At 46.5% G+C, this 142,611-nt stretch overlaps 3 protein-coding genes and 1 long non-coding RNA gene across 5 annotated transcripts; 2 read left to right on the forward strand and 2 right to left on the reverse strand.

The window, feature by feature from the left end:
• Positions 1-5,167: 5,167 nt before the first annotated feature.
• LOC128099936 (uncharacterized) lies at positions 5,168-35,811 on the reverse strand. The gene is made up of 3 exons (XR_008214608.1): positions 35,733-35,811; positions 22,119-22,191; positions 5,168-5,987 (listed from the first exon to the last, which is right to left on the reverse strand). It is a non-coding gene; the product is annotated as an uncharacterized LOC128099936 (long non-coding RNA).
• A 25-nt stretch (positions 35,812-35,836) lies between these two features.
• On the forward strand, positions 35,837-60,616 carry Copg1 (COPI coat complex subunit gamma 1). Its single transcript, XM_052721861.1, has 24 exons — positions 35,837-35,974; positions 37,033-37,085; positions 37,596-37,676; positions 37,896-37,967; positions 38,128-38,207; positions 40,112-40,187; positions 40,383-40,475; positions 40,809-40,895; positions 42,000-42,157; positions 42,238-42,371; positions 43,931-43,998; positions 44,159-44,347; positions 46,817-46,912; positions 49,721-49,964; positions 51,008-51,083; positions 51,674-51,777; positions 52,553-52,678; positions 52,949-53,017; positions 54,705-54,847; positions 55,108-55,279; positions 55,862-55,959; positions 57,076-57,214; positions 57,528-57,626; positions 59,092-60,616. The coding sequence occupies exons 1-24, from the start codon at positions 35,938-35,940 to the stop codon at positions 59,220-59,222; spliced, it is 2,625 nt and encodes an 874-aa protein (XP_052577821.1). The 5' UTR covers positions 35,837-35,937; the 3' UTR covers positions 59,223-60,616.
• A 399-nt stretch (positions 60,617-61,015) lies between these two features.
• Positions 61,016-89,091, forward strand: Hmces (5-hydroxymethylcytosine binding, ES cell specific). Of its 2 annotated transcripts, none has more exons than XM_052721863.1 (7): positions 61,016-61,097; positions 61,924-62,128; positions 67,702-67,845; positions 77,421-77,546; positions 82,732-82,910; positions 84,582-84,774; positions 88,534-89,091. In XM_052721863.1, the coding sequence occupies exons 2-7, from the start codon at positions 61,946-61,948 to the stop codon at positions 88,777-88,779; spliced, it is 1,071 nt and encodes a 356-aa protein (XP_052577823.1). In that variant the 5' UTR covers positions 61,016-61,097; positions 61,924-61,945; the 3' UTR covers positions 88,780-89,091. The 2 variants fall into 2 exon arrangements, with proteins under 2 accessions (XP_052577823.1, XP_052577822.1); XM_052721862.1 differs by lacking the exon at positions 61,016-61,097 and adding an exon at positions 61,545-61,655.
• Positions 89,092-124,511: 35,420 nt separating this feature from the next.
• LOC128098284 (histone H1.10) lies at positions 124,512-125,558 on the reverse strand. Its single transcript, XM_052719208.1, has one exon. The coding sequence runs from the start codon at positions 125,428-125,430 to the stop codon at positions 124,867-124,869; it is 564 nt and encodes a 187-aa protein (XP_052575168.1). The 5' UTR covers positions 125,431-125,558; the 3' UTR covers positions 124,512-124,866.
• Positions 125,559-142,611: the final 17,053 nt, after the last annotated feature.

Here is a 142,611-nt window from a genome sequence, read left to right on the forward strand (position 1 = left end):
ACCTGGCAAAATTAGAAAATCTTAATCAGTTGAAAGTTCAAAGGAAAACCTATATAGCTAAGTAAATTTCATAACTTAGTAAGCCTAGAATTTAAAAATAGGTATTACCCAACTTTTGCCATGAATCAAGATATAAAAAATAGAGACCCCTTGCTGGGCAGTGGTGGTGCGTGCATTTAATCCTAGGACTCGGGAGGCAGAGGTAGGCGGATCTCCTTCAAGGCCAGCTTGGTCTACAGAGCAAGTTCCAGGACAGCCAGGGCTACACAGAGAAACCCTGTCTGGCAAACACACACACACACACACACACACACACACACACACACACACACACACACACACCAAATTAGATAGGCAGAAATGCTTTATTTCTTCATCAGCCATGAATATGGCTGTCTGCCTATGAGTGGCATGTTACTTTCAACAGCACACATTTAGCTCCTGCCTCCTAGGGCCTAAAGAGATGTTGCCTCTGCCCACGGATTATTCTATCAGCTGAGACAACAGAACCAAGTACTTTGAACTTTGCCAAAGGATTCTGTGCCTCACTCCACAGATGTTTAGTATTGTTTTTTGTTTTTTTGCTCTTTCAGGGGGCCTGCCACCCAGCTCCCAAATAAATCACAGGGAGGCTTAGTCTTAATTATAAATGCCAGGCCTTTGCTTGGCTTGTTTCTTTTTTTGTGTGCTATTGTTTTTATTTAGTATTTCTTTTTATTTCTCTTTATTATTATTATTATTATTATTATTATTATTATTATTATTATTATTATTATTATTATTTGCTTTTGCTGTGGTCACTATCATTTGCAAAGTTCTTTTTTCAACGTTCCTGGACTTGGGGCTCCTGGCTTTGAAAGGTTCCACTCAGGCTGAAGGTAGCTTGGCTAGTTTCTAACCAGCTTTTCTTAACTTTAAATTACCCCATTTATCTTTTGCCTTTGGGCTTTTCCTGTTCTCTTACTTCTGTAAATCTTACTCTTACTCTTTGGCTTGCTGTGTAGCTGGGTGGCTGGCCCCTGGAGTCCTCCTCCTTCTCTGGCTACTGCTCTTTTTCTCCTCCCAGATTTCTCCTTCTATATAGTCTCTCTGCCTGCCAGCCATGCCTATCCTTTCTCCTGCCTTGCTATTGGCCATTCAGTTCTTTATTAGACCATCAGGTATTTTAGACAGGCACAGTAACACAGCTTCACAGAGTTAAACAAATGCAACATAAACAAAAGTAACACCCTTTAAAATAATATTCTACAACACTTTAGTTTATTGTCCTTTGTTTTGTTTTAGACAGCCTTACTTTGTAGCTCGGACTGGCCTGGAATCCCTAATCCTCCTGCCTCAGTGTTACCAGTATTAGGGCTAACATAGGATTAAGAACCCATTGGTGTCAAGCATGCTCTGGGCTCTGTAGAAGCAGTGGGGAGGGAGATTTTTGCTTGCAAGAGGCATGTGTATGGGAACCTTTGCAAAGCACAGGGGAGAATTGAAGTGCTCAAAAGTCCAAGTTCCTTCCTGCCAGCCATGGAAACCCAAATCTCTGCCTTCACAGAATGAGGGTGACAGTATCATAGGGCTCAGAGGTTACCAGAGGGCAGGACAGGCTCAGATGGCTAACTCACAAATGCGTTTGATGTTCGAGCAGATGCAAAGACATCCAGAGAATAGTCGAGGCCTTCACAGTGCACTCATAGTCTGGGGACTTAACAGTCCAGCTCCTTTGGCTTCTCTTTTTTTTATTTTTTTATTTTTATTTTTTTTCAGCTTCTCTCTTTTTTTTTTTTTTTTTTTTTCGAGACAGGGTTTCTCTGTGTAGCTTTGCGCCTTTCCTGGAACTCACTTGGTAGCCCAGGCTGGCCTCGAACTCACAGAGATCCGCCTGGCTCTGCCTCCCGAGTGCTGGGATTAAAGGCGTGCGCCACCACCGCCCGGCCTCAGCTTCTCTTTCAACCATGCTTCAAAGCAGTTTCTGCATCATTCCTACCTCCAAGCCATTCCATTTGTTGCCTACTCTGCACTCAGGCCCTTACTCTTGGTCTCTCCCGAGACCTAGACCGAACGTTGGATTTAAACACCCATCTGTGGCAAGATGGCTCAGTGAATGAAGGTGCTTGCTGCCAAGCCTGATGACCAGAGTCATCCCCAGGGCCCACATAGTGTAGGAGAGAACCAACTCTCAAGGGTTGCCCACTGACTGCCCGGTGGCCGTGGTACAGTGTCCTCTGATACAGTGTCCTCCTTAATAATAAATGCATGTGAACATTTTAAAACAAATCCATCACTCCTTTGGTCATTACTTGGAAGATGTTGGTGGGAGAGGCTCAGTCTGGCCAGTTCCATCTGTGTCATGTGCTGGACTGTAAAACTCAGCAGATGTAGGCTGGAGATATAGTTCAGTTGGAAGCCCTGAGTTTAGTACCCAGCATTGCATAAATTGGGAATGGTGGCACACACCTATAAACCAGCACCCTGCCTGCCTCACCCTCTCAAATACTGTAATTACAGGTGTGAGCCACCATGCCTGGCTTGGGGTGGGTCCTTTATCCAAATGTTGTACTGTGGTAGAATACATGATATAAAATTTACCTTTTAGTGCACAGCTCAGCAGCACTAAACAGTTCCCAATGCTACACACCCAGCACCCATCTCCAGAGCTTTCCCATCTTTTCAGACTGAAACTCCATTCCCATTAAACACTGCCTCCTTCCCCAGCCTCTGGCATCCACTATTTTTCTCTCTATAGATGAGTCTAGGGATCTCATGTAGGTGGGACCCTGAATACTTGTCTTCTATGACTAGCTTATTTCACTTGACGTAGTGCCCTTTGGTTCATCCATATTATACTACCTGTCGGCATCCCTCCTTTTGAATGTCTTTTTTTTATGTTTCATAAAATCTTTATTGACAAATAGTTCACATAGTATACAATTTGCCTGTTTGCACAATTTGATAGACTTTAGTCCAGCATCCTCATAGGCCCATGACATCAGCACCACTTTCTATTTTAGAACATCGCTGTCTTCAGTTTCTTTTTGTTTGTTTGTTTTTTTGTTTGTTTGTTTTTTGTTTTTTAATTTTCCAGAGCTGAGGACTGAACCCAGGGCCTTGTGCTTGCTAGGCAAGCGCTCTACCACTGAGCTAAATCCCCAACCCCTGTCTTCAGTTTCATACACACATATAATGTATAGTTTATTACATTCCACTCTATTTTTTAAATGAACATAATATTTGTAATTGTAACCATTTTTAAGTTCACAATTCAGTGGCATGAATTACATTCAAGATATTAATTACACTCATGATATTCATTAATTACACTCATGATATTAATTACATTTGTGGTGTTCATTGATTACATTCGCGGTATTGAGAGTCTTTTTAAAAAACAAGATTTCCGCCGGGCAGTGGTGGCGCACGCCTTTAATCCCAGCACTCGGGAGGCAGAGCCAGGCGGATCTCTGTGAGTTCGAGGCCAGCCTGGGCTACCAAGTGAGTTCCAGGAAAGGCGCAAAGCTACACAGAGAAACCCTGTCTCGAAAAACGGGAAAAAAAAAAACAAAAAAACAAAAAAACAAAAAAAAAAAAAACAAGATTTCCCTATGTAGCCTTGGTTGGTCTAGAACTCAGTTATACAGACTAGCCTTGACATGAACTCACAGGGATATTCTCTCTCTCTCTCTTTGGGATTAAAAGTGGGTGCCACTATATCTGACTCTTTTAAGGTCTTTATCTGGGTTTTTATCCCCTCTTCTTGTTTTCCTTTAAATTAAAGCAATACAAGTCAGCCTAATATTCCCAGATGAAGCAGCCAAGTCAATCTAAGGCTCTGGGCAGGCCCAGAGGAGCATCTGGCACTGCCTGTGCACACTGGTCTCTGGCCACTGTCCCCCATGCTGCCTTTGCAAGGATGGACATTTGGACAAAGACTTTAAAGCTTGCTCTATTGGCAGAGATGGTGCAGAGTCTCAGAGAATCATTTAGTTTTCTTTGCCAAAGGGGAATTTAAAAAATTATGCCGAGTCAGAAGTACTGTAGACATTGAATCCTTTTAGATGTTTTAATTCATCCCCTGCTCTCAGACCATAAGCCTGAGTTCTAGAGCTGTGCTTCTGAGAAATAAATGTAAATGAGTTGGCAAAGTCCTCATGCAAACTACCTCAGGCTTTCAGAGCAAGAGAAACTAACTCAATATAAATCACCAATTTTATTGTATTGTATTGTATTAACCTTTTTTTTTTTTTTTTTTTTTTTTTTTTTTTTTTTTTTTTTTTTGGTTTTTCAAGACAGGGTTTCTCTGTGCAGCTTTGTGCCTTTCCTGGAACTCACTTGGTAGACCAGGCTGGCCTCGAACTCACAGAGATCCACCTGCCTCTGCCTCCCGAGTGCTGGGATTAAAGGCGTGCGCCAACACCGCCCGGCCTGTATTAACCTTTTAAAAAAAGATTGGTGTTTATCTTGTGGGGGATTATATGTGAGACACAGTGTGGATGTGGAGATTAGAAGATAACTGCTGTCATTTGTATGTTTGGCCTGGAAAGACAGCTGTGGTAAAGAGCATGGACTCTTCCAGAGGACCTGAGTTGAGACCCCTGCTCTCACGTTGGGCATCTCACAGCTACCTGTAAATCTAGCTTCATTAGATCCAACACCCTCTTCTGTCCTCCAGGGCACCTAGACTCACGTGCACAAACCCACACAGAAACTTACACACATATATGTAATTTTAAAATATAAAACAAATCTTGGCCGGGCGGTGGTGGCGCACGCCTTTAATCCCAGCACTCGGGAGGCAGAGCCAGGTGGATCTCTGTGAGTTCGAGGCCAGCCTGGTCTCCAAAGCGAGTTCCAGGAAAGGCGCAAAGCTACACAGAGAAACCCTGTCTCGAAAAACCAAAAAAAAAAAAAAAAAAAACTTTTAAAAAGTGTATATTAATAGGTGTCTGGAAATGTATAGGTTTTATGAAAATGCCAATATATAAAGTATTGTTTTATTCTTGTACTTTATTTTAATATTCTAATTTTTTGTGGTTTTTCGAGACAGGGTTTCTCTGTAGCTTTTGGAGTCTGTCCTGGACTAGCTATGTAGACCAGGCTGGCCTTGAACTCACAGAGATCCACCTGCCTCTGCCTCCCGAGTGCTGGGATTAAAGGTGTGTGCCACCACCGCCCGGCACTGGCACTATTCTAATATTTTTAATGCATTTTCTGAATACAGTATTTTTAGTATTTTAGTACCTCTTCCTCCTGTAAGCAAACTGATATAAAAGCAATAACTACTGGCATCTCTGAGAAACAATAGAAAATGCTGCTTTTCTACATGATGTCACCATACATATGCAAACCATTTTGGCAGTGAACAAATTTAAAAGATTATCCCCAAATTCAAAAAAAAAAAGGTCACATAAACTTAAAGTTGTCTTGAGGATATTCTCAGATCTTCCAATGAGTCTGGCACTCTGAAAACAGGCAGAAGGATTGTGAGTCTAAGACCAGCCCTCAGTAGATAGCAACACTTTGTCTCAATAAATTCATAAATAATGGACATGTTGACTCAGGCCTGTAATCAGGAATTCAAGGTCATCCTAGGCTACAGAGTGAATTTGAGGCCAGCCTGGACTACATAAGGCCATGTCTCAATAAATTCAAATAAAATGAAATGAAAACAGTGGCTGAGCACATAGTGGAGTTGGTAATGTCATGATCCGGCATTCATGAAGCCCTGGGGCTCAGTCCTTAGCACTACATAAACCAGGCATGGTATCATATGCCTATAATTTTGATCTCAAACTCCAGGAGACAGAGGCAGGAGGATCAGAAATTCAAGGTCGTCTTAAACTACACAGTAAGTTTAAGCAAATGTGCAGGATAAAAATGAAAGAATTTACTTACATACACTCCCTACAGCAGGGCGAGGTAATAAACGCTTGTAATTCCAGTATTCTGGAAGGTGAGTCCAGGATCAGTTTGGGCTAAGTAGTGAGTCTTGGGTCAGCCTGGGGGTATATAGCAAGACACTATAAAAATAAATTTAGGGCGGTGGTGGCACATGCCTTTAATCCCAGCACTTGGGAGGCAGAGCCAGGCGGATCTTTGTGAGTTCGAGGCCAGCCTGGTCTACAGAGCGAGATCCAGGAAAGGTGCAAAGCTACACAGAGAAACCCTGTCTTGAAAAACCAAAAAAAAAAACCCCAAACCTTAGAATAGGCAAATTTACAGAAGCAAAGTAGGTTAGAGGTTACCAGGAGGTAGAGGAAGGAGATTGGGAGCTCATTCTTTAGAATGTTGGAGAAGGTGATCATTGCATTGCAATTAAAGTAATTAGTGTTATTCAACTGAGCATGTAAAAATGGTTTAAGTAAGAAATAGAAAAGAGGAGGAGAAGCTGAAATGGTCACAACGTGTCATAATACTTGACCACTGTGACAAAAGAGAAAACAGACCCACCCTTCTCTATCCCAACAGCTCCACAGAGCTAAAATGCACAGCCTCGAGACTGACCAGTCCCCATGCTGGCTCCCTCCACCCTTCTAGACTCCTCTCTCAGGAGGTGCCTCCTCAGATCCTTCCTGTCCAGCTGCTGGGCTGGGCTGGGCCTGAGCCCAAGCTCCTGGCCCAGTTCCACAAGCCTCTCTGGTTTCCTAATGAGTCATTCCCTTCTCTGAGTAGCCTAGCACTCTCTGCCACACACCACCCTACCCTGCCCTGTCATCCCTCAGCTGAGTCATCTGGGCTCACCCAGGACTTTCTGCTCAGTAATCATGTGGACCAAGAGAAAGAAAAAGGACCACAGCAAAGCAAGGACGGCCCCCAAAACATGTGCCGTGCTCATGGGAAAGGCTGCCAGGGGCTAGCCTGAGCTCTGCCATCTGTTAACAGCAGGAACTCTGGCTGCCCCTCTCTGGACGTGTTTACTCTTCTGTAAGATATGTGTCCACGCTGAGATCTACAAGGGTGTTTTCCATTCTGAGATGTTAAATAAAAATTACAGGCCACTGATTTTGTTGGTTTGGTTTGGTTTGGTAGGGTTTGAACCAAGGGTTTCTCCAGTGCTAAGCAATGCTCTACCACTGAGCCACATTCCAGCCAGGGGTCCACAGTTTTGGACAAAGGAGACCCAACAGGCCAGACTAGAAATCAAAATGGAGGTGGTGGCCACAGCACTCGCCTTTAATTCCAGCACTTGGGAGGCAGAGACAGATTAGACCTCTGTGAGTTTGCAGGCCAGCCTGGTCTACAGAGTAAGTTCCAGGACAGGCTTCAAAGCTACACAGAGAAACCCTATCTCAGAAAATTAATTAATTAGTTAATTAATTTTGAGCTACCCTCACTGAAGTTCCACAGTCACCAAGTGAAACCCATGTTTATCTCACTTTCCAAGAAATTTGGATCAGCGAGATAGCAGCTGGATTTCCAGACTGACAGTTTCAATCAGTGTGGTAAGGAAGTTCCCTCTGCTTTCATCCTCACACAGGAGTAAGCCAAGACAGCCTGGTGACTCATCAGTTACCTCTCTATTGCTGTCTCTGCCTTACAAGGAACGGAGCTGAAATGACCAATCCATTTCCTGGTTTGTTTTTCTCTCCTGTCTCCAGGCTCTTCCGTTTGCAAAACCAACTTCTTTTACTTGGACCACACAAAACTTACTGGGTTTAGGGAATGAAATCTTGCTTGGTTTTGTTTACTTTTTGTTTTGTCTTAAGGCAGAACTTCATATAGCCCAGTCTGGCTCCTAACTGTGTGGCCAAGGATGACTTGGAGTCCCTGATCCTCCAGTCTCCATCTCCCAGGTCCTGGGTCAAGAGGCATGCACCACCATGGCCTGCTTTCATTTGCTTTTGGTGGTGGTGTTACTAGAGCAAACCCAGGGTCTTGTGCACACTAGAAATGCTTTATGTCTGAGCTTTATCCCCATCCTCATTTTACTTTTTGTGGCTGGGTTTCATTAAACTGCCTAAACTGGCCTTGAACTCTAGGCCAGTGTAGGCTACATAGGATCTAGTTTCAAAAGGGGAGGGCAGTGTATATGTGAACTGTTGATAGTGGGGAAATGAGAAAAAACATTTTTTCTCCAGTTCTGGATACAGGTCTTTATCAACATAAACACACAGACCTGGCCCCAGGCCCTGTGAGGGTAAACATGTCCTCTCAGTATAATGCGCTGCACACTAGGATATTCCTAACCCAGTGTGGTCAGAGTGTACAAATCATACCTATAACCAACATGCTGGGGTTACTAGATTGAAGGTCCCCTAGACAGATTGGTCCCAGGAAGTTCTCCCTGCTCCAGAATGCTAATGCCTCCTGTAGAATGGGAGCACACTGTCCCCTACAACTCTCCAAATCCTTGAAGGTTGATAAAGTCTCTGACTAAGGGTTCTGGGTCTTCCCTGATGGTTCCAGTATGCCGGGAGCCAACTGCTAGGAGACTGCAGGAGGAACATCCTGATACAATACCCACCTAGAAATTATGGCACTCTCTATGAGGTGATTGGTTTTTGATTTTTTTTTAATTTATTTTTTTTTTTATGTGCATTGGTGTTTTGTCTGTATGAAACTGTCAGATTCTCTGAAAGTGGAGTTACAGGCGGTTGTGAGCCGCCATGCGGGTGCTGGGAATTGAACTCAGGTCCTCTGGAAGAACAGTCAATGCTCTTAACCACTGAGCCATCTCTCCAGCCCTGAGGTGATTGGTTTTTTGAGATAGGGTCTCAGTATGTAGTCCAGACTCTCTCTCTTTCCCTTTTAATTTTTCAAGACAGGATTTCTCTGTGTAGCTCTGGCTGTCCTAGAACTTGCTCTGTAGACCAGGCTGGTCTTGAACTTACAGAGGTCCACCTATCTCTGTCTCCAGAGTGCTGGGATTAAAGGCCTATACCACCACAGCCATTTCAAGTAGTCCAGACTCTGAATACTTTTGCCTTACTCTCTGGGTGCTGGGGTCACAAGCGTGAACCACTGTCTATTATTTACACATGAAAGATAGAAGAGTAGAGAACCCATAAGACTGTGCTCCTAGGCTGTTACTATGCATCACTTCAGCAGATGGAACTGGGGAGACAGAATTGCCTTTCATGTAAATTCTGATTATATTGCTTCGTAAAGAGTGCTTATTTGTGAATTGCTTTTGTAATTCTTTCAAATTTTAAGGAAATTTTAAGATAAATTGACAAAGATTATAAAGGTATTTTGTTTGTCTGTTTTTTTTTTTTTTTTTTTTTTTTGGTTTTTCGAGACAGGGTTTCTCTGTGTAGCTTTGCGCCTTTCCTGGAACTCACTTGGTAGTCCAGGCTAGCCTCGAACTCACAGAGATCCACCTGGCTCTGCCTCCCGAGTGCTGGGATTAAAGGCGTGAGCCACCACCGCCCGGCGTTTGTCTGTTTTATTTTGTTTTGTTTTTCAAGACAGGGTTTCACTCTGTAGACCAGGCTGGCCTGGAACTCTCAGAGATCTGTCTGCCTTTGCCTCCTGAGTGCTGGGATCAAAGGTGTGCACCACCACCACTGCATGGTAAAGGTTTCTTCTTGTTTGTTTGTTTATTTTTGACCTAGGATGTTATCATGTAACCCTGGCTAGCCTGAAAGTCACTATGTAGACCAGGCTAGCCCCAACTCATAGAGCTCTACATGCCTCTGTCTCCCATGTCCTGGGACCAAAGGCATGCACCACCATATCTAGCATAAAAGGACATTTTTATCATTTAAAATGGCAGAGTGAAAATATTCACCAAGGTTGTGTGATGCCACACCCTCATAGTCACAGCTCTTGTGAGGCAGAGACAGGCAGATCTCTGGAGCTTGCTGGCTGGCCAGCCTAGCTGAATCAGTTCCAGGCCAGTGAAAGAACTTCAAAAAATAAGGTGGATAACTCCTAAGGAAAAATGTCCAAGGCTGATTTCTGGCTTCCAAATACATATGTATGCACACACATGAACATGCATAACCACCTACATACACAAGAAAAAGTTAAGTATGAATTTCTGCTTTAGTTACAAAATTAAAGCCGGGCGGTGGTGGTGCATGCCTTTAATCCCAGCTCTCAAGAGGCAGAGGCAGGCGATCTCTACTTAGTCTACAGAGTGAGATCCAGGACAGGCTCCAAAGCTACACAGAGAAACCCTGTCTTGAAAAACCAAAAAAAAAAAAAAAAAAAAAAAGTAAATATGCACGTGGACAGGACTGGTAACTAGACTCTTTTCATGACCCTAGGATAGGTGGCCTCAAGCTTGTATTAGTGCACCTTTGTCAAAATGCATCCTCTGTGGGTGTAGACTCACGGGGATTATCAATCGTGCTTTTCAAATGATAAAAATTCCCTTTTCTGTTTTGCCTTTCATTTTTGCTGTACTAGGGACAGACCCAGGGTCTCCCAGATGCTAAGCACAAAACCCTCCCTCTTTAAACACAAGCTGACAGGCCATCCCTAAAACACATTCAGACAAGCTGCTGACCTTTGGAAAGCGAATCAAAGACTATATTGAGAAAGGACTGTAACCAGGCTTGGCTGTCATGGGAGTTATTTAGAGCACAAGTCCTTGCTCAGTTCCATCCCAGGGTAGGGGCCACAGGGGTCATTGGGACATGCTGACAGCTGCTGTGTTCTGGGTGCAGAGAGGATGTGCACTAAGCTGGGTCTTGGGAAGGAAGCCATGGAACTTCCTCACAGGCTCTGCCAGGAAAGCACATGCTGTTCAAATAGATCACTGTTCCCCGGGCTGAAAAGTAAAGCCAGTGCTAAATGGTTCACATCACCTGGCTCCACTCTCCAGGAGCAACAAGAAACAAAATGATAAAATTTCAAATTGTGGTGTCGTTTAAGTGTTTACTATTTTATTGTATGATTTTATTTTTGAGATAGTTTCTCTATGTTGCACTGGCTGGTCTGGAACTTACAACTCACTACATATCTATATGTATATGTATGTATGTATGTATGTATGCATGTATGTATGTATCGTGCTGGCCTCAAACTTGCAGCAATCCTCTTGCCTCTGTCTATTGAGTGCTGGGGCTACATGTGCTATGTGCATGCAATGCAAAGCCTGGCTAAGTGTTTCATTATCACTGTATCACATAACCATTGGTTTATAATAGTGTTCATAAAAAACCAGTGTGTGTGTGTGTGTGTGTGTGTGTGTGTGTGTGTGTGTGTGTGTGTGTATGTAAGTATAAACATGGGCACAAATGAGTGTAAGAGCTCAGAGGTTGACATTGGGTGTCTGCCATAGTCACTCCACCTTTTTTTAAAAAGAGGATTTTATTTATGTATTTATTAATATGTGAGTGTTTTTTGTTTTTCAAAACAGGGTTTCTTTTTTTTTTTCTTTTTTGAGACAGGGTTTTTCTGTATAGTTTTGGTGCCTGTCCTGGATCTCACTCTGTAGACCAGGCTGACCTTGAACTTAGAGAGATCCGCTTGCCTCTGCCTCCCAGGTTGGATTAAAGGCGCTTGCCAAAAATAAAAAAAAAAAAAAAAAAAAAAAAAAAAGCCAGGCGGTGGTGGCGCACGCCTTTAATCCCAGCACTCGGGAGGCAGAGTCAGGCGGATCTCTGTGAGTTCGAGGCCAGCCTGGTCTACCAAGTGAGTTCCAGGAAAGGCGCAAAACTACAGAGAAACCCTGTCTCGAAAAACCAAAAAAAAAAAAAAAAAAAGGCGCTTGCCACCACACCCAGCTAATGTGTGTTTTGCCTACATGTATGTACATATAGCATTTCATGCAGTACTCCAGGAGACCAGAAAAGAGTGTTAGAACCTCCCAGAGCTGGATTATAGGCTGTTGTGAGCTGCCATGAGGGTGCTAAGAACCAAACCCAGATTTTGTGCAAGAGCAGCAAGTACTTTTAACTGCTGAGTCATCTCTCTAGCCCCACTCTCCACCTCCCCTCCACACCCCCAAGACAGGGTTTCTCTTTGTACCACTGGCTGTTCTGGAACTCACTCTGTGGACCAGATTGGCCTTGAACTCAGCGATCTGCCTGCTTCTGCATCTCCAGTGCTGGGTTACAGGGGAGACAGAGTCTCCATTGTCCTGGAGCTCAATGAATCAATGGCCTCTCTGGCCACAGAGCTCCAGAGATCTGCCTCCCTCTGTCTCCCCAGCCTTGGGATCACAGATGCTCAACACCTGTGCCTGGAGATCAGCACTCAGGTCCTGGAGATCAGCACTCAGGTCCTCAAGCTTGCATGGCAAACACCTACTGACTGAGCCATCTCCCCAGCCCAAAAGACAACCCATTTTATATGCACACACACACACACACACACACACACACACACACACACACACACACACACACCTTTTTGAATATATAATTAAAATGGGAAACAAGATGCGATCATTTATTTATTTATTTATTTAGAGACAGACTTTCACCTAGTGGCCCAGGCTGGCATTGTACTGACAGAAATCCTCTGCCTCACCCTGCCAAGAGCTAGGATTACAGACATGAGCCACCACATCTGACAGGTTTGTTTTTAAATAGTATATTAGTTATAGTTTCAAACAATATATCCTTTTTTGGCGGGGTGCTCAATATTGAACAAGAGCCTGCCAGGCACACGCTCTACCTCTCACCCACCCTCCCTGCACTAGGATTTTTGTCTTTAACCTCTAGTCACCTTTCTAGCTAAAGCACATCAGATTTTAAAGCAATAGCACCAAGTGGTAGTTTAAAACATTATAATAAATACAAAAGAAAGTGCTTTATGGACTCTATATATTTGCTATGTGCAGTATACGCCAGGTGTTGGTTTGAAAAAAGAACACAAGTTCAAGGTAATATGAGAAGCATCTTCTTTCAGTTCTTTGACTCTTGAACACCCTTGTATGGAGATCTTGATCTTGGAGAACACACAGTCTGGCCAGCTGCCCACGGCAGGCCCTGCAGTTGGAGCGGTGAAGAGCCAATGGAGGCTGTGACTCAATGAAAGGCCTTGGTGGAAGTTGCAGTTTTGGGGGTTTTTTTGTTTTTGTTTTTGTTTTTGTTTTTCAGGACAGGTTTTCTCTGTATAGCTCTGTATATGCCTTTCCTGGATCTTGCTCTGTAGACCAGGCTGGCCTTGAACTCACAAAGATCTACCTGCCTCTGCCTCCCGAATGTTGGGATTAAAGGCGTGTGCCACCACTGCCCGGCCTGGAAGTTGTAGTTTTACATTTTGTTTGTACTCTGAGCTATTTCTTTCATGCAATAGTGGAAACAGTAATAAAACCTTCACAGGGTTGCAGAGGTTAGCCAAGTTAATGCATAGGAAAGCCTTTAGCCTGGAGCTCACCACGTATGTTGCTCAAACACTTGCTTCTTGGACTGTCTCTCCCTGATTGGACTCAGAGGTGATACTGGATGATGTCTGTGTTATAATTGACAATGGATGACATGCACTGTCTCTGTGATTCTTCTTAACCTTTTTCTCCTTTAAGCAAGCCACAGATAGAGCGTCTCAGAAGAGGCTAGAACAAGCTTAGAGACAAGGAGCTAAGGGACAGAGGTCCTGACACTCAATACATGGAGGCTGCATCCAAAGGTCAAACAGACCACTGTTCCCTCAGACTTTGTACTCTCCTTCCTTTCTCACACAGCAGCCATTATGACTCATCTTCTGCTCCTAAGAGTCAAGCTGAGTCTTTGTCAAGGTGGCCTTTTGCCCCTTTTCCTTTGGACTGTCTTCTTAGACGTCTGTCCCGGGATCTCTGTGTGACTAGCTTGCTCTCCCCAGTTTGATCCCAGGAAAGTTGTCTACTCGTGTTCCAGCGAGCTGCCGGGGCCTTTTGCTTTACTCAAAGGGGAGCTGCATGAGTCAGTAAGAACACTTCTAGGGTAGCCGTGTGAGCCTTCAGTGCTGAAATCTTACGAGCTGAACCGACAGCTTCAAGCCTGGAGACCTGGAGACGTTAATGCTTCAACTGCTCTGGGTTTCACGTGCTGGCAGACCAGCATTCTCTGCAGCACGTGGAACCCTCCGCTGTAAGCCGCAGCTGTCAGCAATGGTCAGTGCCAGGTACAGCTACAACTCTAACGTCTCGGGTGTAGGACCAATGCCTCTGCCCTGCTGCAGTCTTAGCATTGGCCATCTTCACACTTCCACCGTCCTTGGTCCCTGATCAACTCAGCTGTTTTTGCTCTCTACCACTTCCTGCCACTTCCTTGAGCTTTTTGGGTATCCTCTTATTCCACCTCTCCTCATGCTGCTCCATCATATGTTACCAGTTCAGCCCACTATACTCATGACTTACGGTAAAACATTTGAATAAGAAAGGAAACTATTGTCTTAGTTAGGGTTTCTATTGCTGTGAAAAGACACCATGACCACGGCAACTCTTACAAAGGAAAACATGTAACTGGGGCTCCCTTACAGCTCAGAGGTTCAGTCCATTATCATCATGGTGGGGAGCCTGGCAGCATGCAGGCAGACATGATACTGGACAGGTAGCTGCTACGTGTTGCTATGCAGGCAACAGGAAGTAGACGGAGGCACTGGGCATGGTTTGAGCATATATGAGACCTCAAAGCCCACGCCCATGGTGAAATACTTCCTCTAAAAAGGTCATACCTACTCCAACAAAGCTATACCTCCTAATAGTGCCACTCCCTACAAGCTTATAGGGGCCAATTACATTCAAACTACCACAACTATTATTCAGTAATTCAAGAAAAGTCTTTTGTTGGGCACAATGTTACAATACTAGAGAGGCAAGGCAGGAAGGTGTCTCCAGGCTGACTCCAAAAGTAAGTTAACAAAATAAAAAAAAAATGTAAGACACACATACATAAAGAAGAAAATAGAAAATAAAAGTAGGTTGAACAGGGCTCAGTGGGTAACTCTTCCAGAGGACTTACTCAGAGTGGCTACTCTTCCAGAGGACCTAGGTTTGATTCCCAGTACCCACATAGCAGCTCACAACCATCTAACTCCAGTTCCATGGGATCTGATGCCCTCTCCTGGTCACTGTAGGTACCAGCCACACGTATGGCACACAGACATAGATCCAGACAAAAATGAGTTGAACAGCCAGCCTAGATACATAGCCAATACAAGGGCATGCTGTGTTTCCACCAATCACAGCACAGCTTCCAGTTTCGCCAATCACTGGCTCCTTGCTGAATTACTGAAGAGATCTATGTAGGCAGGATAGCTTCAGGGTCATCTAAAATTCAGGAGGTTCCTTTTGACCAATGCAAACTGCCTTTAGCAGTGAGGTGGATGAGGGGACCCATCTTTCCATAGTGCAAAGGGCAGGCATTGACTACTGTTAATCTCTAGTTTTTTGTTTTTGTTTGTTTGTTTGTTTTGTTTTTTGGTTTTTCAAGACAGGGTTTCTCTATGTAGCTTTGGCACCTTTCCTGGAACTCACTCTGTAGACCACACTGGCTTCGAACTCACAGAGATCCGCCTTCCTCTGCCTCCAGAGTGCTGGGATTTTAATTTAGGCCTGCACCACCACTGCTGGCCTAAACTCTAGTTTTTTTTTTTTTTTTTTTTTTTTTTTTTTGTTGTTGTTGTTTTTTGAGACAGGGTTTCTCTGTGTAGCTTTGCGCCTTTCCTGGGACTCACTTGGTAGTCCAGGCTGGCCTCGAACTCACAGAGATCCGCCTGGCTCTGCCTCCCGAGTGCTGGGATTAAAAGCGTGCGCCACCACCGCCCGGCTAAACTCTAGTTTTTTGAGATAGGTATATTTTAAGTGTTTACTTCCTGCTTGTTTATTTGATTATAAACGGGGTCTCACTATGTAGCTCAGGCTGTCCTAGAACTCAACAGCTAGACCAGGTTGGACACCTTCAGTGATCCTAAAGTATACAAAACAGTGGGGTGACTAAAAGGGTATCTACAGTGAGGATTTAAAGAGAGCCCAATATAAAACTAATGTTCTCATCAGCACTTAGCATCTCCTCAGGAAAACGTGAGTCCCTATCACTAGGAGGGGCTCTCCAGGCCACCCAAGCTGAAGCAGCCATTCCTGCCCCTAGAGTTAACCTCTTTCTTACTAGGCTATTTGCTTTATTTATATATATTTATATTTAGGTTGTATGTGTGTGGGCTCGAGTCAGGGCACATGTGTAGAGTCAGGAGTCAGTTATCTATCTCCTTCTACCACGTGGGTGGGGGCTCAGGTTATCAGACTCGGCAGTTTGTGGGATACTGTTCCCAGGCCAGGGGGAGGTGAACAGATGTCTACTTGCCCCAAATAGGGAACCAATGACAGGCCAAAGGAAGAATACCAACAATATCCAATTTGGTGAACTAATGAGTGCATGGGGGCCACTTACAGGAGTTTGGGTGAGGGGTCACTTACAATAGCAAGAATGGCTCAGGCAGCTGCATTACCAGAAGCCCATCCAAGCATGAATGACAGCTGACACACACTGGAACCTGGGAGCTCACTGCTCAACTTGGTGACAGTTCTTTCACGAAGCTTGGCGGGTCCCTGTCCCTTCCCAGACTCACAGCTTGTCTGAAAGCATCTCTCTGAAGTCCTTGCAGCTTATGGAAGTCAGTTTCATGGGATTCCTGAGGTTTCTGGGTTGTTTACTCCCCTTTAGAATTTCCTGATTTTTGCAAGCTTCCCTCCAAAATGGACCTTATCAAGTAGGACATTGCTATATAGCTAGCAATTCGGCAACAAACACCTTTCCCTGCTGGGTAACCTCACTGGCCCTTGAGCTGTTGTTTAGAGCACTCCTTTGTATCAGACACTGTCCAATTGTTACATGTACTTATTGTTTGAAACACCACAATGAATCAGGAGCTTGTCCTGGCTGAATTGCCAGCACTTTAAAAATAAATACTTGTGGCTGGGCTGAAGGGATGACTCAGAAGCGGAGCCCTAGCCTAGCATACTCGAGGTCCTGAATCTCATGACCAGCACTTGAAAAACAAACTTATTCGGTGATCAAGCAAGCAAAAGCCTCTATGTCAGTGGTCCTCAACCTGCGGGTCACAACCCCCTTGCATATCATTTTTTACATTACGGTAAAAATTCATTCATAACGGTAGCAAAATTACAGCTCAGAAGTAGCATTGAAATAATTTTATGGTTAGGGTCACCACGACATGAGGAACTGTATTAAAGGGTCACAGAGTTACAAAGGCTAAGAGCCACTGCTTTATGGCATCTTTACAACACAGGGGCTCACTTCCTCTTTGGTGATTTACAGCAGTTCACTCTTGTGTGGTAGATGGTTGCATGGGACGTCTCCAGTAAAATATGTTCTCTCAAGAAACACTTTATTGAAGATTTATTCATTTTTGTTGGATGTGAGTGTTTTTTGCCTGCATGTGTGTCTGTGTACTATGTGATCTTGGTGCAGTAGAGGCCAGAAGAGGGCACTGGGTCCCCTGGAACTGAAGCAACAGTTGTGAGCTGCCATGTGGGTGCTGGGAACTGAACACAGGGTCTCTGCAAGAGCAGCAAAGGCTTTTAACCACTGAGCCATCTCTCTAGCCCCAGAGTGATGTTTGAAACCGTCCACTGGCATCCATAATAACCTTGACTGGGGCTCTTCCAATCTACCCAGACTGGAATCATGGGCAAGTGCACAAAAGCCCACGTGGCGGTGCTGGCAGTACTAGGCCCTGAGTGCCCAAGGCCTTGGGTTTGGACCAGCAGAACCAGAGGCTCATAACTCAAGCCAGGAGCCAGCGTCATATTGCTCTAGAAGAGCTTGTGGAATTGAAACTGACACCTGGGTCAGCAGCTGCAGCTGAGGTCTCTAGCTCGTGACCTGTACACGAGGATCTTTGCAAACCTATTCTAGGGATTTTCCTTTCCTTTTCTTTTTTTTTTTTTGGGCGGTGGGGGGAGTTCCGAGACAGGGTTTCTCTGTAGCTTTGGAGACTGTCCTGGACTAACTCTGTAGACCAGGCTGGCCTTGAACTCACAGAGATCCACCTGCCTCTGCCTTTCGAGTGCTGGGATTACAGGCGAGCGCCACCACCGCCCGGCGGGATTTTTCTTTTTAACAACAAAAATAAAGAGGTGCACATCTTTATAAGCATCCTTGGATGGCATCGGGAGGATGACAATTCTGTACAAACTGAAGCTGAGTAAAATTGCGACCACCGTTTCTTCCATGGCTTTCAAGGTAGAGAGTGTTGGGCATAAGAACGTCATCTCTGTTGTATGGGACAGGACAAGATCCAGTCACAGTGGTGCTCTGCTTCCGGAACAACTGAGGTTTGGTTTTCACAGTGGACACATGATAGAAGGCATATGCCAAGGCCTATGGGGAGCTCCTGAAAATGCAGACTGAGGATGATCTCCAAGACGCTGTCATTTGGGGTGATTGCCAACAAACAACATCATAAATATGGTTGGAATCACAGACAATCTGGGGCCACCCTGTCTGTGCTGCAGAAGCTGCTGCATCCAGGCCACCGATGCCATCAGTAGGGACAGGTTCTGTAAAGGACTTGACAGGCTACTCAATAAACTCTAAAACCAGAAGTGAGCCGATCCCCTACTCCTCTTGAGCATCTCACTTCTCTAATGCGGCAAACATGGAACTTCTGTGGTCCTGAGTGCAGCAAGCTGTCTTCACATATGAGTCAAAGTGAGGATGAGTCACTGCACTGTGTTGTACATGTGCAGACACAGCCTGCAGCCTGGTGTAGCAGAGGCTGGCCTTGAACTCAGGATCTTCATACCTCTGCCTCTCAAGAGCTATCTTTTTTGTCTTTCTCTTTTTAAAATATTTGCTTTATGTTTATTTGTGTGTATGTGTGTGTGTGTGTGTGTGTGTGTGTGTGTGTGTGTGTGTGTGTGTATGGATGCCAGCAAAGGCCAGAGAGGGTATCAGCATCTTAGGATCTGGAAATATAGGCAGTGGTAAGACCCCCTTGTGGGTGCTCTGTGACCTGAACTTGGGTCCTCTTTAAAAGCAACAGCAAGGGGCTAGAGAGATGACTCAGTGATTAAGAGCACTGGCTGCTCTTCCAGAGGACCCAGGTTTGATTCCCAGCATCTACATGGCAGCTCACAACTGTCTGTAACTCCAGTCCCAAGGGACCTGATGCCCTCACACAGAACGAATACAAGCAAAACACCAGTGCACATTAAATAGATAAATAAATCTTCAAAAAAAAAAAGCAGCAGCAAATGCTCTTAACTGCTGAATTGTCTTCCTAGTGCCCCCTCTCCTTTTTTTCTGACAGGGTCTCATGTGACTCAAGCTGGCCTCAAACCCACTATGTAACTGAGAATGACTTTGAAGTCCTGACCTCCTTCCTCCATAGCCCAACTGCTGGGGTTACAGACTGTGCCACCAGGCCTTTTTTTTAGTTCGATAAACACTGAGGAAGTTATAGCTGTTAAATTTGTATTGTTAAATTTGAGACTGGGGAAACCAGTCTCAAAACTATTTTGTTTGTCTTACTGCTTTTTGTATTTGAAAACAATCAATTATTTTCTGTACATGTTTTCTTTTTTCTTTTCTTTTTTTTTGTTTTTTTCGAGACAAGATTTCTCTGTGTAGCTTTGCGCCTTTCCTGGAACTCACTCTGTAGACCAGGCTGGCCTTGAACTCACAGAGATCTGCCTCCCGAGTGCTGGGATTAAAGGCGTGTGCCACCACGGCCTGGCCTGTACATGTTTTCAATGTTAATTTTGATAAGCATTGTACTTACAGCAATAGAATAAAGGATCATTGTTTGTTTGTCTGTTTGAGACAGAGTGTCATGTAGCCCAGGCTGGCCTCAAACTGATTGGGTAGCCAGGGATGACAGTTGGAACCCTGATCCTCTTGCCTCTGCTTCCCAAATGCTGGGATAACAGGCATGCACTATCACACCTGGATCAGGATAAAATATCTCAATGAAAAAGGAGATGGAGGTGGAGCCACCAGACACAGCTGCACATGCTCAGGTCGGAGGCCCATTCTCATGGGTTTCACCACCAGTGGCCCTGGCATTGGACGGCCACTGCATTCTTCAGACTCCAGCAGGAAGTGCTGTATGCAGTTTGTGCTAACGGTGGAATATGGTGAACGTCTCTGTTTGCCTGGAGCTTTGGGTGATACTGGTCCATTTTACCTACTGGGGCCTGGGGGCTAGAGACTCAGCAGCTAAGCTCAGCCCTTCTCTGTGAGGCTCCATGCCAGTGTGCTGATTCCCAGTAAAAACCTTGAAAACTAGTGTTTGGAAGTAGCTCACACTCGTAATCCCAGATGTTCAGGAGGCTGGGTTAGGAGGAGTATGAATTTGAGGCTAGCCTGGGCAACTTAGTAAGTCCTATCTGATGTGGGATGTCCTTCTGTATGCTTCAAACATGTGTTGCTTTTATTGGTTGATGAATAAAGCTGCTTTGACCTATGGCAAGACAGAATATAGCTAGGCAGGAAAGCCAAACTGAATACAGGGAGAAAGAAGGGCAGAGTTGGCCATCCAGTCACCCAAGGAGCAAGATGCCAGCAGACAGGTAATGCCATGGCCACGTGGCAAAATATAGATTAATAGAAATGGGTTAATTTAAGTTGTAAGAGCTAGTCAATAATAAGCTTGAGCTATCGGCCAAACATTTATAAATAATATTAAGCTTCTGAGTGATTATTTTATAAGCGGCTGCAGAACTGGGTGGAATGCAGAAAAGTCTCCGGCTACACCTATCTATATTAGTGTCTCCAGAGGAACAGAACTGATAGAATGAAAAAAAAAAATCACCCGTACATATATAGGTACCTGTCTGCCTGTATCTATAGACATATTTTCCAATCTGGCGCTGAAGACCTAGAGGGTCCCTGGACAGCTGCTGGTCTTCAGTCTACATTGGAAACCAGAAGTAGCTGGGTTCTGATGCACAGCAGTGGGGAGCACAGCAGCAGGGGAGCATGGCAGCGGGGAGCACAGCTGCAGAGAGCACAGCAGCGGGGAGCACAGCAGCAGGGGAGCACAGCAGCAGGGGAGCACGGCAGCGGGGAGCACAGCAGCAGGGGAGCACAGCAGCAGGGGAGCACAACAGCGGGGAGCCAACAGCAGGGAGCACGGCTGCAGAGAGTACAGCAGAGGGGAGCACAGAAACGGGGAGCGCAGCAGCGGGGAGCACAGCAGCAGGGGAGCACAGCAGAGGGGAGCACAGCAGAGGGGAGCACAGCAGCGGGGAGCACAGCAATAGGGGAGCACAGCAGCGGGGAGCACTAGCAGCAGGGAGCACAGCAGTAGGGAGCATAGCAGCGGGGAGCACAGCAGCGGGGAACACAGCAGCAGGGGAGCACAGCAGCAGGGGAGCACAGCAGCGGGGAGCACAGCAACAGCAATAAGTGAGCTTCCCAGTGGGAGTGGAGGGAAGGGGACAAAGGTGAAGTCTCCCTCTTTGACCTCCTTTTATCAGCGCTGCGGCTCTACGTTGCCGCTGCCCACACTACTGATGGGCCTTCCCGCTTGAGGAAAATCCCTCACAGGTGTGCCCAGTGGCTTGCCTTTTGATTCCAGATCTAGTCAAGTTGACAAATCCAATAACAAAACATATCAGAAGCCGGGCGGTGGTGGCGCACACCTTTAATCCCAGTACTTGGGAGGCAGAGGCAGGCGGATCTCTGTGAGTTCGAGGCCAGCCTGGTCTACAGAGTGAGTTCCAGGACAGGCTCCAAAGCTACACAGAGAAACCCTGTCTCAAAAAACAAAAAACAAAACAACAACAACAACAACAACAAATCAGAAAACAAACTAAAACACCAAACAAACTAAAAAACCTTGAACCAGAAGTAACACATCCATCCCCTCTGAATTCTCCAAGATTTTTGGACCTGAAGATGGTCCCAGGCACCTCCAAAACAACCAATTTAAAGATTATTTTTAAAAAAGATTTGTTTACTTTCATTGTTAAGTGTATGGGCATGTGCAGTACCTGAGGAGGCCAGAGGAAGGGTTGGTACAGATGGTCGTGAGCAGCCTGGGTCCTCTGAAAGAGCAGCCAGTGCTCTTAACTGTGGAGCCAAACCAGTCCCCAAAACAGCCCATTTAAAAAGGAAATTTTTGCTGCAATCCCAACACTCAGGAGGTGGAGGAAGGATGCTCCATCAGAAGTTCAAGGTCATCCTTAGCTACATAGCAAGTTCAAGGGGAGCCTGGGCAGCATAAGACCCTTCCAAAAAAATTTCCCACACAAACTTCTAAAGTTTCCAAATTTAAATATAACTTACCTGAATTAAACGCAGGTTCTTGGCTTCTGACACAATCCCAGATGTTTTGGTTAAAGTGAGAGCTTTAGAGAACCTGAGAAATTAGAACAGAAAGATCCCTTGAGGGGCTGGAGAGATGGCTCAGAGGTCAACAGCACTTGTTATTGCCGAGGACCGTGGTTTGGGGTCCGTTCCTGCACAGTGGCTTACAATTATGTGTAACACCAGTTCCAGGGGATTCAGTGCAATGTCCCGACCTCCATGCACACCCGGCATGCATGTGGTGTCCATAAATACATGTAGGCAAGACCCTCAATCATGCCGTGGTTGTTTGAATGAGAACTGCCTCCTTAGGCTCATATGTTTGAACACTTGGTTCTCAGTAGGTGGAACTATCTGGGAAGGATTAGGAGGTGTGGCCTTGTAGGAGGAGGTGTGTCACTGGGGTTAGGATGTGAGGTTTCAAAAGCCCAGGCCATTCCCAGTTAATGCCCGCCTCCCTTCACTTCAAGTTTGTTTCAAGATATTAGCTTTTAGACACTGCTTCAGTGCCATGACTGCCTGCTGGCACGCTCCCCACTGTAGCCGGAGAGTTTCTCTCCAGGTCCACCAAGCCCCGCAGTCCTGCAGCCCACTTATAAAATAATCACTCAGACACTTATATTACTTACAAACTGTATGGCCGTGACAGGCTTCTTGTTATCTAGTTCTTCTATCTTAAATTAACCCATTTCTATTAATCTATACCTTGCCTTGTGGCTCATGCCTTACCGGTACTTTACATCCTGCTCCTCATCGCAGTGGCTGGCAGCGTCTCTCTGCCTCAGCCTTCCACTTCCCAGAATTCTCCTCTCTCTTTGTCCCGCCTATACTTCCTGCCTGGCTACTGGCCAATCAGTGTTTTATTTATCAATCAATCATAGCAACATATATTCACAGCATACAGGGCATCCCACAGCACCCCACCATGATGGTCATGAACTCACCCTCTGAGATGTAAGCCCCAATAAACATTTATAAGCTGCCTTGATCATGGTGTCTCTTCACAGCAATAGGAAAGTAACTAAGACACATGTAAAATAAAATAAATAAATCTAAAAAGACCTGTTGAGAGGGTCTGGAATGGATGACTGTGAAGGCACCTTCTGTCCACAGAACCTACAAACCTACACCTCACAAGCATTTGTTGAACACTTAGGTTACGCAGCCACAGTCACACGCTGTGCTGTTCCTGTCGAACACAGGCTGCAAATGCTACAGTGGCCCCAAAGATAACGGAACCAAAATGTGCATTGCTTAGGGGTGGATGCTGCACCCCTAGTGATCTTAAGCACATGTTACTCGTATGTTTGTGATGTTGACAGACCATTGCACAGTTATGAAAATAGAATATGTCCAAAAGAAGAAGAGGAGGAGGAGGAGGAAGAAAGGAAAGAGAGAAAGAAAGGCAGAAGCAGGCAGATCTTTGAGTGTGAGGACAGCCTGGTCTACGAGTAAGTTTCAGGACGGTCAAGGCTGCACAGAGAAACCCTGTCTCAAAAAAGCCAAAAATAAATAAATAGGAAGAAAGAAAGAGAGAAAGAAAGAAACTAGAATATGTATGAGGAGGTAGTTTATATATTACATTGACAAAGCTTCTATGTTGTTCTATTTTGGGGTATTTCTTCAAGCCAGGAACAGTGGTACACACCTGTAGTCTCTGCTCTTTGGAAAGCTAAAGCAGGACAATCACTTGAGACCAGGAGTTCTAAACCAGCCTGGGCAACACAGTGAGACCCTGTTTTAAACACTATTACTTTATAACAAAATAGTGTGCCCCACCACACACATAGCACCCTCACATGTTTTGTGCTTATCGTATGTCTTAATTGCATTCTTAGCACTACAAAAAGTAAAACACAAAACAGAGAGAGGCCAAGTCAAGTGAAGGACTTACACTTGGATCTGCATGAACACACTGCATGATGTTCACACATACTCATGGTGTCACCTAATAAGGCACTTCTCAAATGCATCGCTATTGTGAATACACGGGACTTTGCTTGCCAGGGGTGACTGGAGTCATGTGGGGAAGGTCACTTTGCAGTAAGTTGAGGTGGCCTGGACAGGAGCCAGCAGGGTAGAGGCTGCTGCTAAAGTCCAGAAACAGCTGGCCATGTGGACTTCATGTGTCTAGAAGAGGGAGGGCAAGGGTAGATTCAGGTGAATGTGTAGGAAATGGGGATGTCATGGGGAGTAGATATTATGATATATCCTAGATATTATGGGGAATCTTTTTAATCACCCACTTCCTACCTGAAGCTGTCCCAGGCTACCCAACGTCAAAACTAATGTTGGTGTTCAAAGCTAGGAATATAGACACCAGGCACAGTGATACAGACTGTCATCTCAGCCCTCAGAGACAGAGGCAGGAGGATTGCTGTGAATCCAAGGCCAGCTTGGAACGTATAGTGAAATGCCCAAACAACAAAAACAAGCAAGCCAACAAACCCAGGCCAGCACTGGACTGGCGAGATAGCTCGGTTACTAAGAACACTAGCTGCTGTGGCTGAGTGTGGCTTCACCCACCTTCCATTCCAGCACTTGGGAGGCAGAGGCAAGCTGATCTCTGTGAGTTTAAAGCCAACTGGTCTACATAGTGTGTTCTGGGCCAGCCAGCATTACAGTCACAAGAACAAAGAAAACAAAACACTGTCTTCCAGAGGGCCAGGTTCAATTCCCAGTACCTACAGAGTTGCTCACCATCATCTGCAACTCTAGTCCCAGGGGCCCAGCACTCTCTTCTGGCCTTTTCAGGTACCAGCCATGTACACAGTACACAAACATGTGCAAGCAAACCACAAATTTAAAAAATGATAATAAAAAAATTAAACAAACCTCCATCTGTGACCTCTACTTCCAAGAGGAATCTTTTTTGGTGGCTCCTCTCTTTCCTTCCCCACCTGTTCCACCTGGATTAAAGCCTTTTGTATTTACTGATGCCTGCCTCAATACTTCCCCTGCTGTCTTCTCCCTCAGCCTTCAAGGCTCCTTCTTCCTGTTGTCTATCCGGAGAAGCCTTCTCCACCTATCCAACTGTGGAAAAATTCTCCCCTCATCTCTGTCATAAAATCCACTTTTTATTGGAATGGTTAATCTAGATAGGGTCTCACTATGTAGACCAGGCTGCCTCAAACTCATAAAGATCCACCTGCCTCTGCCTCTCAAGTGTTGATATTAAAGGCGTGCGCCACCGTGCCTGACCCATACAGGGAAACATTTACAACCACAGAGTTAGCTGGACTGTGGGCATTAATGAGGGCAGTGATCTTGTCTGTTGTTTGTTCCTGATCCACATCATCCAGCACACACCCTGGTCCAGAGGAGGAATTAGGTGTCTATTTACCAAAGAAGAAAGAAAGTAGCTGGAGTGTATGTGGACTTGAGATAAGATGTCTACAATGCCACTCAGTCCTGGTTTAGAAGACTTGCTTAGTTGAGTCTGCAGCTCTGCTGAATGTAGGATGGCAGGTTTCCCAAGTCTCCGAAGTCTCAAAGACTGAGGCATGTCGTTCCTGCAGCTGAAGCAGCAGGCTGCAGCATCTTGGGAAGATCTATCTCCAGTGAGTCTCTGATAAGTTGTGGGTTTTCCTCCTCCAAAGAGCAGCAGGCCCCAGCCTCAGGTAGGCAACCTCAACAGGACTCTGACCAGAAGCCAGCACATCTACAGAGTTTCAGAAAAAGGCTCAAGGCAGACTCTAGCTAGATGAGTGTGTGTATGTAAATTAAGGGCAGAATAAGCACCAATCAAGAGAGAGCCATCAAACATGGAGGGATGAGGATGACCCAAGCCTACCCAAAGAGTTCCCAGCTAGGTCCTGGATTCTGTTTCTCTTCCCTCCAAGGCAGTAATACAGAAACAGGTACTCAGTCCTCAGGACACCACAGCCTGCACTGGGAGTCTGCACCAGGGCTGCTGCCGTGATCTTGTCTAGAACCATCCTTCTGTTGCCATGGCTCCTCCTAGACAATCATCATCAGTGGGCTGTCCAAGATCATAGATGTGGGCGGTCAAAAACAGTCTGCTCTTGGCTCCAATTGCAGCTGGCAATTTTTCCACATTGTTTTTTCCTTCATTCCTGGTTTCTGCTTTGATGACAGCTGAGAGTTCCTCCCAGTCCTTATCATCAACCATGTGCCTCAGCAAAGCCATTAAGTCCCCAGACTCTGCCAAATCAGCTACTTTCTTTTTAAATATTTTATTTCATTTCACTTTTTTTTCCCCAAGAGAGGATCTTATTATGTAGCTTTGGTATCCTGGAGCTCATTGTGTAGACCAGGCTGGCCTTGAATTCACAGAGGTCTACCTTTCTCTGCCTCTCAGCTGCTGGGATTAAAGACATGTGCCCCTATGTACAACTAATTTCTTCCTTTTTTCCTTCCTTTTTCCTTTATTTCTTCTTTTTTATTTTTTCTTTCTTCTTTCTTCCTTCCTTCCTTCCTTGCTTTCCCTCAGAGACAGGGTTTCTCTGTGTAGCCTTGGCTGTCCTAGAACTTGCTCTGTAGCCCAGGCTGGCCTCAAACCCACAGATATCTGCCTGCCTTTGCCTCCCAAGTGCTGGGATTAAAGGTGTGCCACCATCACCCACCTCTTTTTTTTTTTCTTAATGATGCATAGGTGTGTGGGTTTATGCACCTGAGTTCAGATGTCCACAGAGGCCAGAAGAAGGCATCAGATCCTCTACAGCTGTAGTTACAGGGGAATGGACATTGCCAGACGAGAAAGAGGCAGGAGCAGGGGAAAATGGTTCCTTCTGAGGAACCAGCTTTGTAACTTTCCTCGATTGTCTTGGGTTCTTTCTGTCAGGAGAGATAAATGGTGTGTTGGGGGAACCATAAGGAGTGTTACATTCTAATAACTGAGTGTGGTGGTGCACACCAGTAATTGTGATACTAACTAGAGATACTGAGTCAAGGGGATCACTGCGAGTTTCAGGCCAACCAAGACTACAGAGAGGCTCTGTTACAAAAACTTAATTAATTTTAAGAAATGAAACGATAGAAAAACAGCCAGTCATGTTTAAAATCCTGTGGCAGGCTGGACCTGTAACCCCAACTGTAACCCCGACTAAACAGATCCTAAGTTGATACAGCTAGCTACCCAGAATGCTTTGCTGGCTTCCCTAATTCTGAAGCAACTTTTAAAGTAAGACTAATAAGTTCAGTATAATGACACTGTTTCTTAATGAATAAGCAATCACAGCAGCTGGGGAGGCTGAAGTAGGAGGTTCCTTTGAACCTAGGAGTTGGAGAGTAGCTTAGACAATATAGCAAGACCCCAACCAACTCTTTAAAATAATTAAGACTAATACTGAAACAGTTGGTTCCTGTTTTGGATCCTGTAGGGTTCTTATAGTTCCCACCTAAGAGTGAAGTGGGCATACGGAAAAGGATGAACACCAGGAAGACTTATTCACACTGAAGTGACAGCTCCATCAGGAACGTGGAGGCTCTGGACTCTTAGTAGCTGACCCGAGAGCAATGGTAGCAGGTGTCACAGCTCTGGGCTCACCGTGGGCCCCCAAAGTCAGGAGTCTGTAGAGAGCAAGTTGCTTGTGAAAGAAAAAGCAGCAGATAAGGTAGTCTGTGTGTGGATGTTGATGAATGGTTGACCTTTAGCTAAAACCAGTATGTGTAGAAAGTGCCAACCACAACCTGCACATGCCCATGTCTGCAGCCTGAGACTGCTCCCCCACAGAGGTGAATCAACCTGCCTCCTCACTTCCACGTATATAATAAACGTGCTGAGTTTCTGGGCTGCTGCTGGTGGCTCCCTCCTGATCCCAGCTTTACTTTCCTTGTGGCCTTCATCAAGTCCCGAGGCCCCGGCAGGGAGGGTTCTCCGTCAGGGCTGCTGTCCTGTCCTCTCATCCCCCCACTCCTTTGATGTTGGAAGGAATCAGGAAAGACCCTGCAGTTTTTCACCTTCATTTCCAGCCAGTCCAAGGTTTTGCATCTGTTCCCTGCTGCCACTCTGCTCACAACTGGGACCCCTCCCGCCCCTCCCAATAAACCGAATAGTGATCTCCTCGCTTCTCTGCAGAGCAGGGCCTCACTGAGGCCAAGCTGGCCTCAACCTCCTGAGTGTTGGAATTGCAGGAATGTACCAGAATGCATGGCTTCAACTTTTCTTTTTTTTGATGATTACTTAAGTCTTGCATGAAGGGTAAATAGTACTCCCCCCCCCCCCCCAATATTTTCCCTCTCCCCTGTTCCCTCTCTCTCCTTCTTTTCCTCTTTCTGGTGCCCTGTTTGGCTCAGAGACAAACATACTTAGATTTTTGTCTTGTAGGCAGTCCATAACCAATTTATGTTTGGCTGTCTTTAGAACCATAAACAACATGTAGAAGGCCCCTGATGGCGGTGGTCATGATGGTGTGGTGGTGGTGGTGTGTGTGTTTTACATTAATTGTATTGATTTATTATATTCATGATATTATGTCCCGATACTACTGTCCATTTGTGGGGTTTTTCCATCACACAAAACAGAGATTCTGTACTTAGGAAATCATTGCTCTATATTCCTTTCTTCTCCATCTTGAGATAACGTCTAATCTTTCTGTCTCTATGAATTTGTATATTCTATATATTTCATGTAATACATTCTATAGTATTTGTCCTTTTTTTTGAATGTAAAAACATTTTATGTACAACTGCAGGAGAAATAATACACAGATAGCTTGAACATAAAAACAGGTTGTAATTTAAAAGTCCAGGGTTATTTTAAACAGCAAAATATTTTCTCTGTAGAAAATAGTATAAATAATAACATTTCCCAATAAGCCCTTTTAAGCCAAATCATAGCTGAATTATACATATAAATATTGATTAGATTCTGGGATACAGAAAAAACCTATCTTCATCTGTTCAGAGAGCTATGTTTTACTTAAGTTGTGTAAGTGAGATTCCTATGCATCTTCCCCTTCACTGTTTGATTTATGGCAGACATTTTTCTATAGGCTAATCCATAATCTAAAAAGATTTTAGCCTCCCCTCCTCAAAGTACGGCCAGCATTGTCTTTCATCAGCTTGATACAGTACAAATGTATGTGTGTGTTTTAATGTGTACAAGTGTTTTGCCTACATGCATATATGTGCACTATTTGTGTGCCCAGTACCCTTGGAAGTCAGAGAGGATGTCAGATCCCCTGAAATCACAGTTACTGTGAGCTGCCAGGTGGGTGCTGGGAATTGAACCCAGGTCCTTTGGAAGGGCAGCAAGTGCTCTTAACTGCTAAACCATTGCTTCAGCTGCCAGCACCCCTAATATTTTTTTGACTAAGAAAATGAAATCACCTTGGAGACTGACCTTTCACAGTATTTCCAAGCCCCCAGTCCTGCACAAACATCAGTGCCTCCCAGGAAGCCGATGGAACTGAGTCTTTGAAGATGAAATGTACTCCTGCTTTGCTCACGTATGTCTGTGTACATCCCATAGTCTCATGTATTTTTCTGAGGATGGGGACTATCATGGGAAAGGCAGACTTATTCCTGGAGGTCTTTTAACTACAAAACCTATGGGCTCAGGACAACCCACTGTTGATAGCCCTCACGCATGGTGGTGACCTTGGTGGGGAGGAGCCTGGGAGATAGCCACAGACACTCCCTTTAGTTTTATCCGATGTCCCAGTTCTTCAGTTTGCTGTGGGTGGAGATGTTCCAAGCCCTGTCTGCTTCACTGTCACCAGCTCTGGTGAATCACTGGCAGCCCTTCCTACACCACCCCTCCTGCAGGGCAGAGGATCTTGCAGTGCCATAGTAACAGGAAATCAGCTCCCAGGAGCCTGCTCAGCAAACCAGCACATAGAAGAGGATGAGGGGGTGAACTTCGCTGCTAAGATCCGAGGGCCCCAGAACACCCGGTTCAGGACTCTCACAGCTTTATCACAGGAAAGGAAAGTCACTGTTTACAGAGACATCAATTCGGCTTCTTTGCTTTCTCCCCTCCTTTAAGTGCCCAACATGAGAGAATTTTCTGTTCCCCTTCCTTTTCCTTCCCATGCCTTCCTTCCCCTTTCTTTCCTCCCTCCCTTTCTCCTTTCTTTCCTCCCCCTTTCCCTTCTCCCTCCCCGCTTCCTTCTTCCTTTCTTCCTGAGCTCCATCCCCAGCCCTAGAGAAGCTCCTGCTCATTTGCTCCTTGTAGTGCTGGGGCTCAAACCCAGGGCCCTGCACCTGGCAGGCAAGCACGCCACCACCAAGCTATCCCTCACCTGAAGGAATTTCTTTTTTCTTTTAAATAGATTTATTCATTTTATGTTACATGTGGTGTTTTTTGTTTGTTTGTTTTGAAACAGGGTTTCTTTGTGTAGCTTTGGAGCTTGTCCTGGAACTTGCTTTGTAGACCAGGCTGGCCTCGAACTCACAGAGATCTGCCTGCCCCTGCCTCCTGAGAGCTGGGATTAAGGCATGTGCCACCACCGCCTGGCTGTTAAATGTGTTTTTGTGTGAGTGTGTGTGTGTGTGTGTGTGTGTGTGTATGCTTGACACCCTTGGAAGCCAGAGAAGGGCATGAGATCCCTTGGATCTGGAGTTATGGATGGTTGTGAACCACCCATCTAGTGGGTGCTGGGAATCGAACCTGGGTCCTTTGTAAGAGCAGCCAGTGCTCTTAACCTCTCAGGCATCTTTCTAGCCCCCTGAAGGACTTTCTTATTCCAAAAACAAATGGATAAATAAGCCTGGAGTTGTTTGGGCTAGTGCTGGAATCTGTCATTTAACTGCTATTTTCGGAATACCAGATACAGCAAACACTCCGAAGGCAGGAAGACGGCTTGTGATCACTCACTTCAGACGTCAACTTCACTGAGCCTCAAGTGCCAGATCTTTGGGCAGACATGACTCTGGGTGTTCCTATGTCAGTGCTTCAGGATGAGGTTACTATTAACTCAGGAGACTGAGGAAATGGTTGGCCTTCCCAGTGTAAGGCGGCTTCATCCCCTTTGCTCAGTGAAGCATCATGATTGTCCAACAAACAGATAAATGATTTTCCACTTTGGAAAAACAAATCAGACTCCCAGATAATACACACACACGCACACGCACACATCCTGCTGGAGGAGAACATATAGACCCTTGGTGGCGCATAAATTGGAGAAACTGTCAGTGATACCAGGAAGGGTTGAATACCGCCAGCAACCCATCCTTGGCATGAGTATTCAAGGGGCAACCCTGAGTGTATGCATCAGAAGACAGGCTGTCATAGCAGCTTTAAAAAAAAGCTGGGCCGGGCGGTGGTGGCACACACCTTTAATCCCAGCACTCAGGAGGCAGAGCCAGGCAGATCTCTGTGAGTTCGAGGCCAGCCTGGGCTACCAAGTGAGTTCCAGGAAAGGCGCAAAGCTACACAGAGAAACCCTGTCTCGAAAAACCAAAAAAAAAAAAAAAAAAAAAAAAAAAAAAGAGCTGGGAAAAATGTGAATTTCTGGCAGGAAGGAGACAGACGAGGAATTTTGGGCTGTCAATTGTACTTTTTCATTTGCTTGTTTTGTTTAATTTTAGAGTCCTGCTATGCGGTCCTGGCTAGCATGGACCTTACTGTAGCAGCCAAGCTTGCCTTGAACTCATGGCAATCTTCCTGCTTCAACCTTCCAAGTTTCTGGTACTACAGGTATGTACCATTATGCCTAACTCTCTCTCTCTCTGTTTGTATGTATGTGTGTTTTGTTTTATTTTATGTTTTAGAAAGAGTTTCATGTATCCCAGGCTGGCCTCAAACTCACTACACAGCCAATGATGACCTCGAACTTCCAGTCCTGCCTTTGCCTCCTGAGTACTGGGGTTACAAGTGTGTGCCATGCACAGCTTATGTGATAATGGGGATCAAACCCAGGATTTCATGCATGCTCAACAAGAATTCCTTTTCTGAGACTGAAGTCTGCTCCTGAAGCAAGGGTGGCCCTGAGCCTTCTCATTACACTGAGAGGATTCCAGCTCTCTCCTGGCATTTTGGTGGACTGGCAGGGCCTAGCTTCCTAGCTCACATTCTGATTTCTGCAAAATAAGACAGGTCAAAGGAAGACTTGAAATTCATACAGTACACTTTAGACTTTCTTTTTGAGTTGGGGACTGTGCTGATAAAATATTATAACAATAACCATTACTTTTTTCAGATTTCATTTTATTTTTTATTTATGTATCTGTGTGCATATATGTGCACACATGTGTGTGGGTGCACTGGAGGCCAGAAGAGGGCATTACATCCCTTGGAGTTGGAGTTAGAGTTAGTTGTGAGCCCATGCTCCTGGTGCTGGGAACTGACCTCTTGGTCCTCGGGAAAAGCAGCAAGTGCTTGCTCTTAACCACTGAGCCGTCTCTATAGCCCCTAATTTTTTAATTTGTTCTCTGTCAACTTCATACATGTATGCAATGTATTTGATCATATCCAATCTTTTTGTTGTTGTTGTTGTTTTTTGTTTTTCGAGACAGGGTTTCTCTGTGTAGCTTTGCGCCTTTTTCCTGGAACTCACTTGGTAACCCAGGCTGGCCTCGAACTCACAGAGATCCACCTGGCTCTGCCTCCCAAGTGCTGGGATTAAAGGCGTGTGCAACCACTGCCCGCTGATCATACCCAATCTTAATACCCTCCTCCCACTTCTCCCTGGTCCCTCTAATACTTCCCCACACCTCATATCACACATCAAAACTAATAAAAATGGGTCAAAGAACTAAATGTAAGGGAAAACTATAATAATCCTTGAACAAAACAGGGGTGAAATTTATCTTGGCTTAAGCAATGATTCTTGGATATGGCACCAAAAGCTCTGTAATGAAAGAACACAGATGGGCTAGAGAGATGGCTCAGCAATTAAAAACACTGGCTGCTCTTCCAGAGGTCCTGGGTTCAAGTCCCAGTACCCACATGGCAGCTCACAACTGTAGTTCTGTGTAGGCAGAGTTTTTCCATCCCAACAGCTGCTTCCAAATTACCACACTGAGGCTTATATTACTTATAAATGCTTAGTTGATAGCTTAGGCTTATTACTAACTAGCACTTACAACTTAAATTAACCAATTTCTATTAATCTACATTCTGTCACATGATTCATGGCTTTACCTGTCTTCCAGCATGTCTTGTTCCGTCTGAGGCTCCTGGTGACCCTCTGACTCCACCCTCGCCCTCCTTCTTCCCATCATTCTCCGTTTAGCTTTCATGCCCAACTTCCTGCCCGGCTACCAGCTTGTCAGCTTTTTATTAATCAATGAGAGTGACACATATTCACCATGTACAGAAGGAATATTCCACAGCAGTCCTGTGAGATCCAATACCCTCTTCTGATGTGCAGATGTACATGAAGACAAAACATGCATATACATAAAATAAATATATCTTAAAAAAGAAAGACATATATTTCACAAATTTCCTTCTTTAGAAAACTTTTTTACAAGCTTAACTTTTAATATATTAGAAAATTAAGTGATGATTTTTAAAAGCAGAGTTCACATCAAATTAACATGTACTTCAGGGCAAAAATACATTTAAAAAACTAAATCTTAAGAAGAAAAACATTGGAAAAAAAAACCCCAGCATGTCTAATACAGACTGTATAATGTCATAATCTAGAGAATCTAGAGATTCACATAGTATTTTATAGCATTAAAATGTTAATAAAAGCAGAAGTATCATCAATTAGTCCAAGATTCCTGGGGTTATAAAATGTCTAGTCTGCTAATTGAAGTTTTTTCCCCCATTTTTTATTGATTCTTTGTGAATTCGCATCATGCACCCCAATCCCACTCATTTCCCAGTCCTTCCATACCTGCCCTCCAACTCTTTAACCCCCCCAACCCCCCCCCACACACACACAAAAGAAAATAGAACAAAGCCTCGCTGTGGGAGCTGCTGTATGTCCTGGTGTGTCACCTCGTCTGCCCTATCGTCCAACAAGCTTTGCTTGCAAAGGTTCATGGCCATGAGTCATTGGTTTGGTTCCAGTCCTCTCTCTTCGTCTACACCAATGATACTGAACCCTCACGGAGATTCCTCTCAGATAACCTGCTGCTGCCCTGAGTCATGGAGATCCTACAGCTTTGGTTCTGCAGGCTCTGCCCTTTCATGAGCTCCAGCAGCTCATAGATGGGGTAGTTGTTGGGGTGTGCCAACTCAAAGCCCTACTGGACAACCAAGTGACTACTTTTATTTATTTATTTTTGTGACTACTTTTATGACAATGGAATCAGCAGGCAACTTTACAGTTTCATCTGTACAGTTCTACAATATTAAGTAATACAAAGTATCTCTAGGCATTTGGAGACTCAGCTCCCCATGCTATCATCCATGCATGTGCATCGCTCCCCTTCTTTAAAAAAAATTTTTTTATTCCAGGCATGGTAGTGCACACCCTTAATCCCAGCACTCTGAGGGCAGAGGCAGGAGGATCTCTCTGAATTCAAGTCCAGCCTAATCTACATAGTGAGCTCTAGGACAGCAAGGGCTACAGAGAGAAAGTCTGTCTAAATTTTTAATTTTTTTCTTTAAAATTTATTTATCTATTTTTGAGACAGGGCTTTTCTGTGTAGACCAGGCTGGCCTTGATCTCACAGAGATCCACTTGCCTGGGATTAAAGGCGTGTACTGCCACTGCCGCCGCCGCCACCAACAGGCTTGCTTGCTTGCTTCCTTCCTTCCTTCCTTCCTTCCTTCCTTCCTTCCTTCCTTCCTTCCCTGCCTTCCCTCCCTTCCTCCCCTCCCCTTCCTTCCTTATTCCTTCCTGATAGGTCTTCTCTGTGTAGCCCTGGCTTTAACCAGCTACCAAGCCCAGCTAAAATGATACCTTCTAAAGGATGCGGATGTGCCATAATTTCCTTTATCAAACCGCAGCACTAAACAATTTTATTTTTTCAGGTGCTTTCCTCTAGATAAGGAGTGAGGTCTGGATTAAAGATGGTAAACAGGTTACTGGCCTATTAATGTTGGATAATTTCACCTTGGCGCCAGATGCAGCACCCAGCCTCAGTCTCTGCTAGTCGCCGTACCCTGCCACCCCAACGCCGTCTATGACCTGTGTTACCATTGTGGAGCAGTGTGGACCTTCGTTTCACTCGAGTTTCCCTGAGCACACAAGAAGAAGCAGTTAAACACTCCAAAAGCAGCCGCGAGGTGTAATGCCGAGCCTCCCACAGCTAACCAAATGCAGCAAAGTCTTCACAGGACGGGGCAGATGTGAATTTGAGAGCAATTCCGTGCATTAATTCACTCAACAAGAACTTACTGAGCAACTACTAGGAACAACATTATCCACGGCAGTGCATGAAAATCAATAAAGCAAGACATTAAAAATACAAGATGTTGGACGGTGGCTCAGAAAGAAAGGAAAAACAGGAGAGAGGAACTGACAAAGATGAGCAGTTAGTGAGGCTTCCGAAAAAAGACAATACACAAACAATAACAGGGCCGAGGACGTGCTCTGCTGCAATTCTCACGTCAGAACGCCCTTTAAATTTAGCCAGGAGGAAAGAAACTGCAAACACCAGGAACACACAGGGGCGCAGAGGCGGGACAACTTCAACTTCAGGTCCAGGGCCCCGCCCCCAGTGCCAAGCCACGCCCGTTTTATGAGCGTTCTCAGCCCTCCCCTTCCGCCCTCCTCCTATACTCACCCAGGTCTCGGTTGTCTCCGTGTCCGGGAGCAGAAAGTACGGTGGGCGCGGTTGTGCGCAGGCGCAAAGCACAGAGTGCGCAGGCGCCGTCCACAGCGCAGCGCTCAGGGCGACGTGGCGGGCGGGAGTACGGAAGCCGCTGGGAGAGGCTGCTCTCACCGCTAGTCTGAGCATCTCCCTGCTGCGTGGAGCTTCCGCTGGCACCATGTTGAAGAAATTCGACAAGAAGGACGAGGAGTCGGGTGAGGGACCCTTGAAAGCCTGGGGAGGCCAGATCCTCGCGGAGATTCCTAGGACCTTCCTGGGCTCCCTTCTTCCGGGCTTGTGTCAGAACCAGCGTCGAGGCCCAAAAGAGGCAGGGGCTTGTGCGCAGGTCCTTAGCTGTCCTCGGAGGGGACATGCTGTTAGCACCCGCCAGCTCTGGCCAGGATTGCTGTGTGACCTTGTGCGGGTCACCCTCCTCTCTGGGCCTCAGTTTCCCCATCTTATCAGAGGAGGGGCCCAGGTTATGCTCCCTTGTATTAACATCCGTCCTCTTGGTATTTGCCAGAGCTGAGTTGGTACCAGCCAATCTGGGCGTAACCAGTCCTGCAGCTAAGAACCCTCATTGTTTCATTCATTCAATAAACTACATATACTGAACATCAGGCACCTCAGGGATCCTGATATTGCTGCAGCTAAAACCATTGGGACACTCAATGCCTGCATTAGGAATATTAGAATGATCACATAGTGGAGGGACCAGACCGCAAACAGATAATAACACACATAATTAATGAGAAATGTAACATCTGCTGTTGGGGAAACTCAAGTCACGGGTTGGTTAGTGTTGGTTGTCACTGGCACATAGACTCAGGTTCTGGTTACATGAATGAATGCAAAATGTGGCACCGTGAGAGGCACAGAAATGGTGCTGGGTGACTGTTAGCAAATGGTCTGGGGAAGAGGGGAGTTCCCTTAACAGGATTTTTAGACAGAGAGTAGAGCCTTGACTGCCACTGGTAGATGACAGAGACTTCTTCCCCTTCCCTGTGTTGGGCAGTGTCTTGATATTTAGGGTCACGGTTTGGAAATGTAACTCAGTTGGTAGAGTGCTTGCCTAGCATGCATGAAGCCCTGTGTTTGATCCACAGCACCACATAAACCAGGAGGTGGAGGCAGGAAGATCAGAAGCTCAAGATGGTTCTCTGCTACTTTCCAAGTTCAAGGCCAGCATGAGGCTCTGTCTCAAAAAAGAAAAAGAAGGAAAAAAATCAGTTCAGGATTACAACCTGTAATCAGTGTTCTCTGTTCACTGTAGGTGGAGGCTCCAACCCCCTCCAGCACCTGGAGAAGAGTGCAGTACTCCAAGAGGCAAGTTCTACCACACCTGTCTGTCCGGTCAGGAATACTGGCAGTGCTGTCAGAATACTAACATATATAGAGTGCTGGTGTTCATTATATTTGCTAAGTATCGGTAGTCACTAGGGCAGTGCAAACAGACTGCAGGTATGGTTAGTAGATGAGTTAAGACAAATAAACTTGGGGCTGGAGAGATGGCTCAGTGGTTAAGAACACTGGCTGTTCTTCCAGAGGACCTGGTTTCTGTTCCCAGCACCCACATGGCAGCTCACGCCTGTTTGTAACTCCAGTTCCAGGGCTTCTGACACCCTCACACAGATATCCATGCAGGCAAAACACCAGTGAACATAAAATAAATTAAGAAAGAAAGGAAGAAAAACAGCCTTCCATTTGAGAATACATTTATCTGTACTAATGAGTTGTTAATACACACCCTGTGGTTCTCCAGGCCCTTCATGAACCTCAGGGTTGGCCATGGAAGGGAAGTGTACTAGATTTGAGATAACAGTTGCTTCTTCACAGGCTCGGGTCTTTAATGAAACTCCTATCAACCCTCGGAAATGTGCCCACATCCTCACCAAGATCCTTTACCTCATAAACCAGGTAATAAGATGAGGGTGGCAGGGAATACGGGGGTGGGGTGGGGTGGGGTGTAAATGGGGATGTACCCTTTTGACAACTCTGGTTGGAACGAAGGATCCAGCCCTGGGTCCCCTGAGTTTCCAGCTCTCATTTGTTGCCTGGAGTCCCTCTGCAGGCTCGGAAGGTCTGTCCTGGCTGACCTCCTGTCCAAAGCTGAGGCTTCTTTTATGATTACCACAGGGGGAGCACCTGGGGACCACAGAAGCAACCGAGGCTTTCTTTGCCATGACCAAGCTCTTTCAGTCCAATGATGTAAGTACATCAACCTCTGCTTCTCTAGAGACGAGAGACCTGTGACAGTCTGGGGGGAGGACTACCCATCAGCATGGACTGCCTTCCATGGCAGGCATCTCCTGGCTCTGACCCTCTCTCACTGAACAGCATTGATAGGGCTTTCTTTGTGTCTTTTCAGCCCACACTCCGCCGCATGTGCTACCTGACCATCAAGGAGATGTCTTGCATTGCAGAGGATGTCATCATTGTTACCAGCAGGCAAGTCTTGGGCAGGGGATGGCTCCTTGATGGGATACATTGACAGAGGCAACATGAACAGCAAAGGGACTTCGGGCATATGGCCAGTGCCCTTTCCTCCTAGGCCCACCCACCCCACGCCAGCTTCTAGACTATTGTGTTTCCTTCTCACTTCTCTGTCCCTGCTTCCCTTCTTCCTCCTTAGACAACACAGCCAGCATAGAACTTTCAGAAAGTCTTCAGGGAGTGCTAAGGAAAAGAAAAACAGAGTGCAAGGACTTTATGAAGAAGTCTGTTTGTCAAGTACTGGTGTCTGCATTAGGCTGAGTAATTTAGGGACAGATGTCACTAGTACAAATGTCCTTGAGAACTGAGAGTTAAAGCTGGACATGATCGTGCACACTTGTACTTTCAGCACTTGGCAGAAACAGGAGGATTGCTGCTAGTTTGAATCACCTGGGCTACATAGCAAGATATCTCAAAGAAAACAAAACAAAGAACAAAATACAACAACAAAACCCGAGGCCCAGTTTTCTTATTTCTTCTTGACTCTGCAATGCAAAGAGCGGTCCATACAGTCATATTCAGGTGCATTATGACGGTATTTACTGGAGCTGGAAGGATGGCTCAGTGGTTAAGAGCATTTGCTTGCCTTTCCAGAGGACCCGAGTTTGGTTCCTAGCACCCACATCAGGAGGCTTAAAACCATCTGTAACTCCAGCTTCAGAGGAATCTGATGTGGTGGAGGGTACCTGCACTCATTTACACAGTCACTTGCAAACATAGGTACCTACACATTACTAAAACTAATAAAAATACTAAAATTTTTTTAGAAAGATGGCACTGAATGTTTATCAGTCCACGTGTGGTTCTGGGAGTATTGTAGCAAACAGGAAAGCCATGATGTGTGACAGAGCTGTTCCTGGGGAGACACAACACACACGTCTACTCACCTCAGATAGGGATCCCACAACAAACCAAAGTACAGATACCACCAAAGTCCAGTTTGGTGAACCAGTGAATTTTATTGGAGTTGCTTACAGTAATGTGGGTGAGGGTCTCTTACAGGAACAGAAATGACTCAGACAGATGCATCACCAAAGCCCACCCCAACATGGGCAACAGCTCACAAAGCTGGAAACCTACAGCACACTGCACAGCCTGTAGGCAGTTCAGTTGGTTGGAGAGTGTCTCATCCCGGTGCCTCAGTTGGTCTAAACCTCTTCCGGGCAGTTTGGCGAGTTTCTGCTTCTTCCAGGCAGCTTCCCTGCTCTCAGAGTCTTGTGTACCACTCAGCTCTTAGTCTGAGAGGAAAGCTCCACTTTATTGCTTACTATGGCAGGGTAGGGCCTAGTGAATCTGGTCAGTTTTAGGGACTTCCTGAAGTTATTTTGAGTTGTTTACCCTCCTGCTTAAGAAGCTTCTCTGAAGGATAGAATGTTTCAATCTTAGAGGAAACCTATACAGAACATAGCCTCTGCAGCATCAGGATTTAAAGCAAATAGCCAGGCAGCCAGACTGAAAGCAGAACAGAAGGACACCAGCTTGACTTTGGACCAGAAAAGGCCTCCAGAATGGTCTGGATTCTGAAGGAGTAAGTCCAGGCTGAACAACCACATGTGGAAAGGCCTGAGAGGAGAGAACAGGTCACTGAGAAGCTGCTCAGTTGGATGCTTTAGGAAGCCTTGAGGTCATGGTGACCTACTGCCTGTACTTGGGAGTGCTGGGATTTCAAGCGTGTGCCACCATGCCCAGCTCTGTTGTGAGTTCTGTGACTGCCTGGAGCTGCTGTTTGGGTTAGAGCTTAGCTTGGAGGGGTGAGAACAGGGAACGGTAGTTAGGAGGCTGGTGTGGTAAGCAGGCAAGCATGGTATAGACTAGAGGAGAGGATGGCCTGGGGTCACAGTGCCTCCGTTCCCTGGCAGCCTGACAAAAGACATGACTGGGAAAGAAGATAATTACCGTGGTCCTGCTGTGCGAGCCCTCTGCCAGATCACTGACGTGAGTTCCTCCGCCCTCGGCCTGCTTCCCACGCTCTCAAGGGAGGCCTCGTCCCAAGCATACCCCTGGGTGTCTGCAGCTCTCTGAATTGGGTGGAGAGGCGGGGTGGGAGTGGATCATAGGAGCTTCTAAAGGTGTTGGCTTTGCTCTGCACCCCACTGCTTCCACGTCTGAGCTCCCCTTCTCCCACCACAGAGCACCATGCTGCAGGCTGTGGAGCGCTACATGAAACAAGCGATTGTGGACAAGGTACCCAGTGTCTCCAGCTCTGCCCTCGTGTCTTCCCTGGTACGTAGCTGTGACTGGGCCTGCAGGGGTGGGTTGAAGGTAGAGTAAAATGTCTGAGAGTCTTGTCAGAAGAGAACCAGAAACTCTGGGTCCATTGGGAAAAGCTGGGGTGAGTGACTTTGACACCCACCCCCCCCCCATGGCAGATTGTTTGGACTGGGATCAGGCAGGAAATCTGCCAGGAGGGGAGAATGAAGGAGGCAGCTGTACTGTCTGTCCATGGTTTTGGGATCAGGACAGTGAGGAGGCTCTGACTGCTTCTGAGAGGGGACAGGGGTGTGACAAGAAGGGCACCCTTCCTTTTGACCCCTTAACAAGTTCCACTGCCCACAGCATCTGCTGAAATGCAGCTTTGATGTGGTCAAGCGCTGGGTGAACGAAGCCCAGGAGGCGGCGTCCAGTGATAACATCATGGTACAGGTGAGAAAGATGCTGACAGGTAGGTGGGTACATCACACACTGTCACTGTCTATGCTCCACAAGTGCTGGTGGCCTCTGGCAGGACAAGCTTTCATCCTTGTGTCACTGGATGTGGGGAGATGGGGACTTGGGAGAAACGGCTGGGGCAGCACATGGGTGTTTGGAAAGAGTTTCTTACTGGAGCTGCTGAAATAGCCAAGTGCATTGAAAGGTAGATGAGAATGTTTTGGAACATAGGCCATTACCGCCTACCTGGCTGGGTAGACCAATGGCCATCCAGACCATTGGTGACATGCTGTTTCCATCAGAGAAACTTTCCTCAGTAACCTAAGCTGGTATGCCTCCCTCCGAATCTCAGTTTCTTTGGAAAGTTGGAAGAGTGAGACCTAAATGAGAAGCACACATAATGAGGGATGGGAAAGGCTGCTTTGTCCCTTCCCTTCAGCGATTGTCACTCTCTTCACTCATGTGGATCTTGCCTTTGGGGTCAGCACTGACCCATCAGCACATCTCTAAGGGTCAGAGACACTCACATGGAAAGCACATATACCTGCCATACCTTAGCCCTCAAATGCCACTTGACTAAGAGTGGACAAAAAGAACAGAAGTGACCTTGGTACCTTACATCTCTACCAGTGTCATCCCTAGTTATCTAGCCCTCCAGAGCCAGCTTGGCCATGAGTGGGACAGATAAGCAGGAACAAGCAGGCCAGTCCTCTGGGTGTTAGAAGGGTTTGTGTCTTATGTCCCACAGGACCACACTCAGGTCTTGCCCCCCCCCACTCCCCCTCCTCCCCTCCCCCCGCTCTCTGGAGCAGCTCATTCAGTTCAGGTGTCTTGTCCCACATAGTCAGGGTGCCTGCAGGGGCCTTGCTAAAACTCTGGTGCAAATGAGAACATTATGTGTGTGGTGTGTTGAACATTGTGCTGGAGTGGGTTTTGCAGAGTACTTGGGAAAATTACTGTAGCCCTTTTGTGTGAAAGTGATTGCTATACTTTCCTTAAAATAAGAAGCGTAAGCCAGAGACATACGGTGGCCTCAGTGCTGCACAGCAGTAGAGCTGGCCTTATGTGCTTGTTTCTTGTGCTGCCCCTGTCCTGTAGTACCATGCACTAGGACTTCTGTACCATGTGCGGAAGAACGACCGTCTGGCCGTGAGTAAGATGATCAGTAAGTTCACCCGGCACGGCCTGAAGTCCCCCTTTGCCTACTGCATGATGATCCGAGTGGCCAGCAAGCAACTGGAGGAAGAGGATGGCAGGTGAGAACGCTGGTCTGCCAGCTAGATGGGGTCCCCTGCATCACTGGGTTGTCCCCACTTGTCATTGCTGTCTTTTGTAGCCGTGATAGCCCGCTGTTTGACTTCATCGAGAGCTGTCTGCGTAACAAGCATGAGATGGTGGTGTATGAAGCTGCCTCAGCCATCGTCAACCTGCCCGGTTGCAGTGCCAAAGAGCTGGCCCCCGCCGTGTCAGGTCTCCATGCATCCCCTTCCCTGCCGCAGAGGGCCTGCTGGGCACAGGCCCTGAGCCAGAGGTTGTCTTCAGACAGACCATGGTCTAGGGGTGTCACAGGCATTGCTTTTGAGGTGGGCTGTTTTCAGTTCCATCTCAGTGCTGAAGAGGCAAGTGTGTGGTCCATACTAGCACTGATAGGTAGCTGGCTCCAGAGGAAGAAATTGGGGTGGGGCCCAGGACCTATAAAGCCCAATGTCCTCCTGGGGTAGCCCTGGAGCTCACAGCTGGACTCACTGGCACTGCTCTTATCAGGTAGGCAAGCCCCTGTCCTCTGACCGTCCTCTCAGGCCTCACTTCCCTTCTAAAACATGACCAGCCCTCTTTCCTGTGGGTAGTAAAGGCGGGATCTGTAGAAGCTATCCAGCCCAGTCTGAGACGCTAGCATGGATGCAGTGTGGGTTACCAAGAATCCAGCAGCTTTGTGTTGTTTCTGCTCTGGCCATCAAGTCAGTGCCTTGTCCACCCGCCCTATGCTGCTGTTAGCGGGGGAGTAGAGAATATGCACCCAGAACATAAAGAGCCGAGGGGCTGGTGCAGAACAGTGGCTGTTGAGAGTTCAAAAAGGGTCTGTGTTGGATCCCAAGAGTCGGAGAGAGGGATGAACACCTAACCAGGACCAGCCCAAAGGCAAAGGAGTGTGACAGGAGGGCTGGAATGATTGGGCTTTTCCTAGAGTTCCCCACAGTGGTGGTATAAACCTGGTGGAAAGATGGGGTTCCAGTTTGGAATAGCAGTCTCCCTCCTTGGAGACAAACAAATGAACAGGTGCATTCGCTCACTGACTAATAATTCCTGCGATATCTCCATATTTCCAGAGTAACGAAAGACACAGAGGCTTTAGAAGATGTGTTACCTTACTTTAAGAAAAATGTTAGTTCCAAAACAAGTGACAAGAGAGTAAAAGCTAAGCTATGCTTGAACATAGACAGGAACTCGGATAGTCGAGAATACAGTCCCATCCAAGACTATGCTCAAACACAGACTTCAGCTGTGAGCTTCGGGCGGCCAGGGTTAGGAAATGATATGGTCCTGATCTATGCTGTAGGGGTCAACTCTTTGGCACTGTCCCAGAGAGAATAAAGTTGGTCCTTGAGGGAGGACTCAGCTCCCCAGCTTGGTGTTGAGCGATGTTCCCCTGGGTGCTGTGAGCATGGAAGGAGAGAGGTGCTAAGTGCCTGGACAGCCCTTGACTTGAACCCTGCTCCTACCGGGTGGATGGTAACTAAAAGTCATTTTAGTTGCCCTGCTGCTGTTCCCTGGGAGTTGGGAGACTCAGTCATGTTACCCACTCAGAAGGCCTAGCTCATGGCAGGTGTTTAGTACGTATCCACCATTGACACGGGGCCCTCACTGACAAGGTTCAGGACAAGGCAGTTCTGCTGAGCAAAGGGCTTGCGTGCAACAAACAGGCCTGAGAGCTTATTCACCTTTGATTCCATGCTTGCTCCCCTGGGGCCCGAAGTATTCCACTGCCTGGCATCAAGGACAGCCTGACATGTGTGTCTGTCTCCCTGCAGTGCTCCAGCTTTTCTGTAGCTCGCCCAAGGCCGCTCTTCGCTATGCGGCTGTCCGCACCCTCAATAAGGTAAGAGTCAGGTGGAGAGGAGGGGGCGGGGCTGGACTAGCTGAGAGCAGGTCTCCTCCCTCTGAATGGGCTGGGAGTGGAGTAGACATAGTCCCCGAAGTCCCCTGACCTCTGGCCAGGCCTACCCTGTAGGTGAAATGACAATTGAGTCCCTCTGCAGGTGGCCATGAAGCACCCATCGGCAGTGACCGCCTGCAATCTGGATCTGGAAAACCTGGTCACAGACTCAAACCGGAGCATCGCCACATTGGCCATCACCACCCTCCTCAAGACGGGGAGTGAGAGCAGCATTGACCGCCTCATGAAGCAGATCTCTTCCTTCATGTCGGAGATCTCAGATGAGTTCAAGGTACCAAGTGCCCTCACAGCCCTCACAGCCTGCAGTCCCTTAGACGAGATGTTCTGAACCTGCTGTCTACGCCACTGGCTGGGGTGTACAGACCTGCTGCAGGTCTTTGGTCCTCTGTCCCTTTGAACCTTAAGATCAGTACTTTTTATTTTTTTTGGTTTTTCAAGACAGGGTTTCTCTGTGTAGCTTTGTGACTTTTCCTGGAACTCACTTGGTAGCCCAGGCTGGCCTCGAACTCACAGAGATCCACCTGACTCTGCCTCCCGAGTGCTGGGATTAAAGGCATGCGCCACCACCGCCCGGCTCAAGATCAGTACTTTTTAGACCAGGAAGGGGTTTGTTTATGGATTCTTGGAGTTTTTATTGAGCTCTTGCTGTCTGTCCTGGAATTTCAGGAGAAGGGGACAGCAATGGATGGGACAGACGCCCTCTGTTGGGAAAGATAAGCTTTAAGAAATGAACACACATGTAGACAAAGCCACAGCCTGAGATGCAGCGAGGAGCTGACAATCCACTAGTAGCTGCTGGGGAGACATGGATGAGGAAGGCAACGGGGGCCATGGACAAGGAGACAGGCCAGCTGGGGTCAGATGCTTTGGGGATGGCGAAGGGGATGATGTCAGCACAGGCCGGGCTGTTCCCTGCAGACCTACAGCTTGTGATAGCTTTAACTGTTAAAATAGACATTTGGAAAGGTTGTGGTTTGGGATTTATTTTCTTTCTGTTTTTCAAATCAAGACAGGCTGTCCCTATATAGCCCATGCTGGCCTTGAACTCAAGATTCTCCTGGGTTAGCTCCTTCATTGCTACTGGGATTGCTGGGGTGTGTCACCCATCACCCTACCTGCCTTTTGCTGTCCTTTTTTTCTAGACAGGGTCTTTCTCTGTAGCTCAGGCTGACCTGGAACTCAGTAGAACCCAGGATAGCATCAACCATGGAGCAGTCATCTTTCTGTTGTCTCCTAATGCTGGAGACTCCAGATGCCTGGCCCCATATCTGGCTTGTAGTATGGTTTTTGTTTTGTTTTGTTTTTCGAGACAGGGTTTCTCTGTGTAGTTTTGCGCCTTTCCTGGAACTCATTTTGTAGACCAGGCTGGCCTCAAACTCACAGAGATCTGCCTGCCTCTGCCTCCCGAGTGCTGGGATTAAAGGCTTGTGCCACCACCACCTGGCTGATTTTTTTTTTTTTTTCCAGTTTTTTGAGACAGAGTTTCTCTGTGTAGCTTTGCGCCTTTCCTGGAACTCACTTGGTAGTCCAGGCTGGCCTCGAACTCACAGAGATCCGCCTGGCTCTGCCTCCCAAGTGCTGGGATTAAAGGCGTGCGCCACCACCGCCCAGCAATTTTGGGTTTTTTTTGAGATAGGGTTTCTCTGTGTAGCCTTGGCTGTCCTGGACCTTGCTGTGTAGACCAGACTGGCTTCAAACTCACAGAGATCCACCTGCCTCTGCCTCTTGAGTGCTGGGATTAAAGTTGTACGCCACTATGCCCAGCGTAACTTTTAAACTTTTACTTTCAAATAATTCACGGAGTTTGCAAATAAATAAGAGGAAACGTCCTGGGCGTTTCTCTCAACTCCTGTGCCTACATCCCTCATAGTCATAGTATAGTGTCGACAAAGAAACCAGCAATTGTACAATCTCGAGCACTTACTCAGAGTTCATCAGTTATGAGGTGCACGTGTGATGCCTTTCAAAATTGCTGCCACAATCAGACTTACCCTCACTAGACAGGGCTCGTGCACTCCATTCCCAGCCCCTCGTCCCTGATTCTTGACAGTCACTAATCTATTCTTATTTTCCGTAGTTAGATTATTTCAGTGTTATGTAAATGGGGTCATGAAGTATGTCACTGGGGAGTTTTCATCAGAGCAGAGAATGGCGGGAACAAGTTTTGATACAGCAGGATAAATTCAGAGTGTGGGTTGTGAAAAGTGGACAGAAATCTACTCTGCCTGTGAGCTATATGAAGGTATATCGGCTGATGGTGCAGTGAGATTTGCACACAAGAATAACCATTCTAGACAGTGGAGGATGAGTTTGAGGAGATTGGTATCTCAGAAGATGAACTGGCTTAGGATCAAGCAAGAGGGCTAATGTAGAGCCATGTGAAGACCTGAGCCAATTAAAGAAAGAAAAGGGGTAAAGCAGAGGGAAGAAATAAGTATACCAAAGAGGCCTTGAGAAGAGAACAGAATGGAATGTTGGGTGAAAATGTGCAAGGTAGGAGGGAAGCAGGCCAGGCAGGGTTTGGGGATAGAGAGATCCTCACTTGTGCTATTGAGAGTGCCATGTTTCCCTGGGTGACCTCAGGCCTGTGTGCCCCAGCATGGAGTGGCTTTCCTCCTGGTTTCTTGCTCTTGTGTTGGGCCTAGGCCCATGGTGTTGCCTCAGGAGGGACTCTGACATTTAGTGAGCAAGTCATCAGGATTGTCAGGGGCTACTACTCATGCGTGTCTCTTTACCACAGGTGGTGGTTGTCCAGGCCATCAGTGCCCTGTGCCAGAAGTATCCTCGAAAACATGCCGTGCTCATGAACTTCCTGTTCACCATGCTAAGGGAAGAGGTAGGAGTCGGGCCTAGGCTGGGGTCCTGCCAGCTCTTTTGGTGCCTGGCTGTCGGGATCTGTTTCTCGGTATTAAGCTCAGCACACCGTTAAACAGCTGGCTTCCTGGAACCTGCTACACTTTAAGCTCCTGTGCACAGCTGATACAGCAGCACCAGCCACTCCTAATTACAGGAGTAATGTGTGACTCACCAGCATGGGAACAAGTCCAGCAGGCGCCCCAGGGCAGTGCTTGTGCAGAAAGGAGGATGTGTGTAACCTATTAGCAGGTAAAGCTTAGAAGGCCGAGTGCCATCCAGGAGCTCTTGAGAAGCTGGTGCTAAAATACAGCATTGGTTCTGGGGTGTGTTGTTTTGAGACAGGTTTCTGCCTATCCTCTTACTTTCCTGGAACTGACTGTGTAGATAAGGCTAGACAGGTTTCTACCTATCCTCTTACTGTCCTGGAACTGACTATGTAGATAAGGCTAGACAGGTTTCTACCTATCCTCTTACTGTCCTGGAACTGACTGTGTAGATAAGGCTAGACAGGTTTCTACCTATCCTCTTACTGTCCTGGAACTGACTGTGTAGATAAGGCTAGACAGGTTTCTACCTATCCTCTTACTGTCCTGGAACTGACTATGTAGACCAGGCTAGCCTTGAACTGACAGAGATTCGCCTGTCTCTGCCTTCAGAGTGCTGGGATTAAAGGCATGTTCCACTATGCCTGGCTAGTTCTGTTTTTGTTGTTTGTTTGGTTAGTTTTTCAAGACAGGGTTTCTCTGTGTAACCCTGGCTGCCTTGGAACTCACTCTGTAAACCAGGCTGGCCTCAAACTCAAAGATCCTCCTGCCTCTGCCTCCTAAGTGCTGGGATTAAAGGCATGTGCCACTTCTAGACTTGTTTGTGTGTGTGTGTGTGTGTGTGTGTGTGTGTGTGTGTGTGTGTGTGTGTTTTTTCAACAAAACCAGCTATTTTCATGGGTTCAGAAACATGGGGACTAGAGAAACGGCTGAGTAATTAAGACCACTGGCTGTTTTTCCAGAGGACCTGGGTTCAATTCCTAGCACCCATATAGCAGCTCACAACTATCTGTAACTCCAGTTCCAGGAGATCTGATGCCCTCTTCTGAATACCACAAGCACCAAGCATGCATGTGATACACAGATATACTTGCAGTCACAATACCCATACATATACAATAATTTTTCAAAAGACAAACAAAAAGTGGAACAGATTTGGCCCATAGACATACAGAGCCCTTTGCCCCAGTCCAGCGTAGACCAAGGTCCAACAGGAGAGCAGCTTTTGCATTGATTGCTTGGGCTTTCTCAAGAGTGTAAGGAGAAAGCATTAATGCCCTAAGAGCCTTCAGCTGCAACCTCAATATGTTAGAGACTGTATGTGGCATGTGGGGTCTCCCGATCCTCGTGATGGTCCTTGTCACTAATATTTTAAGAATAGGACTCTGGGGCCAGTGGGATGGTTCAGCTGGTAGAAGTGCTTAGCACACAACCTGATGACTTGATTTTAATCCCTGGATCCCATGGTGGAAGCAGAGAACCAACTCCTGAAAGTTGTCCTCTGACCTCCATGTTTGTGATGTGGCATGTATAGGCCTGCACTCACACACGATATATGACACATACACACAGAATGATTGTGTGTGTGTGTGTTTTAAAAGAAGGACTGGAGAGAAAGAGAGTTCAGTAGTTAAGAATACATACTATTCTTGCAGAGAACCCAAGTTTAGACTCATTTAGCAGTTCATAACTACCTATAACTCCAGCTCCAGGGAATCCAACACCATCTGCTGGTCTCTATAGATCAGTGGGTACCTGCATTTGTGTGCACATTCCCACACTCAGGTGTGCACGCACGCACGCACGCGCGCACGCACGCACACACACACACACACACACACACACACACACTTAAAAAAAAAAGAAGGAAGGAAGAGGATTCTGGGAACTAGAGGTGTAGCTCTGTTGGTAGAATGTTTGCCTAGTATGCACAAACCCTGGTTTCGATTCCAGCTCTGTATAAACTGGGTAGGTGATACATACCTACAATCTCAGCTCTTGAGAGGTAGAAATGAGATGAGGAGCTCAAGGTTGTCCTTGGGTACATAGAGATTTTGAGGTTAGCCTGGGATACACTAGACGCATCTAAAAGAAACTGAATCAGAGGCTTAGTAAGTGACCTGAGTGCAGAGACTTGCCTTCCAGGTAATTCTGAAGAGCTAAGAAAACACTTAGTGCCTCTGGCCCTGAAACCCATGCTTTTCTCACTGAAAAAGCCCAGGCTTTGTCTCCTCAGCTTTCGGCTGCCTCCCTGAAGCTCCTTGCTTTACATAGCAGTCAATGTAATGGCTCCACTGAGAGGCCACAGCACTCGGACTTGAGAACTTGCCTTGCTCTTGCTGACTCTGTCACTAGTGGGAGCCAGTGGGTGGCTGCAGCAGTGAGATTGAAGTAGCATTTGAGGGATTGTAGTGCGGGATACATTGCTGACCCTTGAGATTAGTTCTTACTGTGTAGTCCTGACTAGCTTTAAATTTAGGGAGCAGCGCTTCCTCCCAAGCCAGCTTCTCAATGAGCTCTAAAGCACATGGCAGTTCACTGACAGAATGTATCATTCTCTCAGCAGGAGAATTGGGATCCAAAGTGTTCCCATTCACCTTTCTGTTCTTAGACTTAGAGGCCCAGTGAGCTTCCAAGCCAAGCCTTTGTTTGACCCAACAAAGAGACAGAAACCTAGGATCTGGACCTCAGCTGGTCTCTAGAGGATGTGAGCTCTTTGCTTAGCTAGACATTTGTCTCTGCAGGGTGGCTTTGAGTATAAGCGTGCCATCGTGGACTGCATCATCAGCATCATTGAGGAGAACTCAGAGAGCAAGGAGACGGGACTGTCCCACCTGTGCGAGTTCATTGAGGACTGCGAGTTCACCGTGCTGGCAACCCGGATCCTGCATTTGTTGGGCCAGGAGGGGCCCAAAACCAACAACCCCTCCAAGTACATTCGCTTTATCTATAACCGCGTGGTCTTAGAGCATGAAGAAGTTCGGGCAGGTAGGTCTGAGCTGGGGTGATCCTGGGCTCCCGACTTCTTTTGCAGCGAATTTGCCGGCAAAGGGACCTAAGCCCTCAGGGGACATGGCCTTGTGAGCTGTTTTTTTTTTTTTTTTTTTTTTTGGTTTTTCGAGACAGGGTTTCTCTGTGTAGCTTTGCGCCTTTCCTGGTACTCGCTTTGGAGACCAGGCTGGCCTCGAACTCACAGAGATCTGCCTGCCTCTGCCTCCCGAGTGCTGGGATTACAGGCGTGCGCCACCACCGCCCGGCGTGAGCTGTTTTTTTATTGTCAGAAAGACTCTATATGTCATCTGGATAAATGACTTTCTACAATTTAATTTTATTCAAGTTTCACTGTATATTAGTGCTTAGAGTGTTTTACTTTTTTTTAGTTTTTTGAGGTAGGGCCTTGTTATAGAGCCAGGCTGGCTCATACTTGAAATCCTCCTGCTTCAGCCTTCTGCATGCTGGGATCACAAGTATGCACTGCCATACCTGACCTTTTTTTTTTTTCCTTTACCAACTCGAGATATAACACACTATAAAATTTACCTTTTTGTATAAGGCAGTGATTTGGCAGTCTACCATCTTGTTCTTAATTTCATGTGATTTTCCATTTTCTTTCTTCTACGCCCCCTTGGAAGGTTTTCTTCTTGTAGCAGTTGCTCTTCACTAAGTGGTGGTTTACTTCCTCCTGTGCTGTAGTTCAGGCCTAGCTGCAGCTGAAGCTGTTCTGAGTGAGTGATCTGACAGTGTGGATAGCGTTTGTGGCCTTCTTCATTTGAGACTGGCCCATAGAGCCCTAGAGCAGAAGCCACTGCTCTGTCTCCCCACTTTCCCCAGTAACTGCAGGAGGAAGTTGAGGCTGGGTAGCACCAGGATCCACCAGGATTGCTCAAGAGCTGCCCTATGAGTGTATTGGTGCCACCCCCTAGCTCTTGGGTATGAGTTCCCACCCTGAGCATTAATGGCACCCTCAGCTCTCTGGCAGGTGGGCCTGAGGGGCTGTTGGTGAATCACATTTATCTTGGTCTTGGAACTAGGTGCAGTTAGTGCCCTGGCCAAGTTCGGAGCCCAGAATGAAGAGATGTTACCTAGTATCTTGGTGTTGCTGAAAAGGTGAGTCTCGGGGCAGGAGCCAGAGTGCTTAACAGTATGTTAACAGTGTTCCCTTGGGTCCTCCCGCCCCCCTTATTTTTTTTGAGGCGAGGTTTCTCTGTGTAGCCCTTGGCTGTCTTGGAACTCACTCTGTAGACCAGGCTGACCTCAAACTCACTGAGATCCACCTGCTTCTGCCTCCCACATGCTGGAATTAAAGGTTTGTGCCACCATACCCAGAAAAGATTTAATTATTTTTATCTCATTTGTGTGAAGTTTTTGCCCGCGTGTGTGTTTATGCACCGTGTGTGTGGTGCTAGTACCTGCTGAGTGCAGAGGAGGGTATAAGCATGTCTCCTCTGAGCTCACGGGCACCTCTGGGTGTTTTGTCTCTTTGGATTGTCTTGTTTGCTGGGGGAGATCTTTACTAGGGAGCTGTCCGCCACTGAACTGATCAGCCCCTTGTGTTTCATGCTGTCATTTAAGAGACTACTCTTAGCAGCTAAGCGTTAAGAGCTCTGCATCACCTTAGCACCCCCATACAGTCCTGCAGGGTCCCTTTGACACCCTGGCTTGTGCTCAGTCAGGAGTACTTTGTGTCCTGGCCACAGGTGTGTGATGGATGACGACAATGAAGTGAGAGACAGAGCTACCTTCTATCTGAATGTCCTGGAGCAGAAGCAGAAGGCCCTCAATGCAGGTTATATACTAAATGGTAAGTCTTCTTGCCTGCCCAGGACCCAGTCCCCTCTTGGAGTTTTTGGCCCTTCCTGTGCCCTAAGAGCAGTTAGTCTTGCCCCTGAGCCAAGACATCCAAGAACATACATGCTTCTTTGGACTTGTATAGCAACTTCTTGGATTGATATGACCTCAGAAGCCCCAGGGTCGTGTGGCTTGAACCCGTGTCAGTGGAAATAGCCAAGTAAATTAAAGTTCTCTTTGTGTGTGTTACTCTGGCTTGGACCCAGGGCCTTACACATGCTTGGCAAGTCTCCACCATTGTGTTGTATCTCAGTCCAAAACTCTTGTTGTTTTGAGATAGTGTCTCATTATATAGCTTAGGTTGGCCTGGAATTTACCACAATTTTCTTGGCTCCATGTCCAGAGTGCAAAACACTCATTAATAAAAACATTTAAGCCTGATATGATGGCTTCTGCCTCATCCCAGTACTCCAAGGAGGCTGAGGCTGGAGGATAGGGAGTTCGAAGTCAGCCTCGGCTCCATAGCAAAATGACATTTCAGACAAAACCAAACAGTAAATAAAATGGAAACTTCTATTGTCTTAGTAATTTTTTAAGTCACTTTATATTTACCTACCCCCCAACCCTCTGGAAAGGAGGATGAGGAGTAAGGCTCAGAGGTTCCGTGATTTTCTCAGCATCAGCACATTTAGCATTCATAACGGGGGATCCAGGCCTCTGTCCTCCCTAGGTGCGACATGCCTAGCTGTCATGCCTGCCAGGTAAAATGACCTCTCCACTGGCTTTAGGTCTGACCGTGTCTATCCCTGGTCTGGAGAGAGCCCTGCAGCAGTATACACTGGAACCATCAGAAAAGCCATTTGACCTCAAGTCTGTGCCTCTGGCCACCACCCCTATGGCAGAGCAGAGACCAGGTAAGGCCCTGCTCATCTCCAAGGCCCATGTGTCTCCCTTGGCTGCAGAATGGACCAGGATGGGTGGGTGTGCTGAAAAGAGGGAGTAGCCCTTGCCACCTCTTGCTTCAGGCAACGGGGACAGCCAGGCTGACAAGCTTGCTCTTTTCCTTATATGCATCTCTCTCAGGAGAGTTGGCATTTATAATGTCTGAGGAATAACATGGGGTCAACAGCACCATGCTGCCTGGGACTAGAGCTGTGGGTCACCAGCTCTGCTTGCTCTTGCAGAAAGTACTGCCACCGCCACAGTCAAACAGCCAGAGAAAGTGGCAGCCACTCGGCAGGAGATTTTCCAGGGTAAGTAATGGTCAGTATGGTCAGAAGTTATGTGACTTCAGAGCCTGCCAGCTACTCATCGCATGGGACCTGGTCTCTCCCTCTGTTTAAGATTAGGAACTTCAGAGGATGTATGCCTCAATGGTAGAGTGCCTGCTTGGTGTGTTTGAGATTCTGCATTTCAGCCCAGCCCCATTTTTTTAAAGAGAGCAAGAACTTTATTGGTTCTCGTGCATGCCAGGTGATTGAGAGTACTGGGGCTTCTTTCATGTTTGCGTCTGAGTGCTCCTGGCCTTGCTTCCAGGATATGTGATGGAGTGTAGCCAGAGTTCAGAGACACTGGTGCTTGTTTTTGATTCGTTACATGTTCAGTCCATGTTACCTTATAAAGTTTGTCTGCTGTTAAAACACTGGTTTTGAAACCGAGAGACTATTGTCAAAGAACTCGAGCTCAGCCCACCTCCAAATCTTGTCCTGTATCTGTTCCTTATTGCTGCAGTGACAGTTCCTCAAGCCTTGTGAGGCACAGAGCTGACCAGTGACTGCAGGGAGAAAGCTTGAGAAGGGAAGAGAGCAGGGTCTGAAGCTGCTAGAGGTGGACACCTTTTACAGCCACCTGGCATGTGCCTCTTCACCTGCTTTCAGCCTGTGACGAATTAGCCTGGTAGAGTCATGGGGACCCTGGGCTAGGACCTGGCCATGGTGCATAGTGAGGAGTCTTACCCACAGGCCATGCTAAAGTTTTCTGAAGGAAAAGTTTTATTTATTTATTTACTTAGTTATTTATTGGTGCTGGGATTGAACCTAGGGCCTCAAGCATGCTGAGTATAAGTGTTCCAACGCTGAACTATAGCTCTTGTTATCTTTGTTATGTTGAGACAACATCTTAATGAGGTACACAGGCTAGCCGTGAATTCACTCTGTCCAGCAGGCAGGCCTTGAACTGGCCCCTCCTGCTTTGTCCTCCTGAGTAACTGGGATTACAGGCCTGTGCTACCTAATGTCTGGTATTTCTGCAACATTCTGAAGTAGCTCTTCATTGAGCATAGTAGCACTCACTTGTGATCTCAAGACAGCAAGCTGAGGCAGAAGGATCACAAAGTTGAGGCTAGCCTGGGCTACGGAGTTAGACCCTCCAAAAAAGAAGAAGCTCATTATTGGCCTTATGTCTTAACTGTCCAGTACATAGAGTGGATTTGCCCTTCACCTGAGTTTGTAACTTTAACAGTACAGACTTCATCATCATAGTCTTCCTAATCTCCATAATCTCCATCCAGCTCTGCAGTTAAGTGCACATGCTGTTCTTACAGAGGACCCAAGTTCAGTTCCTTACACCCGTGTCAGGTGGCTAACAGCTGTCCCCTCCAGTCTCAGAGAGAGAGATAGACAGACAGATGGACCGAGAGAGACACACAGAGAGAATATGAATCGTTGATGAACTAAAGCTAAAGGTCTTCAGATGGATTAGGCCTGGGACATTGGGATCTCAGACTTGGTGAATTGCTTCAGAGGTCTTGCATAAGACAGAGAGGCATCTTCCTGGAGGGTTATGTAGCATGAACCAGACAGAGCTGAGAAATGTGCTGAGGAAGAGTGAGCAGCCAGTTGGACGTGCACAGGTCCTCCCTCTCAGGAGGGTATGAGGCCTGGGTGTTCACGATTGGTGTGGAGATCCAGAAACCAAGTGAATGTGGCCTGTGGATTTCAGAGCAGTTAGCAGCGGTGCCTGAGTTTCAGGGCCTGGGACCCCTCTTCAAGTCTTCACCTGAACCAGTGGCCCTCACCGAGTCAGAGACTGAGTATGTCATCCGTTGCACCAAACACACCTTCTCTGATCACTTGGTGTTCCAGGTAAGCACAGTGGCCTGAGACCCAGCCGGTGCCTGCATCCAGGAGCAGTCCCAGATCTGATGGGTCCTGTAGGGCTTACCATTGAGTTGGTTGGGGGCTCAGCTTGGTGACCGTACCTGTCACCAGCAGGCGTGTCTCATCTCTCTTTGCCCAGGACTTCTATAGCCAGTGAATGTCAACCAGGCAGAGGGCTGGGGATGGGGGGTATATCCCTCCTCTTCCCATATAGTAACATCTGAGCCCTACTCCTCCTTATCCAGTTTGACTGCACAAACACCCTCAATGACCAGACCCTGGAGAATGTCACAGTGCAGATGGAGCCCACTGAGGCATATGAAGTACTCTCCTATGTGCCTGCCCGGAGCTTGCCCTACAACCAGCCTGGGACCTGCTACACACTAGTGGCTCTGCCCAAGGAAGACCCTACAGCTGGTAAGCTCTCTGCAGATACCACCCAGGCTCCTTGGGAGCCGTGCATCGAGGATGGCATAGAAACTCCTCAGTTCAGGCATGAGACTTGCTCAGGCCCAAGTTCCTTTCCAATATTACCCTGTTTCATTCTCAGAGCAACTCCAGGAAAAGGCCTGCCTATTCCTGCTCATAGGTGAGGAAGCTGAGGCTGAAGTTAGATGGGTTGTATTGAGTTTAGAATCAAAGCCTGTTTGGTCTTCAGACAATTTAGTACTCTTTCTTTATGGCGCTCTCTCTCAAAGACACGCACAAACACCCATGCATCTCAAATTCATCTTTCCGGCGATCTGACCAGCTTCTTTTTCTATGATGGACAGTAGCCTGCAGCTGAGGCATGGTCAGAGCCACGCTGCATTGTGTCTGGTTCTTTAGTCTTGTCTTTGGACCTGGGCCTGGACACTCCCGTCCTAGGAGGTGGTGCCGCCTTTGTCCAGCATGCTGGGGTTGATGGTATGTTAGCTGTTCCTAATGCTGCCTGAAGGACAGGACATGTCCACGTGATTCTGAAGGAGCTTGTCTTCATCCAGTCCTTCTTCCCCACAGTGGCATGCACATTCAGCTGTGTGATGAAGTTCACCGTTAAGGACTGTGACCCCAACACTGGAGAGATTGATGAAGAAGGCTATGAGGATGAATATGTGGTAAGGGGATAGTGTCAGGGACTGAAGCCATGGCTCAGTGGTTAAAAAGGCACTGGTGCTCTTTCAAAGGACCCAAGTTTAATTCCTAGTGTCCACATAGTAGATAACAACTGTCTGTAACTGCAGTTCCCGGGGATCTAATGGCCTCTTCCGGTCTCTGCAAGCACTATATGACTGTGCTGCACAGGTATATATATACATGTGTGCACGCTTTTACATGCATTTCTGATTATTTTCTTAGGATAAATTCCTAATTGGGGCTGGAGAGATGGCTCAGAGGTTAAGAGCACTGCTTGTTCTTCCAAAGGTCCTGAGTTCAATTCCCAGCAACCACATGGTGGCTCACAACCATCTGTAATGAGATCTGGTGCCCTCTTCTGGCCTGCAGGGATACGTGCAGACAGAACACTATACATAATAAATAAATCTTAAAAAAAAAAAAAAATCCTAATTGGCTCAAAAGGAAAGCATGAAGACTTTAATCACTGTAGTCAAATTGCTTTCTAGATAAATCGGGCTGCTTTGCTCTGCTGAGCCACAGCGTCCCATAGTCACTAGAGTACAGCTGATGTTCACCCTTTAGAGTAACAACCATAGGAGAGAAGGGCCATTCCTGAACCAAAATGAGGCAGGAAGTGCCTTCAGACTTCTCTCCTCTGGGGAGCTATAGCTGAGGTACTGCTTTCACAGTAGTGGCTGTATGTGCTGTAAACACCTGCCAGAACAGATTTCTGTGAAGATCTGTTGGAAGAATGGACAGAGGAGCCTTCGTATGGACATAGCCCAAGCTGGCTGAATGGGAGTCTTAAATGTCAAGTTCACAGCTGAGGTGATAATAGAGCCCAGCCTGTGTTGTTCCTAGAGGACACAGCTACAGTACAGAATCGGCTGAAGAAATGGCTGCTGCCTGTTGAAGGAGTGCCACTTTCATCGAGTACCTTGAGATGGGTCCCAACATAGCTTGTTCTGTCCTGAAGCCCACATGTTCCCGCCCTGGCAGATACCTGCTAAGTGAGCTGCGGGAAGGAAGGGAAAGTAGATGAGTTCAGAGCAGAGGCCTAGAAATGGAACAGGAAGTCTCTCCCTAGAGTCTAACTTCTATCCCCATTTCTCCAGCTGGAGGATCTAGAAGTTACTGTGGCTGATCACATCCAGAAAGTCATGAAAGTGAACTTTGAAGCAGCCTGGGATGAGGTCGGGGATGAGTTTGAGAAGGAGGAAACATTCACCCTGTCTACCATCAAGACACTTGAAGGTACAATGCTGGAGACACCATCTCTGACCTGGCTGCCTTTCAGAGCCCTCAGCTGTACTGTAGCTGTTGTGTGCCTTCCTCTTCCCACCAAGAATCCACGGCCATATCTAGAGCACATATGCTGAGTGGTAGTGGCCTGGAGACTTGGTACTGGGCTTGTGGCTCAGCAGGAAAGTGGGTATGTTTGAGGCCCAGGATTTAACTAGCGCCCAACAAAATAACACACACACACACACACACACACACACACACACACACACACACACACACACACACACAAAAGACTTAATAGTGCTGGGGTTTCTTCCTACAGAGGCTGTGGGCAATATTGTGAAGTTCTTGGGAATGCATCCTTGTGAGAGGTCAGATAAAGTACCAGAAAACAAGAATACTCACACGCTGCTGCTAGCTGGTAAGAAACATCTCCTGTGCGAGGGTCTGGGTAGCTTTACAGGTGGGGATGCTGCTGGGCTTTGTCTGCCCCCATCCATCCATCCCCCCCAACACACCCTTGTGCTCAGTAGTCCTGGCAGGGCCTTGTCCTTTTTCCCATGAGCCTGGCTGCAGTGGGTGTGGCCTGATGGCTTAGCATTTCCCCCTGACTGCTGGTCTCTGAAAGCAGCAGGTCTATGATCTAACATCGGGGATACAAAGGCCATCTCCCCAGCCCCCAGTGTAGTTTAATGTAAGTTTTTGCATTTTGAATGAAGTGTCTTCCATTCATATTTCTTTTTCCAGTAACTTGTTGATGTTCCTTTGTCTAATGACCAACTTTATTGGTTGTTTTTTGTTTTTGTTTCATCTAAGAAGAATGGGTATGGGGCCTGGCCTGGTAGCTCACCCTGTAATTTCAGCATTTGAGAAACTTTTGGGCTCAAACACCTAAGCAAAGCAAAATGAAAGAATGACCATTTAAGCATTTTGTCTTGGAAATTTTTTCAAACACATACAAAAATTAAATAGGGCATATAATGAACACTAACCGTCTTCCCACATTCCGAACACCTGTACCCACTCTCCCCTAGAGTATTTGCATGCAAATTATTTGTGTAATTCATATGTAAATACTTGATATCCCCTGTTTAACTCAAAAAGGGCCCTAGATTATTTTATCTGAGACAGTTGTGGGGATGGAGCTGGTAATTGAGGGGATTAAAAACTCCGGGACTGAGGCTAGGCAGATTCTTGATGCAGTCTTGCTGTGTCACCCAAGATTTCTTGTTCTTGTAAGTAATCCTCCTGTCTCAGCTTCAATGAACCACATACCTGGTTTTTTGTTTGTTTGTTTGTTTTGTTTTTTTGTTTTTTTTTGCCCCCTCCAGTGCTGATAATCAGACCCAGAACCTCTTGGCTGCTAGGCAAGGCAAATGTTCTACCATTGAGACACACCCAACCTTGGGGTTTTTTTGAGGGGGTGTTACTTATTGTGGGGGTGGGGTGAGGTGAATGTTTACAAACACGGTTGGGAAGATGTTCTGCTTCAGTGCGTGCTCACAGACCACCGCCACCAGGCTCACCCCTCTGGCCCTGATGAGGTAACTCAGTCCCCTGGGTCTGTCCGACACCTGCTTTGTGGTTTTTTTTTTTTAATTAGGGTTCTTCCCCTCATCAGCACTCTCAGATTCAGCCACTGTGTGAGAGCCTCTAGCATGAGGTTTAAGCCTTTCGTATCTGTGCTCACTTGAGCCTGGCAGGAGCCTGAAATAGTTAACATTCTTACTGCCATACTTCATTGTTAAGGGTGCCAGAGTTCTGAGAAGCAGTGAGGTTTGCCCAGCCCTCCCAACTGGGCCTCAGCATAGGGGCTGCCTTGATCAGCTGCTACATGTGTCATTAAGGAATGTAGCCTCCACAAACTACTTCCTCTCTTCTTCCAGGTGTGTTCCGGGGCGGTCATGACATCCTTGTGCGCTCTCGACTTCTGCTTTTGGACACAGTGACAATGCAGGTGACAGCCAGAAGCTCCGAGGAGCTGCCGGTAGACATCATCTTGGCATCAGTGGGCTAAGGTCCAGGCTACCTAGGCCCTACTCCTACCTTTTCCAACACTACGTTGAAGTAGCTTCTTCCCTGTGAAGCCAGTGGAAACCCTTCCCCGAACCTCTGTATTCAGAAACAATCACAAATCAATACAGATTTTTTTTTTAATTCCATCCTATCACCCAGGAATGCTAGGGTAGATTTTTTTTCACCCTACCTGCAAGGAGACATCACAAATGAATAAAATGTTCAGACTTTCTCGAATATTTATCCCCAGAAAAACTGTCTTATCCCTGTAATAAGTCAGCGTGTATTTCTTAGAACTGCTTCTGCTGCAGGCTTGTGCTCAGGGCCTCCACTCTCCCCGAGGCCTCCTTCACCAAGCGGAGCATGCGGGCACCCCTTGGGGCTGTGCCAGTGCCAAGCTTAGGATGGGGATAAAGGCTAGCCGAGTGACGACAGCTAGCAGGTCTGATGAGCCACTCCTCTGTAGGCATTTATAGATGGATGGGTCTCCACAGGGCTGAGGTCCTTCGCCAGGGTGTTACCTGATGAGCTCTGGATTGGGGGGTGTTCGGAGTGTCTGCTCTGGGTCAGTCTGTGAGTGGGAAGAACAGTCTCTGTATTCTCTTTTGACTGGAGTAAAATCTTGGGGTATGCCCCAAGGGTCGTGGGCTTTAAACTCAAATCAGGTGGTTTTAAACCATTGGAAACAGCAGTAGAACTTTTTTAAGTAGTGGACCTCCTCTGGGAGCTACTGAGATGGCTCGGCAGGGAAAGGCACTTGCCAAGACTTGACTACCCTGTGGTGGAAGGAGAAAACCATTTCCCACAAGTTGTCCTCCGATCTCATGCGCACCTTGTATGCAGTATGCCCATGCACATAGACATGCGCATGTTAGAACATAGGCCTGCACCTTTAGGCCGAATCCCATAACATGAAGAGATCAGGCCACACCTGAGCATAGTTAAGACGATGTCTGTGCTGTGGACTAATGATTTATGGTCGTGGCTCCTCCGTGTGATTGGTTGTGATGAACTGAATCACGTGATGTGAAAGTTCCTGTCACCCTTAAAGGGTTACAAAGAGCCAGATTTTCTCATTTGTTTGGGGGAATCTGCTCATGGAGGTGCTCTGAAGGCTGCTCCCTGAAGACATTCCTTGTCCCCAACCTCCTCCATCCCTCTCCCAGGGACGCCTTGGAGCCGCTGCTCTAGCCTGCCCCCCTCGCCCCACTTCCTTCCAGCCCTTAGTGGAGGGCCTCTCCAGGCTTTAAAGAAAAGCCTGTCCTTCCCTTTAATGCCCGCTCTTGCTTAGACCTCCATAATTGTATTCTTTCTGCCTAATACCTTCCCCTCCCACCCCCTGGCCTGATCACAACCTGGAGGCCATTCCATTCTAATAAACCTCACTGAAGGAAATTGTGTCTCCGCCTCCTTTTGTGAAGACAACTGTGTTCTTGTTTTATTTAAAGGCACACACACAAATGTTAAAAAGGAAACAGTGGGACTTCCTGACCATCAAAGGGTTGTATGTGGAGAGCTAGAAAGTCTCATTCTGGTGGCCATCCGTCCTCGTGTGAGGGTGACATGAATGACTTGGAAGGCAGAACGGGTTTCCTGGTTTCAGGTTCTGGTCTGGGAAGGAGGAAACACGGGGTCTCCTTGAGTGCTGGTCTCAGGTGTGTGTGTTTTGTTCTGCTTTAAGAGAGCCCATCAAAGGAACTCGGTGTCTAGCGCGTGCCCTGGCTCAGCTCAGCACGGCCGCACCCCCACCCGTGGGGAGGAAACCCCGACGGCGCCGACGTCACGGCGGGGGCGGGGCCGGGCTACCCCGGGGGCGGGGTGGGTGCCCCTCAGGAGGACGCGAGACGTGCTGCAGAGTGGACTCGGCCCGCTGACGGTGAGGAGATGGCAGCGCGGGGTCGGGAGCCTCAAGGGGACGCAGGCGGGCGGAGGGCGGAGAGGGAGGGCCTCGCCGAGGGGGCGCGGGCGGGCGGGTGGAGGGCGGGGTCCAGCTCAGGAAACGCGGGAATGAGGAGAAGGCCTCGCCGAGGGGACGCGGCCGGCGGAGGGGAGGGCCTCGCCGAGGGGGCGCGGGCGGGCGGAGGGGAGGGCCTCGCCGAGGGGGCGCGGGCGGGCGGAGGGGAGGGCCTCGCCGAGGGGACGCGGCCGGCGGAGGGGAGGGCCTCGCCGAGGGGACACGGCCGGCGGAGGGGAGGGCCTCGCCGAGGGGACGCGGCCGGCGGAGGGGAGGGCCTCGCCGAGGGGACGCGGCCGGCGGGGGAGAGGGCCTCGCCGAGGGCGCGCGGGCGGGCGGAGGGGAGGGCCTCGCCGAGGGGACGCGGCCGGCGGGGGAGAGGGCCTCGCCGAGGGGACGCGGCCGGCGGGCTGGCGCTGGCCCGCCCAGGTTCGTGGCCCGGACCGGCGTGCAGCAGGCCCCTCCCCCGGAGCAGAGCGGGTGCGCGCAGGGCGACATTGCGGTCTCCCGGGCTGGCGAGTGTGGCCGGGGTGAATGCAGAGAGCTCTAGCCTTTCTTGCGGCATCGTGAACCCATCGAAATAAACCCCGGGGGGAACGGCTTTCCCGCTGAACACTGAAGCCGTGCCCTGTAGTGGCCGCGACAGTTTGACCCCGACCTAATGGGCCATCCGTGAAAGAGGTGGCCTCGATGGCAGGGAGGACGCTGGGGCCTGGGGAGTCAAGCCTTACGTTTTGTGACTTTATAGGTCTGAGAGGCAGCGCTGAAGAATGTGCGGGCGAACATCCTGTCACTTGCCTAGAGATGTTCTCACGAGGGCCTGTGCCTATCACGATCGCCAGGGCAGGCGGCAGCTCCCGCAGTGGAGGGACCCCGAGAAGTACTGCCCCTCCTACAACAAGAGCCCTCAGTCGAGCAGCCCAGTGCTTCTCTCCCGGCTGCACTTTGAGAAGGTAAGGACTGTGTCAACACCGTACTAGCTTCTGGCCCAGCATGGTGATGGTCCTGTGACTCCTGATTCCTGTGATGTCTGCCCAGCCTCCGGAATGACCTTGAAAGCAGCCTTTAAAGGCAGATTTAGGCCCTAATTGAAAATCATTCTGGGCCTTGGTAAGGAGTAAGTCAGTATTCTCCAGGCTCAATTAAACTGTTTTAATGCATGCCCAGTTTTTATAAACCTCATAGTTGAATACATTTAAAAATTGTTTTGAGACAGAATCATACTATATATGTAGCTCTGGCTGTCCTGGAACTCACTATATAAGCCAGGCTGGCTTCAAACTTAACAACAAACCTCTTGCCTCTGTCTCCAGAATTCTGTATTACAGGTGTGTGTCACTCTACCCGGCTTGAACCTTTTTTTTTTTTTTTTTTTTTTTAAGGTAGCCTTCAAATATCATTGATTTATCAATGTCATCTGAGTGTCTTTAAAAAACAAGCAACAACAACAAAAAACCCCACCCAAGTGTGGTGTGTGTGGTGGTTCACACCTTTAATCCCAGCACTAAGCAGACAGGCAGGCAGATCTCTGTGAGTTGGAGGCCAGCCTGGTCTACACAGTGAGTTCCAGGCTAGTCAAGGCTGCATAGTGAAACTCTATGTCTCAAAAAAAAAAATTGGGGAGCCTGTAAAAGGACTCGGTGGGTGAGCGTGCTGCCAATCCTGACAGCCTGAATTTGATCCCCAAAGCCTACATGGTGGAAGGAGAGAACCTGTTCCTGCAAGTTGTCCTCAGAGCTCCACTCCCACTCTGTGGCGGAGAGTGGACACATAACATAAATAAAAATGTGATTGAGGCAGGTAATGCTGCTCGGTGATATAAAGCATATTTCATATTCTCAGAGCCTTTGGTTCAGTCCTAGCACATGAAGAATTTTTTTTTAATATTTTAAACATTTTTTTTTAATGTATAGAAATGTTTTGTCTGTATGCATGTATGTATGTGCAGCAGGTATGTGCCTGGTGCCCTCAGAAGTCATGGCTTCAGATACCCTGGAACTGGAGTTACAGAAGGCCACCGTGTGAGCGCTTAGAATTAAACCCAGGTCCTCTCCAAAAGCAGCAAATCCCCTTAACTGCTGAACAGACCGTGGTCCCTGTTCCAATGGGTGGATCTTGGGGAGCAGGAATGGGAAAATGGAGCCCCTAGCAAACATAGCCCTGGCTTTGGGTCATTTGAATTTGCCCATGTAGTGTTTGACTGCACATCTGTAGTATGATTTGTTTAAATTGCTAGGGTTTCTTAATTTGGTAAATATTTGATACTTTACTTTTCTCAAACCTATAAATTCTACAACAAAATTAGGAGCATTTCAGCAGTTTAACTGCCAGTGTATATGTATAGATAGCAATATTTGTATTTGAAACCACTGATTTGCAAAATACTTCCTCTTTTTTTTTTTTTTTTTTCATCTACCACAGTGCCACCAGCTGTTCTATTCCAAATTCAAAACTTGTAGAGGAAAAGATGACTAATACTGAGCAGTACTTTAAGTATTTTAGCTTCTTGGCCACTTTGTATCCATTGCCCTAGTGTTTGGGTTGGTTTGTGCAATGATGAAAAAACTCACAAGGTGTCCAGTAGAATTTGTGAGAGCAAGATGCTAGCCAGAAGTTTCTTCAGTCCTGCCTGGCCCTGCAGTTGGGACAAATCTCTCCCACCCACACCCCTCAGCTGCTTAGTCCCAAGTAAACACACAGAGGCTTATATTATTTAAAAAATGTATGGCCTGTGGGTCAGGCTTCTTGTTAGCTAGCTCTTATAACTTAACCCATTTCTGTTAATCTATATGTTGCCATGTGGCCGTGGCATTATCAGTCTGCTGGCATTTCATTGCTCCTTGGGCAGCCAGCTGCCCTTCTTTCTGTGTCTCCGCTTAGATTTCCTGCCTGGCTGTAAGTTTTCTTGCCATAGGACAAAACAGCCTTATTTATCAACCAATAAGAGCAACACATATTCACAGCGTACAGAAAAACATCCCACAGCACAAGATTTTTTTCAACCAAGACATCACTGACATTTAAAAAAAATTATTTATTTTTACATGAATAGGTGTTTTGTCTGAATGAATGACTGCACCCATGTGCATACAGTGTCTGTGGAGGCCAGAAAACGGCACCAGAATTGGAGTTAACAAATACTTGTGAGCCACCATGTGGATGCTGGGAATAAAACTTTGGTCCTCTAGAGTAGCAGCCAGTGCTTTTACCCACTGAACAGTCTCCCAGACCCACTGCTGACATTTTTTTTTTTTTTAAAGATTTATTTATTGTGTATACAATGTTCTGCCTGCATGTATCCCTGCAGTACAGAAGAGGGCACCAGCTCTCACTACAGATGGTTGTGAGCCACCATGTGGTTGCTGGGAATTGAACTCAGGACCTCTAGAAGAGCAGTCAGTGCTCTTAACCTCTGAGCCATCTCTCCAGCCCAAATTATTTATTTATTTATTGTGTATAGTGTTCTGGCTGCATGTTTGCCTGCAGGCCAGAAGAGGGCACCAGATCTCATTTTGGATGGTTGTGAGCCACCATATGGTTGCTGGGAATTGAACTCAGGACCCCTGGAAGAATAAGCAGTGCTCTTAACCTCTGAGCCATTTCTCCAGCCCCCACTGCTGACATTTTAATGGTGGGATAATTCCTTGTTACACAGAGCCATCCAGTACATTGTAAAATGTTTTAGCAGTCCCCTGGCCTCTACCCAGTAGATACCTGTAGCAGTCTCAAGCCAGAGAAACTAAATGTCCCTTAGCATTACCTGAGGTGTCTGAAGGGTTTTGCATGTTGAACATTGACTTCATTGTTTGATTAAAGTCCCCTTATCAGCTAGGAAAAGGGAAAACACTCAGAATCATCCCAAGATGCCAATCAGAGATCAGCCTTAGAATCTGACCTCCTAAAAATAATAATCTGTGGCCTGCTGTATTAACTTCTGTGAAAAATTAATGCTCTGGGCATTCCTGGTGTAAACTCCTTACTCATCTTAGGTTGTAGCTACTCTTCCATTCTCTTGTCTATATCCAGTACCTTTGATGAGACCCAGATTAAGATCCTCCACCCCCTCCTTTCTCTGTTCTCTCTCACATACCACTCTCCACTGTATTTTTTTATATATATATATGTGAATCACATATCTGGCCTTAACCTGTGGGATCTTATATTATGATTCAATTTGATTTTTATATTTATGTGACACAGAGAGGGTGGATATGTGTTGAGAACTGCTGGAGGCTCCTGCACCATTTGGGTTCCAGGGATTAGAGTCAAGTTGTCAGACTTAAGTGACAAGCAGCTTTACCCACTAAGCCATCTTATCTTACCAGCCCACAACCCAGTGTTTTTATGTCTGTGTGGCTTCATGTTAAAGTACAGGCAATTGCTGGGCCTTGAAACACATGCCTGTAATTCTAACACTTAGGCAGATGATCAGAACGAAGTTCAAGGTTAACCTTGGGTACATAGGGAATGTGAGGCCAGTCTGGGATACATGAGACCCTGTCTCAAAAAAAGAAAAGGAAAAGAAGAAAGAGATGGCAGATGGCTGGGCAGTTAAGAGTTTTTATTGTTCTTTCAGAGGATACTGTCCGTGTACTAGCCTCTTACCCATCTCCTCCTTCCAGTGAACTCCTTCTTCACAAAAAGTCCCCCCATACTCTCATGTCTGGGGTGGGGGGTGCATTAGTTAGGGTTGCATGCATGAACAGTAGGGGGTTACTAACTTGAGCAAGGGCAGCTTACCAGTGACTACACCACTGAGGATTATGAATCTTCCCCCAACAACCTTACCTCCCTGCAGCTTCCCAGGGAGGGCTAGGGCTTCGTGGCCCTCTCCATGGTGGAATGTTGAATGTTGGTGGGCCCATTCTTGAACAGATCTTGTGTGAGTATCCAATGCTGCTCTTGTTCATGGGTACAGCAGCCATGTTATTTCCAGAAGAGAGTGTCACAGCACTCCTTCTAGTTATTCCACTTTTTTTTGTTCATTTTTTCAGGACAGGATTTCTTTGTGTATCCCTGGCTGACCTGGAACTCTCCTTGTAGAACAGGTTGGCCTCTAACTCAGAGATCTGCCTGCCTCCCTAGTGCTGGAATTAAAGGTGAGTGCCACCACATCCAACTTCTGAGTGCTAGGATTAAAGGCAAATACCACTACACCCAGCTTAGTCCTTCCACTTTTACATTTTTTTTTTAATTTTTATTTATTTATTTTTTTTCTTCGAGACAGGGTTTCTCTGTGTAGCTTTGCGCCTTTCCTGGAAATCACTTGGTAGCCCAGGCTGGCCTCGAACTCACAGAGATCCGCCTGGCTCTGCCTCCCGAGTGCTGGGGTTAAAGTCGTGCGCCACCACCGCCCGGCCACTTTTACATTCTTTTGTTTGAAATTTTGACAATTTCATACATGAATATAATGTCCCCCATTACCTTCTCAACCCTGTCTGCTACTCTTTTCTTCATCCTTCTCCTACTTTTTTCCCCTCTCCAATTTTTACATTTTTTTTCTTCTTTCTTCCATGATGTTCTCTGTGTCTTACAGGGGATCATATAGGTGTCCCATTTAGAACTGAACACTTAGAAGTTATTATTCTCAGTACTCTGACCCCCCCCCCCCCCCCCCCCCCCCCCCCCGTGCGTTAACCATCATCCTCTGTATTTGGAAGCTTCTCTGACCAAGGCTGAGAACAGCACTGATCTAAGTAAATAAATAATTTTTTTAAGTAAATATTTAGCTTGACACCATGTCCATTTATCAAAAAGAAGACTAATGGTATCCCTCCTTGGGCCTATGACCTCTTCAGACAGAGTTTGCAATGTAGCCTAGGTTAGCCTAAAATTCACAATGCATCTGCATCAGCTTCCCAGGTATTGGGATTACAGGTGTTTTCTGCCCAACACTCTTTGGTCTACCTTTTCCTTTTATTTTTTTCTTCTGAGACAGGGTATCATTATATAGACCAGGCTTTGAACTCACAGAGAACTGCCTGCCTCTGTCTCTCAGGTGCCAGGATTAAAAGCCTGTACTACCATGCCCAGCTGACTTTTTCCCTCTTATGTATTTCCCACAATAATGTATATAGTGATTATGGTCTTCCTGCTGTCTCTAAGCCTGTATTTGTATTTTTATATAAATACAATATATAATATAAAAAATTGTATTTTTGTATCTTGCTCAACCTTTTTTAAAAATTTATATGTGTGTTTATATCTGTTTGAGTGTATGCCAGTGGAAAGAGGGCCTCAGATACCCCGCAGCTGGTGTTACATGCAAGTGGAGCTGCCAGACATGGGTGCTAAGAACTTAACTCAGGTCCTCCAGAGAGCAGAAAGTTCTCCGAACCACTGCACCATCTCTCTAGCACTTGAGCCAGGATTTCTGTATGTGGTCCAGACTTGCCTAGAACTTGCTATGTAGCCCATGCTGTCCTTAAATTAGCAGCAGTCCTCCTGCCTCATCCTTTTGAATGTTGAGATTACAAGTATACGCCACCAACCCAAGTGCTAAATCTGAACCTTTTTTCTGTGGTAGGATGCAGACTCATCAGAGCGGATAATTTTTCCCATGCGATGGGGCCTGGTTCCATCTTGGTTCAAAGAAAGTGATCCATCCAAGCTGCAGTTCAACACTACTAACTGTCGTAGTGATACCATAATGGAAAAGCAGTCATTCAAGGTAGGTAGCCCACCTAGGCACTTCTTTCTAACACTGTTTAGTATTTTGTATACCTAATAAATAAGGTTTCAAAGGATATTTCCAAGTGTTAATGTTGAGTCTTGTTCAATTTATTGCTGTGTTCAGACCAACAATGCTCAAACTTATTGGTAATGGTGGTTTGAAACAGAGTGGTTCCCATAGGCTCGTAATACTTAGTCCTAGTTAGTTAAACTGGTTGAGAAGGATTAGGAGGTGTGGCCTTGTTGGAGGAGGTGTGTTATAGACAGAAGATTCTGTCCCATCAGCAACTCCCAAATACCTGGGCAGCCGCTTCCCAAATAATTGACTCAGAGGCTTAATATTACTTATAAATGTTTGGCTGGTATCTCAGGCTTCTTACTAACTAGCTCTTACACTTAAATTAACCCGTAATTCTTATCTATGTTTAGCAATATGGCTTGGTACCTTTTCTCAGTACAGCTTTGTGTCTAGCTCTTGACTCCTGACTCCACCCTTCCTCTTCGAAGCATTCTCAGTTTTGTCACCCCGCCTACACTTCCTGCCTGGCTACTGGCCAATCAGTGTTTTATTAAACCAATTCAAGTGACAAATCTACAGTGTACAAGAGAACTATTCCACAGCATTTCCCCCTTTTTGTCTAATTAAAAAGGAAGATTTTTAACTTTAACATATTAAGATTATATACAACAAAAAGTTATTAAGAATTACAGTAACATCTAATCCATTTGCATTTGGCAAAATTAGAGAAAATACTTATTATGTATCTTGGTGAGTCTAAAGTTTTATATCTAATTTATATTTTATTATAACTATCTTTCTTCAACTTCATCAAGACTCCAGAAGGATGTAATGTTACCTAATGACAGGAACATCAGACTGTCTGGACAGTCACCCAAAGTTCCTCAGCAACATTGGGGCATCCATCTTTGGCCTACGAGCTTAGAATATCTGACAGACCTATCTGTGAAGCAGGATTTTTGAAGGACCGTCCCACCTTGTCTTGGGAAAATCCTGCAGTCACTTTCCTTTGTGTCCTGCTTGTCCAGTTTGTACAGCATACTGTCAGCAGTCGAGGAAAGGGCACTTTCTTTGCCCACTTGGCTAGCTTTTGCCATAAAGAAAACAAACTCCATATGGAGTTTTTTTCAATGCCCATCATCTTCTTTGAAGTAATTGGTACTGCCGGGAGCAGACATGTCTCATTTTCATGAAAAGTCTAAGTTCTTAAAACATTTTTAATGCCATATTCTGTAGTTCTTTGAAGTGTTTGAAGGTTGTCTATCCGAACTATATCTCTGTATCACCTTGAAAACATACCTAGGGCTGGAGAGATGGCTCAGAGGTTAAGAGCACTGGCTGTTCTTCCAGAGGTCCTGAGTTCAATTCCCAGCAACCACATGGTGGCTCACAACCATCCATAATGAGATCTGGTGCCCTCTTCTGGCCTGCAGGTGTATATGCAGACAGAACACTGTATACATAATAAATAAATAAATAAATCTTTAAAAAAAAACCCTAACATGACTATAAGTTTGCTAATATAGATGACTATTAATCTATATTTCTTAATTATATATTACATTTTTAAATGAGCTGCATAAACATAATATCCTAAACAAGAGTAGAAACATACATACAGTATAATAAAATTAACTTTAAATTTGTATCAATAAACTAAAATCCATACTGATGTAAAATATGTAAGATTGACAGTTGTTTTCAACTGAATGCACCAGGCTCTGCTGACTCCCCATGGGAGACCTTGCCTTGGAGGAGATGGGAATGGGGGGTGGGTTGGGGGGGAAGGCTTGGGGTAGGAGGAGGGAGGACAGGGGAATCTAAGGTTGACATGTATAATGAATAGAAAATCTCTTAAGAAAAAAAGAAAAAGATTGACAATTGTTTTTTGGATTAAAGTAGATTTAATAGTCTATCCTTTTTCCCCCATCATTTCTATATCATATTCCCCTTTCTTCTTTTAGAAAGAGATTGACTATGATCAATAGCAATTTTTAACCATACCCCCTAAACAGACAAACATCCATAATCCATTTTTTGGGAATGTGGGCATAGTTTTCTAGGCTACTTCCTGCTTATTGGGGACACTGTTAATCTTATGGGAACCCTGAGAAAATTTAGGATTATGGTCAAGTCCTGACTAGAGTAGTCTCTGAGGCTGGATCATCTCAACCAGCAGCCTTGAAGCCTTTCTGGATGCACAACTCAGAAGAAACTGCAACATAGGCGCTCTAAAACATCTGGGCCATCTGTTCCCATTGGAGATTATTCAGGGGGTCTTCCTCAACCAAATCTGATATTTTTCTTTTTTTTTTGTTTTGTTTTTTTTGTTTTTTTGAGACAGGGTTTCTCTGTGTAGTTTTGGTGCCTGTCCTGGGTCTTGATCTGTAGCTGATTTTTTTTAACACAAAATGAATCCACAGCCTCTCATTTCTTGTGGAAATAAAAGCAATAACCTCTCCTCCAAACATAAGCTGTGATCAGTGTTTTTGATCTTAGCCATTCTGACAGGTGTAAGATGGTATCTCAGAATCGTTTTGATTTGCATTTCCCTGATGACTAAGGATGTTGAGCAATTCCTTAAATGTCTTTCGGCCATTTGAGATTGTTCTGTTGAGAATTCTCTGTTTAGGTCTGTAGCACATTTTTTAATTGAATTGTTTGGTATTTTGATGTCTAGTTTCTTGAGTTCTTTATATATTTTGGAGATCAGCCCTTTGTCAGATATAGGATTTGTGAAGATCTTTTCCCGTTCTGTAGGCTGTCATTTTGTCTTATTTGCCTTACAGAAGCTTCTCAGTTTCAGGAGGTCCCATTTATTAATTGTTGCTCTCAGTTTAGGTATGTTCCTTGTGTCCCTGATCTCTCCAAGACCTTTGTCATGAAGAGGTGTTGGATTTTGTCAAAGGCTTTTTCAGCATCTAGTGAGATAATCATGTTTGTTTTTTTTTTTTTTTCAATTTGTTTATAAGGTGTATTACATTGACAGATTTTTATATGTTAAACCATTCATGCATCTCTGGGATGAAGCCTACTTGATCATGGTGGATGAATGTGTTCTTGGATTCATTTTGACAGTATTTTATTGAGTATTTTTGCATCAATGTTCATGAGAGAGATTGGTCTGTAATTTTCCTTCTTTGTTGGATCTTAGTGTGGTTTGGGTATCATTGTGACTGTAGCCTCATAAAAAGAGTTTGGCAGTGTTCCTTCTGTTTTGATTGTGTGGAACAGTTTGAAGAGTATTAATGACAGTTTATATTTCCTTAGGGGTTATAGGTCTATTTAAATTGTTTATCTAGTCTTGATTTAATTTTGGTATGTGATACCTATCCAGAAAATTGTTTCTTTTAGATTTTCCAATTTTGTGGAGTACAGGTAGGTTTTTGAAGTATGACCTGATGATTCTCTGGATTTCCTCGTTGTCTGATGTTATGTCTCCCTTTTCATTTCTGATTTTGTTAATTTGGATGTTCTCTCTTTGCCTTTTGATTAGTTTGGATAAGGGATTGTCTATCTTGTTGATTTTCTCAAAGAATCAACTCTTTGTTTCATTGATTCTTTGTATTGTTCTCTTTGTTTCTATTTTATTGATTTCAGCCCTCAATTTGATTATTTCCTGGCATCTATTCCTCCTGGGTGAGTTTGCTTCTTTTTGTTTTAGAGCTTTAAAGTGTGCTGTTAAATCACTAGTGTGAGATTTCTCCAACTTCTTTATGTGGGCATTTAGTGCTATGAATTTCATTCCTTGGTTCCTTGAGAAGCTAGTCCCATGGTGGAGGCACGTTTACCACCAGCTCTGAAAGCCATGTTTATGTCCAGACAGTCAGCTGTGTCTGTCATTTCTCACAATTTTTTTCTTTAAGATTTATTTATTTATTATGTATACAATGTTCTGCCCACACACATCCCTGCAGGCCAGAAGAGGGCACCAGATCTCATTACAGATGGTTGTGAGCCACCATGTGGTTGCTGGGAATTGAACTCAGAACCTCTGGAAGAGCAGCCAGTGCTCTTAACCTCTGAGCCATCTCTCCAGCCCCCTTTTCACAATTTTTTAATGTCACTTCCTTACACTTCCTACTTACTCAGTTAATATTATTTCCTTCTCGGGTCTCTGGAGTTGAAGACTAGATAGTTATTGTTTTCCTTGTTAACAAATTCAGAAAAGAAACTCAATAAAGAGGTGTAAAGTGTCTAAGTTTGAGAGACATCAAAAGGTAATTTTGGGTTGGTAATACAAATAGGATAGAAAATGAATTAGGTACAACACTTTGGACTCATCAAAATAGGATAAATAATGGAGTATTTTCTCCCTATTTGTCAAGTATTAATAGATTAGACATTATGTATATAATTATTGCCTATATATATTGTATATAGTTATTGTACTTATTGTATATAGTTTTTCTTTTTTTGCTTTTCAACTTTATAATTTTTTTTTTTTTTTAATGCTGAATGCTGTTTATTGAAGAAGGGAGGAGGTCTTAAATACAGGCTTACAGCACAATGGGAGAACCCCTGAGGGCAGAAGTTTGCTCTTAAGATGTTTTACAATCTTGCATCTAAGCTGTTAACGCCCATTGTGCAGGATACACAGACAAGGAACTTCCCTTAATTATTTAAGAGGGTGGAACCTGGGAGGGAATTAGCATAGGGAGGATATCAAGGTCAAGGTCAGCAAGCAAGGCAACAGTTACCCAAAACAGGGGCCAGGACCCTATGGGTCCCCCTTTTACTATAAAAATGAGCTGCAAGCTGGTATAGTACCTACTTTTCAGGAGTGGCTCTGTGCAACATTTATTGGCCTCCTGAAATTCATTTAGCCCCCCCCCCTTTGAAGATACCTTAAAATTTATGAGCTTGAATGTAGCCATTATAAGACCATTAGTTATGCTCCTTATGAGCTACCTGTTTTTTCTTTATGGTTCTTAGTTGTTCTTTTGCAGACTGCCAGCTTAAGTTGTGCTGGAATCAAGAAAAATGGGCCTTGGCAGTTCGTGGTACTGGAGTTGTATCCATGCCAGTAGTTTTTCTTATATTAGGTATAATCTTTTTTTATTTTAGATAAAAAGGGAAAATGTGCTGATATTTTGTGTATGTGCTAACAAATAAAGTTTGCCTGAAGACTAGAGGGCAGACTAGCCACTAGTTAGCCGTAGAGGCCAGGCAGTGGTGGCACACACCTTTAATCTCAGCACTAGGGAGGTGGAGACAGGAAGTGATATGGCTGGGCGGAGAAGAAGGAATATAAGGCGGGAGGAGACAGGAGGAGCTCAGTCTTTTCTTCGGCTGAGGAGTTGGTGAGGTGAGAGGTGGCTGTGGCTTGTTCCTTTGTCTCTGATCTTTCAGCATTTACCCCGATATCTGGCTTCAATTAGGATTTGTGCTACAGTGTGTCACTGGGGGGTGAGTTTTGACTTTTCAAAAGCCCATGACATTCCCAGTTAGCTCTCTCACTTTTTCTGTCTGCTGGTTGTGCCTCGAGATATAATAAGTTCTCAGCTACAACTCTAGCACTCTGCCTATGCCTGCTGCCTTGTTGCCCACCATGATGGTTCCGGGCTCACCCTCTGAAACTGTATGCCTCCAATAAAACTTTCTTCAAGTTGCTTTAGCCATGGAGTCTTACCACAACAGTTGAAAAGTAACTAAGACAAACAGTTTTGTTTTGTTTTGTTTTTTTAGTAAGTTGCCTTGGTCATGATGTTTTATCACAGCAGTTGAAAAGTGATTTAAAACGAAAATAATTGACCCATTTTGGTGGCATATACCTTTAATTCCAGCACTTGGGAGGCTGAGGCCAACAGAGTTCAAGGCCAGCCTGGTCTACATAGTGAGTTCCAGGCCAAGCAGAGGTATACAATGAGACCTTAAATCTCAAAATGGGAGTGGAGGTAACAGATAGAAAGTTCCCTGAGTAAAGAAAGCACCTGCTACCCAAGCTAATGACCTGACTTCTACCCCTGAACATAAATGGTAAAAGGACAGCACCAACTCCCACAAGTTGTCTTCCGACCTTCCACATGCCCACGGTAGCATGGTCAGCCCCTTCCCACCAAAAGTAAAAAAGTAATAAAAATGTAAAGGCAAATAAACAGTTATCACTCATATACTGTGGACTAATTGTGCTCAGCAAGGCAGTTTTTACTGGGAATGTCTGATGTACTTAGCAGGCTGGGGTAGATAACTATGGTAGTTGTGCTGGATAGTTTTTTGTCATGTTGATACAAGCTGGGAAGAAGGAACCTCAATTGAGAAAATACTCCCATCAGATTAACCTGTAGACATGTCTGTGGGGCATTTTCTTGAACAATGATTGGTGTGAAAGGACCCAGCTCACTGTTGTCGGTTCCATCCTTAGGCCCTGGGTTATATGGAAAAACAAAACAAAACAGTAAGCCATGTGAAACAGGCCAGTAAACAGCAATCCTCCATGTCCTCTGCTTCAATTATTGTTGAATTCAATTTTTGTTGTTTTTGAGACATGGTCTCTCTATGTAGCCTGGGCTGTCCTGGACCTCGTTGTATAGGCCAGGCTGGTCTCAAACTCACAGAGACCCTACCTCTGCCTCTGCTGTGCAAGTACTGGAATTAAATTTGTGTGCCACAACACTAGGAACATGTACTTCAGTTTTTCCTTGAGTTCCTGCTCTGACTTCCCTTCATGATAAATTATAAACAGAGATAAAACCTTTCCTCCCCGAGTTGCTTTTGGGCTTGGTGTTTTGCTATAGCAGTAGAGAGCGAAGACAGATAATGGTTCTTCACACATGGCTGATACCATAGCTAGTATGGCTGAAACAACGAGAAGCCTTTCTACGTTCTGAGCACGAGAGTATCTTAGCCAGGCTTCTGATGGGGCACCTCATTTGCTGCAGTGCTCATGATTCAAGAAGGCAGAACAGAAGCTACAAAAGCTTTGTGACCTGGTCTTACTAGTCTACAGCATTGCTTGTGCTGTGTTCTGTTTGTCATTCCGAGTCAGCCTAATTCAGTCTGGGAAAGGATGAGATAGTATGTGAATACTAGAAAGCATGGTCCACTTGGAGCAAACTGTGGAGACTATTGTTGGCAAACTTTAACTGAGGAAATGCAACACACACATCTACTTAGCCCTGAAAGGGAGCCCAAGACAGACAAAAGTCCAGTTTGGTGAACCAGTGAGTTTTTATTGGGGTTACTAAGAGGAGTATGGGTATGGAGTCACAGGAGTAGGGATGACTCAAAAAGCAGGGTCATCACTGAAAGCCACCTCAGCTCTTACAAGCTGCCACTCTGGATCTCTCTGCAGTGGGCTGGTCTGTCTCCTTCCCCAGGAGAACTGTTGTCAGAAGACATGTTGTTTTCTCCTATAAAGCTGGGGAGGGGCCCTCTACAGTCTTGCAAGTTTCTACTTCCTCAGGTGTGTTGTTTTGTTTACCTCTGGAATCTCATGAGTCTCCTCTTCCTCCTAAAGGAAACTGCTATACAACACTAGCGGTCATGTTTACCTGTTGTTCCTGTTCAATGGGAAAGTACTTTTTTGTCTTTTTGTACTGAAAGGACCAAGCAGACACCATAACAGGCTGCTCGGTCTTCTCTCAGAGATCAGGCCTCAATTTCAGTTTCCTGAGACTTGAGCAAGCAGATTCTGGGAGGGCCATGAACAAAAGACAATTAATCTCTAATGCCCCTGCCAGCAGAGACAGGGAGATAGGATGCACTAAGCCTGGGCCACTGAGCCAGCCCCTACAGTCAGTTCATGCTAGGCCAGCCAGCATCCACAGCAGCTTGAGGACAAAGCCTAGGACTTGTCCCGGCATGCGCAAAAATGGATAACTGTAACCCCCAACTAACCCATGCCAATTAAAAGTTACTAACATGATTGACACTCCCATAAACCAATCCCAAGTCTGTTTCTATGTAGTCTGTAGACCCCCCCAAGACCCTCCCTTGCTTTACCCCCTATAAAAACCCTGTCCCAGGGGGATCGGGATCTGTCCCTGGTCTATGGGCAGGCTTCTGGAACCTGGTGCCTGTGGTGTGACACTTTGCACAGCCTTGGTGCAGTGGGAAGGGGCTTGGACCTGCCTAGGCTCAGTGTGCTGGGCTCTGCTGACTCCCCTTGGGAGACCTTGATTTGGGGGATGTGGGGGTGTGGGGTGGCTTGGGAAAGAGGGCTGGGGTGTGGGAGGAGGGAGGAAGGGGGATCTGTGGATAGTATATGGAGTAGTGAGTAGGAAATTTCTTAATAAAGAAAAATGAAAGAAAAAAGATAAATAAATAAATAAAAACCTGCCCCATTGCTCCTCAGGGTCTCTCCTGCTCTGTTGTTTTGTCAGACAGGAAGAGGCCCAAGTTAACTCGAAACAATAAAAAGACTCTTTGCTTTTGTATCGGATTTGATCTCTTGATGGTCTTTGGGGGACTCTGGGTTCAACATGTATGTTATTAATCTTTTTTAACATCTGTTTAGTTGAGTGGCGACTTGATATACTAGACAAACAGTATGGGGGCCTATTAGATGGCTCAATACGTAAAGGCATTTGCCACCAAGCTTAAGGGCCACAGTTTGATCCCTTGGAGCTCACACGTAGGAAGGAGAGAACTGACTCCCACAGATTGTCCTTTTACTTACAAACGTGTTTTTCTGCCAGCACAGAGGCTGCACCTGAATCTATTGTTTCAGCCAGTAACTGCTGCCACCAAATGTAGTTTTTAATTAAATCTCTGTTGTTCTATTTACCAATAAAGATTCAGGAGTCAGAGGCTGGGGTGAAAACTTGCTAGCTCAAAGAGATCGAGAAGCAACTAGCCGACCTTCCCTCCTCACCAGAGTCTCAGAAAGAGAGCCTCTTCCGTAGTTCCAAACGGAAAAAGCACTGCCACTCTCCAAGTCCCTCCTTCCTACTCCCTGTGCATCTCTATCCATTTTTCGGACTCCCTCTGACTCTCAGTGATTGCTTTCTGTCAGCTTGTTGTTGGCTCCACCTCCTGACTCAAGGTTGATTTTATTTAATTAACACAGACTCAGGCTTCACAGTGTGATCATATATCCCCGCAACACAAACATGTACTGTGACACATAGAAATAAATGTACTTTTTTAAAAAATTAATGTCTAAAATCAGGTATAGTGGTATATGCCTTTAATCTCAGAACTCAGGAGGTAGAGGCACCAGCCTAGACTACATAGTGAGTTCCAGGACAATCAGAGTTACATAGTGAGATCTTGTCTCTTTAAAAAAAAAAAATCTTGAGATTTGAGGTACAGAGAAATTTAACTCCTCTGGGTATGTAGCTCTGTGGTAGTGTACTTGCCTGAGTCATTCCCCACCAAATACTTTAAAAAGATAAAGGGTAACTCCTCTAGGGTCACACATGAGAGCTGAGTGTTTTGGTTTATATGTATACAGACACATACACACACACATTTGTTGTGGTTCTGAAGGTGGAACCTACAACCTTGTACATGCTAGACCAGCCCTCTACCACTGAAGTACAGTGCTAAACCTGAAAGTCCATGTCATGGAATCCTGTCACTATGACCATATCCTGTTTATTCTCTCTCAGGTTCCTCTGGGAAAAGGACGGCGCTGTGTTGTTTTAGCAGATGGATTCTACGAGTGGCAGCGGTGTCAGGGAACAAGCCAGAGACAGCCATACTTCATCTATTTTCCTCAAATCAAGACAGAGAAGGTATCAGCAGTTGCATGAACAGCATGTTTGGAAAGACAGAGAAACAAATTAAGGTCATATACCATATAGCAATGTTTGTATAAATAGTAGGACACATATATGTTAATGACCCTACTCATTGCTATGTAATCTAGGGTGTGTTGAGTACAGTTCACTCTTAGAACAACAAAATTCCTAATGCCACATTTCTTAGAATTATCTCATCATTAAGTTAATACATGTCTGTAATTTATTTTTGAGATTATAATATAACATTTCTCTTTTTCCTCCATTCAAAATGCCCCATATACCCCCTCCATGTTTCATGACCTCTTTTTCATTCTTATTGCATGCATATATGTATATGTGTGTATACACACACACATTCCCAGGTATAATACGCTCAGTCCATATATTATTATTTACGATATATGTTTTCAGTGCTGACTACCAGGCACTGTAGACAACCAGTTGCTGTGCTCTTCTCTAGGAATGATTATTTCTCCCATTCCCAGCATTTCTCAATTGCTGTTGTGTTTGTGTAGGGTTGAGGCCTCAAGGACTTTTCCCCCATCTACGTTGGCAAGTCCATTGGTGTCCTTGTTCAGCTCACATTTGAGCAGTCATGTTGCTGGGACTTTATGAGTTTAGTTTATGACATTATTAGGAAATAGAGTCTCATAGTCAACTCCCAAACCTCTGGCTCAATCTTTCCACCTTTTCTTCTGCAGTGTTCTCTGAGCCTCAGGTACAGGAGTGTTTTATAGATGTATCCATTGAGACTGGGCTCCATAACTCTGCATTTTGATGGGTTATGGTTTTCTGTAATGGTCTTTGTTGCAAAAAGAAGTTTCCTTAATGAGGGATGAAGACTACACTTATCTGTGGGTATGAGGACAAATGCTTAAATTGTTGTTAGGAATTATTCTGGTTTAGTAGGGTAGTGGTTGTAGATTCTCCTCCAGTATCCATGACTTCACTAGTACTGAGTTAACTAGGTTCATAGTACCGGGCATGATTTCCCTCTTGTTGAGTGGGTCTTAAGTCTAATTAAAGAGCTGTTGGTTACCACCAAGGTATATGTGCCACTGCTGCCCCATCAGAGTTACCATACCATACTAGTCATTGATGTGGTTCATAAGCATCATAGCTGGGTAGATTATTGGTTACCTTCAGAGTTATACCATACTAGTCATTGACGTGGTTCATTAGCATCATAGCTGGGTAGATTATTGATTGCCTCCCTCCTTTGGAAGCTTGCATAGTAACTTTTTGTCCCATAGAAACTAGTCCTAAGGGAGTGGGCATTGAGTCAGTTCCAGCTTGGGGATCTTTGGGCCTTGTTTCTGAAGTGTATGGTGTCTTCAGCAATAGGGATTTACCTTCCACCTCTGGGTCTCATTTTGTGTCTCTGTCTGGACTGGAATTTGTTATGAAGACCAGGCTGCCCTCAAACTCAGATCTACCCAGTTCTACCTCCTAAGTGCTGGAATTAAAGGCATGTACCAGCCAGGTATAGTGGTAAATGTCTTTGATCCCTGAACCTGGGAAGCAGAGGAGGGCAGATCTCTGAGCTGGAGGCCAGCATGACCTGCCTACAAAGCAAGTTCCAGGACAGCCAAGGCTACATATAGAAATCCTCTCCTGTAAAAAAAAAAAAAAAAAAAAGGCCGGGTGGTGGTGGCGCACGCCTTTAATCCCAGCACTCGGGAGGCAGAGGCAGGAGGATCTTTGTGAGTTCAAGGCCAGCCTGGTCTACAGAGCGAGATCCAGGAAAGGCGCAAAGCTACACAGAGAAACCCTGTCTCGAAAAACCACAAAAAAAAAAAAAAAAAAAGCCGGGCGGTGGTGGCGCATGCCTTTAATCCCAGCACTCGGGAGGCAGAGCCAGGCAGATCTCTGTGAGTTTGAGGCCAGCCTGGGCTACCAAGTGAGTTCCAGGAAAGGCGCAATGCTACACAGAGAAACCCTGTCTCGAAAAACCAAAAAAAAAAAAAACCAAAGAAGTCATGTATCATCATGCCAAGTGAATTGCTTTGTCTTAAACCACTCAGTTTCCACCTTTTGGTCAGAACATTGCTGCTCTGAACACTCAAATGCAGACCGGGCTTTATGTCTATATATACTTAGTAAATTGCCAAGTCACATGATAATTCTGTATTTAACATGTCCCTCATTGAACTTTCATTGTAAGACACATAATATAAATGGCTCACATCCTAACATTAGAAAGTTGAAAATAAACCAAACATGCCAGCATTATGTTTCCTTTTCAGTCAGATTTAGTAATTTGCACCTGCTAAAATTGTTTCACTAGGGAAACTCTAGGAGGCAAAAAGGGGCTGAAAATGAGATGGGCAGAGGGTTGTTGGGTTCTAAGATGTGTGTTATTTTGTTTACTTTTTTGAGACAGGGTTTTTCTATGTACCCCTGGTTGTCATGGAACTTGATATGTAGACGAGGCTGGCCATGAATGTGCAGAGATCCAACTGCCTCTAGAGTGCTAGGATTCAAATTGTGTGCCACCATGCCTAGCAAGATAGTGTATGTTGGCCGGCCAATACTGAAGATTGATTTTTTAGGAGAGGAGTAGGTAGGCAAGAAAAACAGTTTAGGATGCTCAATTACTGATTGATCTGGCTTTGTCTGTTTGATATAAATAAATAAAGATTTAACTATTTTCTCCTTAGCCAGACATTTCAAAACCAAATTGAACTGAATACTTCCACTTTTTTTTTTTTTTTTTACAATTATTTTCTTTCTGCCACCAGCCTTACTATTTTCCTTCTTTCTTTGTTTGGGTTTACCAACTAAGCCTCTTCATTTACCTAGTCACCCTTGACAAGCTTGGATTTGTCTTTGTAGGTGTAGAGTACTGCGTTCTTCAGTGGGTTCACATGTAGTTAAGGTTCTTCAGTGGTAGCAAACTTCCAGCTTTAAAGGTAGAACCATTTTCAGCTCTTCTGGTATCCAGTCAGTTCTTTAGCCACATGTTGTCCCTCTTCCAAGGAAAACGAAGAAAGCCCCTCTCCACTCAAATAAGCCTCTACCACTGGAGACCTGAGATACCCTTTGACTGCTGCTCCTTCACAGAGAGGTTCCTGCTCTCTTAAGGGGCCGCTAGTACCAGGATTGGTCCCAGACCTCACTGCTAGCCCTTACTCATACATCAAGCCTGTATGCTTGTCCTGCTTATTGTGTTATTTTAGGGATGAGGTTAAAGCTTGCATTTAGATTCTCTAATGGGATTTTTTTCTGTTCCAATTAAGAAAAATTAACTCAGCCCTTCTAAGACTCTTCTCTTTTTTCTCACCCTACTTTCTCCCTATTTACCACCACTGCCACCTTCCCTCCATGCTTTTTTTTTCTCTCTCCTTTTCAGAGGCCTCACCTTGTTTTGCCCTGGAGAAGGGGGTGGGGGGAGGGGAGAGAGAGAGAGGAGAACATGAAGGAATGTAGTGATGAACACTCGTGGAAGGTACACCTGTACAGTTGTAAGAACTCACAATACCTAGGATGACTGTGGCTTAGAATAAGTTTTGGTTTTACTCAAAATAAAAAATAAAATAAAATAAAAAAAAGAATTCATGACAGCATCAAATTCAGACTAGGGCATCATGGAAGGCTTTCCAGAGCAAGTAATACATGGACTTTGCACATAGCTTGTCTTTATTTCTCAAGTAATCTAACACGAAGTCTTTTATGTTTGGAACTTTTCCCATGACTATAATTACTGAAATAATTGGGTTAAAATATTTGCTAATTGTCTTTTTTTTATCTCATTAACTTTGCTCCTTTTCTGTTACCTACTTTTTTTGTGTTCGTGTGTGTGTGTGTGTGTGTGTGTGTGTGTGTGTGTGTGTGTGTGTGTGTTCATGAGTGCATGTACTGTTACTTGAAGATGCACATGACCATATGTGCTTATGCAGATAGAGGCCAGAATTTGATGTTGCACGTCTTTCTCAGTTGTCCTTATTTTTTGAGACAGGGTACTGTTGAACTGGAAGCTCACTGGTTTGCCTGGGCCAGCTGGCTGGCTAGCAAGCTCCCAAGTGGTAATATGCATATGTCACTGTGTCCAGCTCTAATGTGGGTACTGGGGATGAGAACGTGGGTCTTCATGCTCATGTGGGAAGCACTTTACTGACTGAGCCATCTCCCCAGCTAATTTTTAATTGAGTGCTTTTTGTTTGGCTTTATGTTTCTGGGGTTTTGTTTCCTTTTATTTTTGAAACAGTGTTTCTCTGTGATCTTGTCCTAGGACTTTTATGTAGACTAGATTGGCCTCAAAAATCTCAGAAATCTGCCTACCTCTGCCTCCTGAGTATTGGGATTAAAGGCACTGCCACTAAGCCCAGCTTGAAGTCTGGCTTTATTTGTCAAAAAAGCATTTCTCTATATATTATAGATGTGTTAGAATATTTGATATTGTCCCGTAGTTATTGAACAGTATCTTTTGAATTTTTCTTTTTCTCTGTGTTTCAGTTTGGGTAATGTTTGTTGGTTTAAAGAGCCTTTAAGGTTTTAAGTAAGCCATCTGGGAAATGTAATCATGCCTTGAGTCTGGTTCTGATGATTTCTTTTGGCAGTAGATTCTTCTAACTTTATGCTTCTTAGAATTTTTGGTTGTTGTTAAACACAGTGTATAGGACAGAGACCGAAATAAATAATAGTTATTCCTGGGAATTCTTCTATTATGCCTTTAAATATGAGATCAAGTCACTATCATAGGAATAGAACTGGGTTGGATCTTGCTGTTTTCATTATCAAAGAATACACCTTTTTTTTTTTTGTTTTTTTTTTTTCGAGACAGGGTTTCTCTGTGTAGCTTTGCGCCTTTCCTGGGACTCACTTGGTAGCCCAGGCTGGCCTCGAACTCACAGAGATCCGCCTGGCTCTGCCTCCGAGTGCTGGGTTCATTATCTTTATTCAACACAGGCTTGTATTTTCTCTGGTGTCTCCTTGTGCTTTAGGTGAGCAGTGAGCTAGATTTTCAAAAGCTTGAAACCAAGTGAAGGTATTAAATTCTGAAAGTATTAGGAAGCCTTAATCTACAGCTTCAGTAGACATTTGCCATGAAGCCTGTTGGTGTTGATGATCGTGGGTCAGATAGGGTCAAAATAAAATGGGCTGAATTGCTTCAAAGCAGCTGATCTGCAGTCAGATCTAAAACGGTACTCAGCATGTCTAATCCTGCTGTTTCCAGTCTGGTGGGAATGATGCTTCAGACAGCCCTGACAGCAAGGAAAAGGTCTGGGACAACTGGAGGCTGCTGACCATGGCAGGGATCTTTGACTGCTGGGAACCCCCAGAGGGAGAGCGCCTGTATTCCTACAGCATCATCACGGTGGATTCCTGCAGAGGCTTGAGTGACATCCACAACAGGCAAGTCACTACTTTTTTCTGGGGAGATTTTACTCTGATTTTAGAGACTAGGAAACTAACTTGTACAAATTAATCAGTTTTCCCAAAACATGATATATAGTTCTAAAAACATTACTGACATGCTTGCAAAATTACATAGTAAAAGCCACATGAAATCATTTGGATTTCTGAGATTTTAAAATATTTTTAGAGGCTGATGGTATAGCTCATGATTGAATATGTACTTAGTATGACCATGGACTTACTAGGCCAGTGGTATGTCACTGAGATTTAATTCCCAACCCTATGATTTTTAAAATACATGTTGAAGGGCTGGAGAGATGGCTCAGTGGATAATAGCACTTGCTGCTCTTCCAAAGGACGCAGCTCATAACTGTCTATAACTCCAGTTCTTGGAGATCTACTGACTCTGGTCCCTACAGATACCTGTAGCCACATGCACATTCCCACATGTATACCCACACATCTATATGTAATTACAAATAATAAATCTTAAAATAATAAAGTACGTTGATTGTTGAAGATATTGTTTTTATAAATGTTTATACATTTGTCTCCTAAAATTAGCTGTGCCAAACAACCAGTAGCAGGTGAGCCTGGGCTTTAAAACTGGAAGCTAGCCAGGTGGTGGTGGTGCACACTTTAATCCCAGCACTCCGGAGGCAGAGGCAGGTAGATCTCTGTGAGTTCAAGGCCAGCCTGGTCTATAAAGTGAGTTCCAGGACAGCCAGAGCTGTTACATAGAGAAGCCCTGTCTTGGAAAAACAAAAAAAAGAAAAAAAAGTTGTCAGTTATTTCCAACTAAGATGTAATACAGCCCAAGAGGTATGACTTTCAGAGATTTTTAAAGGTCTTTTGTTCTCTCTTGCTCACTTTCATTTTTTGAAGCAGGGTCTCACTCTATCCAAGTTTGGCTGGGAACTCACTGTAGAAATCTAGGCTGGCCTGAAACTCTTGGCAATCTTCCTGCTTTATTCTTCTGAGTGCTGGGATTATGTATATATGCCACCTTGACTGTCCTTTTTTTTTTTTTTTTAATAAATTTGTCTTAAAGCCTGTCTTAAATCCTAGCATAGAGGCAGAGGCAGGTGGATCTCTGAGTTCAAGGACAGCCTGGTCTACAGAGTGAGTTCTAGGACAGCCAGGGCTACAGGGAGTGAAAAGGGAGGCAAGAGAATCATGAGTTTGAGTTTGAGGCCAGATTGGACTACAGCAAGAATTTGTCTCTAAAACAGAACAAAAGATGGGTCTTGCTGTGTTGCCCAGTCTAGCTTGAACTCCTGGGATCAAATGATCCACCCACCTCAGCATCCTGTGTAACTGTGACTACAGGCTCACTTCAGTGACTGGCGAGCCCTTTTTGATGGAGGTCTTTTACAGATGATGTCTGGAGATACTTGGACAGACTTTTCCAGGATCTAATTTCCTTTAGTTCTAGTCCAGGGCACAAGGAAAGTTCCCCAACTCTCTAGGGGTACACAGGCGTGCACTAGATTCATAACTGAATGTTGACTCCAGTGCGCTATCAGGTTATATCGGGGAACATGGGGCCGTGTCAGCAGGTGAGGTAAGAGTGAGGACCAGGAGCCCCTGTGATGCCTGAACTGACAACTGACTCCATTTCTTTCCTTTCCCTACCTTCATCTACCTCTCCATCTGATCCCTGGCCAGGATGCCTGCCATACTAGACGGTGAAGAGGCGATCTCGAAATGGCTTAACTTTGGTGAGGTCACCACTCAGGAAGCTCTGAAGTTAATCCACCCCATAGACAATATCACCTTCCATCCAGTTTCTTCAGTGGTGAACAACTCCCGAAACAACACTCCTGAGTGTCTGGCTCCTGCTGACTTGGTGGTTAAGAAGGTAGGGACTGTGACTAGTCCATTATGAGACTCCTGTTGTTCAGAATATGCCCTTCCTTGCCTTAATGTTTATTTCATTTGAGTTCATGTGATTTGAATTTTAGACATGGTTTCACTGTGTAGCTCTGGCTGGCCTGGAACTTTGGCTATGTAGACCAGGCTGACCTCAAACTCACAGAGATCCATCTGCCTCAGCCTCCTATAGCTGATATTAAAGGTATGCACCACCACACCTGGATTTTTTTCCTATGATTTTTTAAAGATTAATTTTTATTTATTTATATATGTGTATGTTTGTGGATGGGTTTGTGCACATGAGTACAGTGGCTGTAGAGTCCAGAAAAGGTCACCTGATCTCTTGGAACTGGAGTTGCAGGCAGTTGTGAGCTGCCCAATATGGGTGCTTGGAAATGACCCTGGGCCTTCTGCAGAGCAGCAAAGTGCTCGTAACTTACTGCTCATAACAGTAGCAAAACTATAGTAATGCAGTAGCATCAAAAATAATTTTATGGTTGGGAGGTCACCACACCATGAAGAACCTTATTAAGGGGTCACAGCATTAGGAAGGTTGAGAACCGCTGTTGTAGGGAGGTCCTGAAATGATTGGTGCCTCATAGACCCTTGATGAATAAGCAGGATCAAAGCGGGCAGAGCTGGTGTTTCCCTGTATGGGCCAAGACATGGATGTCACCATCTGTCATTACAGCTTAAGTGAACCTTAAATCTCTCTAGCACCCACAATCAGAATTTTTTTGTTTTGAGACAGAGTCTCACTGTGTAGCCCTGGTTAGCCTAGAACACACTATGAAAACCAGGCTGGCTTCAAACCACAGAGATCTGCCTGCCTCTGCCTCCCAAGTGCTGGGATTAAAGGCGTGTACCAACATGCCTGGTCAGAATTTTAATTTAAACTATTCAGAGCTCTAATACTCTTTGGAAGATAAACATAGGAGGGATGTTCAGATCCTGCTGTAACTTAGCCCCTGTCTTAGGATTTCTATTGCTATGAAGAGACACCATGACCATGGCAACTCTTATAAAGGAAAACATTTAATTGGGTGGCTTACCATTTCAGAGGTGGAGTCCATTATCATCATGGTGGGACATGGCAGCATGCAGACAGACATGGTACCGGAGAAGAAGCTGAGAGTTCTACATCTTTCAGACAATAGGAAGTGAACTGTCTCACTGGTTGTGGCTCGAGCATATATGAGACCTCAAAGCCTGCCTCCACAGTGACATACTCCCTCCAACAAGGCCACACCTCCTAGTAGTGCCAGTCTCTTTGGGGCCATTTCCTTTCAAAACACCACAGCCCCTGATACAAAAGCTCTTTCAAAGTAATTTCTAGGGCTAGGGTACAGCTCAACGATGGCATGCTTGCTTGTCTACCATGTTAAGAGGCTGTGGGTTCCAGACAATTAATTCTGGACCCTGTCTAAATATATAGAATCAATATTCAGGGGAAAATTGGCTTTCTCTGTTGTTAAGAATCTCCTTGATGAGTCTAGGATTCAATATACAGGGGAAATGTGAGAAGGGTTTTTTTGTTTCTGTTTTTTTTGTTTGTTTGTTTGTTTGTTTTTTTAGTTTCTTAAGACAGGGTCTCTCTGTGTCACTGCAGTTGCTGTCCTGGAACTTGCTTTGTAGACCAGGCTGGCCTCGAACTAACAGAGATCACCTGCCTCTGCCTCCTGAAAGCTGAAATTAAAGGCATGTGCTACTACTGCCCCATGAGAAAGGAGTTTTGAGTCTCTGTTCCAGCTCTGATTATTTTTTTCTTAATGTGTGTATTCATATCTCTGTGTATGCAAGTGCACATGTATATACACACTCATGTGCACATATGTGTGGAGGCCAGAGAACAGTTTCAGATACCGTACCACCTTCAGAAACATGGAGTCCTCTGGCCTGGAGCTCACCAATTAGTCTAGATTAACTAGCCAGAGAGCCTAAGGATCCTTCTGTCTGTGCACCCCAGCTCTGGGATTACAAGTGTGTGCCACCCTGCCTAGCCTATTTATGTAGATGGTAGGGTTGAACCCTGGTCCTCACACTTGCAAAGCAAGTGCTTTACTGACTTAGCTGTCTCTCAGCCTCCCAGCTATGATTCTTGTGTGTACCTATTTTCACAACTATAAGTTGGAGAAGCTCTAGTCCAGAGTACCTGAGAGCATTCCTTTTTTTTTTTTTAAGATTTTTTATTTATTATATATACAGAGGAGGGTGCCAGATCTCATTACAGATGGTTGTGAGCCACCATGTGGTTGCTGGGAATTGAACTCAGGACCTCTGGAAGAGCAGTCAGTGCTCTTAACCTCTGAGCTATCTCTCCAGGCCTCCTCCCCCCCCCCCCCACGCGCCCCCAGAGCATTCTTGAAGTGCTCTGTACCTAAATGCAAGGATCCAGATAATGTGTTGAAGGAACATGAGCAGGCAAATGCCTGCAGTGGGGAGGGAAGGGAAGTTCCCCATCAGAAAGCTGACTCCACCGACACATGGAAGCATCTCATCTCTCCATGGCATGGAGGGACCAGGAGCAGCATGCTCCATGGGACAGGGCTGCTAGAGCAGGATCAGAGGACTGTGAGGACCATCTGGCCTTCTGCATTTCCCCAAAAGAATCTTGTTTTCTTTTCTGATGGTCCTTGTCATTGTTTTTTGTTTCTTTTTTTTCTTCTTTGTCTAATTTCTCTGAAATATTTTGCGGTCCTGACACAGATTATTTTTTTTCCTCTGAAAATTTAATTATGGGGCCAGCAAGAGAGCTCAGCAAGTAAAGGCACTTGCTGCCAAGCCTGATGACCTGAGTTCTGTCTCCAGAGCCCATGTGTGATTCTCTCAGTCCCTCCTGCAAGCTATCCTCTGATCTTCATGTGCAAATGGTGGCATGTGCACACCCACACATGCACACATACATACTAAGTAAAATTTGTAATGTAATTGCATAATTGACCTTGGACTGGACAGTATTCTTCCTCCTTTTTTGTTGTTTGTTTGTTTGCGTCAGGGTTTCTCTCTGTGTTGCCCTGGCTGTCCTGGAACTCACTCTGTAGACCAGGCTGGCCTCAAACTCAGAGATCTGCCTGCCTCTTCCTCCCAAGTGCTTAGATTAAAGGTATGTGCCACCACGCCCAGCTGACACGGGATCTCTTAGTGAACCCAGAGCTAGACTGGCAATTATGATCCCTGAGGGACACCCCTACCTGCTGCTGGGATTATAGCTTTGCCTTGCCTTTTCTTTGGGTCTGGAGTCTGTAAACCAAGCTGACCTTGAATTCAGAGATTCATCTGCCTCTGCTTCCCAAATTCATGGATTAAAGGTGTACACCACCACTGCCAGTCACAGTCCTTTTTTTAATATCCTGGTCTATACTCTGTGCTGTTTGCTCGTAGAAAACCTCTCACTTCAGGGCTGGGTGTGGCACCCAGGCAGCAGAGAGAATAGTGACAAGGCACACTGTGCAGGGGAAGCCATTGACTCCGAGTGTGGTGGCAGCCTCACCTCCAGCATCCATTCCCATCCATTAGTCACTGAATTTTCTAGAAGACTCCGCAGCTCCACCCTGGCTCTTGTCCTCTGGTCTTTAAGTGCTTCTCCCCTCCCCGGGGAGCACTCTGCCCCCTTTTACTTGCACCCTTAGTAACATTATGCAACTGTAGGTTGGGGGTTGGGGTGCATGCTTCTTCCTAACTCAGTGTTTTTGGTCTTTCCTCTGAAGCTCAAATCTGGATGTTAAGAGATTTCTCTCTCTCATAGGAGCCCAAGACAAGTGGCAGCAGTCAAAAGATGATGCAATGGCTGGCTACAAAGTCACCCAAAAAAGAAGCCCCTGAGTCACCCAAAAAGGATGAGTCAGGTGTACCCCAGTGGTCCAGCCAGTTTCTACAGAAGAGCCCATTGCCTGCTAAAAGAGCTGCTGCCAGCAGCCTCCTGGACCGGTGGCTGAAGCAGGAGAAGGAGGAAGAGCCCTTGGCCAAGCGGCCTCACAGTCTGATACAGTAAATGACTGTCAGCACCAGTTGACTGGAATTGTGTCTTTACTCGGGAAGGTGGTAGCACAGTGTCAGCTGACAGTTGTGGGCCTCGGAGGGACATGGCTACTGTGGGACTGCCTGAGAAGAAAAGGACAGCTGCCGCAGCCCTCTGTGGGCCTCTCCCCATGCTGGCCAGGCCGGGAGTCTCGCCTCCAGCTGGGGGCTTTTCTTCTGTTCTGGTGCTCCTGGAAGGAGGCCCTTCTCAATCTCTGGGCTCTCTTTTAGAGTTAAGTTCTTAAAATGTATTTTGTTATAAATAAATTATGTTTGATAAACCTTGGCTGGCAAGAGTTCTGCTCTTAGAGTTTTTCCTGATATTTTTGTTGTTTTTGGTTTTTTTGGTTGGTTGGTTGGTTTTTTTGTTTGTTTGTTTGTTTGTTTGTTTTCCAAGACAGGGTTTCTCTCTGTAGCTTTGGAGCCTGTCCTGGAACTCACTCTGTAGCTGAGGCTGGCCTCGAACTCACAGAGATGCCTACCTCTGCCTTCCAAGTGCTGGGATTAAAGGCATGCGCCACCACCGCCGGCTTGTTTTTGTTTTTTTGAGACAGGCTTTCTCAGTGTAACAGTCCTGTCTGTCCCAGAACTCACTCTGTAGACCAGGTTGGCCTTGAACTTACAGAGATCGATCTGCCTCTGCCTCCCAAGTGCTGGGATTAAAGGTGTACGCCACCACCGCCTGGCATGGTGAATTTTTTTGTTTTGTTTTTCAAGATAGAGTTTCTCTTTGTAGCTTTGGAGCCTGTCCTGGAACTCACTCTGTAGACCAGGCTGGCCTCGAACTCACAGAGATCCACCTGCCTCTGCCTCCCGAGTACTGGGATTAAAGGTATACACCACCACCGCCCAGCTTTTATTTATTTTATTATATATATATATATATATATATATATATATATATATATATATATATATATATATACACACACACACACACACACACATATATATATGTATGTATGTATATATATGTGTGTGTATATATATATTTTTTTTTTAATGATGGGTTTTACCACTGGGGCCCTCTGAGGGGAAATCCATCAAAGAGTTTAGTAGCATGGCAGCCTCTTGTTCAGGCTTTTACAGTTAATACTTAAAAGTCCTCTGTATGTAGTTCAAAACCAGCCTGAGGTGGCCACATCATCAACTGAATGATTTGGGGAGAGTTGGGTTCAGAGGCCTTCAGGACCCATCCCTTAAGACAGAGGGGAGGATCCTCGTGAGAGCCTAGACCTGTGCAGATTCCCAGCCTCTCAAACTGCACAGCAGGTGGGTCTACAACTAGTCTGGAGACATGGCTCCCACCTACCTCACCCCGAGACAGCCATTTGCTCTGTGGGGCCCTTTCCTTTCTTGGCACCAAATCACTTCCTGGTTGCTTGGGATACTATTTCCCTTCGCAAGGAAGATCCCTGCAAACGGGCTTTTCTACTCTTGTTTTCTCCAATTAACAAAAAGTCAAAGTACTTGTCCAGGTGTTTGATTAATCGAGTCAGTCCAATTTTAGTATAACTGCTGCCTAAACGAGCGCAGTTGCAGGTATTAAGTGCCTGTGAGCACTTCCTGGGTGCCTGCACTGCAGCTCACCTTATAAATAAGTACGTGCCCAGGTGCCCCAGAGGGCTGTCCCTGTCTAAAGGGCTAGTGTCCCGGCTAGACCCTTCCGCATAGCCCCTAGAGAAGGTGTAGAGGACAGGGCAGCCGCCGGGGATGGCTCACAGAAAGACCACTCAGGTATAGATAGGGACTTAACCTGGGCACTGTCTGCTTTTCCAGAGGCAGTGCAGCTGGGCGGGATCCTGCACTGTTGGCAGCACTGGCCTAGGGACTTATGCAAATAAGGGATCGTGGTTTCCACCAATCCTGCACCCTATGCTGTCTGAGTGCCCGCAGGTGTGGAGGGGGAGCAGGGAGAGGTGCCCACTAAGTGTGGATAGGGCCAGGTGTGTAGACCCCATCACCCACACCTTTCCAGGCTGCCTTTTCCCTGTTTGCCCCTTGAGCAAACAGCAGAGGATGTAGGTTTACCCTGGACATCAGGGTCCAGGAACACTGCTTCTGCTGTGGCTTTGGTTTAGGCAGTAATCTCATTTCTTAAGTTTTATTTTTAAATTCAGATAGCTTACTGTGGTATTGTATTCCCCCAAATATTGTGCATGCTAATAAACTTATCTGGGGTCAGAGACAGAGCAGCCACAATATTAAACATAAAGGATAGGCAGTGGTAGCACACGCCTTTAATCCTAGCATTCCAGAGGCAGAAATCCATCTGTTCAAGGATACAGACAGGCATGGTGACTCATGCCTTTAATCCCAGGGAGTGGTGGTAGAAAGCAGAAAGGTATATAAGGCGTGAGGACCAGAAACTAGAAGCATTTGGCTGGTTAAGCATTCAGGCTTTTGAGCAGCAATTCAGCTGAGACCCATTCTGGATGAGGACTCAGAGGCCTCCAGTCTGAGGAGACAAGACCAGCTGAGGTAGCTGTGGCTTGTTCTGTCTCTCTGATCTACCAGCATTGACCCCAATAACTGGCCTTGGGTTTGATTTTATTAATAAGATCTTTTAAGATTCATGCTACAGCTTACTACAACACTCAGTGAATTACATAGTCCTATTTGCATCGTGTAATGAATTTCCTTTGTTTTTATTACTATCTCCCCTCATTACTTATAGTTAAATTCCTTGGTAGGACCTTTAATTTTAGCATGAATGCAATGCTTGGGTAACTTTTCATTCAAGTAGCACTTTCATGTAAATAACATTCTATCCTCCCCTGGTGGTACCCACCTGTAATCCCAGCACAAGTAGAGGATGGAGGCAGGAGGGTTAGGAGTTCAAGGCCAGCCCATATGAGACGCTACATTTTTTTTTTCATTTTTATTTATTTTTTCTTTCATCAGCTTGATACAGTACAAATTCTTATCCTAATAGTGTAATGTTTCACTGAGGCTTGCCCAGTGTTTGAGTAAAACCAAAACTTATAAGCCACAGTCGCCCTAGGGTCCCCCCTGCTATACAGCCTCCCTGGTTCTGTGGGTTGTAGTCTGATTGTTCTTTGCTTTATATCTAGTATCCACTTGTGAGTACATACATGTTTGACCTTCTGAGTCTGGGTTACCTCACTCAGGATGGTATTTTTTAGTTCCATCCATTGCCTGCATATTTCATGCTGTCATTGTGAGACTCTACATTTTTATATCTGAAAAACAGTTTTATTACTTGCATGTTTTTTAACCACTTTTACCTCAGACATTACATTTTTAACTTTTTTCTTTAAGCCATCAGCTTTACATTGCCAAATTTGCTTGCCAAATTTTCAGTTATTTCAGAATTGTGTTACCTGTTTTTCCCACCTTCTTGCCAATGTTTGATCCTTTCTATAGAACTCTGGAGCATCTTTAAAAAAAAAAAAAAAAAAAAGTATCATGTGCCACAGCACACATGTGGACTCAGTCGGTTCCCTCTTTGTGAGTTCCAGGGTTGGAGTCTAGGTTGTAAGACTTGTGCAGCACCCTCCTTGCCCAACTGGGAACACCTTCTGTTGTCCTTTTGTTCCAAAAAAAAAAGACCTTGCTGATGCGGTTACAGATGTGTAGGTCATAGAGCATCACCAACAGTTTCTGCCTACACAGCGGTTCTCTTGTCTGCCCGTCCTTCCCGTGACTTTTCCAGTGTAGAGCAAACATCACAGATGAAGGTCCTTTGGTTAGTTACCTAGCTCGTTAAAAAGACTAGCAGGCAAGGAATGCCCAAGTATTTACTCGTCATTGCTGTAACTGCCCAGAGCTTCACACTGTCTCTTTAATTCTCAGATTATTCCATTTTGCAAAGAGAATCCAAGCCTGTTTCAATCTGGCCTGCACGCCCTGCAGCAGACTACAACATTGGGAGGCCAGCTTCCTCCACTATGCCTTTCCTTCTCTAGGACTGCCCAAACCAGTCCTGGGATCCAATGGGAAAGGGAAGTAGAGGATTTCTCCTTTGTTTCTAACTAAACCTCAGACCAAAGAGGGCAGACTGCTCTACCAGTCTGAATGTGGTATGTGGGACCGGTGACCAACATTCCAGGTTTTAACCATACTTGGCCACAAACCCAGCTATTACCAGGGTACAGAAAACCTATTATCTTGGTGTCGAAACCTGGGAGGAGTTGAGCCCTCCCACCAGGTGGACCCGGTCCTCTGGCCACATGGGGGCCACTCCTCTCCCCTTATCTTTCTCTCTGCCAGACAGGATCGACTTTCAACTTGGGATAAGTCACCCATTTCCCAGCCACTGCCTACAGAGGTACCAGGTACTTCTCTCCAGGTCCAGGACCCTCGGGATCCCCAGCCAGACTCTGGCCATGCCAGGGCAAGCCAATCCGTTCTGGACATTGTTCCAGGGGACCTTGGTGTGTGGTGATGTTTTGTTTGTACTCTCACAAATAAAGCTTTCCTGGAGATCAGAGTGCAGAGCCAGACACTAGAGGCCAGGCAGGGGTGGCACACACCTTTAATCCCAGCACTTGGGAGGAGGAAACAGGAAGTGATATGGCTGGGCGGAGAGAGGAAGTGAGAAGGTGGGGTGGAGACAGACACTTGGCCCTTTCAAGTTGAGGCTTCATAGAGGTAAGAAGACTAGTGGCTCTTCCCTTTACTGATCTTTCAGCATTTATGCCAATATCTGGTTCTGGGTTTTTATTATTAAGACCAGTTAGAATTCGTGCTTCATTTGTGTTAGGAGATGTCCTTCCCAAAGTCTACCCCACCCCCACTGCTTGACCCCAGGGACACCTTGCCCTAGTCTTCTGTATCTGGCACAGGCGTAGAAATGGGCAACGCCAGGTCTATCCTGGTCCTCAGTCACCCCTGGGGTGTCCGCTGCAAAATGTAACCAAATTGGGGGTGTCTCATACCATATGCCCCAAATGCCTAGTTCTCTTTTGCTCTGTGGCCTGGCCTCGGGACACTCTTGATAAGCAGTCAAGATGGCCAGCTGAGGGAACACTTACTTGACTTAACATCCTCCATGGTCTTGAGAATTTATGCCAGTGTACAGACAGTGGCTTGAGCTCGCTTACATCCAGGGTTTGGGGTCCTGTGCTCCCGCCCCTCCCTCTGCAGTCAGTGCTCAGTGACCCAGGTGTTGTGATTAGGGTTGCGGCGCCTCCAGACCCCTCTTTATCTGAGAACTTAGACCCTGAGTTCTCCACCCTGAGGAGCCTTGTGAGTCTCTGGCACCCCACCCCTTGATCCCTGCCCAACCCCCCCACCTCTCCTACACTCCCACAGGCGCTACTTAGTGGCCAACCTTCCATTTATCCACACCTCCTCTCTCTTCCCCCTCTGGGACAAAGATTCAAGGCCAGCCTCCTCCCCATTACCCACCTTTCTCTCTCCCCCTCCCTCCTCCTAATGCCGCTCTTCTATCCCCTCCCCCTTCTACAGTGCCACAACCTGTACCCTGGTCCCCATCCACACACTGGCAGTACTCCCGCTGAATCCTCCCTGATGGCTTCTCATACTCAGTCTCAGCAGATCCCTGCTCTCCTCTGCCCCTCTGAGAGGGGGCCAGAACTGAGGGAATTGTTGGAGTCCATGTCCCTTTCTCCCTTCAGGACCTTTCACAGATTGAAAAGCGGTTTCGCTCCTTGTTTGCTAATCCTTCTGACTGTATCAAGGAGTTCTGTTATCTTTCCCAAGCCTATAACGTGACCTGGCATGACCTTTATGTCATCCAGGCCCACACTCTAATTCCCAAGGAGCAAGTAGGGTTCAGGCAGCAGCTAGACAGTACACAGACCAGACCCACCTAATGGACAATACAGTCCCTGTGGGTGACATGTCATTATTGGCAAAAGAACCCAACTGGGACTATCAGCCAGGTCAAAATGGCTGCCAGAGGAGGGACCTCATGGTCCGCTGCCTCCTTCAGGGTATCGAGATGGTCTCCAACAAAGTTGTTAATTTTGACAAGCTCTGAGAGATTACACAATGAGCTGACAAAAATCTGGCCATTTTCTAAATTGATTACAAGAGGCCATGATTCAATGTACCCACCTTGACCCAGCCTCCCCAGCAGGAGCCACGGTCCTGGCCACACATTTCATTTCTCAGCCATCACCAGATATTAAGAAACTAAAAAAGGCCCCATACAGGAACTGGTGCAAATGACTTTTAAGGTTTTTAACACCTAGAGGAGGCAGCTGAGTCTTCCCTGAAAGCTTGGCTGCTACAGGCTATGCTCCAAGTTCACACCTTGGCAGCTGCCCTGAGACCATTGGCACTCCTGCAGAGGAAATGGGAAGTCCACAAGGCTCCATCCCGCTGGGATCCAGCCAAAGTCAACTCTGCCAGGGGCCTGCTTCAAATGCTGCCAGGAAGACCACACTGGTCCCAAAACTGCCCCAACCCTCGGCCTCCAATAAGGCCATGCCCTGTCTTCCAGCAGCCTGGCCACTGGAAGTGGCCATGCCATGGAGGTCCAGCTTCACCAGCACAGGCATCTGAGACTCTTCCAGCCTTTGAGCTCCTTAGCCTGGCAGAGGACTGACGGCACCCAGACTTGGAGAATCCCATCACCCTCACTGAGCCAAGGGTGATGCTCCAGGTAGAGGGTAAGTCCATCAACTTCCTGGTGGACAATGACCCCCCTACTCGAGTCCCATAGTTCCCTTGCCAATTTCTGTCTTGGGGGTATATGGGACCCCCTCCTTTCTGCCTAAGACCCAGCCACTTCCCTGCATTCTTCTTGCAGGACAATTCTTTTCACACTCCTATCTAGTCATATCCTTCGTCCGGTACCTTTACTTGGCTGTGATATCCTCAGCACTGGGAGGACCCTGATACACAGTGCGCCAGACAGCTTACATGGACTGTTCTCCCTCAAGGAGGAAAAGAGAATAACTCGGTATTGTTGGGTGTATTTTTTTTACTCTTTGGGGGGGGGGGGGCTGCCACCCTGCTCCCAAATAAATCACACATGGAGGCATATTCTTACTTATGAATGCCTGGCCTTAGCTTGGCTTAGTTTCCAGCCAGCTTTCCTTAAATTAACCTGTCTATCTTTTGCCTCTGGGCTTTTCCCCTTCTCTTACTTCTGGAAATCTTACTCTTATTCCTTGGCTTGCTGTGTAGCTGGGTGGCTGGCCCCTGGAGTCCTCCTCCTTCTCTGGCTCCTAGATCAGATCCCTCCTCCCAGATTTCTCCCTCTATATATTCTCTCTGCCTGCCAGCCCTGCCTATCCTTTCTCCTGCCTTGCTATTGCCCAGTTCTTTATTAGAGTTAAACAAATGCAACATAAACAAAAGTAACACACCTTAAAATATTCTACTATATTTCCCCCTTTTTGTCTAAATAAAAGTAAAGGTTTTAACTTTGACATAGTATAACTACATACAACAAAAACAGTTATCAAGTAAGAATTATTTACAATAGTCAGTCTATTTGTAGTTAGCATATTCAAAGAAAATAATGCATTATCTATCCTATTCTTAATGAATCCAAAATTTTACACCTAATTTATTTTCTATCACAACTAAGGAAAACTGCAACTGTAACTATTTAATAGTCTTCAACACCATCAAAGACCCAGGAGGATATAATATTATCTAACAACAGAGACATTTGGCTGCCTGGACAGTCACCCAAAGTTCCTCTGCAATGTTGGGGCATCCATCTTCATCCTACAGGCCCAGAGTATCTGGCAGACTTTTCTATGAAACAGGATTTTTGGACTGTCACGCCTTGTTTTGGCAAAGTTCGTCAGTCACTTTTCTCTGTGTCCTGCCGATTATCTGACAGACTCTTCTGTGAAGCAGGAATTTTGAAAGGCTGTCCTGCCTTGTTTTGGCAAAGTTCAACAGTCTTTTTCCTGTGTGTTCTGCGTGTCCAGTCTGCATAGCACATTGTCAGCAGTCAAAGGCAAGAACAGTTTCTTTGCCCAGTGGCTAACCTTGCCACAGTGAATGCAAACTCCATAAGGAGTTTCTTCAATGCCCATCCATCATCTTCTTTGAAGTAAGTTGGTGCTGCCAGGAGTAGATGTGTCTCATTGTCATGAAAAACTTTAAATTAACAAAACATTTTAAATGTAGGTTTTTGAAAGGTCTGCAGACCATCCATCTAAAATATATCTATTTGACCTAGAAAACATACCTAACATATCTACAAATTTGATTGTTATAAATGACTAACCACTAGCCTATGTTTCCTGATTATCCTATAGTTTATAATAACAGCTTTCAAAAACTAGAATTTTACCTTACATTTTTAAATGAACTGCATAGATACAATACCTTAAACAAATATAGAAACATATATATAATATGTTGTAACAAAAATAACCTTAAATTTTTATCAATATACAAAAATGCTTTAAACAGGAGTAGAAACATATATACAGTGTAACAAAAATAACTTTAAATATGTATCAATATTCTATATTGCCCTAATTGATAACAAACATCCATAACCCACCAAATAACCAAGAGCAACCTACACCCTTAATTCTTGGGAATGTGGGCATGGTTTCTCCCACATTTCTTCATGCTGTTTGTAGACAAAGTATCTTTAGGTCCCAGAGAGAAAATTTCGAGATGATAACCAAGTCCTAGGAAGACCAGCTATACTGTATGTATATATCTATTCTTGTTTAAGGTATTGTGTTTATGCAGCTCATTTTAAAATGTAATGGGGGTTGGGGATTTAGCTCAGTGGTAGAGCACTTGCCTAGCAAGTGTAAGGCCCTGGGTTCAGTCCTCAGCTCCAGAAAAAAAAATGTAATGTATAATTAAGAAATACAGATTAATAGTCATCTATAATAGTCATGTTAGGTATGTTTTCAAGGCATACACAGGTGTATTTAGATAGTCTTCAAACACTTCAAAGACCTACAGAATATGCATATAATATGTTTAATAACCTAAGGCTTTTCATGACAGTGAGACAAATATGTTCCTTCCAGCACCAATCTACTTCAGAGAAGATGATGGGCATTGAAGAAACTCTGTATGGAATTTGTTTACTTTATGGCAAAAGCTAGCCATGTGGGAAAAGAAACTGCCCTTGCCTCAATTGTTGACAGTTACTGTCCAAACTCGACCAGCAGGATGCAAGAAAGGAGACTGCCAGACTTTGCCAAGACAAGGTAGGACAGTCCTTCAAATTCCCTTCTTCACAGGAAAGTCTGTCAGATATGCTAGGCCTGTAGGCCACAGCTGGATGCCCCAACGTTACAGAGCAACTTTGGGTGACTGTCCAGGCAGCCTGATGTCCCTGTCATTAGGTAACATTTCATCCTTCTGGAGTCTTCAATGGAGTTCAAAACTAAAGAGTTAAACTTACAGTTTTCCTTAGTTATGAGAGAAAGCAAATTAGATATAAAACTTTAGACTCACCAAGATGAGATAGATAATAGAATATTTTCTCTAATTTTGCCAAATACAAATAGACTGGATATTGAAACTGTAATTCTTGATAACTTTTTGTTGTATATAATTTTACTATGTTAAAGTTAAAACCTTCATTTTTAATTAGACAAAGAAAAGGGGGAAATGCTGTGGAATAATCCTTCTGTACACTGTGTGAATATATGTCGCTATGATTGGTTTAATCAACAAGCTGACTGGCCAATAGCTGAACAGGATAATATTAGGGCGGAAAGTCAAACACGAATGATGAGATGAGGAAGAACAGAGTCAGAGGAGTCAACAGCCCAACAGAGAATGAATCAGACACATAAAATAGGATAGAGGTAAAAGCCATGAGCCTTGGAGCAGCATTAGATTAATAGAAAAGAGTTAAGTTGTAAGAGCTAGTCAGTAACAAGCCTGACTTATTGACTGAGCATTTATAATTTATATTAAGTCTCTGAGTCAGTTATTTGGGAAGCGGCTGCTGGTTATTTGGGAACAGGTGATCAGGACAGGAAAACTCTACCAACAACTTCCCCCTACCCAGCCTAAACAAGCCTTCCTTTGTGGAAGTTTGCTGTGGTGGAGAGCAGATGTGGTCAGGGTTCACATCTCCTACTCATTAAGTGAACACTCTCAAATAGAAAAGGATTGGGATCCCATATGGCTACTTTTCCACCTTTATTAAAGAATTCCAATATATTACTCAGTCTTAAAAACGTACTTTCCATGATGTTTATATGATTCTCCCCAATCTTCTCCCTGAGGAGCACATGTGAGTCTGGTCCAGGCTAGAGCACATGCAGATGAAGTCCAGACAAAACCTACCTTCTGACCTGTCTCCATAAGTCTGCTCTTAAGCGTGGTTTTTCCCAGAGTTTCCCTGACATTAAAAATCTAGAGAGGGAGCCCCTGGTAGCCTTTAAGGTGTACCATGGAAGAGATGAAAAAGCCTGAGAACAAAAATCTGATGTTGACTAAGGCCTCTCAGCCAGCCATAGCAACTGCCCCCTTGCTGCTGAAAGCCCGAGAACCTCAAGGTCCCTGCTTCAAATGTGGTCAGGAGAATCACTGAGCCTGGGTCTGCCCAAACCCTCCCAAACCCCACCAACCATGTCCAAAGTGCCATCAAGAGGGACACTGGGCTGCTGGCTGCCCCCATAGCCTTTGAGACATGGGTACGTCAAGCCCAGATTGCCCTCAGGATGACCTGTTCCCTCCTGGGTCTGGCCATGGACAACTGAGGGGGCCTGGGCTCCATTGACCTGACCACCACCCTCTCCAACAGGTAGCCTCAGGCAGTCAGCACAGTATCAGGCATATGCATCTCCTTCCTTCTAGACATTGGGACTACCTACGCAGTCCTAAAGGAGTTTTGGGGACCCACCTCTCCTTCTTGTTCCCCTGTTGTTGGGGTAGGGGACAGCCTTACCAACCTCACCAAATCCCACCGCTTAGTTGTATCGTTAGAGGTGTTTATCTTACCCACTCCTTCCTAATGGTACCAACTGTTCTAGACCCTTTCTGGGAAGGGACCTCTTAGCCTCTGTTTCCTTTGCTCCCCCAGTCCGCTTGTCCCCAGGCTCACGGACCACGCCCCTCCTCCTTCTCCTCCAAACACACAATCTGACACATCTTTTCCCTTACTGGCTTCCCAGGTAGATTCAAGTATGAGACACGGAAACTCCCTCCATAGTAAAGCATTCAACTGTGAAACCCTATCAATTATATCACCCAGGATCAATACCCACTCTCTCCAAAGCCGCAGGGGACTTAAGCCTCTTATCTCTGATCTCTTAAGGATCTTCTGCACCCCCACTTCTTCCCCTTTAACTCCACCATACTCATGGTTAAAAAAAAATAACCAATGGAAACTCCCGCTTAGTTCAGGATCTCCAACTTACAAACTCAGCAGGGGTTTCTCCGGCACCCCAGAGTGCCCAACCCCAGTACTCTCCTCCCCACCACCCCCTTGGAGACCTCTCTTTTCTCTGTCCTAGACTTCAAGAATACCTTCCCCTTCAGAGATGTAACACTTGCACTGGAGAAATGTTGGGGGAGATTTGTTTGTGTTGACTGATCTGAGACCGACCTTGGTTCCGAGGGTGGAGTCCACATTCAGCTTGTTGGAGTAGACCATATAATTTCCTGGCAGACTAAGAGGGAGACAGAAGGATACATGGAGGAGCCAAGAGGCTGGATGGTCTTTTCAATCTGGGAAGTGGAGTAGAGAGCAGATGTTCATGCCTCCATCGCCCTGTGGATCACTCAGGTTTATTCTCTAATGTTTTCTTCCAAGTTTTATTTTGTAATAAAATAATAAAAGAAATTGCAATAGAGAGCTGCAACAATTGCATTGGGGAAACATTTCCTTTCAGAGCTGTAACACATTGATCAGTGGTCCAATTCTCCTCAAAGTTCCTTACGTCCCTAACATCACTCTCCTTAGATGATATTGATCCCACCTCCCTGTCACAGCAGCTTGTTTCAGACATTAACCTCTGTGTATCAGCTATTGAATATTGCTCTGCCTGACCATTTTGGAGAATGTTGGTTGTGTGTCCCACCTGGGTCAAACTCTCATCCACCGTTGGTGGCCTCCCACTGTCTTATTAGAGACTCTCACCTCACCATTCATTAATTGCTTTAAGCCGAAGAGCACACCACCCCTTATCTCTCCCACATCTCTCTGGTATCACAGACTGCCTTAACTGCTCAGGAACATGCTTTGTGGACACACTGAATTCCACAGACTGCAATAACCTTAACCCTTAGTACTACCACCCAGCCCCTATGCCCAAACATTCAAAATGTCTAAATTCTCTGTGGCATTCAAGTTTACCAATGCCTACCAACTGGGTGGTCTGGAACTCGTGTCCTGGTGTTCCTTTCTCCAAAACTAGGAGTGGTACTTGGTGAAGAACCTTTGCCAGTTCCCATCACAGGGTTTATAGTGGCGCTCATGACAAATGAGCAGTTCAGGTCTTACCCATTCTTGAAGCCCGGAGTATAACCACTGGTTTCACTACTGGGGCTTTGTGATTGACTCCTTCCCTAGCTTTTTCCCATCTTTCCCTCTCAGTTCATCCAGGATCTCTAACAGGTGGCTCAGACCACCTTTACCCTCCAGAGCCAAATAGACTTTCTGGCCATCATACTGCTACAAATCAATGAGGACTAGATCTACTAACAGCAGAGAAAGATGGTCTTTGTCTCTTCCTCAAGGAGGAATGTTGCCTTTATGTCAACCAGTCAGGTATAGTAGAAGATGAGATCCAACAACTCCAGGTAGATCTTAAAAAAATGTAAGAAACAGCTTGATGCCTCTGGCCAGTGGATCATTGGCAGTCCAGTATGGAACCGGGAACTACTGTTCTTAAGACCTCCTTCTCCTTTTCTTAATCTTACTAGGTGCACCTTGCGTTATAAACTTTTTTTTTTTTTTTTTTTTTTTTTTTTTTTTTTTTTTTTTTTTTGTCAAGACAGGGTTTCTCTGTAATTTTGGAGCCTGTCCTGGATCTCGCTCTGTAGACCAGGCTGGCCTCGAACTCACAGAGATCCGCCTGGCTCTGCCTCCCGAGTGCTGGGATTAAAGGCGTGCGCCACCACCGCCCGGCTAAACTTTTTGTCTAAATATCTTCAACAACAGATCCAAAAGATTTCTAACCAGACTTTTAATCAGTTGCTGTTACAGGATTACTGGCCCTTAGCTGCAGAGCCAGAGGCCTGTGACTTATGCTAGGTTTCATAAGAAAGTAGGCTGACCAACTCATGGGAAGAGAGCCAGTAAGCAGCATTCTTCCATGGCCTCTGCATCAACTCCTGCCTCTGGGTTCCTGCCTTGTTTTTCCTATCCTGACTTCCTTCAATGATGAACAGTGATTTGGAAGCAAAATAAACCCTTTCTTCCCCAAGTTTCTTTGGTAATGGTGTTTCATCACAGCAATAAAAACTCTAACTAGGACACTCGGCACCCTTTCTTACACAACCCAGGCCTGCTCGCCCAGCTGTGGTGCTGCTCACAGTGGGCTAGGCTCTTATACATCAATCAACAATCAAGGAAATGCTTCACAGACATGCATAGTGCCCAGTGTAATGGAGGCAATTCCTCATTTCAGATTCTCTGTTCTTGGGTGATTCCAGTTTGTGTCAATTTGACAACTGAAGCTAACTGTGACACCGTTTAAAAAAAAAAAAAAAAACATTTGCATGAATATATGTTTTGTCTGCATGTATGCATGTGTTCCATCCAGAAGCCAGAAGAAGGTGTTAAATCCCTTGGAACTGGAGGTACAAAGAGTTAAGAATGGCCATATTGATGCTGGGAACTGAACCTGTGTCCTCTGCAAGAGCAGCCAGTGCTCTTTTCTGGTTTTTCGAGACAAGGTTTCTCTCTGCAGCTTTGGAGCCTGTCCTGTATTTCGCTCTGTAGACCAGACTGGCCTCGAACTCACAGAGATCTGCCTGGCTCTGCCTCCAGAGGGCTGGGATTAAAGGTGTGCGCCACCACTGCCCGGCCTCCTCTACTTATCTTAACCATTTTTGGTTTTCTTTGTTTCTTTCTTTGTTTGAGACAGGGTCTCACTATATAGCCTTGGCTGGCCTAGAACTCTCTACATAGACCAGGCAGGCCTTAAACTCACAGAGATCAACCTGCTTGAGTGCTGAGATTAAAGGACTGGCCCTCAGTTCTTTGGGCATATATCCAGAAGTGGAATTGCTGACTTCATGGTGATTCTGTTTGTGTTTTTGAGGTGTGCTGTGTATATTGCTCTGTATAAATAAAACGCTGATTGACCAGTAGCCAAGCAGGAAGTATAGGCAGGACAAGCAGAGAAGAGAATTCTGGGAACAGGAAGTCTGAGTCAGGAGACGCTGCCAGCTGCCACCATGAGTACCAACATGTAAGATACTGGTAAGCCACAAGCCATGTGGCAAGGTATAGATTAATAGAAATGTCTTAATTTAAGATAGAAGAACTAGATAGCAAGAAGCCTGCCACAGCCATACAGTTTGTAAGCAATATAAGTCTCTGTGTGTTTACTTGGTTGGGTCTGAGCAACTGTGGGACTGGCGGGTGAGAGAGATTTGTCCTGACCGTGGGCCAGGCAGGACTGGAGAAAACTTCTGCTACAGAGGTGCCATTTTTTATAGCAATACACAAGGGTCCAGTTTCCTCTGTTCTTCTCAGAATCTAATCTAACAGAATATTCTATTTTTGGTAGTTATGCTGGAAAACTTGGAGCAGTGTTTGTTTTGGCTGGTATTGGGGACTGGATCTGGGACTTATGCATCTTAGTTAAGTATTTACCACTAGGTGACAGCCCCCAGCAACTTTTTAATCTTTTAAATGTAAAGATGAGATATTACACAAAATGGTTGAGTTCCCACTTACAAAGATCTGAGTCCATCCTCTGGACACCAAGGCCCTGGTGGAACTATAGATGGAGTAGCTTCCGTGGGAGTGTGTAGCTACTTTCCTCATCGCTGTGACAAAGTGGCTTAAGGAACCTAAGGATATTTTAACTCAGAGTATGAGGAAGCCATGACAGCAGGAGCGTGAAGCAGCTAGTCACACTTTATCGTTCTGGAAGCCTAGGCAAGGTCTGTGGAAGATGTGGGTGTGATCACACACACACCTGTCATGGGATGCCCTCTAGTACTCCCTTCCATTACCACTTTCTCCTTTTCCCAACACTTCTTTTTCACCTTGGCCATCACCTACTTTTCAAAGGGACCGAAGGAATTATGTTGTAGAGGATTTTGTCATCACAGTAGGTAATAGCATTCTAGATCTTCACTGGATTCATTGTAGACCTATTATGTCTGCTGCTCCCTGGAAAATTGGGCATTTATATTCCCAAAATGGATACTTCAGGGGCCAGAGGAGACTTTTTGTTTATGTATTTTGATTTTTCCATGCAAACTTCTGGTAGCTTACAGTTAACCAGCTTCTGTTACTTCTTGGAGCCGATGGTAGTTTGATTGAGAATGGCCCCCATAGGTTCATATATTTGAATACTTGGTCCCCAGTTAGTGGAACTGTTTGGGAAGGATTAGGATGTGTGGCCTTGTTGGATGTGGTGTGTCATTGGGGACAGGCTTTGAAGTTTCAAAAGTCAAAGTCATTCCCAGTTACCTCTCTCTCTCTTCTTTGTGTATGTGTCTCAAGATATAAGCTGTCAGCCACTCATCCAGTGCCTTGCCTATCCACCACCATGCTCCCTGCCATGATGGTCATGGACCCACCCTCTAAAACTGTAAGCCCACAATTAACTCTTCCTTCCATAAGTTTCCTTGGTAATGGTGTTTTGTCACAGCAGTAGAAGAGTAACTAAGAAATTGTTACCTAGGAGCGGCATATTTCTTTGACAGACTGGATTATGTTATTTGGGGGTGGAATGTAGAAGACTTTGGGATTTTGGACTAGGAAAACAATTGAACACTGTAAGCAGGGCTTAATGGGCCAGTCTAGTAGGAGCTTGGAAGACAGGTATTGAGAGAAATGTGGACTATGGAGGTACAGCTCGAGAGATTTCAGAGGGGAAAAATATTAGCAACCCGTTAGATACTATTCTTGTGATACTTTCGTAAAGAATGTGGTTGCTTTTTTTCCCTTTGGCCTAAGGATCTGCCTGAGGCTAAATGAAGAATTTTGGACTAATTTCATTGGCAGAGGATATTTCAAGACAGCCTGGTATTGACTCTGTCGTGTGGTGATTAGTGATCACTCCTATGCAGGTCCACAGTGAAAAGAAACAAGTGGGGCAAAAAGAATGTGAAGCTTGAGAGGGAAGAGGTCACCAGGAAGAAAAGGTGTGTGCCAAAGGAGATAAGGAGAGGCCAGATTCAAAACAGAGTAAGAAGAGTGATACCCTCAGGAGATCCCACCCAACTAACCTTCCAACTTGTAAAAAGGAAAGCATTTGCAAATGTAATTTTAGGTGAGCCAAGCTCCATCCCAAAGAGATAGCCTAAGTTGGCCCCATCAGCCAAGTGATTCTGGCTTTTCTCATAAAGGATACAGGAGTAAAGGGGTTGTGGAATCTTCCTCTGTGGTTAAGGAGAGTCACTGAGGCATTTGGCAGTGGAGTCCCAGAGAGGCCATTGTATGAGGCTGTAAAAGTAAATAATGAATTGCACTGACCTTAGGATGTTGGCAATGCCAGAGCTATGAGAGATCTATAGAGAGCTGCAGACATGAAGTGGAACCAGCCCCTGAGAGAGAAAAGTGTTACTGTCAGCAAAATTGGAAGGGCAGAGCCATCTGAGTCCTTTGACGTCAGACAGGGAGCTCCAGGATTTGGAGTTTGTCCTGCTGGATTTTGGTCTTGCTTTGGTCCAGTATTTCCTCACCATGCTCCCTTTTCTCCTCCCCTTTGGAATGGTAATGTGTGTTCTGTGATGGAATTACGTCACACAATTGAAAAGTAACTAAGAGTTTTTTTTCTACAAGAAACAAGATAGCAGCTCTTTTGTTTTGAGGGATGGTCCAGTCCCTCAATAGCCTTTTCCCAGGGTCTGTGAAAGAATCCACAACCAGTTGATAATATAATCTTAATGAGGTCATGCTATGGGCCTCAGGAATATGAAACAGAGATTCAGCTGTATATGATAAAGCTACACCTAGAAGGATCAAGGAATCCTTCTAGAGAAGAAGTCAAATATCAAGGAATATTTTGTGTTATTTGGCTTTTAATATATCAGCTGTTTCCTGCTATGAACTTCTTGTGTGCTCATAACTCCCCCAAGAACTTTTAACATTGTATTTTACCTGAAATTCTTCTCTAGCATCCTAGGCCAAAATGGCAAACAGTCTCCTGAATTAATATAAATACTGCCTAGGAGACAGGCACATAGCTTTGTTTCTTGTGCAAATGAAGCTCAGACCCTCCTTTCTCTCACAGCCCAAATGGCATTCCAGAGCAATTGACTCAGAAAAAAGGGGGGGGGGGCTTTTTGTAAACCAGGTGCAATGTAGCAATGAGGCAGACTTCCTAGCTCTGAGCAGAGTTACCCCACCCTGCAAGGATATGGTAGCATAGGAAAATAGAGGCAATTTTATTTTAGTGACTTATAGACTCTTTTACCTAACCACCTGTAAAATTGTAGTTTGAGCACATTTATGATAGACTTGTAATGTTTCACCTAGCCATTTGTAAGAATATGTTTTGAGCACATAAATTCCCTTTCTGACTTATTCCAGGCCTTATCTGACCCCTCCTCTATGTACTCCCCTTTTGGGTTGCAAACGAAGCTGGCTATCATGGCTCTTGTAGGGATCTTGGGAGGTTTGCTTTGTATTGTATTGTAAGAGTCAGGCTTCTGGGAGGGAGAGACTGGTTCTGGAGGAGGAAGGGGAAGGAACCAAGATGGAGAAGAACAAGGATGAAGATGAGGATGGAGAAGGAAAAGAGAGTTATAAGAGGACAGGAGAAGGGGCAAAGAGGAGCTAAGTATAAGAACAAAATAGAGCTGGGTGGTGGTGGCGCATGCCTTTAATCCCAGCACTCGGGAGGCAGAGCCAGGCGGATCTCTGTGAGTTCGAGGCCAGCCTGGGCTACCAAGTGAGTTCCAGGAGAGGCGCAAAGCTACACAGAGAAACCCTGTCTCGAAAAACCAAAAAAAAAAAAAAAAAACAAAATGGAAGCTGTGGAGAGAAAACTGACTCAAAAAAATAAAGCATATGAACTAAAGAGTTTCATGTAGATAGCTTCATTTAATATTGTCCAAGATTAGATTATCAGCTGGTCATAGATTCTTCCTGGACCCAGGGAGAGAGCTATTGAGGGGCTGGACCCCCGTAAACCCTGATAATATCAAAAGAATATATGATACACAAAACTCTTCAGTCCATGCACTTTATTCTTCTGAGTCAGTTCTCTGTCTACACAGCTTCTTTTCTGCTCTCATGTCTAGCTGCTTCTTGCCTGATTCTCTCTACATTTTTCTGCTGCTCCTTCTAAGTTCTATCTTAATTCCTTCATCTAGTTCTGCCCCATCTTGGTTTTCATCCATCTGGTTCTTCCCCATCTGTTCCTCTTTGTCCATAGTTCCTCTCTTTATTCTTCTAAGTTCTCTCTCTCATTCTTCCCCATCCAGTTCTTTCCCATCTAGTCCTCCTCCATCGGTCCTCTACTACTTCTTCTCCGTCTTCCATCTCATTCTTTTAGTTCTCAATCTAGTCCTCCTCAAGATTCTGGGGTTTACAGTTATACACCCATGCAATAGCAATGCTCTAGCTAAGGCAAGGTCACCAGGCCTGGATTCCTTTAGGGTCAAAGGGAGGGTTGATAAGATCCATACAAGGATCAGTAATTGTCAGCTGCCATTTACAACCCAAACGGGAAGTGACTAATGGGGATAGAATCAACTGAGGGTCGAATTCAGTTAATATCTAAGCAAAGGGGATTTTAAGTGCTCAAACTATATTTTAGAAGTGGTTAGGGAAGGTGTTAGGAGTCTATCAGTGATGAGTGAAAATAAAACTGCCTTATTTTCCTTTGGCCCCTGATCTGTCCAAGCTATCTCGGCTGCTGCTGTTTTCTGGCAGGGCAGGAGAAGTGTAGCTAGGTAACCTGCATCACAGCTTGATGTATCTGGTAAGTAAAAACCCTTCAGTTCTGAGTTAATTGATCTAGGGCTTGGAAGAAAGAAGATTAAACTTAATTAGCACATTTGCCAGGCCTTCTGAAACAGTCTGGATGCTTAAGTCTGTTCTTAGAAAATCTGGGAGGTATCTCAGATAAGATACTTTTGTCCAGCCGGGCGGTGGTAGCGCACGCCTTTAATCCCAGCACTCGGGAGGCAGAGCCAGGGGGATCTCTGTGAGTTTGAGGCCAGCCTGGGCTACCAAGTGAGTTCCAGGAAAAGGCGCAAAGCTACACAGAGAAACCCTGTCTCGAAAAAACCAAAAAAAAAAAAAAAAAAAAGATACTTTTGTCCAGAGAAGGTCCTGGCTGGATATTGCTAATGATGATAATTACAGAAGGCCTGAAATTGGGGGGTCTTGACTGTGTTAGCACAGTTGGAGAAAGTTATACTTTAATTGTATAGGGGAAACTGTGCCCAATGAATGATCAAACATACTGTTCTTAGGGATGGAAAAGCTACAATAGCACGTGAGAAATCTATAATAGGAAACGGCTAATATTCAAAAGCCATTATCACCAAGACTCCTTAAGCCTGGCTTTATCCTCTGGAAGGCCCTTGGCTTCTTCCAGGTATAGCTTTGTCATAGCCAGCCAAATTCCTACTTCATATTTCTGCATCCTGCAGCATGGTGTCTTACTGTTCTATTGCTGTAAAGAGACACCATGACCAAGGCAACTTATAAAAGAAAGCTTTTAATTGGGGCTTACATTTTCAGAGGGTCAGAGTCCATGACCATCACGGCATGGAGCCCAGTAGCAGGCAGACAAGGCAGGCAGGCAGGTATGGCACTGGAGCAGTAGCTAAGAGGTCATAGCTGATCCACAAGCACAAGCAAGAGAGAGCTAACTGGGAGTGATGCGGGATTTTAAAACTTCAAAGCCCACCCCCAGTGACACACCTTCATTAAGGCCACACCTTCAAATCCTTTACAAACAGTCCATCAGTTAGGCAATGGTAGTGCACGCCTTTAATCCCAGCACTCAAGAGGCAGAGGCAGGTGGATCTCTTGAGTTTGAGGCTAGCCTGGTCTACAGAGTGAGTTCCAGGATAGCCAGAGCTACACAGAGAAACCCTGTCTCAAACAAACAAATAGTCTACCAGCTGGAGACCAGGCATTCTCATATATGAGCCTATGGGGGTCATTCTCATTCAAACCACCACAAGAACAGAAAGGCAGGTGAGAGAAAGGTAATCCTATACATAAGTTCTTTAGAAGAAGAAATTCATCATGACCAATTGGCCATCATGAGAGTCTTCTGGAGGGTCATCCCAAAAGTCTCCTGCGGGATGTTTTTTTCTCTGTAGACTGCCAGGAAACTTCTGGAAGGAATGTCCTCAGAAAGATTAGGCCATAAGGGAAAGGCCAGGCTCTCACCAGACCCTGCTCTAATTCTGGAGGTGATCACCAGAAAGTCAGATGTTCATCTAATGCCCTGAAGCACTCTCCATCACTTGAATGTTGATGAGTCCTGGGATACCCTCTCCAGGCTCCCACTCCAGCTTTCAAGATGCCCAGGGTAGCCCAACCAGTCAGACCGCACATGGTCAATATCTTAGTGGCTATGATAGCCCAGTAGTCAGTATTGCCTTTCTCACAGTTCAGCCACACTACAGCCTTTCAAGATATATCTGACCAATACTCAAAATGCAATTTTATGCAACCTCTTGCCTGCCAGTGAGGTAGAGAGTACTCTTTCCTCGTAGTACCTAAGATTGCTGCCCCTCTGTTGGCCAGTGATATCCTTTCCAAGTGCTAAGCAGAGTTGTTCCTGCTATCAGGGGGGAGTTTATGCATATATCTGTTGGATACGATCATAGACCCCACTATATGGGTGGATAGTGAAAACATAGGCCGTGCTATACAGCTGCTTCATCAGTCCTGATATATTTCAAGGATCCCACATATCATCCCCATCAAAAACAGTACCCATTTAAACCTCAGACAACAGAGGGCCTCAGACCAATTCTGAATCTTAAGAGGTTGTGATTGGCTGGGTGTATAGTGCCTCATGCCTTTAATCCTAGCACTTGGGAGGGGTGGGGGCCCCTGCAAGCAACATGGCTGGCAGGGAAATGAACGGCAAGAGGCAAGAAAGGAAGATTCAGTTCAGTCTGACTTAGTTGGTGCTGGTTCAAATTTCTAGAGAGCCTGATATCAGGCAGTTTATTGCAAGCATATTTAAACACAGTACAATTTGGAAAAAGTTTCCTGGTGTACAGCCAGGCGGTAGTGGTGTATGCCTTTAATCCCAGCACTTGGGAGGCAGAGGCAGGAGGATCTTTGTGAGTTTGAGGCCAGCCTGGTCTACAGAGCGAGATCCAGGAAAGGCGCAAAGGTACACAGAGAAACCCTGTCTTGAAAAACCAAAAAAACAAAACAAAACAAAAGTTTACTGGTGTAATACAATCCCCAGTGTATAAGGAAGCATAATTACACTGAAGCGCTACTCAAGTACATGTAACCATGAAAATGGTTCTACAGCTTAAGGGCCTAGGATCTGGTGTGGTCTCTGACTGAAATAGCATAGAGGTCAGCAGGCTATAAAGTACATGTGATATCTCCCCTAAGGATGGGTTCTATTAACTGAGAAACAAAGCAAAAGAAAAAGGTCAAGAGAGGTGGGTGAGTGGTGTGGAATAATCCTCTTGTACACTGTAAGGATTTGTCACTTGAATTGGTTTAATAAAATGCTAATTGGCCAGTAGCCAGGCAGGAAGTATGGGCAGGGTGACCAAACTAAGGATGATGGGAAGGAGAAGGGCAGAGTCAGGAGTTGCCAGCCAGACACAGAGGGAGCAAGAGATGAACATTCCATGCTAATAAAGGTACTGCCAGCCGGGCGGTGGTGGCACATGCCTTTAATCCCAGCACTCGGGAGGCAGAGCCAGGTGGATCTCTGTGAGTTCGAGGCCAGCCTGGACTACCAAGTGAGTTCCAGGAAAGGCGCAAAGCTACACAGAGAAACCCTGTCTCAAAAAACCAAAATAAATAAATAAATAAATAAAAAATAAATAAATAAAGGTACTGCCATGTGGTAAAGCATAAATAGAAATATGGGTTAATTTAAATGTATGAGTTAGCTAGTAACAAGCCTGAGCTATTGGCTGAATATTTATCATTCATGTTCAGCTTCTAAGTCAGTTATTTGGGAAAGGTAAAGTCCATTTACAGATGAGTCTAGGGTAAACATTCTGGGGGGTTTGGATGAGGTCCGGCCCTACAGATAGCAAAGATCACCAAGTCATTAACACTCAGCCTTCTGGGTGGAAAACAGGTCTTCATTTTCTCCTTTGTGAAGACAGCCCTGTGTGATTAACATTTCTGGTTTCCCTGGTGATCTTGGGCATAAGGACTTTTGTGCTCCCAACAGGGAGGCAGAAGCAGGAAGATCTCTGTGAGTTCAAGGTCAGCCTGGTTTCCATAAAGAGTTCCGGGCTAGCTAGGGCTATTTGGAGAGACCTATGTACTAGCTAGTTTTATGTCAACTTGACATAGGGTAGAGTCGTTTGAGAGATGGGAACCTAAATTAAGAAGATGCTTCCTCTGCCAGGCGGTGGTGGCACACACCTTTAATCCCAGCACTTGGGAGGCAGAGCCAGGTGAATCTCTGTGAGTTTGAGGCCAGCCTGGTCTACAGAGCGAGATCCAGGATGGCACCAAAACTACACAGAGAAACCCTGTCTTGAAAAACCAGAAAAAACAAAATGCCTCCTGGGCTGTAGTCAAGCCTGTAGGGCATTTTCTTTACTAGCGATTGATGGGGGAGGACCAAGGCCATTCTGTGTGGTGCCATCCTCCAACTGGTGGTCCTGGGTTCTATAAGAAAGCAGGCTGAGGGGCTGGAGAGATGGCTCAGAAGCTAAGAGCACTGGCTGCTCTTCCAGAGGTCCTGAGTTCAATTCCCAGCAACCACACGGTGGCTCACAACCGTCTGTAATGAGATCTGGCGCCCTCTTCTGGTCTACAGGCAGAACACTGTATACATAATAAGTAAATAAAATCTTAAAAAAAAAAAAAAAAGCAGGCTGAGCAAGCTATGAGGAGCAAGTCAGTGAGCAGCACTCCTCCATGGCCTCTGCATCAGCTCCTGCCTCCAGGTTCCTGCCTGTTAGTTCCTGTCCTGACTTCCTTCAATAATGAACAGTGATTTGGAAGTATAAGCCAAATAAACCCTTTCCTCCCCAAGTTACTATTGGTCAGGATGTTTCATCACAGCAATGAAAACTCTAACCCTTAGGACACTCTGTCACACACACACACACACAGTCAGAGACTCTTGAAGGAATGTTCTAGGCCCTAAGAGTCTGCTATTTGGGGAGTTCAGAAGAGACCTAATAAATGGAGGTTAGTGTAGTGAGGCTGGGGTCTCCACGTTCTTCTCAAATCCTGTGAGGGCAACTTACAATTCTGTCTTGGATTTGAAGGATGCCTTTTCCTGTGTTCCCTGCATCCTGGCAGTCAGACCTTATTTGCCTTGGAAGATCCAACTTGAAGGCAGGACGAGCCCCTTAGACAGTTCTACCCTAGGGCTAGTCCTATCCTAGGGACAGTCCTAACCTAGGGATTCAGAGACAGTCTCTGTTCGTTTGGATTGGCATTAGCCCAGGACTTCATGGACTGGTCAAGTCTTCACGTGACCTTCTCCAGTGACATTACTTTGTGGGGCATCTGAGGAGGAAAATTCCCAGGGAATTGAGTCTCTCTTCAACTTCTTAGCTAAAAGGGGATGGATATAAGGTCTCAGGAAAATCAACTCTGCTCAAGTTACACAGTAGGGAATTTAGGGGGAAACATAGCCTGAGTCTGAACAAGTCCATCATACTCCAATGCACGCTTTTCCTCAGACTGTGAGGCAAAGGAGGGATTTCCTCGTGATGACAGGGGAGATGGATTCTCCGATTGTAGAGCTGTTAGGCCCCTCTAACTGCTTGGTAGAGAGCTTGTACCCATGCCCAACATAGGATTCCTAATTTGAATGGAATCTTAGTTGTCTGTGAACCCATGACTGCCCTCCTGAAATTGGAGGCAAGGTCTACCCATATTTTTGCTGGTGATGGTACACCTCCCTTCTGAAAAAGTCAAATGACATTCAGTGTTCTAGTTGCCCCTGGTACCCTACAAAGTGAGGAGATTAAGTTCTCAGTTGTCAAACTCACAGGATTAGGTTGCATTGTTCAGAATACCAGTCTTATGCCTATGGGATATCGCTGAGCAATTATACAAAATAAAACCCAAGGGAATTTTATTTCCGTCCTAGGCTGTAAGTTAGAGAATGACATTTGACTTCTGCCCCCAATGAGAATGGGACCCTGACTTCACCTAGACATGGCCTCTGGTGTCCATTCCTATCAAAGAGCACATCTGATACATGGGAGGTGAGGTGGCAGTTCTGCTGGAAGGGAATGCCTAAGGATACTATTTCACTCGTGACCTCTCGTGTGAACATCCTAAGCATTTCCTATGCACCACAGTGCTGTGGGATGTTCTGTATGTTAAATATGTTGCCCTGATTGGTTAATAAATAAAACACTGATTGGCCAGTAGCCAGGCAGGAAGTATAGGCGGGACAAGGAGAGAGGAGAATTCTGGGAGGAGGAAGGCTCAGACAGGGACGCTGCCAGCCACCACCATGAGAAGCAGATGTTAAGATACCGGTAAGCCATGAGCCACATGGCAACTTATGGATTAATAGAAATGGGTTGATTTAAGATATAAGAACAGTTAGCAAGAAGCCTGCCACAGCCATACAGTTTATAAGTAACATAAGTCTCTGTGTGTTTACTTGGTTGGGTCTGAGCAGCTGTGGGACTGGCGGGTGAGAGAGATTTGTCCTGACTGTGGGCCAGGCAGGAAAACTCTAGCTACACTGCAGGGCCCTGGTGTGTAGCTCAGACTGGTACACAGGTGCAGTTCACCTCGCTGAGCAAGGCATTGATTATGATGTTGAGATCTCTTCATTAACCTTTTCTCTTTCTTAAACTTTTTAAAAAAGATTTATTTATTATGTATACAGTGTTCTGTCTGCATGTTTGCCTGCAGGCCTGAAGAGGGCATCAGATCCCTTTATAGATGGTTGTGAGCCACCATGTGGTTGCTAGGATTTGAACTCAGGACCCTGGAAGAGCAATCAGTGCTCTTAACCTTTGAGCCATCTCTCCATCCCCTAACATTTCCCACCTTTTTCTTTGCTTGTTTGTTTTGTTTTTTGTTTTTTTTGAGACAGGGTTTCTCTGTGTAGCCCTGGCTGTCTTGGAACTAGTTCAGTAGACCTGGTTGGTCTTGAACTCACAGAGATCCACCTGCTTCTGCCTCCTGAGTGCTGGGATTAAAGGCTCGCACCACCACTGTCCAGCTAACCTTGTCTCTTAATGTTCTCCAAGAGGTGGTGATTAGAAACATGGTGGCCCACCTCTAAACTCCAGCTGACTGGTGAGCAGCTTCCCCAGGGTGTCCACTTTGCAATGAGCACAAGTGTCTAGGAAATCACCAGCCTGGCTGACACTTGTGACAAAGGCCACCTGCTGTGGAATAATCCCCTGTACATCGTGAAGATGTGTTGCTCTCATTGTTAATGAAAAGCTGATTGGCTGATAGCTAGACAGGGTTTTGGGGGCAGAGAGAATGCTGGGAAAAAGAAGGGCAGATTCAGAAGAAACCATGAGACGCAGAGTGAGCAGGATGAGAAATACATACATGAGGTGAGCAAGACTCGGGGTATCACATAGATGAATAGAAATGGGCTCATTTAAGTTATAAGAGTTAGCTAGAAACAAGCTGAAGCTATTGGCCAAGCATTTATAATGAACATTAAGTCTCTGTCCGAGCATTTATAATTAGTATTAAGTCTCTGTGTGGTTATTTGGGAGCTGACTGGCGGGACAGAAGCTTCTGCCCACACCCACAGAAGGTTTGATTTGACGTGGTTTTCTTGCTTGTGCTCGTCTAATGAGAGCAAAGCTGATGCACTTGGGGCTGTTTGTTTGGTTTGGTTTTGTTAAGACAGGGTCTCTCTACACAACCATAGCTGTCAGGGAACTCTATAGACCAGGCTGGCCTCAAAATCACAGACATCCATCTGCCTCTGCCTCCCAAGAGCTGGGATTAAAGACCTGTGCTACCATGTCCCAGTGCAACTGTTTTCAGTCACATTTTTGGGTAAGACTATCGTTACTCTAACAGTTTCACTTCATAGGTTACAGATGCCACTACACCTGTATAGCACCCTGTCACCAAAAGGCTGTCCTGCACCCCAGATCTACACAGTCAGTTAAGTTCTATTGCAGCCCTCTGGATTTGTCCAGGAGAACCCTTTTCTCTAGTCAACACCCTAAAACACTATCCCCTCTCTACAGGAAACGGCCAGAGTGGTCACCACCCCAATGCCCCCATTCCCAAAGGCAGTCAGTGTCTGTCCTTGAGAGCAGGAAATGAAAAGGGGTCTGGAGGGGCTGGAGAGATGGCTCAGAGGTTAAGAGCACCGACTGTTCTTCCAGAGGTCCTGAGTTCAATTCCCAGCACCCACATGGTGGCTCACTACCATCCATAATGAGATCTGGCTCCCTCTTCTGGCCTGCAGGGATACATGCAAACAGAACATTGTATATATAATAAATAAATCTTTAAAAAAAAAAAAAAAAAAGAAAAGGGGTCTGGAATTTAGGCCAGTCAGGAAAGCAGAGGCAGGCCCTGTTTCTTGCTCTTTGTGTCCTTCCATTGTTCTGGATGTTGTAATTGGACAGCTGAAAGAAAAGCCTACAGGTAGGAGAAAAAGAGCTCCCCTCAAGGAAGGATACCCTGCCCGGACAAAAAGAGGAAAGTGGGGCAGGGTTCTATAAAACACCAGTGTAGATGTAATTCAGTGGTCTTATCAGACAAGAAACACAGAGCCGATTCAGAGAAGAAAGCCAAGAGGTCAGAGCCAAGAGCCTCACCCTTCCTGATTCAGGGATCCTCCTCAGCCAAGAGAGCTCTCCGAAAGAGGGAGCCCTCCTTCCTGTGTGTCTGTCTCTCTAGTCTCTCTGTTCTGGCTTCTGATTGGTTGTAAACCCAATCATGTGACTGCCTCGTCACTGCCTCTATGTACCGCCCTCCAGGTCCTTAAAGGCGTACACCACCACTGCCACGCACTTGCTATGGCTCTAATAGCTCTGACCCCAGGCAACTTTATTTAAAATACCACCACATTTCCCCTTTTCTAATTTAATAAAAAGGAAAAAAAAAAGAAAAAGGTTATAACTAACAAAAGAAAAACTACATACAAAAGTACAATAACTATATACAATGTCTAAATAATTTCTAGTCCATTCTTCTTGGCTGTGTATATATGGCTTCATCTGAGCATCCCGTTCTTCTCCACATCCCTCTGTCAAATGCCATATTCTGTAGATCTCTGAAGGGTTTGAAGATGACCTGTCTAAAATATATCTGCTCAATTTTTAAAACATATCTAATATGACTACAAGTTCCATTGTAATGTCTAACTACTAACTTTCATTTCTTTATATCCTAAAAGTTGGTAATAATAACATTCAAGGATCAGAAAATTGCATTGTTAAATGAACGGTATAAGTACAATTAGAAATATACATATAGCATTTTCTAGCAATATCAATTCCAATATATATAACTTGTATACAATATAAAACAATCCAATCCAATGTAAAATACTTAAAACTAGTAATTGTCTTTTTCTTCTTCTTTCTTTCTTTCTCTCTTTTTTTTTAACAAGAACCTTAAATCTAATCTCCTTTGCTTAGCCTTTTTCCTAACCCTTGACAACAACTTGTAACCAACCCCCTAAACAATGAAAATTATCCCAGACCCAAAACCCATTAAAAAGACCAAAAAACCACCTGCCCCACACCACCTCTTTGGGAATGTGGGTGTCGTATTCTTAAAATTGCTTCCTGCTGGGTATGGGCGAAGTTATCTTTATCCTGAAAGAAAAATTTTAGGTTAATTGTCAAATTCTAGGAAAGGTAACCATATCCTTCATTATCCAGTCTGTGTATAATGCCAAAGTTCAGGGTTTATCTCAAGTCCTTATTCAAGTAGTCTTTGAGACTGGATCATCTCAGCTAGTCATCTCAAAATTACTCTGAGCACCTTGTAGTTCAAAGCTGATCAGTTGTCTCATTTGTCCAGTGTTGTTCAGATTCCTTAACCTTCATTCTCCTAAAAGACAAAAACAAAAACCTTTCCCCAAGACTAATTTTGGGGATGTTCCTTTTTGGCAAGTTATTATCTGATTAAATGAAAAGTCATGTGTTACTGGTATAAGTTAGTTTAAATTGGATGTTCATGTTGGTTGATGAACTATCACCTCCTCTAATTAAGAGGTTTCTCTTGTTCAAATCGAACCTTTATCAATTTTGATGGTACCCACGACTTATCTTCTCCTGTAGAAACAAAAGCAAAACCTCGTCCCCAACGTAACACATACCCTGGTTTCCATTCTGAGGTCAGCACATCCTTAAAGTATATAGGCTGATTTAATTCTGTAGTTTTTTCTATTATCCAATGTCTCTCTGCAGCTGTTGTTCCTTTCTCATTGGCATTAAGAAAATACAAAGTTGCCGGGCGGTGGTGGCGCACGCCTTTAATCCCAGCACTCGGGAGGCAGAGCCAGGTGGATCTCTGTGAGTTTGAGGCCAGCCTGGGCTACCAAGCGAGTCCCAGGAAAGGCGCAAAGCTACACAGAGAAACCCTGTCTCGAAAAACGGAAAAAAAAAAATTCAAAGTTAATAGAGCATTATGCAGTCTGTTTCTGGGGGTTTTTGTTATCCCTTTCTGTTTATTTAACATATCCTTTAGAGTTCTGTTTGATCTTTCTATAACTGCTTGACCTGTAGGATTATGTGGTATGCCTGTAATATGCTTTATTTTTTTTTTATTTTTTATTTTTTTTTTGGTTTTTCGAGACAGGGTTTCTCTGTGTAGCTTTGCGCCTTTCCTGGAACTCACTTGGTAGCCCAGGCTGGCCTCGAACTCACAGAGATCCGCCTGGCTCTGCCTCCCGAGTGCTGGGATTAAAGGCGTGCGCCACCACCGCCCGGCATATGCTTTATATTGTAATAAGCAAAAAATTGTATCATTTTAACAGAGACATATGATGGAGCATTATCAGTTTTGATTTGTGCAGGTATACCCATGATGGCCATAACTTCTAGCAAATGAGTAATTACAGAGGCGTACACCACCTTAAAGACGTACACCACCACTGCCACTCACTTGCTATGGCTCTAATAGCTCTGACCCCAAGCAACTTTATTTAAAATACCACCACACACCAGAGTTCCTCTGGTGGACTCCGGCTCTGGGGCCCCTCCTGTCCCTGTGTTGTTAGTTCGTTCTAAAACGGTTTGCTCTGCTTCATGCTCCTTTCCCCTCCGCCATGGCTGTTACTTCTGTTTCCTGTCCCAGTGGACCCTGGATTCCCAGGGTCATTTTCTCTTTCCCAGTTGCTTTTGAATTCCTCTCATGTGGTGACGCATCTTGACCACATCTGGAATTAACTACACCCCAGGCTGCGGGGCATGCCTGTGAGGGGTTTTCTTGATCAGATTGTGTAAAGCAGGAAGACACACCTGAAATCTGGGCAGTACCACGTGTCAGCTCAGACAGAAGGACACAGAAGAAGGAGACTGCATTTGCCAGCTTGCCCTCACTCACTGGCAAGTCCATCCTTCCTGCTGCTGCAATACCAGCTTCTCTGGGATTCTAATGCGGACAGAAGACCAGCAGCTCTCCAGGGATCCATTCCGGCTCAGTGCCAGCCTAGGACTGCTCAGACAGACAGCCTCATCGACTGAATAACTGCAAGATTCTCAGCCTCTCCAGTGTGAGACAGCCTTTGCTGGGTGTGCTGGTTAGTGTTACGTGAATTTGACACAAACCGGGGTCATTTTAGAAGGAGGAATAAAGAAAACACTACCACAAGATTGGCCTGTAGAGTGTTTGCTTGATTGATGATCAGTATGGGCCGTTGTTTCCACAGGAAGCAAAAGCTTTGGTTCTCTTCAAAATTAGTGAAGATTAGATTTGATCTGGGAAGACCTCCTAAAAATCTTGACTGCAGACATGAAAAAAGAAAGACTACAGGACAGGTGACATGTATGCTGATCCCTCACCTATGGAAGCAACTCTGAGAACGGACGAGATGTGATAAATCTTGTTGGCTACAGAGTTCTCATGACTTATTATTACCTGCCATCCTCTCATATGGATGGATGGAGATTTCTATTACAGTTTAGTTATACAGTCCGAATGGACTTATAAAGTTGAAAGATGCCTTTTACCTGTTCAAACATAAAACAAAAAAATCATCTTTAGCTGACTTGTACACACCACACATTCCATACTTGTGTTATTACAGATATATATGTTAACTTCAAAAGTTAATGGGTTTCAGAAAAAAAGGACCAGACACCAATAAAGATAAGTAGCCAGGTGACCCAGCCTCAAAATGCCTCTGTTGCATTTTCCTCAACATTCTGCATCCAGAACAACTTCAAAGCTGCTAGCTGAGATGGTCCAACCTCACAGACTACTCCAGCCAGGACTTCAGACAAGCCCTGCACTTTCCCATTACACAGAGACTGGACAAAAAATGACACAGCTAGCGCTCCCAGGACTTGATCATTATGTGAATTTTCTCAGGGTTCCCTAAAGATGCCATCAGCCCTAGCCAACAGGATGCAATTTCAAGAATATGATGCCCACATTCCCAAGATGTATGGTAAATGGTTTTTGGTTATTCGGTGGATTATGATGTTTGTCATCATTTAGGGGGGGTTGATGATGTTGTGGCCACATCGCACGATCCCCGAGCAAGACCACCACAGAGCCAATATCCGATGCAAAACACAAAGGGGTTTATTGATAACAAGCAAGCCCAGGCTTGGTCCATGCCCAAACTCAATACAGCAGGTGGAGGAGGACAGCCCTGAGCTCTCAAGGTGAGGGGTTTTTAAAGGGAAAAACCGCAAACAGGGTGGTACAAGCCTTGGTATTATATGACTGGGTGAGGGTGTGTAACCTTTGAATTTACTGGTTAGGGGTTACAGTTATCATTTGGGGGGCAGGCCTGGACAAATCCCAGGCTTTGTCCTGAGCTGCCCTGGGGGCTGGCTGGCCTCGCACGTTCACATTGACCCATGCACGTATCTCTAAGTTGGTGAGGGGTCCCAGACAGTAAACAACTGGCTGAACCTTGAGCGACCAGAATATGTGAAGAAAGGGAGCTACTGCAAGGAAGCTGCTTGCTTAAGTCTCAGGAAACTGAAATTGAGGACTGATCTCTGAGAGAAGACTGGACAGCCTGTTACGACATCTGCTTGGCCCTTTCAGTGACAAATTGTCACTGGTCATGGTAAGGGAGGAGACCACACAAGGGGGGTTGGATCCAAGGATCTCTTTCTGAAAAGAAAAAAGACATAGGAATGATAGGATAAAAGGGTAGGTTACTGAATCTACTTTAAACTAAAAAGCAACTATTAATTTCAAATATTTTACATTGGTATGGCTTTTTCTATATTGATACAAATTTAAGGTAATTTTTGATGGCTATTCTTGGTTGTCAACTTGACTACATCTGGAAGTAACTAAAACCCAAATGGCTGGGCACACTTGTGAGGGATCTTTGCTTAATTAAGTCGTTTGAAGTGGGAGACCCACTTCTAATCTGGATTTTTGAGGTGGGAAGAAAACATCTTTAATCTGGGCCACACCTGCTGGCAGTCTATATAAAGGACATGGAAGAAGGAAGCTCGCTCTCTTTGCCTGCTTGCTCTTGCTGGCAAGTCCATCCCTTCATAGCATTAGAACCTTCTTCAGCATCTAGCATGTACTGAAGACCAGCTGAGACATCCAGTCTCATGGACTGAACTGGATTCTTGAACCTTCCATTGGCAGACAGCCATTGTTGGACTAGCTGGACCACAGCCTGTAAGCCATTCTAATAAATCCCCTTTCTCTGTATATAGACTCATTCTATCAGTTCTGTTCCTCTAGAGAACCTGGACTAATATACTCTCCTTCCCTCATGCCATACACTTCATTTTCTGTGCCCAAACAACCTTGTTTGCCCATTTCCTGTCTGGGTGGGCTACTGGGCAGATTCCTGCCAGAGTCAGAAGGAAATTGCCATGTCATTTGCTTATCTGCTGACTCTCCTGAGGTCCAGAGCCTGGCACCATTCTCCCCAGCCTTTCTGTGACCAGGAACAGAGAACAGGGGTCTGGACTTCTCCAAGATGCTCTCATTGCCGTGACAGGTTTCACACTGTGATGGAGTCCCATCTCAGGTAGTGGGGTTCCTGCCTGCTGTGGCTTCACATTCCAACTGTCATGAAGACATGCTTGCAGAATGGCCATAGTAAGTCAGACTCCTGCATCCGCTCCTGTGCCCCCTCAGCTTCTGCTTCCCTCTGCTGCTGCTCCTCACTCCCCAGAAGCATCTTCCAGACCTCAGGCCTGTGTTAGTCCCTACCCAGAAGTTGCTGACTTCTCTGTTCTGTCCCCAGCCTGACACTGTCCGGAAGGGCTGTCCAGTTAAGTGCGGCTCTTGACACGTAAGCTCTCACTTTGTCCTTCAGTACCCCCACCAGGGTTGCAGCCTCCATCCTGTGGCAAGTGGCCAGAATGGCACTTGCCGTGAAGGATCAGAGCCACACTGCTGCCTCAGGACGGCTGGCAAGGCCAGAATGCCTAATGAGTACTGGGCTACACCACACAGAACTGACTCACCAGGTACGTGACACAAGGTCTTCGGCACCACCCCTCCCAACGCCCGTGCTCAGCTCTGAGCCGTACCCGGCAGAGGCACAAGTCCAGGACAGGATGGTCCAGACACGGAGACTCCAGCCTGTGGCCACTATAGCTGCAGTACTCAGGACAAGGGCTTAGTAGTGTCTGCAGGGCTGTCCCAAGGCCAGGAAAAAGGCAGACCTTGAGACCCCCAAAGAATACCTGAGATTTGGGAGCTCACAAGGTGGTAACCTGTTTGCAGGTGCACAGTCACAAGTAACCCAGCCTTGACTCTACGTGAGGAAACTCTGGCTTGGAGAGAACAATCTTTGTCCTCCAACCAAAAGCCCCCATGAAGCCAGGTCTAGCACCTTCAGCCTCAGCCTTCACCCAGCCCTTCCCATTAGTGGGTGTGGAGAGGCAGCACTCAGGCCTAGGCTGCTTTATGTATTGTAAGTCCTCTGCTCTTGGCTATATTGGGCTACCTCAACCAGAAAACCTTTTTCCTTAGCCAGGTGTCATCTGTGTTCAAATGGAATCCAGGGTCATTGGGGCCAAGATCAGGACATATTAAGGAAATAGATCCTAGACTTCCTCAGTTCAGGAGCAGAATATAATGTCAGGAGGAACCTGGCCATTGGCTGACGGTGTCGCCTCCCAAGGGCTCAATAGTTGCATCGGTTACGTCCCCTCTTGCCCACATTCTCCTCTGAGTTGGAGGAGACTGAAGAACCCCCCTCCGAGCTCCTGGCTCACTGCAAATTGTCAGGAGTGGCTGGCTAGGGTCATATAGCCTTAACTTGGGAAGCCTCTTTTTTTCAAGTTTACTTGGGTGAACTCAGTGTGGAGGTAACTAAGTTGGCAGGCCTAAGAGGTGAGTCTGGATGAGCAGGTAGGGAGTGATTGGGGACCCTGGGCAGATGGTTTAGAAGAACAACCATTTGAAGAAATGTCAAAGTCCAGAGATGTGGCGAGAAAAGGTAATCAAAGGAGTTTGGAGGTCAGAACGCAGCTGTCAGAAACCCAACTCTAACAGACTTCTCTGCAGAGCCATGCAGCAGTCCTAGGGTGGTGAGGCCTAGGAGCTCCATTCAGGACTTTAGGCAGGTGTCCATTTCCTGCCTCCAGCACCCCAATCTTGATTCTTTCTCAGGCAGCCTCTCCCACAAGCAACCCTGGACTTACATTGCTACCATTTAGCGGTCCTCAGGGAAGAGCAGCTGTTTCTCAGTAGTGCCCAGAGAAGCCTTCCAGTTGTTGGCACTGAACCCATCTCTGTCTCAACCACTGAAGCCAAGTTGACAACCGACTTAAGCACTCACTGGCCAGGTCTTAGGTCACATGACTACCCCTGGGGCTGGAGGGGTTCAGTATTCTGCCAGCCCTGTAACCCAACACTAAGGTGGGCTTGGTCCCCAAAGGACATTTACAATTCTCAGGGGCCTTGACCTACAGTGCTGGATAGTTTTGTCATCTTGACAGGAGCTAGAGTCATCTGAGAGGAGGGAACCTCAAGCGAGAAAATGCCTCCATAACAATAGGCTGTAGGCAAGCCTGTAGGGCATTTTCTTAGTGATTGACGGGGGAGGGCCCAGCACCTAATGGGTTGTATCATCCCTAGTGGTACTGGGTTCTACAAGAAAGCAAATTGAGGAAGCCATGAGGAGTAAGCCAGCAAGCAGCATTCCTCCATGACCTCTGCATCGGTTTCTGCCTCCAGTTTCCTGCCTTGGCATCCCTCAATAGATTGAGACTTAGGATATGTAAGCCAAATAAACCCTTTCTTCCCCATATTGCGAAGGTCATGGTGTTTCATCACAGCGATAGAAAACCTTAGACACCTATTGAGGACTACTCTGGGTACTTAAGTGTCTAGGAGGGCCTACACTTGGGCATGGGGTGGAAGTCAGAAGCCAAAAACCAGCATCTCCAAGGAATGGGATGCTAAGTTACAAGGGATGGACACGTGAGGGGTAAGCCCCTGGAAGGCAGGTGTGCAGAGTTGGGAGTTATAGAATGAGGTAATAATGACAATTTGAAAGGCACCAAGAAGCCCCAGAGTTCACAAAAAGAGGGTTATTGCAGGGCAGGCAGGAGACAGGTTAGGGATTTTACCAGGCACTTGGATAAGAGTCACAGTGCTGGCTGTGGAGTACTGGGAACACTCAGGCAGACAAGCCAACTCTTAGCTTTCAGGAAACCTCAAAAATACCCGTGGAATCGGGTAAGGTTGTTTCCAAGGTCTAGCCCATCATGACCCTGTGGACAGGGGCTGAGCCATTTGGGGGTGAGCCAGCTTGGGGATGGTAGAGCCCAATTCAACATGGTACCTGGCCATGCCTTTTGCAGGGAACCTTCTTCAGTCAGGTACCAGACTTCAAGAGGCAGTGAAGTGACCACTTTGTTCAGGTGGCTGAGTCTGCCTCATGATCACATCAGCCAAGAAACGCTGGTCCCTTCCCACCCTCAGCCATTGCCCCAAGCCCCTTCCCCACTTAAAAAAAAAAAAAGTGATACAGGGAACGAGCACTCTGTATCTCTCACCAACCCTGGCTCCAGCTCACTCCTACACCTTACATGTGTACATACTGCTCTAGAACTTTGCAGGTCTTCCATTTGGCAAAATTGTCTATTGTTAGACTGGATCCTGAGGTTTAATCCCCAACATGTGGACAGCTATCCTGTACATGCTGGTCAGTGCGGAGACCCAAGGCTGGGAGCCCACTCTCTTAACATTTCTTGTAGGTGCTGTGCTCTCCACTGGCCAGCTGTCTCAGGGCACAGCTGTCCCACTTCTGCCAGCGCGGCCGGCTAGTTGCCTAGCTGAGCTTAGGAACCTCGACTCCCCCCGCAGGAGCCCCACCCCCACCCCCGGAGCCTCCAGCGCCCACGAGACAACGACAAGGGTCAAGGTTGGAACCGTTTATTGCGCCCCAGGAGGGCGGCGGGCGGAGCAAGGCGCCGCGCAACCGGAGCGCGGGGTGGCCAGCGGCGGGCACGGCAGGCAGGCGCCGCCAGGCCATTGGCGCCGCCGGGCCGGTAACCATGACGACGGCCGTTGCCAAGGGTGAGAGCCAATGGAGGCGTCGCCAGGGCCGTTTCAAAAACCTAAAGCAAACAGAACGTAGCATCGCTGGGGGAGGGGCAGGAAAAGGACAGGGAGTGGGGACCTGGGCCAGGCCGAACCGTACCGAACCGAACCGAACCGGTACGCTGCGGGGTAGAGACGGAAAACTTGTCAACGTCGCCAGACCGTCGGGCGTCACTTGCGGCCCTTGGGCACCTTGGGCACGTTGGGTTTGGCCGCCTTCTTCACCTTCTTCGCGCCGGCAGCCGCCGCCTTCTTGGCCTTGTGCGCGCGCCGCTCGGGCTGCGGCCTGGCCGGCGTCCTGTCCGCCGCCGCCGTGCGCGCCTTGGGCGCGGGGCTGCTGGCCGCGGAGGCTCCGCGCCGCTCCGCACCGCCCTCCAGCTTCTTGCGGTTCAGCTTGAAGGAGCCGTTGGCGCCGGTGCCCTTCACCTGCAGCAGCGTGTCGTTCTGCACCAGCGCCCGGATCGAGTATTTGAGGTAGGTGCGCCCGTTCTGCTGGTCGAACCACGCCACCTTCCTGGCCTCGGCGTAGATGCGCGCCAGAGACGAGCCGCCGCGCTCACCCAGCCTGCGGATGGTCTCCACCACCAGCTGGCTGTACTTGCCCGGCTGGTTCTTCTTGCGGTTCTTCCTTCTCTTGGGCTGCGCGGGCGCCGCAGGGCCGCTCGCCTTGGCCGTCTTGCGGGCCGTCCCGTCGGCGCTCGTCGGCGGCAGGGCCTCCTCCAGCTCCACGGACATGGTGGCCAGCGGGTTAGTGGCAGGCGGCGCGCGGTAGCCTGGGGGCCGCGCCGGGAAGAGGAAGGCGAGGGGCCTCGGCGACGCCGGGGGGCTGGGGGCGCGCGGCGGCTCCAGGCGGGAGCGGCCGCGGCCGGGCCTAGGACCGGGCGGCAGGGCTGGGGCGCGGGCGGGGGCCGGGCCGGCCGCGGCGGGGCTCGGGGGTGGGATGCGGAGAGCCTGCGGGGAGCGCGGCGTGGCTGCGCCGGCTCCGAAGCTCTGGGCGTGCGCGCTGCGCTCTGGCGGAGAGCGCGCCCCGCTCCGCTTTTATTTCCCCGTGGCGGACCACGTTGAGAACAACAACAGCCTGGGCCCAGGCCAGCGCCAACTTGTGCTTCTTGGAGTGCCTTCTGCGGCCGCTGCCTCCTCCGCCCGCGGCTTCTGGGCGCGGGTGCACCCTCAGCAGTGTGCCCTGGCCAGGGTCCGAGCCCGCTGTGCGGCGCAGAGGCAGCCTGCACCTAGGAGGAGCTCGGCGGAGGGGCACAGAGGTGTGCACCCCAGGCTGCACCGGCGTGGAGGAGGGGGGCGCCCGGTTTGGAAACGATTATCACGGGCCCCGGGCGAGACCCCAAGGCCCAGAGCTTTGCAGGCAGTAGCCAAGGGTGCTCCTCAGGCACCCGAGTTAGGTCTGGCCTCAGGGGACCACAGGCCTACCTGCAGGAGGGGCTTTAATTTGTCTGAACTAACACAGGGTACGCCCTCACGCGGCCAACAGGAGCAATGCGAAGAAACGAGAAGGTTCTGGAGCGGGGGTCTCCTCTGGATCCTAAGGGGATAGAAGAAGGGAGGTGCCCTGAGGTTGCATGCTCGAGATCTTGGGCTTTGGGCACCAGCCCATGGATGTGTCAAGGAGGGCACAACCACAAGGGCTTCTCCCCAGACACAGCTCACTGCTCCCTGGCTCCAAGTACCCCATTTTGTGATGCTTAAGTAGCTGTCTCTGGTGCCCTAAAAACCAAGTGGGGGCTCCAGGATGGACAAGTGTAAGGTTATGAGCTCCTGAGGCATGTCCCTGAGAGGGTGTGGCTGGAGAGTGGCTTTTGGGAGTCGATTCTACAACACTTGATGATGGAGATCTTAAAGGAGGTAGTGCAGGAAAGACCTGAAGCCTAAGAGGTTAGGATGACAGTGGAGGAGGGGGTGGTTCAGGCAGTGGCCTGCTTGTGAAGGACACAGTAGATACCAATCTAGAGTCCATGCCAGCTTTTGGCTGATAGGTATCAAGAAGTTCCCTGGCCTCTTGAGTGAAGGGAGCACTTCTGTTGATCAGAAAGGCCCTAACACACTCCACTGGCCTCATAAATGAAAGGGAGACCCAAGATTCTCAGCTCTCAGCTCTCAGAGATGCCTTTCAAACTACTGGATCCACCTTCCTCCCTACCCCACCCCTGTAGTTGGGTTTTTCTTTGGGCCGCTGTGGGAGTCCAGCTCCCACCTTTCCTAGGGTTCTTAGAAGGAGGAGAGAGGGATAAGAAAATATTAGATAGAGCAATATGGAAGACGAGAAGAAAGACAGAAACACAGGATAGCTTCAGGAGGGCCTGGATCAATACCCATCAGCCTTGTCCTTTATTGAAAAGGGCTTGTTATAATATGCCAAGGGGAGAGGCAAAAGACCTCCCCCTTGCAAGATCAAAGCATACCATACAGCCAAGTGTAGACCCTTCCAAACACCTGGTAAACATGTCTGTGACCAAATCATCTCATTATGCAGCCCTGCTGGGTAAAGCAAGCTCAGATTCTCTGACCCTGAGTAAGTTCTCACTAGGAAGCCTCTGTGGGCCACCACAGATCCCCCTTCTTAATAATAATATAAAGTGAGGGTACAGAGCTTAACTCTATTCACCTCTGAATCACCTTTCCACTAAGAGCTTGCAAATAGCTGGAATGATCACAGCAATACACCTACCCCTTATTCCTGCTATACCTCCCTGTAAAGGACTAGAGGACGATCAAGATAGAATGGCCTTTTTGAATGGGTCTAAGATGTCTATAGCAGTCTTAGCTGCACCAAGCCCTTTTTTTAAAATCAATAAACTCCTGATGCAACTGCATCAAATAAATCAGTAAACTTCTGTTGCAACCACATCAAACCTAAAGACTCCTTTAGCATTACCATTACCATTAACAGGTTAACATAACCCTAGCATGAAGATTACTATACACAATTATAATTCTCACAAACTTACATACAAAAGCAAACTCTCACTAGAGCTATGTTCACTTTACAAACTTTAGCAAACATCCAAATCTCTTAATAGAACTTGTTGCATTTCTTAAACTTTAGCAAACATCCAAAATCAATTTCTTTATAGAACTATACACTTTTTGCTAACAAAACATAGGGTACATTAACACAAGTTAACATTAATCCACTCAAGGGACAACAAAATATTTTTTTAATTAAATAGACTGAGGAATATTAACTCCCCCTTTTCTTTGTAATTGAACCTGGGTAGAAAAAAAAAACATTCTTCATTTCTACACTAAACTAGTTCCATCCATTCCTATATAACAGTTCCATAAAGTTCCATTCCAAACAGTTCGTGAGTCACCACAGTCAATAAAGTATATATGCATACACAAAAAAATCGTAAGTCAGAGACTATATGCGTAAGTGAAGTCAAAATTGTTCCATTGCAATTAAACCACTCCTGTTCATCCCATTTCTTAAGTCTAAAAAGCTCAAAAAGACATTTCTGGTACCAGTCTTAAAGTTCCTCTGAGTGCTCGAAATCAGGGCCTGGCTTGTCAGCTGCCTGGAAGTCTCTGTATAGCAATCCAAGTCTTAATGACTCTGAAGCAAACAGCTCCAAATATGAGAAGTCCTACAACCAATTTTTTTTTTTTTACATTTTCTTTGCCTGTAACAATTCAGTTCAAGCAGTCTCTGAAACTTTCGTTCTCAGCTACAGCTGCACTTTGCAGTCCATAGTCTTCCTCTAAGACAATTTTGCTCCAGGGCAAAAACTATTAGCTCAACAATAGCTGGCTGGTGCAGACCTCTTTGAAAGAGACCTTCTTACAGCCAGCAAACAAACTGCACAGCTTTTTTACAGTCCCAGTCCTGAGGCCAGAGGGCTCTCAACCACCTCTTGCCTCAGGAGCTCAAGGGAGGAAACCCAGCCACTACAAGCTGTGGCTTCATTGGGTCCCATTACCTGCTCTGCCAGCGGCTTGGTGCTCAGCACCCCGGGTCCCGGAAGCCTCTGTGCACTGCCCTGCTTGCACGGCCAAATGCCACCAGCCATTTGGCTCTGCTTCTCTCTGCTGCTGCGAGCCCAGGCTGACCTGAGTTCCAGCATGTCTCACCCAGGCCTTCTCTCAGCTAGCAGTCTTCCCTGGGTCTGCAGCACCACCTCTGCTGTGGTTCTGCCCTGGTGGGATGCTGCCTGGCCTCCCCAGGGCTTCCCCAGCTCACTGCTGCTTGCAGTAGTCAGGCCTACCTTGGTGTCCCCTGAACATACACACACACTCAGAGTCACCTGCTGTCTGGCCCTCCTGCTGTGCACCCTGTGGGCATTCCTCTCTGGAGGTTTTATCTCTGGTGCAGCCGCCATGGCACCCTAAGCGCTCACCCTTCAGATTCCCACTCAGCTCTCCCAAGCATCCCTCACTTGGCTTCTGGTCCAGGGCTGAGGTTCGAAGTCCCAGCTGCTGCTGGTATGCCTTTCCCATGGTGTCTCTGCTGGGCTCCTCAATGTTGAGCTTTGCCTCTAACCATATCTCTCCAGCTTGTGGTGGTATAAATAAAGTTGCCTGGGGTCAGAGCTATTAGAGCCATAGCAAGTGCGTGGCAGTGGTGGTGTACGCCTTTAAGGACCTGGAGGGCAGTACATACAGGCAGTGATGAGGCAGTCACATGATTGGGTTTACAACCAATCAGAAGCCAGAACAAGGAGACTAGAGAGACAGACACACAGGAAGGAGGGCTCTTTTTCGGAGAGCTCTCTGGGCTGAGGAGGATCCCTGAATCAGGAAGGGTGAGGCTCTTGGCTCTGACCTCTTGGCTTTCTTCTCTGAATCGGCTCTGTGTTTCTTGTCTGATAAGACCACTGAATTACATCTACACCAGCTGGCTGACTGCATTCTCCGCCATGGCTCTTTCATGGCAGAAAGCATGCAGAAACCTGCTTGTGCTGGCTCTTGGCTTCTGCTGCCTCTTCGATGATGCCCTGAGGGTCTCAGCTGCCAACGCCTAGCTGGGGCAGCCACTCACACTCTGCTACTGCAGCTTTCTGAAGCTGGCAGTCTCTGAAGGGACTTTTTCGTTCTCAGACTGCTCAGTCTACCTGGACACCGCTTTCTGTGTCCCAGGTCCCGTCCATGCTGGGGGCGGGGTGGGGGGTGGGGGGGACCTACTCTACTATAAATTACTTTATATTAAACCTTCACCATATCCCTAGACCTAAAACTTATATTCTCCAAACTTCACCAAAATTTTTTTACAACTTTAAACCTAACTTACTAAATAGAGAGAAACATAGACAGAGATAGATACTTGCTGCAGCCTAACTTTACTTTGCTTTATATTTACAATTTTATTCCCAAAGAATAGAATACCCCTGCCTCAACTTAATTCATTACTGGGCACGTCCCCCTGCTTCACGGTGCCTCCTCTCTTATCCTTTGTACCTAAGCCCTATATTCTGGTGCCATTTGTGGGTGATTGTGGGAATCCAGTTCCTACCTTTCTCACCTTTTCTAGGGTTCTTAGAAGGAGGAGAGAGGGATAAGAAATGTTAGGTAGAAAGAGAGATCTAGCCAACGAGAAGACAGACAGAAACATAGGATAGCTTCAGGAGGGCCTGGATCAATACCCACCAACCTCAAAGGTTTATTCAGAAGGCTTTTCATAACATGCCAAGGAAGAAGCAAAAGACCTCCCCCTTGCAAGATCAAAGCACTCTGTACAGCCAAGTGTAGACCCTTCCAAACACCTGGTAAACACGCCTATGACCAAATCATCTTGTTATGCAGCCCTGCTGGGTAAAGCAAGCTCAGATTCTCTGACCCTGAGTAAGTTCTCACTAGGAAGCCTCTGTGGGCTCCCACAGGCCACCAGCTCACAAACAACAACATGGAGACTTATGAAAACTTGGCCTTAGCTTAGGCTTGTTTTGATTTTTTTTTTTTTGTGTTTTGTTTTTGGTTGTTTTTTTTTTTTTTTTTTTTTAAAGATTTATTTATTTATTATGTATACAGCATGTATGACTGCAGGCCAGAAGAGGGCACCAGATCTCATTACAGATGGTTGTGAGCCACCATGTGGTTGCTGGGAATTGAACTCAGGACCTTTGGAAGAGCAGTCAGTGCTCTTAACCTCTGAGCCATCTCTCCAGCCCTTTTTTTGGTTTTTTGAGACAGGGTTTCTCTGCGTAGTTTTGGTGCCTGTCCTGGATATTGAACTCAGGCCCGGCAGATCTCTGTAGACCAGGCTGGCCTCGAACTCACAGAGATCTGCCTGGCTCTGCCTCCAAGTGCTGGGACTAAAGGTGTGCACCCCCTCCCAGCCTTAGGCTTGTTTTTAACTAGCTCTTACAACTTAAACCATTTCTATTCATCTACGTTCTGTCACCTACGACCCACTCCTGCTTCCTCCATGTCTCCCGGAGTCTCTCCCAGGCACCTTGATTCCTTCTCTTACTTACTCTGTCTAGAAGTCCCACCTGTACCTCCGGCCTAGCTATTGGATGTTCAGCGTTTTATTACACCAATCACAGCAATACACCTTCATCCAGTGTACCAATATCCACAACACACCCCATCAAGGGAAGGGGTGGTAAGGAGCCTCAGGACGTTGGCCAGGGTTTAGCAGAGGCCCTATGGAGCTTGTTGAGACACTGTATGGGGAGGCTCTCCTGGACTCACTCCCCTGTCTCCAGAGCAGCTCCTCTGGTGGCTTCAGTTGCCATCCATGGGCTGATGACACCCACTTCTACCTCCCCCAAGCAGAAGCCTGCTGCCTCCTGTCCTGTGCACTGGGATGCTGCCCACAGGCTCCCTTAGAGCTTCAGGCAGGAGGACTGATTTGTCTTTCACCCCCATCCCGTCAACGTGAGGTAGGCTAGACAGACAGGGAAAGGAAAGGTAACAAGAGAAGGGTCTCTTGGATCTCGTTTGTCTTTCTTGCTAAGAGTCAAGAAACTTCAATACAACTGCTAAACCCAAAATTGCCCACAGAAATACGGTTTTCCTAAGATACCTGAACATCAAATGAACTGTAATTAGTCAGGGACAGAATGCTTGTGACACTGAGTTTTTATCATAGTAGCACTTCTCTCATCCCTTCCCTTCAAGAATGCATCTCATAAAAACACCTTATTTCATTTACAAAAGGATTTTTGTTTGTTTGGTTTTTGAGACAGTCCTGGAACTCACTCTTTAGACCAGGCTGGCCTTGAACTCACAGAGATCGATCTGCCTCTGCCTCCTGAGTGCTGGGATTAAAGGTGTGTGCCACCACCGCCTGGCACAGAAAGAAAGTTATTTAAGATTTAAAAAAGTGAGCCAGATCATGTATTTTAACCCACTTTTAAACTCTACTTGCATTTTAAGTTTTGCTTAAATCTTTAAACCTTATTGTAAATTATATACTCTGAGGAATGTAACTTAGAAAGTCATTATAAAGACTCCAGAGTGTGACTTTGTGTGTGTGTGTGCGCGCGCGCGCGCATGTGTGCATGTGTGCATGTTACATGCATGGCTTGGGTGTCTTTCTCAGTCATTCTGTACCTTATTTCCCCAGACAGGGTCTCTCGCTGAAACTGGAGCCCCTCTGTTCAGCTGGCCTGGCGGGCCAGCAGGCCCCGGGCATCTGTCTCTCTGCCTTGGTAGTGCTGGAGTAACACAGCTGCATACACAGACCCAGTTGGGGACCAGGGATCGGCACTCAGCTACTTCTGCTTGAGCAGCCTCTTCCCCACTGACCCCTCCCACGCCCTCCCCTCCTCTTCCCCATCCCTGCTTTCCCTCACATGCTTATGTCTGGGAATTGTGTTTCACCCTTGGGTTAGTGGTGAAGAGACACGGACACAGCCCCACACTTCATACTCAGAGTTCCCTTCCTTTTTTAGGGACCTCGACTCAGGCCCAGCTAGTTTGTGGTTTTAATGTAGAAAAGAATTTCAGGACTAGCCACGTGAAGTAGAGTTGGAGATTTTGTTAGAAGGGTGCTCAAGAGAATGAAAGCAAGCCCGAGACCATGGATGTGGGCTTCGGTAGGGGAGTCAAGATGAGTTCTCTTAGTAATGATTAGCTGTGTGTCCCATTTGGTGTCTCTCAAGTTACATCTCAAAAGATTGCTAAGAAACCCTTCACTTCTCTTTCCCCATGCATAAAGCGTGTGAGGACACTCGCCCATGTGCGTGGAGAGGGAGAGGTGGGTATCTTCTTCTGTCACTCTCCAACTTATTTTTTAAAGATACTTGACTGTGTATGTGAGTGTTTTGCCTGCACATATGTCTGTGCACCGTATGTGTGCAGAGGTCAGAAGAAGGCATTGGATCTCCGGGAATTGGGGTCACAGATGGTTGGAAGCCATCGTGTGGGTGCTGGGAACTGAACTTGGGTTCTCTGCAAGAACTTAACGGAGTTGACCCAGTGCTCTTCCCACTGAGCCATCTCTCCAGCCCTGACACCTTGTTTTTGAGGCGACAGCCCTTCTCATTGAACCTGAAGCCACTGTGCTAGAATGACTAGCCAGTGGTACTCCAGGGTCTGCCTGTTGCTGCCCCCATTATTGGGGTTTTAGAGGCACGCTGTCTTACTGGGCTTTTATGGGGATGCTGAGGATTTGAACTCAGATCCTCATATTTTTCACACCAAGAAGCACTTTACCCACTGGGCCATCTTTTTAGTGAGATTACAGATTATAGATTTAGTGATTAGCTAAAAACAGGAGCCAGTAGGCCTGCAGAAGGGGTGCAGTGTGTGTGTTTCCCTGTAAGTGGGGTTCCAGTGAGAGGTCTAGAAAGCTGCAGGCTTATTCCCTAGAGAAGAGAACAGCCGTAGTCAGGTACCTGTGTTGGAATTCTTGCTTCTCTGCTGGTGAGAGGCTTCAACCAGATTCCTGGGTGAGGGGTCCCCCTCTTTTTCGCACCCCATACTTCCCCCCACCTCTCTCTGCTGTGCCTCACTTTCGCTCTGCCCGAATATTGAAACTCACTGCCACTGTTCCACTCTGACTCACTCTGAAATGTTTTCTGAGGCAGGCGAGGACCTTGCTTCACCTAAGTGGAGGTCTAAGGCAAAGGGAGCCCTTTAGGTTGCTGGTAGCTGTGTTGGGCTGTGTATTCCTGATGCTGCTGACAAACTAACCTGCCCTACCTCTGTCCAAGCCTCCACCCTCACCTCACCCCACGTCTGCGAGGGGCGTGGTGCCATCCTCTGCTAATTGACTACTCCAGTGGCTGTTCATCAGGCAGGGCAAGCTCTGCAGAGCCTGGTCCAGGCTCCACCCTGGCTCCAGCTTCAACCACTAGCCTTTTCCTTCCCCGAGGGCTCCTGCCTCAAGGCTTCTGCACCTCAGTCTTTGGGCGACCATGCTGCCTCCCAGTATTATTTCCTTCATAGCACTTCCCATCATCCGGTGCTGCTTCTCTCTTTACTCAGGGACTTGGCTCTGGCTTGTGCTTTTTTGGGGCTTTTGTGTCTATCTTTTTTCTAGACAGGGACTTGCTATTTACTTTTTTTTTGAATTATATTGAGTGGGATGGGGAGGGAGGGCTCACATTCCACCACATATGTGTGGAGGTCACAGGACAGCGAGTGAGAGCCAGTTCTTTCCACCATGTGTGTCCTAGGGATCAAACTCAGGTTGGCAGGCTCGATAGCAATGCCAGGACTTGATACTTTGCCTGATGGAAGCTCTTTAGAGCAGAGCTGTGTCTCAGTACTCCTCACACCCAGTCTCGTGGCATCTGAAGTGAGTGAGTCTTCTTGGCATTCTTGTAACTGAACGGTTTTGGGGACCGGGCTCACGGGAGACACTAAGGCAGCTTGCCGTTTGGGGTAGGGAATTTATTTGGATATTAATGTCATGGAAAGAGCATGGCGGGGGCTCTGAGGCAGAGTGGGAGTCCCTTCTTAGTGGTTTCAGAAAAAAGGGGAGCACAAAAGAGTAGGCCCAGCACCGGGCAGGCAGCTTGCACTCCAGAGAAAGAATGTTTGACTCCAAAGCTGTAAGGAGTTGGAAGGGATGACATGTCTAATCGGGTTGAGCCCGGTACACTTAGAGCACTCATGTTCTGGAGTCTGGCAGTCTGAGGTCTGTAAACTTCCCTCAGGGAATAATTAGTGTGCCTGCTGTTCTCTTGGAACAGGGCACCCGAGTCTGTCAGAGGTCTGCAGATACACAGGCTCTTGGGGAGGCCTCACCTCCTTCACAGCAGCCGTGCAGGTGAGGCCTCCTGATTAGCTCCTCCTGAAACCTCATAGTACCATCCATCATCATGGCAGGAGTGAAGATGCTCTACAGCAGTGCTACTCACTCAACCTTCCTAACGCTGCGACCCTTTAATACAGTTCCTCATGGTGTGGGGACCCCCGACCATAATTGTTTTCGTTGTTACTTCATAACTGTAATTTTGTAATGTAAACATCTGTGTTTTCTGATGGTCTTAGGCGACCCCTGAAAAAGGATCGTTCAGTCCTACAGGGGTTGGACCCCCATGTTGAGAACCACTGTTTTATAGACATATATGCTTCTGCCGTTAGCTCCCAACACTTTACATGTTCCCAGGAATCTCCTGTTGGGGAAAGGAAAAGGCTGAGGGCAGAGGGGGAGCTTGTTTTCTGGAAAGAGATTTCACAGGATTCTGACAACTTGTCCGACTTCTGTGCTGGAGAAGATGCTAGCTAGCCAGGATAGTGTTGGGGGTGTTGCTGGATCTCTGTCTCTTCCCTGTGGCCACTAAATCTCTGTTCTCTACTGCTTGTCTGGTAATCAGACCTGTTGAGGGTGGGTGGCAGAAGTTCCCGGGCTGCTAAGGCCCAGGCCCTGATCCTAACAGCTTGAGTACCAGTCTCATATTCATGCAGAGAAGTAGCTTCAGAAAATGATTGACAGGAACTAAAGTGCAGCCTGGCTGAAGCGACACACACAGACTCAGGCAAGGAGGAGCAGGATTAAGATCCCACAACTTTGTGAGTGGTGGGGGCACCTGTTCCCTACAAACTGAAAGGTCTTGAGTAGTGGGGTTCAAAGAGAACACTGAGCTGGATTGTGGGGGTAAGGAGGTCATTAGAAGAGTTATTAATGCCAGGGACAAACAGCACCATGGCTGTCTGTCCGAGGAGAGTTCAATTCTGCCGACAGAGTCTGGGCCACTCTTACAGCTTCTGAAGCACGAGGTTTCACAGCCTGAAGCCATCAGCAGGGAAGGGGGAGGGGACGGGATGTGTGACCACAGTAGTCACACTACTTTTCCAAGCGAGAAATCTGGACACTTGGAAGTCTGTTAGCTAGAGATCCACAGACAGTGCCCTCAGTGGGGTACCCATCAGTATGGGGGGGGGGGTGCTGCTGCAAGTATGATGTCTGAGCAGCAGTCTGGTTTGGATTCTAACAAGCCTCCTCTACTCTATCAGGTACCTGACAGAGCCTGGCAAATGGAAGGAGGGTCTGTGGTGTTTTCAATCCTGGGTCAGAACTGGAGGCTGTGACCTTGCCTTCTGGAGTGAGTGGCCAGCAAGATGGGGTGAGGGAAGGGTGCTCCCCCTTTAGGAATGTCAAGTGGCTTTAGGCCTGGATGGGAACACAAAGGAACAGTCTCGGCCGCTAGGATGGTGGGGAAGGTGCCTTTAAGATGCAAATGAGCATTGTGAAGCCAGAGGGAGGCATTGTTATTGGGCTGGGACCCCTTTGTCTCCACCCTCCAGGTCCTTAGAACCTGAAGTACCCAGGCCTGAGTGAAGTGTCTAACGGGTTGAAGAAGAACCTGGGGGGCCCCCAGATCTGGAGGTCAGCAGAGGGGCTGTAGTGTGGCTCCAGATGAGGGCAGACCCCAGTTGTGGGCAGTCCCAGATATGCTGGAACCTAGCAGAAGGCTTTGATGTTCTGAGAAAACATGTCCTAAAGAGGCCTCTGTGGAAAGGACTGTGAGCCAGCAGCAGGGCCTCACCGTGGAGACCTTTGCAGCCTAGGTGTAGAGTTCTCATTCTAGGGTGCTGGGCCCGAGAAGCCGGCTACATTGACCATGGCTGTACCAGGGCCACTGCTCCACCCCCACCTGCCTCCCTCCGGAAGCTGTGCAGGGCCATACGGAGATTGGAGGATGGAAATGGGGCCACCCGTGCTGTGCTTGATGTCTTGGACCACGTCACCCCCACCCCCCACCCCCCGGCCGAGGCCAGGTCTCAGGTTCCTTTTTCATCCCTTCTGGTTTTGTGTGCCTTGAACCCCGGTTCAGTCTCTGGTGCGGATCTGAGTTTGGAGGGCACCTGCCTACATTTCCAGGGCTGCTGCTGTTTGACGTGTGAACTGGGCTTCCAGAGTAGAGAGGGAGAGACAAATGGTTAGAACAGATAGAGGGAGTAGCAGCTAAAGAATTGGCCTCTAGAATTTGGGATCAAATTTTGTGGGTGGCAGCAGCCAGTAGAAACAAGTGATCCATTCCTACCTTAGGAGAGTACGATCAGCAGCTTGGTTCCGAGAGGCTGAGTTTTCTGGAAGGGAGCCCATTTATGCCACTCCCGTGATCTCAGTACCAGATGAATGAAAAAATAGAAAGAGGCCATGACTAAGTCTGAAGAAGATTTGCATTAGAGATATAAGGGAGAAAGCAGGCAGAGGGCTGGCTGACTAAACTGGACCATGAGGGGAGAGATGGGGAGGGAGAGCAAGAGAGGAACCACCAACCAAGAGAGGCAGCCAGGGCCAAGAGACCAAGAGGCCACTGTAGCCAAAATGACTGGGAGGTGGGGGGAGAGGAGCCCAGAAGCCCAGCATCTGGGAGGGAGCTATTTAGGGTAGGGGTGGGGTGAGAAGTGGGGGGGAGGCAGGGGAGCTGGCCAGTGTCCACTTTGATATGTTAATGGGCACCTCATTTGTCCAGTGTTTGACACCTAGCGAGGGACACATGAATAGTGATAGAAACAGAGGCAGTTTATTAAGAAAGAGAAGGACTCTCCTGAGGGTGGCGACCCCACACACTCCGGACCCTTTATGCTACTGTTGACACAGCAACCGTCTTCTGAACTTGTGTATTATGGGCTTTTCCTTAGCATGGCCAGGGGGGCTGTGCAGCTTTCTTTGCTGACTGACGGATCCGTGCCAGTCTTGATGCCCTATTCCTTCTGTGCTGGCACAGCACCACAGTTTACCACCCCCTGCAGGCTCCTGGGAAGACCAGCTGAGTGAGCAGCTCTCCTCAACCCCGGCCCGGCCGCATTTCACTTCCTCTTTTCTAGTCTCTGGGAGCTCCTGCTTCTGTCTCCTGCGGTCCCTGCCGACTGCCTTATGTGCCTGCTGTCTACCCTGCCCTGCCACCTGCCCCATGACCCTGAGTTTGGAATTGCTGTTTCCTGTATTCTGGCTCAAAAAGCGTTGAGCAGGGCTGTGTTAAAGACTCGTTCCTAGGCTCATCCTAGATGTTCCGTGCTCAGTGCCAGAGCTGGAGGTCCCCAGCTTTCCCACTAAAACCTTGGGACATCCAGTTGCTTTGGGGACAAGGGTCCCTCTTCACCTGGTGCCAGTTTTAGTCTTGGTGGGGGGCTGTTAGCCCTGCTTGCATTCCCAATGACTCCTCACCCCCCTCCAATCACACCTTGTTTTTGTCCCTGAAGAAGTGATGGGTCCCTAAGGAGCTGGGATGGGATGAGAGGCCACCATGGAAGGGCCTAGGTTTCAAAATGAAACAAGCCCTGTCAGCGAGGCTACCTTCTTGCTGGGCCACTGATCTCACTTGAGTGGGTGTAAGGAGACAAAAACTTCAACCTAGGAGAGCAGGGCAGGCCCTGGTAGAGTAGCTCCTGAGAGGAGCATCACGTAGCTAGCTGGGAGAGGGGACTCACGCTTGAGAGATCCGCTGTGACAGATAGCAAATCTTTACTGTTGGATCCATGTAAGCGGCCCTTTCGCTTGCCCACCACTTTCTGGGATCCTATCGTTAGCTAGAGCAAGACTCTGTAGCTCACTACTACACAGTCCGGCACATAGTAGGCCCTCAATAAATATTTGTTGAATGAATGAGATGCGATTCAAAGCCAAGAACAGATTTGGGGCATTTCTGAATCTTTCATGTCACCATCTCCACCGGAGACCCGGGTCCGAGAGTTTCCTGGGGTCTAGGTCACCTGACAGGGCAGGTGGTGGGACCTCACCTCAGAGTCTAACAGAAAGCTAATTATGTGTCTGTGAGGGACACAGAACTTCCCTTTAATACAGAGAGCTCCTTGTCCCATCAGCTCTCGGGGATCCTGAGCTCCCCAACTCAGGAGCCGCTCAGCAGCTGCTGGGCTCTCGGTTACCTCTTCACTGCCATCAGACACAGACATGGCAGTGGTACGGACTTGGCTCTCAGCTGTGTCTGACTGCATTTCTGCCTAGATCCCAGTGCTCCGGGATCCTGGCCCCTGCTGACCTCTTTGACTTTATCTCCTGTCCCCATGCTGTCCCTCAACAGGCCATCTTAACGCCTTTTCACTTAAGCCTTTTCAGGCTAACTTATCTTTTCTTGACTGCAATATCCATCCCACTGTCACAGAGACTTGGTGTTTCCAACATCGAGTGATAGAAATCTAGAAATGCCACTCTATCTTGGACTTCTATTTATGAAAGATTAAAAAGCAGAGCAAACCTCACCAAGCCCTCCTGCCCTTCCTGGCACTGCTGGGCAGCCTCAGAAGAGGCTCCATCCTTTGTTCTCCTAGGACACGAGTGTCATGGAGAGGTGGCCCTTAGGAGGTAGCCAGGGCCCTTATCTCGCCTGTGCCTTGTCCCAGCCTCCATCTTACATGAAGAAGCTGAGGTCCAACATAGGAAATGTTCCAGAAATATTTCTCCTGCCCTTGTCCTTGCCACTGTCCAGCTAGCAGGGGTCACAGAGGTACTTGGCAGGTCACCTCATGGGGGAATGAGAAGCCACAGGGTTGGACAGGAGGTATAGAGAGCTTCACTAGCCTCCTGGGTCTTTGGCTCAAAGACTTAGGTGTCCCAAGGGGGCTCCACTTATGTATGTGCCATTGGCGGGACTTGGGGGTGTATGTGTGTGTGTGCTATTTGTTGGTTAAGGAACATCCTGTCCCCAACTCCTATGGACTGCCTGCACTGTGAAAGTCCCCGCCCCCAGCTTATCCTTATTGACATAACAGAAGAAACAAATTAATTTTTCTGATAACTCTAGACTCTGGGTCTTCTCTATATAAGGTCAACTCCTATGTAAACACTGCCCAGTAAAACCCAGCAGGTATTTGAGACATGTCCACCATGAGAAGCAGAAAGGCCATTTCCGTCCTTTGCTCAGTGGGTGCTGCATAAGGAATAAAGCATATTTGGTGGGAAATGTTCATTTTACAAAAATTTTGAATTCTTCTATGTTCCCCTGGCCCCCAAGAAGTTTCAGGCCCTGCCCTGGAAAAAGAAATTTTCAGTTCTGTAACCCATACATTTTACTCTAAAAATGTTCTCTTTCCTTGACTGGGACTAGAGCGGCTTAGCGGTGAGCGCTTGCCTAGTAGTCTTGAGGGTCTAGGCTCCATCCTGTGACCAAAAAAAGAAAAAGTTCACCAAAATCAGTAGACTTGATTTTTCTCCCTTAGAAGTTTTCAAATTAGATTTAGACGAATTTTATTTTAAAGTTCAGGAAAGGATGTATTCCTCATGTAAAAGCATCCACCAATAGCACTGGCCAGAGCCATGAGCTGGCTGTGGGGTGACCTAGTACCTTAGACTGACCCGGAGAGTGAGGAGCCCCTAACTGACCACACGGCCAAGGGGCCGGGAGCTCTCCTGTCTCTGGGTCATGTTGTCACTGTGAACATGGCTTGTAGTGTCAGAGTAGTGTTAGCTATTCGTCTGGAAGCCGGAGCCGAGGTTCTTGTCTGGGGTAAATGGTACAACAAACAGGGGGTTCCCAAACTTTTAGGCAGTACAAGAACATGCTTTTCACTAATGTTGTACACACACCTAAAAATCAGTCCTGCTCCCCAGCCCTAGCCTCAAATCAAAAGGGGTTTTGGGTTCTGTTGCTTTTTAATGGTATCACTCCCATGCTATAGCTAAAGTTAGAGGGTCAGTGGGGAACAGAAAGCCAGTGACTGTGGCTTCTGAGTGGCGGTCCCTTTCATTCCTGGGTGGCCTGGGCCAGGCCCAGCACCCTAGTTGAAGGCTTTGGGCACTTTTGTTGGCCCTAATGACAAAACCTCAAGAATCAGACATCGGAGAGCTGGGCATGATGGCACACGCCTTTAGTCTCTGCACTAAAGGAGGCAGAAGCAAGAGGATCTCTACGTTTGAGGCCATCCTGGTCCACGTCAGGGCTATGGAGAGAAACCCTGTCTTAAAAGACAACCCCTCCCCGCTCCACCCCTAGGGGAAAAAAGGTAGGGGAAGAATCAGACTCCTGGAAGTATCTTGGTCCACAGAGGCAGGCATTGAGTTTCTGCTGGCCTTGCCCTATCCAAGTGGGTCGGTCTGCTGTTGCCATTTTTTTTTTAAGCTTCCATAATAGGTCCTGCCCATGTAGGGATGAAATCCAATGTCTCTGGAGTGAGGTGTCAGGGCCCAGCCTTCCCTGAACACCCATTTCCACATGGGGGGCCCTTCCGTGGTTTCTGCTTGGCGCTGCTGATGTCCCCAAATACTTCCCCGTGCCCTGCCCCTCCACAGAAAGGCCCTCTCCAAACACCCCATCTGAAGTAGGGTTGCCCGGCCCCATTCCTGTGACTTCTGCATGGCTTTCCTTCAGGGCACTTCAAGTTCTGTGCGTTTCTGTGCTAGCTAGTCTCTTTTGGCCCTATCGGCCAGTCTGTGTAACCAAGTCCTCTGTAATTGGGACTCAGGCTCACAAATGTTCATTCCCTAAGTGAGCTAGGAAGGTCTTCGGCCTTGGTGCTGGGGGCCCTAGGTGCCGCCGGCTGTGGGTCCGGCCACCCACAAGGCTGTTGCCCAGCCCAGGCTAGCAAGGACGAAGGAATGGCTTGTTTCTGAGGTTGTCCTGGTCTGCAGAGGGCCCAGCTCTTAGGAAGAGGCAGGCGCCTCCCTGCCCAGTTCTCAGGCCCCTCAGGCCCCGCTGCTGGAGGCAGCAGCGCCCAGTGCCCGACTGCCTTGCAGCTCCGCGGTTGGCCGTTGGGAAAGCGTTGGGAGCGCCCATCCCCCTCCTCACCCCATCTCCATGGATACCCACGCTCTTCCCACCCCCACCCCCAGTCACACGGGGGCGGCCCCCCTTGCAGGCCCTGTGGGGCAGCCACTCACAAAGCCACCATCTACTCACAGACCCTTCTCCGGAGAAGTGGCCAGCAGAGCTAGGGAGGGGCGTGGGGGCGTTGGAATGCTTGCTGCTGGGTCCGCCTTGTCCTTGCAGCCCCGCCCTCCCCCGTTTGATCCCGAGGGCCCAGAGGTTTCCCTTGGGGCCTATTCCATGTAACCCGAGGCCGTGGCTTTGGGGACTGCTTCCCTCCCGCACTTCAGGTTAAAGTGCCTCCTCTTTACTCTTTGCCTGGAAAACTGAAAGAACATTGCATAGACCTCTGCTTACACCCTACCCCAGACTACGCCACACTTAAGCCTGTCAGGGAGGCTGAGGGTGTGAGATCTCCTGTGCCCAGCACACGATCCAAAGGGTTACAGCGCCTTCATGCTGAGGCTGACCAACCTGCAAGCAGACCTCTGGGGTACCAGCCACCAAGACCACGTGGCAGAGCTGGCTTCTCCAATGACCACAGGATGGAGGCCTATTCCTGGGTCTTCCAGGCCTGTGCAGTCAGCATATCTGGCTCATTATCTCAAATCCAGACCACTGGTCCCTGTGGTGGCCAGGGACACTGGGACCAGTGGTTTTCATACTTGCCTGGGACACACAAACAGCCACATACAGTACACCCCTAAGGTCTCTCGTCCATCTACTCACAAGCCTAGTTTGGATTTTTTTTTTCCTGATAAATTTTGTCCCAGAAAATAAGAAAACAAACCGATAAAAACCA

This window comes from Peromyscus californicus, unplaced genomic scaffold (assembly GCF_007827085.1).
Source record: "Peromyscus californicus insignis strain IS unplaced genomic scaffold, ASM782708v3 Scaffold_6__1_contigs__length_162567912, whole genome shotgun sequence".
In the NCBI taxonomy this organism is placed as follows: Eukaryota; Metazoa; Chordata; class Mammalia; order Rodentia; family Cricetidae; genus Peromyscus; species Peromyscus californicus.

Bases quoted from the DNA above. Each gene is read 5' to 3' on its own strand.
- Copg1 (XM_052721861.1), top strand. From the start codon at position 35,938: ATGTTGAAGAAATTCGACAAGAAGGACGAGGAGTCGG. The intron at 38,208-40,111 runs GCAAGTCTTGGG...GTTCCCTGGCAG, and splicing joins GTCATCATTGTTACCAGCAG to CCTGACAAAAGACATGACTG. The intron at 57,215-57,527 runs GTACAATGCTGG...TTCTTCCTACAG, and splicing joins TACCATCAAGACACTTGAAG to AGGCTGTGGGCAATATTGTG.
- Hmces (XM_052721863.1), top strand. From the start codon at position 61,946: ATGTGCGGGCGAACATCCTGTCACTTGCCTAGAGATGTTCTCACGAGG. The intron at 82,911-84,581 runs GCAAGTCACTAC...ATCCCTGGCCAG, and splicing joins TTGAGTGACATCCACAACAG to GATGCCTGCCATACTAGACG. The intron at 84,775-88,533 runs GTAGGGACTGTG...TCTCTCTCATAG, and splicing joins CTGACTTGGTGGTTAAGAAG to GAGCCCAAGACAAGTGGCAG.
- LOC128098284 (XM_052719208.1), bottom strand. From the start codon at position 125,430: ATGTCCGTGGAGCTGGAGGAGGCCCTGCCGCCGACGAGCGCCGACGGG.